Source organism: Episyrphus balteatus, chromosome 4 (assembly GCF_945859705.1).
Source record: "Episyrphus balteatus chromosome 4, idEpiBalt1.1, whole genome shotgun sequence".
Lineage (NCBI taxonomy): Eukaryota > Metazoa > Arthropoda > Insecta > Diptera > Syrphidae > Episyrphus > Episyrphus balteatus.
In genome coordinates this window covers 29,948,955-30,093,133 of record NC_079137.1, presented here as the reverse complement: position 1 = coordinate 30,093,133, position 144,179 = coordinate 29,948,955, and the positions used below count along the sequence as shown (strand labels likewise).

General features: G+C 31.0%; 4 protein-coding genes across 8 annotated transcripts; 1 reads left to right on the top strand and 3 right to left on the bottom strand.

Annotated features, from left to right (window-relative positions):
- Positions 1 to 2,582: 2,582 nt before the first annotated feature.
- On the bottom strand, positions 2,583 to 45,637 carry LOC129920116 (sphingomyelin phosphodiesterase). Of its 4 annotated transcripts, none has more exons than XM_056001323.1 (9): positions 44,835 to 45,637; positions 13,346 to 13,551; positions 12,918 to 13,274; positions 12,729 to 12,862; positions 11,915 to 12,675; positions 11,605 to 11,858; positions 11,255 to 11,549; positions 9,178 to 9,363; positions 2,583 to 2,799 (listed from the first exon to the last, which is right to left on the bottom strand). In XM_056001323.1, the coding sequence occupies exons 2-9, from the start codon at positions 13,413 to 13,415 to the stop codon at positions 2,769 to 2,771; spliced, it is 2,088 nt and encodes a 695-aa protein (XP_055857298.1). In that variant the 5' UTR covers positions 13,416 to 13,551; positions 44,835 to 45,637; the 3' UTR covers positions 2,583 to 2,768. The 4 variants fall into 4 exon arrangements, with proteins under 4 accessions (XP_055857298.1, XP_055857296.1, XP_055857294.1 ...); XM_056001321.1 differs by lacking the exon at positions 2,583 to 2,799 and adding an exon at positions 2,827 to 3,022; XM_056001319.1 differs by lacking the exon at positions 2,583 to 2,799 and adding an exon at positions 8,372 to 8,874.
- Positions 45,638 to 51,797: 6,160 nt separating this feature from the next.
- Positions 51,798 to 56,001, bottom strand: LOC129920120 (neuropeptide Y receptor type 5). The gene is made up of 3 exons (XM_056001332.1): positions 55,611 to 56,001; positions 54,984 to 55,307; positions 51,798 to 52,975 (listed from the first exon to the last, which is right to left on the bottom strand). Exons 1-3 carry the CDS (start codon positions 55,944 to 55,946, stop codon positions 51,914 to 51,916), a joined length of 1,722 nt encoding a protein of 573 aa, XP_055857307.1. The 5' UTR covers positions 55,947 to 56,001; the 3' UTR covers positions 51,798 to 51,913.
- A 6,153-nt stretch (positions 56,002 to 62,154) lies between these two features.
- On the bottom strand, positions 62,155 to 135,119 carry LOC129920121 (protein NDNF). Its single transcript, XM_056001333.1, has 9 exons — positions 134,911 to 135,119; positions 70,477 to 70,562; positions 69,820 to 70,051; positions 69,416 to 69,594; positions 67,010 to 67,254; positions 66,687 to 66,917; positions 66,443 to 66,582; positions 66,176 to 66,313; positions 62,155 to 63,068 (listed from the first exon to the last, which is right to left on the bottom strand). The coding sequence occupies exons 1-9, from the start codon at positions 135,117 to 135,119 to the stop codon at positions 62,888 to 62,890; spliced, it is 1,641 nt and encodes a 546-aa protein (XP_055857308.1). The 3' UTR covers positions 62,155 to 62,887.
- LOC129920117 (uncharacterized) lies at positions 102,339 to 105,167 on the top strand. Of its 2 annotated transcripts, XM_056001325.1 has the most exons (5): positions 102,339 to 103,293; positions 103,358 to 103,403; positions 103,476 to 103,916; positions 104,010 to 104,384; positions 104,448 to 105,167. In XM_056001325.1, the coding sequence occupies exons 1-5, from the start codon at positions 102,421 to 102,423 to the stop codon at positions 104,837 to 104,839; spliced, it is 2,127 nt and encodes a 708-aa protein (XP_055857300.1). In that variant the 5' UTR covers positions 102,339 to 102,420; the 3' UTR covers positions 104,840 to 105,167. The 2 variants fall into 2 exon arrangements, with proteins under 2 accessions (XP_055857300.1, XP_055857299.1); XM_056001324.1 differs by having other exon boundaries at positions 103,358 to 103,916.
- Positions 135,120 to 144,179: the final 9,060 nt, after the last annotated feature.

Sequence of the window (144,179 nt, the reverse complement as noted above, 5' to 3'; positions counted from 1 at the left end):
GTTTTCATTTTACTTGAGTTGGGCCCTGATTCTCTTTTAAGATAGCTTCGAACTTTATTCTCACTTTAAATAATCTCGACACAACTTTCTTCAAAGAGATATTATGATACAAGGCCTATCCTCCGAATTAAACAAATACATATTATTTTTAATACGTTTGTATTTGACAGCCCGCTTGATTAGCTACCAGTCAGATTTGGATCTTGTGGACTAGAATCTTTTAGAATTCAAGAAACTTTGCAAAATATAAGATCAAGTGTATCTTGCATAGGTACTGTAGTGTTAAATTAATTTTAACTTTTTTTTATTAAAGCCTAGCAGACAACAGTTCTGTTCGGAAAACAAATTTAAAAAGCAAAAAAAAAGTTTTTGCTAACAAAAGGTTGGCTTCAGACTATCATTATATTCGAAAGAATTAAAGCCTGTTTCTAATAAAACTGCATTGATTACCATAACAACTTCAAAATTAAAACAAAAACTGTACCCATATTATACCTACATATTTAACTTTATGAAATACTTATGTATGTAGGTTTTGAAATCGAAATAATTCAGAAGTTTTGAAAAGAAATTGGTAGAGTCCAAGAGGATGATGCATGCCTTTGTTGTTGTTTAAATTGTCGATGAAAATAAGACCCCGGAAATTGATAAAAGCACCAAAACTTGAAAGATAACTCAACCAAGCCAAATAAAAGCTCTGAGAGCTTTCGCATCTCGTACGATATAATTGAAATTAGTAAATGCAACAACCTTTTATTGAATAGTGTGAATATGCTTTTTCGTTGAGTTTTGTAAACAAAAGCTACAAAGCTTTTTTTTGTTTTAACCGTTATATTTGAAAAATTATTTGATTTATGTAGGTAATATTTTTTGTTTGAAATAATCAAAAATAGCAATATTGGTATTAAAAGAAAGGTATTTCTGTACTGAATATTAATTTTCACAACTGAAAAAATGACGACCAAAAAATTAATTCGAAATTTAAAAAAATGTAATTGAAAAAAAAATTATCTTAAATAATTATAGGTAGCAACCCCAGGTGAAGTTTATTTTAGACTACTTGATAGTAAATTTTATAATAAATTTGATTAAATATTTATTAAATACATTTATAAAACTTTTTTCATAATTTTTCTAAACAAAATACTTCGCCAAGCGCTTTATGCGTTTCAAAAATTAATAATTTTTTCCTTTTGGCTTAACTTAATATTTCGTCGCCCGAGAGTTGTTTTGTCGTAAACGCCAAAATGCACTTTTTTAAACTGGATATGTAGTAATAGGTTTTAGAACGTTCTCTTTTCATTTCTGTTATCAGATTTGTCCTATCGTTTACCGTTACTGAGATAATTAGTGTGCATTTTGTCGTATATCCACAAAATAAGCATCGGATTAGCGTTGGTTTGTCGTAAGCGCCAACTTTTGGCGTTTACGTCATTTTCTTGGTTTTTCTTTATTTTAGATATATTTATTTTAATAATTGAGCCTCTAAGTCAAACCAATACTACTTCTATGTAATAAGAAACTATTTTTTAAATATTTAATTAATAAATAAAAACGAACTGTGAAAATTTTTTTATTTATTTTTTAGTATTGGAATGTTGTACGTGCGCCTACTTTGTCGTACGTGTACGGGATGTAAAAAAAAGTTGATTTTGGTGGCGTTTACGACAAACTGATTTTGGATAAAAACCTTGATAATTTGAAAACTAAAATTGATGTGACAATTTTGACAACATAAATATAAAGAAGATATCGCACAAAATATTCTATTAAAAATTGAAAAAAATCTATCGGCCAGTTTTTTTTTTATAAAAGCTCAAACCTTAAAATGCGATTTCCCAAAATTCCAAAATTGGCGTATACGACAAAACAATTCTCAGGCGACGATTTGATGACTTATTTTATTAAAGAAATATTACTTTTGATAAATTTTGAATGTTTTTTTATTTACTTATTAAGGCAATAGAAAAACTTTTTAATTTTTCCTAATGTTTCAAATCTTGTACCTAATGATTGTTTATATTTATTTTTTGATACTAAAATAGAAACAAATGATTAAATAAAGATTCGCATTGTTCTGTATGCATCAAAATAGTAACTGTTTGTAAAAAAGAACTAAGCTAATTAATTAATTAGTTTTGAATTTTTCAAGTAAAATCATTTACTAATTTGTATGCATATCACATTTTGAAGTCAAATACATTTTTAGTTTAATTTAGTTATTATTCTCCATTTAATTCTACTTACTTTTTCAATGCATAGTCTCATGTGTTTAATTTTTCCAATAAAAGTCAATTTTAATTAAAATTAATTTTATTATAATTTAAAACATTAAAAAACTGAACATCTTTGAACAAACTTTTATTAAAATCTTACAAAGTATATAAATAAATATAATTGATCTTTTTTCTTCATAATAAAAAATACACAAAGAAAAACAACAACAATAAATCTAACAAAAGAATTAAATTAATTAAAAGGTAGTTTTAAATTTTAAATTTATTTTTTTTTCTTTAACATTAATATTATCTATGTTCAATTTATTTTTATTTATAATCATTTATTTTCTTTACAATAATTATTATAAAAAAAAAAAAAACTTTTATCACATTTGCAAAGCATTCTTGCATCCTGAAAGGTTTCCATATCCTCATGGAAGATTAAAAAGGTATAGGTAGTTTCTATCCACACTTCTTGCTATTTCTCACTCACACGTTTTATTTTTGTATAGTTGTCGACGTTGTCGTATTATAGTTATTTAGAGTTGCTCATTGCGCTGAATAACTTGACAGCATAGAACTGTCAATAAATTCATTTATTTTTGTATTCTTTTATAACTTAAATTAGTTATGGCAGTTGACTGTTTTCAATGGTATGTTAGTTCATCATGGTTTATTTTATTTTTGTGGTATTCATTCAATTCATTGCTCTTTGGGATGCCATGTTTCATTCGTGCAGTAGAGATTAACCAAGATTCATTACGTATTTTGGCAGACTAGTTATTGATGTTATAACATTTAATCTGTTTTATTTTTTTTTTTTATTTTAATCATGAAAATTATGAAGAAGAAAAATATGTTGGATTGTCAAAAGTTATTTTGGATTAAGAAAAAAAAATGTTTTATATACAGAAAATTACTGCAATATTGTGTTTGATTGTGTTGTGTGTATTTACAGTGGAAGCAGTGTGCCAATCCAGAACCAAATACTTACTTTACATATCGTTTGTCTCAATGTTATTTAATGTTATTTCTTACACCAATTTGTATATATTTATACCTATGTACTATGTGTATGTACCTTACAAAGAAAATGCTATAGGTATGCAATGCATAGAGACCATAAGAAAACTATTGAAATCAGTGGGCATTGGTTTGGATGCGAATATCTTCTAAACGGTTAAAACAACGAATTTGAGGCCAAGGACTTTTTTGTAGAACATTTAAGCCCTTACAATAATCCATCTTACTAATTTAATAATAATGACTTTTCAGTGAAGTAGAAAATTTTGAAAAGTAAAGAAAGTTTTTATATTTTTGTTTAACTTTGACCTCGAATATCTTTCAAATGGTTAGATTAATAAAAAAAGTTATTAAGACCTTTTTTGTGGAGCAATCTGTTTCCTATAAGAATATGTCATGCGCGTTTGATTATTATAATTTTTTACAAAATTAAGAACAAAAAACGAATTTTTAAAGATTTTCTCGATTTTTGGACCTCAAATATCTGCTAAACGGTTAGATAATTCAAAAAAGTCTGTTTAACCTTTTTTGTAGAGAGTTCAATTTTCTACAAGAATATGTAAAAAAAAATTGGCTAAAAATTCAATTAATAAAAAAAATATTTTGTTTTAGTAGAAGCTTGATGTAAAAATGGAAAATTGAAAAGCGGAGGACCTTCCCATTAAGATAAAGAGCTCACATTTGGTGACTATATTCTAGAGGTGTCTAGCAATCGAGTTTTCGAGGTACCAAATCTAAAAACGAATTTCGATTTTTTTGACCCACCCTAAGATTTATAAAACTAATTTTTTTTTAACAATATGTAAATTTTGCTAAATTCGATGACCAAAATCAACTTCTTTGTTTGTACCAGATTTTTAATACAGCATCTCAGCCTAGTCATTTTGAAGAAAAAAAACTGTAACGATCTCGAAATTTAACATTTATTTTTTATAAAAAATCGTTGTTGACTTCTTGTTTTTATTAAAGTTCTATTATAAATAGATTATGATTGTATTCGATTTTATTAAATTTGAAAAAAAAAATTACATCGACCCCATTAAAAGTTAAGGTTTTTGAGCAAAATGGAAAAAACCACTAAGAAAACAGTTTCTTTCTGTGTGCTGGTGTTATCAATATAATTATGAATGTAATTTTCATTCATTTGGTAAAATATGAGCGATAAACGTTGAGTATAACTTTTTACTTTTTGAAATGTTACGCATACACCCCAGTGACCCAAGATACTGAAAATGCTGATAGGCCAGTTTGGCAGTAGTACACATAATTTATATAATACATTTATAAAGCTCAAACATAAGGGATATGCACTTCTTCTATCTATAGGATATGGGTCATGGGTCACTGTGGTGTATGTGGATTATTTATTTTGTTGGGTTAGTAAATATTTTCTATGGATGAAAAAAAAACGAAAATAAGTTCCAAAATTGAGTAGTTGGTCTCTTTTCAAAACTCAAATTCTAAAAATATTATGCTTTTCGTATGTAGGGTTTGAAAGATATTTTAAAGATTTATGTGTTATTTTCATTTTTAAAGTAAATGTTAATATTTCTTGAATCATAAATGACCAATTTTTCAACTTTCGAAAATTTTCCTGAAATAAAGGAAACTTTTTTATGTACTTCCTATTCCTACATTTACTGTCAAACGACCAATAGAAGCAGACAAAATTTAATAAAATCTAAAATGGCTGCTGAAGTGAACTTCTAAAGTGCCAAAAACCCGGGTTTCGGGTGGTACAAACACCAAGCATAATTACTTAAATGTGATCACAAAACATTGAGTAAATATACTGAGCTCTTCATTTTACATATTTAAAACAAATCAAGTTACATAACACTCAACGTATGTTAACATCTTTCGACCCCATTTCTACACTTTGTAGGAAATCTCGATTTGCGATACCTAATAAATTATCAAGATCCTTATACATGACCTTTATGCGTCGATAGGGTAGTGCTTTGGGAGCAATGATTATAAGAATCATCATCGAGAAATTTCCCATTTAAAATTCTCTTAAAGAGATCTCTTTAAAATTTAAGAGTTTCCCTGTTTATCTGTCAATGAATCACGAGTTCATGTACACTACCAAATCAAGCTTCCACGTCACAATAGAATGTCAATGTATGGGGTAATGGAAGACTTCCGGTACCTTATATCTTGTGGGATGTCGATCAAAAAAATCTAAAATTCTCACATTTATTTTCAAGAAATTGAAACTTAATTTTTGATACCAAAAATATAATTCTTTGGTCAAAATCCTACAAAATATTAGATGTGCCCGGAAGAACACCCTCATGAAGCTTGTGGAACCTAAGTCCACAAAATTTTGCTATAAAAGCTGAGCCCGAATTCGGACTCGCTCTCTTTGAAATAAATCATCTAGTCGACTGAACAGGAACACTCTTTAAAATACAGCCGCGATCGCTCCGGCGAAAGAAAAAAAAAGTCTATTTAAATCGCGTGCTACTATAAAGTTTTAAAAGAAAGAAAAATAAAAAAAAAAAAAATAATAAAGTTCAGTTTAAGCCATCTAAAAAACTATATAATCGTTTGAGCAAAAACTATTTTAAAGGCTGCGTTTAAAACAAAAAAAATACGTGCAAAAATTCGCCACGTGCACAAGATAAAAAGTATTTGTTTCAACGCGAGCTCATAATTAAAATAACGCCAAACATAAAACTCATTCAATAGAAAACGAAAAAAAAAAAATAGCAATAAAACGCAAAAAAAAATTCCATTCGCTAAGTGATGTGACATTTGTTATTTACCGTAGAAAACCAAAAATTCTATAAAAAGAGAAATAAAAACCTTAAAAATTGATCTACCAATACCCTATCTATGTCGAGTTGTTAAAATCGAATATTAAAAAAACTATATGTATGTGAAAGTAATATAGTACAAACAAAAGCAAAGTGTTACTCGATAAATTTCGATAGTGACGTCACATCTCCCTTTCATTCGTCTCCAAAATAAAAAGTCATTTTACCCAATTGTCTGACTCTGGTGTTAAAAACTTAAGGTTGAGATCGCTCTAATAAAAGAGAGAAAAAAAAAAACAAGAAAAAAACCATGTGCTTAAAATCAGCCCCCCTCCAAAAGATAGTAATCGATGTCTATGATGGGATCCTCTCTTTCATTGCAAAAGAAAAAAAATAACACCTGTCGATAACCCTACCATCTTGTGATTCATCTGATGCATTTTCTTTTTTTTATGTTAAATTTAGTATATATTTTTTAGTGTTATTTTAGTTTGTAATATTTTTAGTGTTAAGTTCTTTTTTTTGTTTTAAAAATTTGAGTCAAAAAATGATATCAAAAGTAGAAAGTGAAATGAAATGCCCCTATCAAAATTACCCCTAGTTCGATCAAACAGTAATACAAGTTCGTTCAAGATATCGCCGGATTTTTTTTGGTTTATTTATTTATACAGGTACAATAAAAGGATTACCTGCCAAGAATGCTGTGCGCACATCATATTGGATTTATAACAACGTAATTTTTCTAAGTCGATTTTGGTAAGTTTGATAAGCTAAAATATATTTTGAACGAAATTTATTATCTATAACGAACGGACATGCAGGTAAAATAAAATCTAGATAAAAGAAAAAAAAAAAAAAAAAAAAAAACAAATTTTGAGATACATACAAAAAAAAAGAATTGTATAAATATTCATGCATTTCATTTTCATTCTAATTAAAGCTAATATAAATTTTGATTATCATTTTGATAAATTTGAAATATAATGAAAAATACCTAACTACAATATCAAAATATCTATCTACAATTTAATTACATATATATGCTTAAAATTCAAAAATACATTATCTATTTACAATTTGAAAGAAATAATAATTTGAATTTTGATATAAAATTTTATATATTCATCCCACTGTGAATTTGAATAAAAGCTAGCGCGCAGAAATAATTCAAATCTGTGTAACATATAATACAGTCATCTCTTTCGCTTTAATAAAAAATTTATTTTGTTAGATATAATATTAATTGATGACGTACTATTTTGGCGCTCTTTAACTCCAATTCAGACCAATTTTGTTTTTTGCTTTAAATCATTTAATAACTTAATATTTTTTATGAAGATATTTTTTTTTTATTTTGTTGAATTTCATATGTAATTTTTTTTTTTTTATATTTTTTTGAATTATTTTTAGTTTATAAGTATTTTTTTTTTGATTTAATAAAGATATACATACCTATATTTCTTATGTATAAATTTAAGTATAAAACATCTAGTTCTTATTTCACATTGGTTTAAAGGTTGTTTTGATTCATGTTTATGAATTTCGCTTTTGATATCAAGTTTCTTTGAAATGAATTTTTGGGCTTAAGAGATTTTTCGGTGGATGTGTTGATGCAAATTCAAGATGACAGACAGCGATGGTATACGAAATTTTGTTTTTGGAATATGAATTCTTTTGTGGTATTTTATTGTTTATACCGAAAGTAAGTATGAAAGATATTGAAGATATTTTTGAGGATTTGAAGTTTAATTTTGCTGTAGAGGTATGTAGTTACGAATAATGGTTTAGTTCCTTCGATAATATTTTCGAATTAGGGGTTATCACTAAATTCGAGGACGTGATAGCCATGGATGTGCTTAAGCCTTAAGGTGAAAGTACGTGGGTGGGTATTCCTCCTAGAGCAACAACACCTAAGCTCTCCATCATTCATAAGATCGGAACTCAAAACTCGTGAACTATTGGAACAATTGAAGGCTTCGCTCTTTTTTTAAATTTTATAGGCATGAAAATGCGTGACGACCGTCTAGACCTACAACAGCAAAGACCCCCCCTCCGACGAGCTATTCCGTGCGAAAGCAAGCATGCCTGGCGGTTGTGGTCCAGACACCCTTTCTTCGTGCTGCCAGGATGGACCAAATGGCCCTGTAAGCATTATGTCCTACTGGTGGGTTTCCACGGCGGAAGGTCGGTAGGAGATTTCTATTGGGTGTAAGGGTTAGATTTCACTGCATTGTGAAATTCATAATTTTTTTCAGTTTTGAGGTTATATTCTCAGGTCAACCTATAGATAGTCTCCCACATCATTTAACATCTTTAAGTTCGTTACAACTTTTGTTTGATACAATCAACTTTTAACACAGATTCTCATTGATTTTCAAAAAATAATCATTTATTTTCCCTTATCAATAAATCTAATAACACAAAATAACATAACTTAAAATTTAACCAAGTCAAATTACACCGTTAAAGCTATTAACTTTCAACTGAGTCCTTCTCTGTGGTTATTTATTGCCAGTAACCACCCATTGCCCTTTGAAACCTTCAAAAGTAGCTTTACGTATATACCCTTAGTAATAAAGCAAACAAAAAAAAAACTTATTTAATAAATTCTACATAATCAACCCATAAAAATTTCCTTTATTTTTCAGGGTTTTCATCGTCCTTATGCTACCATTTATATGGGAAGTTTTTGGGCTAGCATACGTATTTTATATAAAAATTTTTTTTACTGCCCACCTCCACCAACATAAATCACTTCCGGAATTCTTTCAGTTGTTCCAATAATATTATGATTTGCATCCGTGTTGTCCTTTTTAACGTTACTGTTGGTGAGTAAATTATTCTCAAGGCCTTCATCTTCGGAAGAACTGCTTTGTATTTGTTTTTTTTATTGCGGGTGTGTGTGATTGCGTTTTAATGTGGTGTAAGTGGTTTGTTGTTGTTTTTTTTATACATGTTAGAATACATTTGTTTTATATTTTTGTTTGTTAACCATCACCCAGAGGCAGAGAATACAAATTTATAAAAAAAAAACAAAATTCAAATTAGTTTTAGGCATGAATATGGATGATGAACACATAGAAAAATGTACAATGATGATAGACGAACAAACACCCATAATAACTACTGATGAAACACAGAAAATATGTTATTTAAGAAGATTTTTAACATACGATGCGGAGAATCCTTTGAAAATCCAATCTTTCCATCCTTTGGATGTACCAACGTCCACTTTGGCCTCGACATCTTGACAAAAGTGCTTGCGATCATGACTGCGACCACTTTTGCAATCGCAAAGCATACGTTTTCGACATTCGTGGTCACATGAGGGTTTCACTGGGGAATGTTTCCAATAGTTTCTAGGAGAAAATTGTAATATATAAGAATATGGATTCAATGTGATTTGAAATTATAAGTAAGACATCAAATATAATAGTAATTTTTGGTTTGTAATATTGGGCAATGTGACATTGATTTTGGACTTTTATATAATAATTTGTTTCCATTTTTTCTTGGTCAAATCATCCAATGTAAAACGAAAACATCATCACTCCCAACTGATCTCAAAATGTCTTAAAAAATAATTGCCCTGAAATAATCGTAACAAAACACTTTTTTAACTAAAAAAATGAAATTATACTAAAAATATTAAAAATAATTCGAATGAATCCGTTTTAACACATGTTACTTTCTTAATATTCATAATATTGAAAATTTTACAAAAAATTAAATGTGGTGGTACAAAATAGGTATTTTTAATGAAGAAAATCTGGAACAGAACAGATCAGAACAGCACAAATACCTATATGAAAACTGTCACAACAAAAGAGATCAGGACGGAACAGCTCCATGTTTTATAAAGTGCACTATTGCCTATCAGTTTTGAAACTGAAAATTAAAATTAATTAGTTTGTTATGACTCAATTTTAGCCATTATCAAGTTTTGTGACCATTATGTTGAAAGATAAAGTATCTTCTTTTCTCTTTTACATGTTCAATATCTATAAATGCTCAAATGATAAAAAAGACCATTTAGCAAAACATCAAAAATTTCGTTTTTTATTCTGTTTTTGAATAGTTTTTCTTAAGTTTTTTACAATATTTCAATTTAAAATTTTTTTTTTAAAGAATATCTACTTAATACAAATTTTCAAATTCGGCTTGCTTTTCAAGTTAGAGACAAAAATTCAAAAAGTAACAGAAAATGTCGAAAAAATTGATCGTTACAAAAATGGTCATATCTTTATAATTTATCCATAGATTTTGATGCAAATTATCTTTTTATCTTTGCTAGAAAGTGTACTATTCTTTAAGTAATAAAGTATTTTTTGCAAAAATTTCCTTTAAAGGATCGATTTTTTTTCAATGTTTTAATACATTGCACTTAAACATCTGGAGTGACCCAGAAAAGTTGTTCAAGTGTTTGTTGCTTATTTACTCAGCTTTCAGGCACCGGCTTTTCTGTTCAGATTAGTCGTTTTCTCAAGATAAAGCCCGAATACTAAGCAGGTTAGAAAAAACAACGACAAACAACTTTGAAAATCATATCTCGAAAACGTATCCATCGTAATTTTTTTTAAAGTGATTTCCGAGTCCCTGAGGTCAAAGTACGTAAGAAAAAAATAGTGGGATTGAGTGTCCATTGTGGCTGTAAACCAGTGAAATTGTTACAAATTTATTTGAAAAGATTACCTAACGTCAAAATATTGCTTTGGAAATAGCAAAAAGCGGGGTTTTGCGAATTGCGAAAATATCGGATTCAGAATCAGAAAACTAAATTTTTTTAAAAATGTAGAATTTTATTTTTAGGAGGATTTCTTTGCAGACGTTGAATTCAGTATGAGAATTTTTTTCAATAAATGAGAATGAAGAATTAATAGAGTAAATGGAAATATGTTGGGTGTAACGCAACAAGTACTTAAACCACTCAGAGAATTATACGTAGGTATGTATTTTTAAATTGGTAAAATTGCTTTTAACAATACAAAATCCTGGCATATATTTTACCTATGTTAAAACCTATAAATGCAATGTAGTATTATCCTAAGGCGTTACATTCAATTCTATTATAAGCTTGTTTAAGTCAAAATATTTAACAGAATGCATTTCTGTTCTTGAAAACAGGTAAACTAAATTTCCCTTCATCTTGATATTTCCATTAATTTCAGAAATTATACAGCTTAAAAAACAATTTTTTGATATACCTTATGATCAAGAATCTAACATCCGATAGGTAAAGTTTATACTTACTTGTAATACACATCAAACAATTCCTGATTGTTAGCCATCTCATCTATCAGATTATCCCAATCTTGAGGTCTTAAAGCTGTCATACTATACGCCGCTCTTGTTGTGTATAATTTGTACCAAATTGGATAATCATACAAATTAGCTTCTTTCAAATTCATAATCCATGATTCATGATCAATAACTAATCTTGTTGTTTGATCATGATCTCCGTCAATATAATAAATTCTGTAGCCAGGATTCAAATCATAATATGGTGATACCGATGGTCCAATATAAGCAACACTTGTTGTATGGCCTAGTTGAATAAAAAATAAAATTTTTAACTGACTACTTTAAGGCTTCTTCCTTACCTAAATCAGCAGGATCGTAGAAAACTTCAAACTCGTCAAAATGTGTATGACCATAAAATTGTGAAACTATTGTATTCTCATATCGTGCAATTATCCTGTAGAAATTTCTTGACCAGACTTTGAGACAATCCGAATGTCCTGGAGGAACATGACCAATGACATGAACCTTTTCATTCGAGAACTCAGCACTTTGAAGTTCATAGATGAACCATTGAAGTTCTGTAGCTGGATCAGTGGAGTTGAGTAGAAGCCACCTTCAGAAAATATCAAAACATTAAAAATTCTATTCGAGAGTTAAAAAGTTCCTTACCAATTCTTATTATTACAATAATTCATGTTCAACGAAATAATTCGAAAACCAGGACGAACCAATACCGAATAGAAAGCACCTCGCCGAACAGTATGCGATACACTTGCAGGTAACCAACGCCTCCATTGCACATCAAGTTCATCATAAAGCCACGAGATAGAATTATCTTCCTGATTCACATAGGGTGGTGGAAAGCTGTTAACTGGTGCACTTTCATGATTTCCCAGAGCTGGGAATATCGGCACTCCTGGGAATTTTTCAGTCATCTGTTTCACTGTTTCCTTAATGATTTCCAGGTTCTCTCGTTTTGTTTGATTCCAAACATCATGTGGAGGTAAATCACCTGTCCACAGGATATAATCAATATCCTGATGGGTATCAGCAATATGTGATAACAGATTGTCCACAGTCCGTTTGGGTGTGTCACATTTTCGATAGTCTCCCCATTTGCCTGCAGCGGCATTAGGATTCGATGGACGTCCACTACTCAAACGACAACAAAGTGGTTCATTACATTCGGCATTGGAGCCTTCGACGTAGTGTGGATCATAATGAGTATCGGAGATGTGAAGAACTTTGAAAAATGGTGCTCCTTCTTTGGGAATAGGCACTTCTTGGACGGGAGGTTTAGGAACTGGAGGGAATGCAACTTCCCATTCATGATAAGGATTGTAAACATCTCCACATGCGTCACCAATCACAAAACTGCATATCTCATCTGGACCGAGGGGAGTCCTCTTCAAGACATACACAACTTCACCCTGTTAAAACAAAAAGGTTAAATATTTGATTTTAACTAGATTAATAAACTCACCCCAAATAACTGACTGACTCCTTGACAAACTCTGGGACTTTGAATTTGTAGATTAACACAGAACTCGTAGATCATTTTAATGATCTCAGCCTCAGTCTTTCCAGTACGAATATAATGCTGAAGAAGTCCAGCGCCTAGAGGAAAAATTTTATATTGGAATTTCCTGACAGAGTTTAGTTTCAAACTTACCAGCTTTACATGCCGTACAGGACACTTTCGACATTACACTGTTCTCCACTTCATAGGCTACCTGTTTCAGGTTAAGAAGTCTCAGGGCCTTGTCAACAAACGGCAAATAAGTGAGTCCATCTGAAGGAGTATCAAACCAGAGCATTCTCGCGGAACTGGTGTTCTTTTTCAGCTCTCTCAAGTGATTGAGAAACTCTTCGTCATTGTCATTCAACTCGGCATTTGTTCGGTTGGGAAATTTCCTAAGCTCCACATGTGGAATAATACTCCTTGGCGCCGAATGAATGTCCCATTTGTCTTCTGGTGCTATCCATTTTATCGCTGGATCTCTATTATTTGGGAACACAAAAGGATAACCTTTTGTAAAATAGAAAAAACAAACAAACCTTAAGATGAATTCATGATTCCAATAAAAACATTACACTTACCATTTGTTCCATCAAAAACTATGCAACTGACAATGGCCAATATGACCAAAGACTTGGTCATATCTAACATTGAATAATGTACACACCTCGTCCGTCTCTAGCTCGCCTCACAAACGGTATACTCTCGTATATACCTATTGTTTATTTGATTCTTGACCACACACAAGGGCTGTGGGGGTAATGATGGAATCTGGAATCTGTGGGATCTGAAACGAAGGAAAACAAGAATCGTTTTAAAATCAATTTGAAGAGCAACCTCAGAGAGTGTGCATTTGAAATCATCAACATCTTTGTTCGAGATAGAGAGGAAGAAATCATTTCTCCGTTGCATAACCCATTACTTGAGTTTGTAAGTGAGCACTATTACTGCATCAAAAGTGCAACTTCATTGTGTACTACAAACCCCATCTGCACTTCAAAGAATGATAAGTGATGAGCAAAGGAGAGCAGTTCTATCGAATCATGATGTTGATTCGTAACGGATTTTAAAATCAATCAGAATAAGTCTATTGAACTTGGTATAGAAGGATACTTAACCCCTGCCCATATGTATATCCAATCTTAATGTGTTTGTGAATTGTGTTGGTTGAGGGGCACATTGGCACATTCGAGTAACTGGGAAAATTTTCTCAAGTGTAGTACTCTACTGACCTGATTTTGATAAAAAAGAGCTGGAGATGTTGATGGAGAATGAGATGTTATGGATTATTATTGATTTTGGATTAACTGTTTAAGTAGACGTTATTATTTTCCCACCCATAGGTTTGAAAGATTCGAAGACATGTTATAGTAAGGAATTCTGACAGAAGTCTCAACTGGATTTACCATTGATTGGGATAAGTATATTTAGCATTGAAAATCTATGATGTTACTTAAAAGCAGAAACACAATCACGCTTTGCCAGACGCGTCATCGCGTTACGTTGAGAAATCCTCAAAGCGCGCTTCTGTCACTTTGACTTCGAACAGCTGATTGAAACATAAAATCTGCTTATTTTTGTTTTTAATAAGTAAATTGTTTTGATTTAAAATATCTCGATGTCGTTTTTATGTGCAACATCTTTAAAGAGAAATTAAAAAACACACCTAGTTTTGCAATAATTTATTTTTATTCACATTTGGCGCAATAATTATGTGGGTGACTGTAACTATGTCTGATAAATGTCAGAAAGCAAGCAAAAGTTCAGTCTGGTTGAACTTTAGCTCGCTTTCTTACGTTTGGTTACGTTTGTCAAAATAAGCGTATGTAAGAAAAGCGTCAAAAAATCTCATCTTGAAACAATTTCTATTACAATGAAGCAAAGAATGTGTATGAGAAGCTTTAGCCTAAATAGATGGTTCGGTTTACTTCAAATTTATTACAGTGTGTTCTTTCACGTGTACCAGATGTATTCTTTGTAGCAATTTGATGACTGAAAATAATACTACGTGCAGCAAAAGGACCATGGTTCCTGTCGTATGTCACGTTTTTTAAAGAATCTCTAGAAATTTTGGAAAGTATGTATAGTTTTTTTCAAAAAAGACTGCATAGATTTTGTTAAAAAAATCAAGCGTTCATTTTTAAAATATGATTGCTTTTAATTAAAAACTACGTGCCATAAAACCAATTTTTTGAATCTGTTTTTTTCCTAATAGGTAGTTAAAATTTCCTTGAAAATTTTATACAAAAGCATTATTTAAATATAAAAAATAATATAATATAAAAATAAAATTAAAAAAAAAAAATCATTTTTAAAAAATCCATTTTTTTTTTGTAATCAATTGATTTTAGGTGTTGATTAATGATTTCCACAAAATGGCACACCAATTTAATTTAATTTTTTCTTTGTTATATTATTTATAAAAAATTAGTTTTCTTAGAACCAAAATAAACGATATCTTCTACCTATATAAACAATATGAAGAAGATTACTTTTATTTAAAACGATTTTGGTCAAAATTCACGTTAAATAGAAAAAATATTTTTGAACCGTGTTCTTCACTTCTTACTTTATTATAAACTACAATTTTAATAGAAGCGTTTAAGAAAAGGAATATCAAAATTTTACGAAATATGCAAAAGCATATTTTTAATTTTATATATAAAAATCAATTTTTCTTTGCAAATAATGTTTTTTTTTTATTTTAATTTTGTTACTTAAAAAAGGAATACTTGTTTTTATTTAGAAAAATGTTATTTTTTTCTTATTAGAAAAATATCTTTTAAAATAAACTGATCCAACGATAAAACAAATATTCAGAGAAAGTGGGTGCAAGATCCCTTTATCTTACCCTATTCGTTATACGAGAAATTAAAATAAAAGGCATACTTCTTAAACCTAAATACTTCGGTTCTTCTGGGCCCTTATTGTAATACATTATTTAAAACCCAAAAAACAAAAAAAATATTCATCATCTCATAAGGACAAGTGAAGTCTAACTTCAGAAAAAGCCACAAAAAAAAAAATTATGAATGAAAACGCTGAAAGATTATCTTCATTTTAAAAACAAAAATTTGTAATACCATCAAATTATTTTCCTTCCTATTCAAATAATGCAAAGTTCCATTAGAATTGTAAAAAAAAACTTTATCTGGTTTGTATTTCAAAAGTAAAAACTGTCCAAATTAACTCCCCCATATTTGCCCATACTGTGAGAGAAAGTTTGTTTTTGAGTATCTTCAATTTAATTAATTCGTTACTAATTGAATTTAAAACCTTATACGCACAACAAACTGCAAACCCTCTGATTTTATATATTTTTTCTTCTCAAAACACTCTTTTCTCTTTAAAACTAATTTTTCTTCAAAAAATACACAGTAAACGAGCAAGTTCTACCGAAATTCTTACGAGCATTTCAGATACAAAAGCAAAAAAAAACAATATCAAACTGTTGCCGTCAAATCAGTATTCAAGTGAAAACATACTTTTACAACACGCCGCTCACTTTAAGATCTAATTAAGATCCAAAAAGGCTATCGTGCCCCATAAAGATAAATACGCTTTTCTCACGAATTGTTCTTGCATAAATAAATAAATTTCATAGGAACATTTTGCATTTGTATTTGTTGCGTAAAACAATACAACACCTCCCCTACTTCCAAATTCAGACCCCATTTCAAAATAAGATTCATGCCTCAAGCTCTTTGTAGCATCACTTCTCCAGTATATATCCAATCTGCCACCCCAACCCACCCCCACGAATAAATTTCGCATGCTTCAGGGGAACACATTGGGGGGCTTGAGAATTGTACGAGTTCACTCCACTCCCGCATCTGATTACTATGCGTGGAGCATAGTAGCAAATAAAATCACAAGATGACGCATAATGCAAAGAATTTCCGGAAGATATATTCTAACAGTGCATAAATTAATCCAGTTCACTATACTAATTGAATTGCTGTATATTGAAGTGCCAGTATTTTAGTTTTTTTTTTTTTTTAATTTTCTATGGATGTGTGAATAATCAATACGAGTACAAATTTGTTGTTGTATAAATCGATTTTTTTGTTAAATGGCAAAGTGACTTCTTTTTTTTTTGGAATTCGAGTCAAATAAAAGACTACGAACTGACTAAATTCGAAAAGAACAATTATCTATTGAAATTGGTATTCTAAAAAGATATAAGTAAAAAAAGTGAATGCTTTTAATCAAATCAACAGCAAAGGACGTAACACATGTAGAGATGCATTCTACAACGTTGCACAACTGTCTAAATTCACAGGTGGACATGTGTCAGGGAAGGAAAAAAAAATCAGATAGGTACTCAAACTCATTCTCATACGAATTGTAGATTTTCATGGACAAAAGATTTAAAAAGAACTGACAACTGATGGAACTGTATTATAGGGGAAGTTTGAGTACTTTTAATTTGGGGTAGATTTCCATTTATATTTTCTAGCAGATTCTACATTTAATACAATGAATTGCAGTTTATTGCCAGTATTGCTTTAAAAGTTAAAGCTTATAGAGAAAACCTAGTACGAATAATGGAAAATGCTCTGAGCCATTTTTTTCCTAAACAATGTTACATGAAAACATTGCTGGCGAAATTTTTTTTTTCAAATTTGATTACTGTATTCAAGTGTGCTCACTGAATAGGTACATCATTGAATTATCTTTTTTCAATTTTTCATTTTTTGTCAAAATAGTATTACTTTTGTTTTCAATTTTCAAAATGAAATTTTGATGAACGCAATAATTTCTCTCTAATTTAACAAAAAAATATTCGATTTGGTCAAGAAATGTTAAAAGTCAATAATGTATTAATAAAGGCATATCTAATACAGCAATAAAATTTGCTAAAATCAGATTTTTCGGTTTCAATGTAGAAGGTTGGGCTCCCTTTGTGCCAGCAATCAATCAATGTATCTTAAAAATAGGTTTAATTTAAGTTAATTGTAAATAGCAAGTTCATAAATCAAAAATGAAAGTTGATAATTTTTCAAAACGTACCTATTCCTTTTTGAAAGTAACACTAGTTTACAAAAAATAAATAAAAAAATGTTGGACACCAAGGGCCGCGGCCGTTAAACTTTTTATATAGATTCGATCCCAGGAAACTATAAAATCTTATCTAAAAAATGTTTATATATAGATTTTCGACATATATGATTTTTCAAAGTTTTTTGTCGTTTTTTTTTTTCAGCATACCTAGTATTCGGGCTATATCTTGAGTAATAAACGATTAATCTGAACAGGAAGCTGACTAAATAAGCAAAAAACACTGGAATAACTTTTTTGGGTCATTTCAGATGTTTAAAGTGCAATGCATCAAAACATTTAAAAAAAGCGATTTTTAGAGGAAATTTTTCCAAAAAAAAATATCTTACTAATATAAAAAAAACTAAATCTTTCGAATCTTCATAATTTTATATGTGCACTTTCTTGCAAAAACAACAAGGTAGTTTTCTTCAAAATCTATGCATAAGTTATAAGGGAATTGATAATTTTTGTAATCAATCAATATTTTCGACTCTTTTTGTTACTTTTTGTATTTTTGTCTATAACTTGAAAAGCAGGCCGAACTTGAAAATTTTTATTAAGTAATTTTTTTTTAGATAATTAAATTTCCTACCGATATAGGAAAGGAAGGATAATATCCTTTTAAAAAATTTTAAAATTAAAATATTGTAAGAAACTCAAGAAAAAACTATTTATAAAGAAAAAAAAATTACATAAGGTTGATCGTAAAAAGGTTAAATCGTAATTCTTCAAATAACTGTTTCAATTGGACAAGTGAAGTATCCTTTGAAGTTTCTTGCTTGTTTGCTGGTAACAGGTTATATTGATTTCAAAATGGAGCATTTTTATTTTGTTGCATCAAAATCTTTACAGGTGTTAAACTTAGTGTTTTCTAATACATTTTCCAAAATAAAAAAAAAATCCTATAAGCCAACTAGCCCACTTCTCCCTTATCAAATTTCGCATCTATTGACTCTATTTGCGATGGATTTTTTTTTGTTTTGTATAAATATCTGTTTTATTTTTGTTCGCTGTGCTGATTTAAATGAAGTCGTCAGCAATTCATTTGTTGTTTAACATGTTTGTTTCCGCTACATAGCTAGCGAGAGTAAGAGCAGGACTAGCTATGCCAGTGTTGTATAGAGTAAAGTCGCTCCCTATCGAATGAACAACACACACAGAATATCCTGTTAGTACAAGTATATCAGCCCAGGCATATCACATTGTATTCAAATAAAGAAGACCAAACGAAGTTTGGGGATTTTGTCGATTGGACGGACATCCATCGATACTCCAATAGCACAGTCAGCATCATCATCAGTTCGTCCATTTATTCTTCCAGTCGTCATCGTAGTCGTACGAATCAATATCAATAAAATTTTGCGAACTTTGCATTTTTGAATAAATTTTTGGTTTGTTTATTTTTTTTTTTTTTTATTCACATTATTTTTTTTTTATTATTTTATTTTCTTTGTTTTTCCTGATTGGATTCGCAATTTGTTTGCCTTGTATGGAATGGTGGGTTTGACTGAGTTACTATTCATGATTGGCTATGGTCTCGAGCGGAGGGTTGTATTTTTGATAGTGATTCAACAATGGTAGTTTTTTTTATATTCTATGATTATTGTGTATGTAAGTCTTTGTTATAAAATATAATAGAATTGGCAGATATTTAAATGACAACTATTGAAATCCCATTAATTAACAACAACTAGGAAAATACAATGTATACAAAAATGAAATGTTGGGCAAAATAATTTTGAGCAAACATTTTTTTAATTGATGAACCATTGATTTTTTAATCCACCAATAAACACTCAAATAGAAAATGAAGCCAATTGAAACTCCAGTTCTTGGTACAATACAAACCAAAAATCATAGTTTGTCCAACCTTCCTTAAAGAAATATTAAAAAAAACTAAATTTCCCCTGAATTTGGTACTAAAATATTTAAATGCAATGAATTTGCATCGAAATGATAGAAAACATTATCAGAAACATATTGTAATTACCTTAATTTATTACTGTACTGATGACTACATATTCGCCAAAACCAACAAAAAACTCAAATAGTGCTTTTTAGTTTTTACTGAATAACTCTGCCAAAAAGAAAGGTCAGAAGGTGCAAATTTGGATTTGCTTTTTAAATAAACACGTATCGATCAATGAAGTAAAAACTGACTATATGCCACTGCACACAAGGTCATGACAATTTACAATTTATGGTAATAAGAATAAGGTTTCTAATTTTCTAATACAAAAATTAGTACAAAATTGTTTAAAAACTGTGCCTGTGCAATAAAATCGCAATACTAAAAACTAATTTTGTTTGTATTGCAAAAAGCCTGATTCCAGAGGTTGTCTTAAAAACTTCGATGCCTGATTCCAGAGGTTGTCTTAAAAACTTCGACACAATTTTTAACCGTGTACCATTATTTCTTTTCTATTTCTTTGATCTACAAAAAAAAAGTTTCCTAATTTTTCAAATGTATTCAAACGAATGCGAAAAAATTCTTTAAAAGTTGTCGGAAACGTCTTGGCCAATTCAATTCCACTTGAAAAAAATAAAAAAATGTCTTTAATTCTATTAACAACATTACGTCTCATACTACTATAGGATTTCTATTTCGAGTGCTTTGATTTGAAGTGCATTTCAAGGGATAGCTTTGTCTAAATTATGTAGAGTTATAGTATGTATATGAAACTATTATAAAATGCAATTGCATTGAATTCACTATTTGTCATGCTAATCATAAAATTGAAAATGTTTTATGTCACACAATTAACTTGGTTTAGAGTGGTTGAAGAAAACTTTCTGATATATTTTGATATAGACGTTATGAATAGCCTTCAAGATTGGTATCGCAAGCACGTTCAATATAACACATACAAGTACGTTTTTCAATGAATTAACTGATTTATAAACACATTAAGCTTTGACTTATATAAAATATTTTAAGAAGTTTATGTGTGGAATTGCCATTCGTACTAAACGAATTAAATTGTGGTTAAATAAAAAGCAATTAAATGCAATGACAATGAAAGCTTGAAAGATTATAATTGAAAGATTGAAAATTATGGTTACCGTGTTACGAACATTATTGAAACATACCTTATCTACGTTTGTTTCAAAGAATTACAAATTGTTATTTCTCTAACTTTTATAATACCTTTACATTTTATAATACAGACATAAAAATACCTATCATGTTTGTATGGAAATTGTATTCTTTTATATCTAGTTATAAATAATTCATTTGGAATATCTTATTTTACTCTTATACCAATGTTTCACTTGAGGATTTATTTTCAACTAATAGATATTCAATTTCTTTAGAAGAGTTTTCTTTAGTTTAAAGAATTTAACATTTTCAGAATGGATATAGAATCAGTTTAATTCTACCCAAAATGTACACTGAAAGGTATATCTACTTTTAATATTCATGGAGTTAAACATTTTATACGAATTTATAGTCTTGTAGGATCAGCTATCTCCGGTCTAGATTTCAATAATGTTAATACATATTCAACTTTAATAAAACAAAATTAAATATTATATAAAAGAATCCAAAGACATAAATTTAACATGACTGTTTGAAAGGGTGAATCTTGTTTAAAACAAAATTTTTTATTGCAATTTTGCGATGAAAAAAACATAATACATAATACCTATAGAAAGTTCTAAGCGAACGGATTTTGAAAACCTTCAAGAAAACAAAATCTAAGAAAAGTATTGTGAAATGCTGGCTAAGTGTTTATTTAGAAGCCATTAAAGTTTTTTTTATAATTTCTTTTCCGTTCAAGTTTTTCATACTTCAATTGTTGATATTTTTATAGTTTCTGTTCAATTTAGGTGTTGGAAATAAAATCTATTTTAATTTTTCAAACATAATTTATTTTCATGCAAAGTTTAGAAAATTGAAGAAAAAAAGGTATACCTACCTAAAGATTTAAAATTTGTTGAAGATAAGGTCCTGGTTGGTTTAATAGAATCCAAATTTATATTTTAAACAAGTAAATCATTTTCAGAATTTTGCATTATTTAATTTTTAACAAAGTTCTATTTTGGTATTCTTTTATTTTTGTAGTTTTATTATTATAAATGAATAATCTTATTTTAATTAGTTAATACCTAAGATATAAAAAACTTACAAATAAATAAATAATTCAGTTGATTAGAAACTTAAAAAAGAATTAAATATTGATAATAATTTCTTTAGACAGTAAAACCAATTTCTAGTGTCCGACCGAAGGTCGATTTTCAGCCGAAGCCTAAGCCGAATTATTAGGCTGAAAGAAAATCTTCGGCCGAAGCCGAAGCCTAAGGTTGAAAAAAGTCAAGAATTCTCCTTACCAAATGGAAAAAAATATTATTTGTATTTATTTATTTATGATGACACACATGTGTTTTAAAATTTTTGAATACCTACCGAAGAAAAGATTGCAATTTTTTCTTCGGTATTCAAAAATTTCAAAAATTGACATTTTTTCTGGTGCCTAGTACGATGCTCCATATAATAAACAGATTCTTCGTTGTTGTTTTTTTGGCCGAATCCAGCCGAAGCCGATGGCCGAAGCTTCGGTCGGACACTACCAATTTCTTTAATTCAAATTATAAAGTGTTTACTATTTACTTTTCAAAAAAAAAAAAACTCAGACTGTCTACATAAAAAGTAATTAAAAGAATAAATTGTTTTATTCTTTTGTAATTTAATTGTAATTTGAACGAATTTGTAAACAAAATGAATTACTTACTTATTTATATTTTTCATATATTTTAAATAAAACTTCTTTAAAAAAATATACATAAATAATATTATCTAGTAAGAAGAATAATTTTATTAAAACGTGAGCAAATGTCAAAATCAATTTAAAATCCATTGTTATCGGAGTTAATGCTGTTGAAAAAAAATTAAATTTGTGAATGATTGCACAAGAAGAGAAATTATCAAACTATTAACACAAAACAAAATTAACCAGAATTGAGTCGATCTTTTCGAAAATTTAAAATCTTTTTCATTAATTCGATTGAATATTCTATCAAAATCAATCAATAGTTTTGCTAACAAAAAAATGAATATATAATTAATAATCATATTGTTTTTATTTATAGTCTACTATCTAATACTACATCATTTTAGATTAAATCATTTTGCAGAAGACAAAATGAAAAAAAAAATAAACATTTCTAATCCGAGTCGTCACATAAATTATTTAAATCATGAAAAAATTAAGCTTAGTTCAATTTTTTAATTATAACTTAAATAACTTCCTACTAATAAATGTAAAAAGTTCCAATAATACAAATTCAAATTCACAAGTTTACTGAGTTACTGAGTATGGTCAATATTTTGTTTTAAATGAAAATAAAATATGACATCGACTTTAATAATAAATTTACATGGAATAGGTGCAGAAATTCTAGATTTTTTAAAATATTAAATAAATCTAAATTGATTTTCTAGAAGACAAACTCATAAATGAGGTCAAACAAAAGAACAACAAAAAACAATGATCTCGAGCAAAAAGAAAGTGCAGACAAAAATCGAGATATATAGAAATGGAACATGGAATATTCAAATAAATGGCTTTGAAAAATTTAAAAGTTATACGTATATAGGTACCTTTCTAAAAAAGAGTCTTTAACTGAACAAGAACTACATGCATGTAGTTAGAAATATATGCATGTAGTTCGAAATACAAGAAACTAATTTATATTATTTATGAATATCAATTCATCTACAATGACATATGTAACATTTTCCAAATTATTGTAGATTTTTTTAAAATAATATTGACAAAATTATTTTTTTTTTCCTAAAACCTCCCATTAAGTTCCTTGCAAAATAATGTAATCTCAGTACTTTTATTTAAATCAAGTCAAGTCGAAGTCGAATGTGGTTCAATAAACCCATTATACATTTGCCATTACGCCTCAGACAACCCATTTGATCATCTTTCTATTGAGTTTGAGTGAAATTTTCCCCTCCTCATTCACATTCAATTAGTTACACATGTGTCGGATTCCATCATAACTTTCGTTTCGATTACTTTTAACACGCTACAATCACGAGATCATAATTTAATGAATCTGTTTTTTTTTTTTTGCCTAAAGTGTGTTGTGATGCTATGACACAATGCACTTTGGAGGCCACTTGGGGTGGTAACACTAGATCGCGCCTCCTCCACGCCATGATCAAATCACTTTCAATCTTCCACAACATGCACTGAGATAGGATTGAAATTATTATTATTTTCTGTGCAGATGGTCATGAAAACCACGTTCATTTTCATCGAGCTTGCGAGTGCCTTTTTGTAGGCATAAAAACACGAGCCAAGCCAATCACCTAGACCTTACCACCGCAGATCAGCCAGCTGGTAAAAGCGTATAGAAGAGCCCGAATAAAAAAATAAAATCCATCAGACAAATTTTTTGTTGTAGCCGCACTATAATTATTTCTAGTGAAATCGTTGAACACAAAACAAAAAAAAAAAAACAGAAGTCTAAATAGCAACATAAAACGTGATCACAAAATAACATTTAGTATAGGATCGGTTTTGAAGTTCTCGATACAAATTGTATGATCCACGCACGAGATAATAAATAAATTTATTCATGTTTATAGGCTTTGAGGCTGCAATTTAATTGGCTTAGTAAGTTGATTGTGAGGCAGTAGCAGACAATAGGTTACAGATACGGACAATTTGCAAATTGTCAGTCACAGATGACAGATACATGTCTAGAGTTGATTGAGTTCTTATTGTTGAGCGCCAACGAGCCGTAATGGGATCATCTTTGTTATGAGAGAATGTACACTTGTGCTTAAAAGTAATGTTCATCTCAGCGATCGATTTAAGATTTTCCTGTCAAAAAAATCAATAATAATTTAAAACACGGAGAAATATTTAGAATTTGTGTGTTTCTTGGTTTGAAACTTTTTCAAAAGAGCACCTAAGTATTTTTATTTGAATATTTCCTTTAGTTTCGTAACCGGTATTCAGTTTTTTTACCGGTATTCGGTTAAAAGTTTTCAATTGTAACACAAAAAAATAAAATATCGCACGTATTTGCTCTTATAGTTCAAAGTAAAAAGTACATAATTATAAGCTTATCCTTGGGAATTATGGATTAGGTTATAATTCAGAAAAAAAAAAATATATTAAGAATAAATATTCAGGTTGTGTACTTTTAAAATGAGCCATTTGAAGGGTTTATTTATTTCAAACAATCATAATTTACAAGAAAAAGCTAAATAAAAATACCTTTTTTCTTTTCTCATTATATTAATTTTTTTATTTTAAAAGCTCACAAAAAAAATTATACCATTAAAAAGCCAAATATTTCTTCTAAATAATAAAACCATTTTTAAATTTTTACAATGAGCAAAAAGTATTAAAATAATTTATTTAAAACAATCATTTTCATCAAAAAAAGCAAAGAAATCATGTAAATTTATCTTCTCACGCTATTAAATCCATTTTTTTTAACAATCTATAAAAATTTTTACACCATCTTATTGTCTTAGCTAAAAATATATATATAGATCAAGTCTATGAGACATCTACAAAAAGAGCTAGAATTTTTTAAACTCGATGAAATTTCATCAAAAAAAGCAATGAATGAATTTTTTCCCTAACAGCCTATAGCAAATTTTATACCATGTGAAAGCTTATTGTTTCACCTTTCAAATGACGTATCAATCTCATTTCAAAGATGCCTAAAAGAGAAAGGTAATTGTATCAGGATGCTCATAAATGTTTAATCAAATTTCTATCTGCTCTTGGTAAAAAGTTATAACCTGTTGAATTCTAAAATTTTATTTTACCGTTATCTCAAAATTGTGTTTACGAAAATGATTGAAATTTAGCACACATATAGTCGTAGTCATGGTCTATCATTACTCCATATATAATATTCCTCTATCTATTAAAAAAAGGTAAAAATAAAAAACGATGAAAATCGGTTAAAAACGGCCAAAAAACCTGTTTTTTTAAAACTTATTTTTCTCCGTATTCAGTCAAAACTCTTTTAACGATTCCATGCACATGTATGCACATTTAACAGCCCTACATTTCCCATATTACTTGAGATTACTTTGAACGCTCCAAAAAAAAGCTAATAATCAAAAACTACCCAAAAATACCCCTAAAAAAGTAGGTATTCATATTTCGAAACGCAGAGTGTTGGAAAAAAATCCGTATGAGACGCCTAATTTTTTTTCCTTCATCTTTCACTTGGCACCTTTATAATTGTCAAAAAAAATTTCCCCTACCCATAATCAACATTTTGTCATACCCACAACACCTGATCAACGTTCAAACAAAACGTTATAGCGGAGTTCCAATATTTTTTAATTTTTTTTTTCTTAGATGCAGTTATCCTTAAATCAGTCTCCTCTATCTATGGCAAAAAGAATCAACTCTCTACGACCACGCGTTTAGATTTTAGCCTAAATTTCTAGAAAAATGGCGTCACTTTTTTGTGGTGGCTGCCATGGTTCATCGATTTATAAGCTCAAGTAGCACAAAAGTCTAAAATACACCAAAATATTTGGAGTATTTTTTGCACTTTCGTGATATACATTTTGAATATAAAAAATATACCATTTTCTCGTATATAAAAAACACCACTGGTTAAAAAATTACACCAATTTTGGTATATAAATAGCGCTAGTGGTATAAAAAATGATCTGGTTTTTGGTGATAATTATAATTATAATTTTCCTTTGAAATTGAAAAAATACACAATAAATCTATGGAAAAAATACATATTCTGATTTATAATTTGAACCAAAGTTTATTTTTTTACCTCAAACAGTTTGAAATGAAAATGAATTTTTATTCACCATCACAATAATAAGAAACTAATGATTAAATATGAATTTGAGTGCCTAATTTAAGAACGAAACACATTTTGTCTACTGATTTTAGATACTACCCCGTCTAAAAATCGAGCGCCTCAAAACTTTCAATGAATTAATGATTTTTTTTCGATTTTAAAAATCAGTTGTTCAAAAATTATAATTTTTTTTGTCGTCTTTACATTTTTTTGAAGAGTTCTTTAATAATATAATATATAAACGAATCGAAAAAACTAAGAATGCGGGGTTATTAGGTCGATATTATACAGGGTGTCCCAAAAGTAATGGATCAAACGAAATATGCTGATAGGCCAACTTAAGGGCTCTCAGAATTTGGTAACTTGTTCATCCCAAATCCTTACGGTTTTCGAATTAATGCAGTTTTTGTGAAATTTCGAAAAATGCCGACTTTGCATCAGTATTTTTCTTCCTCCGCTCATAATTGATTTTTGTTTTTTACAATTCTTTCACTAAAACATTGCCTAATAATAACAAATAATTAATTAATCAAAATATTTTTTATTTCATACGCCATTTCGCTGCAAATTAATTAACAGTTCCATGTTTTATAAAAACTCAATTTCTTTCTTTTATTTCAGAGCAATACCCTGAAAAAAATTTGCATGGTGTGATACTGGTTTATTATTTTAAAAACTTGCCGTGTTATTGCAGTTTTCAAAAATGCATAAAAGTTTCCAAAGTTGTAATTAGAACAAAAGATATTACAATTTAAATGCAACAAAACAGGGCTTTTCAGAGAAAAATAACAAACAAAAGTCGAGACTTTTATTCAAAAAGAAATAAACAAACAACAGTCGAGAAAATGTGTTTATTTTTGTTTGTTATTTTTCTCTGAAAAGCCCTGTTTTGTTGCATTTAAATTGTAATATCTTTTGTTCTAATTACAACTTTGGAAACTTTTATGCATTTTTGAAAACTGCAATAACACGGCAAGTTTTTAAAATAATAAACCAGTATCACACCATGCAAATTTTTTTCAGGGTATTGCTCTGAAATAAAAGAAAGAAATTGAGTTTTTATAAAACATGGAACTGTTAATTAATTTGCAGCGAAATGGCGTATGAAATAAAAAATATTTTGATTAATTAATTATTTGTTATTATTAGGCAATGTTTTAGTGAAAGAATTGTAAAAAACAAAAATCAATTATGAGCGGAGGAAGAAAAATACTGATGCAAAGTCGGCATTTTTCGAAATTTCACAAAAACTGCATTAAATCGAAAACCGTAAGGATTTGGGATGAACAAGTTACCAAATTCTGAGAGCCCTTAAGTTGGCCTATCAGCATATTTCGTTTGATCCATTACTTTTGGGACACCCTGTATACTATTATAGTAAAATAATTAATCGCTGTCTTCATTTTTTAAATGGCGGCCATTGAAAAATATGGCGTCTCCCACTTATGCAGTCTGGTGAATTTTATGTCCACAGGGTGTACTTCCTACACCAAAGAGAGTGTACAAAATATACCGTTTTGGTTGATTTCAGAATCGATTAATTTTATGCACCATTAATTGTATATTTTAAAAACAACCGAGTATCGGTGTATTTTTTGCACGGAATATTAAAAAAATGTTGAAATTTTGTACAAAAAAACACAGTGGTATAATTTTTATACCACTTAATTTGAAAAATACACCATATTTTTTCAATTTTCTCAATTTACACCAAAATTAATGAATTTACACCAATTTATACACCAGTGTGCTACTTGAGAGACGTTATCACGTCAAAAAACATTTAACCCTTTTTGAAAAAGAATATTGAAAGGAAATTTTTAATTTTAGGTACATACTTACAACGCAACGTAATGTTTTTATCAATAAATTTTTAAAGGAAGTATTTTTTGTACCTACTCCTTTAAGATGAATTTTCTAAGAGAGATAGTTAAGTGTAAATACAATTTACTTTTACTTTTTGGCTAAGATATCTTTCATTCATTATGAAGTTTGCAACCTTTCTTTTTGTAGAAAAAAAATAACAGCTAATTAATTAACGCGTTTTAGGAGGATTTTAGAAAAACAAATTAACTAAGAATAACAAACCATACCTAACCTACTTCGATGGCATGCATAAAGGTCCGGTATTAAGCATTGTTACAAACTAACTTGATTAAACTTAATAAATGACTTTTTGTTTTTTTTTTTTTACAGAAAGTGGTTTTACTTTCATACCCCAATGTAAATAGTAATCACTTTCCAACTAGCAAAAATAACGAACAAAAAAGCATATTTTTTATAATTTTATTGCTTAAGATCCGAAAGTTTCAGTTGCCAAGTATAATAGCTACTGGAATTTTATATCTTTCCTCCTCGATGATAGGTAAACCAACAAAAGTGACCTCCATAAAATAGTTAAAATCTGTGAGAATTTGCAACTATGTGTTGTGTAGAATATGTTAACTACATTATGTCTGTTTATCTCTGTCTATTGTGTCTGCGCTTGGATAGGTAATTACAATTACAAGTATACAAGTAACACTTTGTCTTTATGTAGACTTGGAGAGTTTCAAACCACATACACATGTTCATTTGATTGCATTCATTAACCCATTTTATACGCCATTTGGCTTCTTATAATAATGAAAATGGACAACGGTTTTGCTTTTCTTTGTTTATCAGTTTTGACAAAGAAAAAGGTTCAAATTGAAGCAGTCAAGTCACTTCCCAGTAGGTAGTGGTATATTGCTCTGATTCATGTTTATAATTTAGCTGAGGAATAAAACTCCTTTTTAGTGTCATGGAAGGAACATTTACAGATTGATTAAATCTGTTTGTACGAATTTACAAGGAAACATGGTTCCGCTGCATGAACTGGAATAATTTACTGTGCATGACACAATTTAATTTGTTTGTTGTTCGGTGTATAGGTAGTGATGTAATGAACGAGATTTGATTTCACACGAAACTTCCGGATTAAGAATAAATTTATTTGTTTATTTGTTTGTTTAACAAAAACGCAATAAAAAAATAATATAGGTAAGCAAAGTGTAGAAAAATGACAAATGCTTCTGATAAAAATTTAACTAAAAAATGTATCACACAAGAAGACCTCATTTTGTTTATATTTTAATAATAACAAAACCTTTAATTACATTTATATCTAATTGAAAGGGTTAGGTACAGGAACAGGAAGTAGATTTTATATGGATAGGCCTGTTCAGAATATCCAATTAAAGTGAAAAAGGTACACTGTGAAATATAATGTTGCAAAAAATTAATATATCATTCTTCGAGTCGCTGTTGGCTGTGGGACGCAGTTACCCCGTGTCGGCCTCCTCGCACAACCGTACTTTTGATGCATTTTTGCATCAAAAAATCATTTGCACGGTACACTGAAGGATATTATTATGAAGAAAATGTAAACAATTTTGATAGCTTTCCTATTTTTTTTTTTTCTTTAAAAACTTGACTATTTTGGTATTATATTGTTGCCAACTATGAATGAAAATAAAGACTAAAACAAATTCAACAATAAAAAAAATACAATGTCCAACAAAACTGAGTATTTAATTTTTAAACAAATATATTTTCCTGTATTAGACTTCGAATCGAAGTAAAAAAAAATCTATGTATGTCGTCATGCTTTTGAGAGTTTTAACCTTCGAAACGTGATAACGTAATTTTTTTTTACTTTTACCTAAAAAAAATAAATTTCGTTTAAAAAAAAATAATATTTATTTTTGTTGAACACTGTAATTTTTTTTATGTACCTATTTATTTTAAAACAAAGTTGGCAACCCATTATATTATAGTTTTTGGTAAAATAAATTGGAAAGTTTTCAAAAATGTTGCTAGTTAAAAAAAAATTTTTTTAATGTAAAGAAAATAGAAATACGTTTTACTAATTGGCTTTGTTTTCAAATTTTGCAATTTTTTTCGTGGCTTTAAACACGTTATCTGAATCCACATGGAAAACTCTTTCTAAGTCAATGTTTCGCAATGTGCAGCCTTATTAATAGCAAGAGAACGTCAAAAAAAAGGAGATACTTATCAGAAAAAGAAAATATTTGCGAAAAAATTAAAAAAAAAAAAACATTACACCAACAAAAGATTTTGGTTTATCATAAAAAAATAGGTATAATTTTTTAGTATAATCACTTTCTGCTCCCAGGACCGCGTGTACAAAATGTTAAAACTTTAAATGTATCGTGAAATTAATAAAAACGCATATAAAACAAATCCTCATCAAAAATAGGTATGTAGGTTAGGGTGGGTCAAAATACAATTTTTTGGATTTTCAAAAAGGCTCTGCGATTAAAAGGTGCTGAATGGTTCGGTTAGCTTTTAAGTAAAATTTCATTTCATTATTTTAAGTTTAAGTGCCTCCGGATTGTGGTTACATTTTTGAAAAAAAAAACTGATTTTTGCCTAAAAACCACATACGCTTTGCTTAATTTATTATGATCTCATTTCTTATACAAGCTAATTCAAGAGGATGTGCCAAAAAGCTTAAGAGTGTGGGTTGGGTCGGGACAAGAAAAAAATCGTTTTGGAGGGGGTTAATATTCGCCCCCGTTTAGCCAAGAGGGGCCATTTTCTAAGAAAATGATTTAATTAGGAAAAAATATTATTAAAAATCAACCGTTATACCTACAACAACATGTTATACCTTTTTGGTGAGCCCAAAATCTCTTTTTTATTTTGCTTTCAAATAAAGCTGTTTTATAAAACAGTTTTTGAAAAATTAATTTTCAAAATCAAAATTTTTGAAAAAAAAATGTTTAAATTTGCGAATTAATTTTTTTTCAAAATTTTATGTGATTAAGGGCCGGTTTGTTCACACTCGATTATCTTTTAATCTAGGATTATTCCATACAAAAATCCTTGATTAAAAGATAATCGAGTGTGAACAAATCGGGGCTAAGTACTATTTAAGTTTTCAAAATTCAATGCTCTTATTTGTTTTCAAGCAAAAACAGAAAACCGGATGCAAAAATGTTTTGTCATTTTTGAGAAATTAAAAAAAAAACCAAAACTACATTTTTCTAAGACTTGTTAATTCATTTATGAAACATTATATACTTCTTTTATTATTTTTAAGGGGATACCACGCCTCCGAGGCAGAAAATCTGAAGTTTGAATATGTTTCCTTTGCATTAACAACAATTCTACCAAGTTTCAAGATTTTAGGGTATTCAGAAGTATACTTTTTAATAAATTGATATTAATTCTACCAAAATGGGCGGTTACCACGCCCCCTGAATGTAAAATCTCAATTTTTCGATTTTTTTCTTTGTATATACTTCAAGATCCATGACAATAACAAGTTTCTATGAAAACTAGAAGTTTACCATAATTTTTATCATTTGTTAGTTAGTATGTTAGTGAGTAAATCAGCTACTCTTTTTGCGATTTTTGAAAGCCTTTTTTCTCAGAAACTACTAATCCTACGTAGCTGAAAGTTTTTGAGGAGTTTGATTTGGACTATGTTAACAAATAAAACGAGTTTGAAATGTTTGAAATTATTGAAACAAAAGTTAGAATGGTTCGAAAGCGGCTTAAGTTGTTTCCTAAGGGTGTAGGACCAAAGTTCATAGAGAACTTGGCTGGGCAACCGAAGGCAGAAGATAAAGTCTGATTATAACCAAACTTTATATTATTGTTATATTTACAGTTTGGCACTTTTTCATCACTGTGCCCGTAAAAAAATCAGCAAAAAAAATTTCTCCATACATTTGTGACCCAGCCTAATGTAGGTATTTATTTTATGAGAAAATTCGAAAAAAAGGTGGACCAAATTTTTGAGCACCACTGTAATAAAACTCAAGATCGAACAACTTTTTGGTTTAATTTAGCTAAATTTCTTACTATTTTGAAAAATTATTCCTAACGCTTATTCTGACCTTCATTTCATAAAAAACAGACAGATCCCTTTTGATATGCTTACCTATGTATACTAAACAGAAGTTGGTACCTCACTGTAATAATGGTTCTTATTTAACTTATATTTTTCATGCATCGAAAATTTAACATTAAATTATACATAAGGTACTCAATAGATAAAAATCTAAATAGATACAAAATTTCAAATTAATTTTCTATAAGATTTTCTTAACTGACACTTCTTTTTTCATTGATATTAATTAATTGATTAATAGCAAAAGACCACTGATTAATGAAAGTGTTTATGAAGTGAAGCCACTATATTTGATTGTTCCTTTTGGAAAAAAAGTACACCAGATTCTTTGAAACTAAACTCCTTGATACCAGGGCAGAAACTAGAGAACTTTAAATAATTAAAAGTTTTTTTGTTAAATTAAACTATATAGGTACCTAATTGAATATGGAGAAACTCAGATAGCTTGCTTTTCTTATTAACTCACTTCTTAAAAGCAGGTATGTACGTATTTCAACAAATGATACACACTCTCTGAAGGCAAATTAAAACATAAACCCACACATAATTTTGCTGTACATTAAATTTTCTACTTGTATTGTCTTTCGTTCATTGAACTTCAACTTTAGATCTAGAAACAAATTGTTACAAGGTTATGATTTTTCAATATTTAAATGGGTCTTTAACCAATTAACAACATAATAACTAATCATTTTGCAATACCTACCTCTATAGCGAGTGTCAAAACAACACTTATTTTTTTTAAATAAATGTTGACATGCCCACATACAATTCATGAAATTTTTTAATGTTCATGAACCATGACGCATTATAAAAATTAAAAACTACTATAAAGTAAACATCGACAACTTGTTTGAAATATCAGTTAAAAATTTTTTTTAATAGTTTCATACTGTGCTGAAAACATTTTACAAATAAACTTCAAAATATTGTCTTCAATTGTCTTTAACAATGATTAGTGCAATGGACTATCACGCTTGAAATATTGGTTCAGTTCCAGCTTATAGTAATATTTTTTTATTATTGAGTATTACCCTTTTAACAGTTAGGTACTTTTGTCATTATAAAGCGCTAAAAGATAAGATAAGTGAAGTGAAATTTTTAAACAAATTACACTTTCCATTTCAAACAAAGATTTAAAACTATCTCAGTTTAGGCAAGCCTTTATTTCATTTATAATAATTCTTCTAACCGCTAACATCGGTCGAACCTATACCCACATCTAACATATTGACCGCCTCTTATTTTCGATTAGACTTTTCATCTTATTTGACCTCTAAATAAACCCAGAACTCATTCCTAGACTCCAGCTGGTTATGCAAATCAAGCATTTCCATCAGCCTTATTGATGTCATTGGAATTACAACATAAATCAAACAATAAATATTCTTAAAGTTTTCACTTTCTTTCTACAACATTTTAATAGAATTATCTACCAACTCTAGCGCCAACTCCCTCCCAATAACAAACCTAATCAAATGTGATCGGTTAATAACGTCATGTCAGTTGATACTCTATAATAAAATATTTTGAAAAACCACCATCAGATCAGTTTCTCTTTCGCTGCGGCATTTGAATACAAACAACAAAGTCGTCTCGCCCAATACGAGCAGAGTATAAGACGTATAGTGGATAGTGATAGTGACAGCGAAAATGAAAACGAAAAAAAGGGAAACTTCCGCCGACTGCATTTTTTGGGATAGGCACATCAAGCATGGGCACAAGCAACGTACAATGAACGCAGGGCATTCTTCTGAAAGGTCTCAGAATTTTTAATCAGCGCAACTTTCTCGCATCATAAACTTCTTACAACATATAATAACGGCTTTTTGCGATTACAGATCCGCTGTCAAAATGAGAATATTAAAACAACAACAACAAACAGTTGGCTTGGTTGCTGGTCTGACACAATTTCCTAATTTTGTTCTTCTTTTTTTTTTTCTTTCTTTTTCCTTCTTCTTCTTTGACTTCATTGTCATTTATAAAATGAAAGTTAAAGCTTTAAAGTTGTTATCGTGGTTTGAAATGAATTTTTTTCAGATTTTGGCTCAGAATTAAAGCATAATAATATATAAAAATAAATTCGCCAAAATAGTAGGACAAATATCAAAAATAGGCTCGTTCATTGAACTTCAAATTTTTTTAGTAGGTACTATAGAAAAGTGTTAATAAAAAATGTCACCATGAATTAAGCATAGGTTACAGGGCCGATTTTAAGGGGGGGGCAGCCTGGGCCGTCGCCCAGTGGCGCAAGAATTGAGGGGCTCCCCGAACTTTTACTAAAGTTATATAAATAACGAAGTGTTTCCAATCGATGTTTTATTCATTTGTACTTTCACAAAGGCGCCCCAATTTTTTTTTTCTATGTGACTTTTTCAACGGCGGTCGTATTTTTTGTCCTTAACTTTTTGAAGAATGAAGGCGCCCCCAATTTTGGGACAAAAGGCGCCCCAATTTCTTTTGGAAGACTAAAGCAATCTTAATATTCCTCCAACCAATTTAATTTTTGCAAAGGCGCTCCTATATATAAATCACTAAATCATAGCTGGTAATATGGAGAGGGAGTGTGGTTCTTTATTTTTTTCGGATATGGAAAAGTATAGACCGACGAGACAAAATAGTTTATGGAGAATATCCAGACTGTAATAATGAATATAGAAACAGAAGGGAGACGGACAGAATCCCGAAATCCAAAATCCAGAAAGCCCAAAATCCAGAAAACCCTAAATCCCGAAAACTCAAAAACCAGAAAACCAAAAATCCCGAAAACCTAAAATCCCGAACTCTTCAAAATTGTGTTTCTCTGAAATTTTAACTGAAACATAAAATTAAAACCAATTAAATAACAATTTCAACATACAATTATTATAAGTTAAATATTAAAATTCATAATTCTATTCATTTTAGTTCAACGATTTTTCCAACTTAACTCAATCACAACAAAACACTGCTGAAAGCGTTTTAAAATTATTTTTTTTTTTAGAGGCGCTATTGCAATCTTGCCCAGGGGCGCCGGTAGTGCTTAAACCGGCACTGCATAGGTAAACATTCCAATAGAGTTAAATTCTGCGAAATGGATATTTTCTATTTCTTACAAAATTTAATATCACGCGCAAATGATTTTCAAAGTAAAGCTCTTTCATAAAACCATTATTGCCAAATTCTCTCATTGTACAATAAACGTTGTTTTGATCTCAAAAGATCAATTTTATGCTCCTGTTGTTTTTTTTTCAATTTTTTTTTTGTTTTAATAAAATTTATTTATGACAGTGACGACTTTGGTCCGAAAATTTAATTTCGTTTGAACTATTACTTTTGGGAAACCCTGTATATAAAAAGGGGCATTAACCACTTCGATGATTTGATTCAATGTGAAGTTATAATTAGTCAAGGTGCAAAAATTATGAGCATGGTATTAGGAGAGAGGTAATATCAAGCGCAGGTTGTCAGCAGGACTACCTTAATAGATTTTTAAAAAGAGGCAAAAAAAAAGGATTTTGATAATAAAAGAAGCCCCAATAAAAAAAAGTGAAAATAAAATTAGTTATGCACGACAGCCACAAAAAATACCTCATTTGCGCATTTCCCGAACCGGAACACAAACCTTTTAACACAGTTTCTTAAAATTAAAATTGTATGAACATAGTAAGAATAATAAAAAAAACATAACCTGTGCATAATTTCTTCAAGAAACAACACAAAATTTATCAAAAATAACCTCATAAAATTCAAATCAGCGCTAAACAACAGTAACGTATATTTTTTTTTACAATTGAGTCGTTATAATAATAATTGAAAGTGTTTTAAGTCACACTTTGCTTGATTTTCAAAAATTTTTTTAATCAAACGTACATAATTTTAAAAAAGAGGAACCAAAATATCAAAAAGACGGATTTTTTGACAATTTTTAAAAAGTGGAGGGAAAGTGGATTGGGTGAAAAAAGTAGGGAAAACGCCTCTATAGAGGCGAAAAGGTAGCCCTGGTTGTCAGTATAACGAGAACTGTCAGATGAAAGTCTTCAAGATGGCTTCCTAAGTTTTTGACAACTGTGTTATTGAAATTATTGTTGCCATTTGTTTTGGATATTGTTGCTGCTTTTGACTTCGACGAATCAAATATCATAAACTTACGACGGCATTTGCAAATTTTGGATAGATGCGCAGTAGAGAACGAAAATGAAAACGATAATGATATTACCTTATCTCGGTGGTCTTAAAATTCGCTGAATGGCAGAAAGGCGGAAAATTAGCTTTTTTTTATATTTTTCCTTTATAGGTAATATCGCACGGTATATTCTCTTTGAACCCTACTGCTATTTTTAAGATTGGTCAAAAAGCAGGGGCGTACACAACATTGGGGCAAGCGGGGTGGTGCCCCCGACTGAGGATAGGGGCCCGACTGGACCCAATGCAGAGAAGGCAACGTATAATAAAAGTAATGAAGCAAAAAGATAAGATATTTGACATGAATCCCTTTGGGTAGAAGAGAGACAAATTATATTTTTTATATTACCTATATTGGATGCCAGCCACATAATATCTATTTCATCTCAAAAAACAAAAATTAATACCTCAGGGGCCCCAAAAAAATAAATTGCATTTTTGAAGAAAAATTAAATATTGTGTTAGGGCCCCAAAAAATATTACTTTAATAATCTTAGCAAAAAATGATACATACAAAAAAAAGTATGGCGTATACGTACTTTTTTTTTTTTTTTACATCAAAGGGCCTCCAAATATTAAAGGGGCCCCAAAATTCAGTCTTGCCCCAGAGCCCCAGCAACTCAACGTACGCCTCTGTCAAAACCTTTATGAGTATCGTGGAAAAATTTTTGTCTAGCTTTTCAAAAAAAGAAGAATTTTCCGACTTCACCTGTTCCTTGTAAGTAATTTTTTTTTCCAGACTGTCTGATTGACAGACAAGCACAATATTAAAAGACCCATTTTGTTTGCATTTGTTATGATCGATATTTTATTGATAGCTTCGGTTCAATAGTTTTTATGAACCAAAATCGCACCACATTATAATAACCTAGGACCAATGTATATACCTATACTATGCCATTTTAATTAACTCAAAATTTGTGAGTTTTATTTAGTAAGTTTTTCTAACTCGCAAACTGTATCAGCAGCCGTTTCGAGAAAAAAGAAAAAAGGATTCCTCTATCAAAAGACTATTTGCCAGCGAGTCTAAAAGTTTCTCTTTGTATCGTTTATCCGAGAAAAAGATACACAAATTGAAATGAACAACAATACACGGATGCGTGGCATATTATGTGCCCTGAAGTTGCAAGTTAACTGGAATTGATAACAGAAAAAATTCCCGCACCCGTACACATGGTATGTATTGAAGTATAAACCATGAAACTTGGGTTGATTTTGGTTGGAGTTTATCTTGTTATGTGGAGCTTTTCTATTCAATGTTTTTTTTTTTTTTTTTTATCTATATGTTGGTTTAGTTATATGTAGGGTCTAGCTAGAGTCTCTGAGTCTGAGGTTGGAAAAGTGAAAACAAATCACTGTGTCACAGTTGCAGAACAATGTTTTTTTTGTTGTTGTTGTTTTTATTCAAACAGAAAGGAGAATTGCATTCAGTGATAGCAACTAGCTAGAAATGAAGGTTGTAGGTTGGTATATGTTTACGACGAGTGCAAATGGCACCATCAGTTTCACAGATAAGTTCCATACCGGCACAATATGGTTGCCACTTTTGACCAAATACAATTGAAAGACTTCTTTAACAAAACACAAAAAATTTAGTTATATAAAGAAGCACATTAGGTATCTAAGCACAGTTCTTCAAAGAAAAATTTTCGATAGGACTCATCGTTTAAGAGTATAATAGGCAAAAAACCGATATTTTCTACATTTGACACATTTTAAAATCACGATATCTTCTGAACGATATCTCTTAGAAAGAAAAAAGTCATAACATTTTTTTAGGGAATTACAAAACCTTCAAGTCATCCATATACTTTTCTTTGATAGCTTCTCCCGTTTCAAAGTTAGATATGAAAAACCTACATTTTCGACATTAAAACTTCAATGTTCAATAACTTTGTATGCACACATGGGACTTTTAGGGACTTTTGACATTTTACTTCAATCGACATTTAAATGCTCTGTACCAATTTTCAGCCCTATGCGAATTATTTCTGGGTTTGCCCTTTTTTATGTTTATTTTGTCTGGACTATTTGGTCAATGTTTAGGCCCTACACTGAATAGATCAGTATTGCCCCATAGGGGGGGGGGGGGCAATTTGGTTTTATGTTCCGTTTAGTGAGTCTGTTCTAAACTGTTCGGAACCGAAAAGTAAACGTTTTGGTGGTGGAGAAAAGTTTTCTTTCAATCAGCATTTTTGGTTCTTACTTACCCTATTGGAAAGAATTCTATACATGCTTTTGATTCAGCACATTTTAAAACACATGGGTTTTGTCCTTTTCTGTTCAACTCTTAAATCAAATATTAATCAATTGTTTTTGTTTATTTTCAAACTTTTTTCGACTTATCTACGAATACCGAAAAAAACAATCATAAATCCATTCGTATTAGAAAATTTCATAAATATTACGAACGGATTTTGTGATTGTTTTTTTTTTTCAGGATTTGTTCGAAATTCGTGATGAGGCCCATTTGATTTAGGAATTTGTTGGTGTTTAACGTGAATACAAATTTAGCTTTCTGGCAGTCAAATTCTTGTTCTCTGAAATTGAATTCCAAGGGAGATTTTATATTGCTCAATAAATTCCGTAGAAAAAAAATATTTCCAGAAAATAAAATTTTTTTGTAGGCTCACCAGCCCATTATTTTTTAATATATCAGACATTGCATTTTTGTTTTTTCTTTAAGTTAAGACTTTGGGTGATAATTTTTTTTAAGGTACCTACATAAAAATGTCAGAAGGGCATACAAAATTTTGAAAAAGTTTTGGTGGGGCACCACAAAAAAGGTTGGGAAACACTGGAATACATCATCAAAAAGCCATAATTTACTTAATATAAGCCATTGTATGAAAACATGGTAGCCAAATTATTTTTTCCATATTTGGTCTCATTCCAAACATTTCTACATATTTTCAGATGGGGGGAAATTTTTCATTCTTTAATTGAAGACATTTGGTGTAAAACTAACTTTCCTTTACAAAACTAAACATTGATTGCTAGGAACTGGGAATCTACCAATATTTGAACCTTTTTTTCCTACAAAAAAACAATTTTTTATTTTTCATAGCATTGAAAAGATATTTGTTCAAGTGGTAACCATGAACACTACTACTCCCCTATATGCATGTAGATATCCTTTTCTGTATATCTTTGGCTCTCCATTGAAATTGAATTTCATGTGCAAATGCAAATATTGACACAAGATACAACGGTTTATGAAATGAATTGGAATGCAGATGCAACAGATGGTTGGATTTATATTTAGACATATACATACACTCATGGTAGCCTAGCTATGTTGGTATCAATATCACACACTGTGTATAGTGTAAGAAATGATAGGACCACCCAAAAAAAAAAAACACCAAGAGAAAAGTAGGAAAAGAGGTTGTACATTCACTGCATTCATTTATCATACCAAAGAGGCAATAGATACTTCTGGGTATCCTAAAAATGTTTTTTAGACACATATACCTAGAAGTTCCTATTCCTTTCTTATTAAGTCTAGATGTTCAATGAAAAGGTTAGATACATAATCATCAGCATCATCATCATCATCATGCTGCCCCGGATGCAACTCTGTTTCTGGCATTGATTGAAATCATCTGCATTAGATGCATGAACACTACCAAAGAATTTCATTTATTTTTTTTAATACTTTTTTTGTGTTTTTGTTCAAGACCATGAAGAAGTTGACAGAAAGGGCTTTTTTTGAAAGTAAATGAACTCTACCAAAACCAAACTCTGCTCTTGCAAGTTAAGTTTTGTATGAGGTGTTGAATAAAGAAAAGATTGTATCGAAAAAAAAAATGTGAAAAAAGTTGTTGTCCAGTTTCATTTTTTTAGCACTTTTTTGTGTGATTTTTGCAAACCAATGAAAAGAGAAAGTGTTTTATTTCTTTTTTTTTTTCTTTGAACTTCTTTTATTTCGAATAAATTATACAACTTGTAGACATAGTGAGAAGGCAGTATAACAGAGTTACAAATAAATTTGGAGAGAAAAATAGAGGGATTAATTTAAATTTAACCCCAATGTTGTTGATTGGAAGCAGTGAACTGTTAGATTGCTACTGCATTGCTAGGCTATACTATGAGAGTATTATCGATAATGTTAACACAGTACGGTACTTTATCTTGCTTTTGATAATTTAGACAAGATTCCCCTCCCCATTAAACTAAAAACAATAATAGTTACTTGAATGATTTTTTTATCATTTTTATCGCAAATTTTCTATTAGGAACTTATAACAATTGATGTGAACTCAAACTCACCAAATCTGTTAAAATTTATATTAAATTTATATACTGAAGTACATAATTATTGCTAAAAATTTGATTTTGATTCAAGTGGATTCTTTGAATTGAAAACACAACAATGGTTTTCGTATTAAATGTACAATAAATGTTTATTTATGTATATATCTGTTTACATATTTATAAAGAAATATTTTCAGGAGATTTTTTGAAATACAAATTGGGTACGTACGAATAGCTAGAAAATATAATCATCAAAAGAGATACACCAATTTAAAGAAATGTAGATATCTAAGCCTTTTTTAAAGGGTTTAGTTGAATTTACCTTTAAAAACAAATTTAATTCCAAAGAGAATTACTTACTCAATTACTCACTTAAAAACTTCAACATAGAGGCAAAAAATTAACTTGGAACTAACGAAAACGAGGAAAAGGATTTTATTTCAATTTGTTTTGAGAATATTCGTGTTTTCATTAAAAACAATACTCCAACATATTATAGGTTTTTATAACCAATGACAAAAGATTTATTTGTTTGATTTATTGGAAAGATTTTTTATGGTTTTTCTTATAGAAATATTTTAGCGTTTCTGTGGTAAAAAAAAAACACAAATAAAATATATACCACTTTGCACTATATAACATAGTCTTATATGAATTTGAAAATACTAATTCAGTTTAAAAGCAATAACCAAAAGTACTTATAATGTACTTTATCCAACATTTGTATGCATATAAAACCAAATCAAGGTTGAAAAATCCATTAAAAGTTTTGACATTGTATTCGCTATATTAAGTAGGCATAATATACAGGGTGCCACAAAATTGTTGTCCAATTTTTTAAAATAGAAAATCAAAAAAATGAATCCTCATAAACAAAATTAATTTGATGATGCAATAATGCACGACTGTATCTTACGAACCTGCTAGAGTTCAACTTACTTAAAGCTTAAAACTATTAATACTACCGTTTTGTTAATTTACATATTTAAACAAAAAAGAAAACAAATTTGAAAAAATAAAAAATTCGTTCCTCCAGATGATAAAAACACAAAAATAAGAGTATATTTGGTATACCATTCAGGACGTTTTTTTTATCTTCATACGTTGCGAAAAATCTAGCTTCGACAAATTTTCACAAACTTTAGATTTGTTAACTGTTATGAAAACAAGACGTTTAGACCTTTGCAACAATGTATAACGTTTGGTTTCGGTAAACAACTTAAACTGTATAATAGTGAGGCGGCTTAGCAAGCTTAGATTCAGGAGCTTTTCTGTATTGCACCCGCATTATATAATATCATACATGATTTCAAGGTAATTTTTAACGCCCGATCGAATAAAACCAATACCAATGTGCCTGGACAGTCATGGTAAAAGTTATTGCACTCGTTATAAATAGTCATTTAATTAAAGAACAAGAGCCAAAATATTACCAAGTACTCCATGAAAATAAGTGGTAGGCTGAAGAAATTTTGTATGCACGTTTACTATACCATAGAAAAAAATAATAAAATATGCTCATAAAAATATTTCGGGTTAAAGGGTGTTTTTTTTTTTAGTGAGAAAGAACACTTTCGAATTGGTACCATGGAAATTTTCTTCATTTTTTTTGAACCGCATATATATTTTATACATCGTATCAGAATCAAAAATAATCAAAAAATGAATTACATTTACCATGGTATATTGAATTTTCATGCAAAATTTAAATTGCTTGCTTCATATAATAAGAAAATTGGAGAATATATATATTTTTTTAATTTAAAAAAAGGTAGGGCACAAGATTGTATGTAAGTCGTTAAAAAAAAGTTTCTGATTTACAAAGAATATTTTTTTTTTTTTAAATCATCAAAACTTGATATTTTCCAATTAGATACTGCCTATTTGTCATTTTCATGAAGTCGACTATTGAGTTAAGTCGACTATTAATTGACTTAGTCGATAAGTCCGCTGTTACACGGAGCCGCAAGAGGCGTGTCTCTTTTCAAACATAACGAGGGCAAAAGAGAAAAAAGATGAAAGAAAAAATTATCCGACCGGAGAGTCGTGGGTCGAAATTCTGAGACTCTTTTTTGACGTTTCTTTTTCCATTTTTTCTGTTTTCCATATTCCCTTTCATTTCTTTTTGCTTTCTGGTGCAATACAACAACAACAAATTTTAAATCAAAAGAGAAATGTCAGATTTGAGTCCTTAACTCAAGAGGCATCGTGTACTAGTACGCGCCTCACAGAATGATTTTATCAAAAGAAAATTCGATAAAAGAGTCAAGGGTCTTGAGGCTTCGTTTAATACGAGTAGCTGACTAACAAATCGTTGTAGAGTGTGAGCTTTCGTTCTGACTTAACTTGTTCGGAAGAACAAAAATGTCAGTCTTAAGAACCCTTCAAACAATGAACGTCAATTTTATCAAAACCATATTATTTCCAATCAAAATGCGAGTAGTTATTTTGTTGAACCTTCTTTATTGAAAATTTTTGTTTTGATCTTATTCGATTTCAAATACCTCATGTCATTGTTTAATCAAAATTGTTTTGTGCAATTAAGTTCCATCGAGATTTAACTTTTTTCTATGAACCTTGGACTGTTAAAAAAGCTTCATGGTAATCTTGAAATAAAAGCGTCTATTAAAAAAAAAATCTTAAAATTCTGAATTTCAATTCCGGGGAAGAACCGATTAATATACATATTTTTCAAATTTCAAAATAAACTTGGATCTTATTATTATTTTGACGCTGTTAATATAAATTGGGACAAAAGATTGTTAATATTGTCAAAACAATATCATTCGATCGTTTTTGTTTTACGTAATAAAATTTCTACTCCATAAACAAAATACATAAATGATAATAAATTTTTGAATTATCATCAATCAATCATTTCTAGTTTGAATATGACCAAGGCAAAATTTTAAATGATAAGTTCCATATTGACATATACCGCAATCATCTCTCGTATACAACAATGCAATCAACAAGACAAAAACAACTGCGGCAAAACACAATTTTCATCTAAAATGACAAAAAAAAAAAAATAAACAAAAAGTGGGAAAGAGGTCAAAAGGTAAAAACTTGATAAGATAACTACAGAGCAACGGATGAACTAGACTTACAACAATGAACGACACGAGGACGGTCAGCAGAGTGCCTCAACCATCCAGTATCGTCCAGAGGTCCAATGCACTGAATTGAAATTCAATTCTAAAATCCAATCAATTCGTTGTCTATCAAGAGGAGAGTAATACAAAAGACAAATTGAAAAAAAAAGAAAACAAAAATGAAAAAAAGTTCAATGATTTTGCATCCTACGGCAAATGATGTTTTTTCCGTCTGTATTTCTGAGGTGCCAATAGAAATGGTCTATAGGGTATTGATTGTAAGGCAAAGTTGGTTACAACACATAGTTTTGTAAACGTTAGTTAGCTTAATGAAGCTTTAAAGTGTTTTTATAGCTAAACTAACTTACTTTTATAGAATTGTTTTAATTTTTGAAATAAACGTTAAAAACGCTATGTTTATAAAATCGATCTTGTTCATGTTCGTAAAAGGAGCCTTTCTAGATCTGCTTCCAATTAAGATGGCAGGAAGTCAAACATATAACTTTTAAATATTTATAGTTAGTATTTAGTAACAGCTTTTCTGTATGTGTTTTTTTTGTAATCGAAAAAAAAAAACAAAATAGCGCGCAAAAATAGCAAGAAAATGCGATTTGAAAAGTGAGAGAGGTTGGGTTGATTGGTAAGTTTCCTATAAACTAGTTATGGGTTGGTTTCTAGATGAGGAACACCATCAGAGTCTAGATTGGTCTTTTTTTTGTATAGTATTTTGTGTCTACTGTATATGTACCAGACAGGTACTACTAATCCACAAACACGCTTGGTTGCACTCACTTTTCCTGAATGAATCTCGGATTTCCTCAGAAAACTCCACTCAGCTGGCCTGGGCTCGATTGTTGACCAACGATGATTTATCGATTGTTGGATGATGCTGATGATGTTTTTGTTTTCCTTGATGTCACCAAAGTTGCAAAATCCTGCTAACTTTTGACATAGGATACATTACTTTGGTCCAGCAATCGAATTTCATTAATTGGATCAAATTTAAAACTTGCTTGCACAGTTATAATAATTAAAATATCTAATATCTCACAAATTCCACTGGCAAGTATAGTGTGAAATCACAAAGAAAAATACCACACTTGTTTACAAGAGCGATAAAACTCTCTAAAACGAAAATAAACACCGCAGCAAGTAACTATTCGAGTAAATGAGAAAACTATTTATTTTCTTTCTATAACAATTGACCAATTGATTCACAATATCTAACGGTAAAAAAGTGAAGTAGATACACATAGACGTTGAATGAATATCAAATAAATTAACCGTTCAATTATATCTTTATTTTTATTTTTTTTAACGAAACGAGTATCTTTTGAGCTCTTTCTTTGACAGAAGCGCGCAGATTTATTGAAAGAAATCAACGAAAAAAAAAGAAACCGCGCACGCATGCAACCAGAGAAATGGCTATGATTTTGTATTTAGTGAGTCACAGAGGGGAGGGAAAGGCAAAGAAGAAAATAATTTAAAAAAAAAGTTATATTTCAAACTTTTTGTGTGACACGAATCAGCGAATTGACTCAAATTTTGTACGATCAACCGACCAAGTCGAGTGATGAATCTACACTGATCTTTTGCGGTTCCAAGTCAACGGTGATACTCTACACTTTTTGTATTATTGGATGCCCCAATCGCTTCATGCCGTTGCCATATGATGGTGATGGTTTCGCTTAAGCTGCGCTTTTTTTCCAAATCAAATCGAAGAAGTGAGAGCCAAGCTTTTGCAGTAGATATAAGTTAGACCAATAAATGTTATCGCTTGATTTGAAACACCCTTTATTAAGCTGAAAAGCTCTTTCAACTTTTTGAATAAAGAGAGTGTGCTTTGAATCGGATCAGTGGCTGTGTTGTTTAAGGGATTAATTGGAAAATATGTGAGTGCTAATGTATCACGTTATACATTCATACATATTTAATTCGAACTTAAGGTAAAAAGCCATCTATGGATATATATATATATATATGTATGTAGTGTACATTGACCATCAGAGCTTATGTTTTTTGAAAAAAGAAATATTAGCTCAAATTAACTGAACAGATAATTTAGGACTAGGTAAAATGTCACAAAAGTAATTGTCCAATCGAAAAATGGTGAAAAACCATCTTAAGAACTCTCAGAAGTTTGTTCATCCGAAATCCTAACAGTTTTCGATAAAATGCAGCTTTGTGAAACCGTGAGGATTTGGGATGGACACAGAGGCGTAGCTACCGCTATATATGTAACAGTGCCCCCGGGATATAGGGGCCCCCAAAGATACAGAGCACAAGACGCGTATAAAAACATTCAATAAAATCTATAAACTTAAAATATAATTATATTTTTAAAATTGTTATGATAATTATTTTTACTTGCTCTATAGCTATAGGGCAAGTATTGGTTTCGTGTCGAAAAAAAATGATGGAGAATTCCAAAAAAAGTGGGTCACGCAATTCCATTCGTGCGTCTGTGCGTCCATCTATATACACATTTTCACAGCTTAAACGGGTGGACGTATTTTCTTCAAATTTGGTACAGATGATTTTTATGGAATTTTTTTTTTTTTTTTTTTGTCACGCAATTCCGTTCGTGCGTCTGTGCGTCCATCTATATACACATTTTCACAGCTTAAACGGGTGGACGTATTTTCTTCAAATTTGGTACAGATGATTTTTATGGAATTTTTTTTTTTTTGTTTTTTTTTTTATATCTTGCTTAGAAAGTGTACCCCCATTACAAATTTTTCAATTTATACCAAATAGCTAACTCGAAAACGGCTCTAACGGTTTTGGTTAAACTTTGCAGACGTAATATTCAAAGCGATTGCAATGAAACTGAATTTTTATTTTTTCCAAATAAAAAGTCAGATAAAATTATTTTTTTTTTTCATTTAAAAAATTCTGCCCTAAATGTCGGCTCTTCCCCAACATCAACAAAATTTCTTTAAAATTTACATGTATAGAGGGAGCTTTTAAAATCTACAAATAAACTGACATAAAAGTGTTTTGAACTGCAAGAGCAAGTACGTGCGACCCAGTCGTGCATTTAATTTACTTGCGATACTACTATACTAGAGGGCAAGTTTATAATTCGGAAAAAAAATCGAACTTCAGATAACAATTTTACATGATATTACGATGATGGAGTATGCCAAAAAATTGGGTACGGCAATTCTGTCTAACTGTCCGTCTGTAACAACCTCGAGCTACAGCCTAAACTACTGGAGCTAATTTCTTCATACATGGTAGTTAACAGTTTTGGGTGATTCCCTACAAAACGAATTGAAATTTTTTTTTTTTGGACCAAAACTAACGTTACCTGTCATAAATAACTGAAATAGAAGAGTTGATTTTTTTTCAAAAACAGCTCTAACGATTTTGATTAAAATGTTTGTGTGTATCGGTACCTGTCATAGAAGGGTTTTTATGATTTATGAATTTCTCGTAAACTACAAAACAGATTTGAACTAAAAATGTTATACAAAAACGTTAAAACAAACGTTATTTCAAAACTTTAAAAATTTTTCCAAAAACACATTTTTGGATTTTTAAAAAATTTCAAAATTTTTTTTATTTTTTTTTTTGAAAACGGGTTGATGAATTCTATCGAATCTTCGTTTTTATATGTTGAATAATATTTTCTTAAAAACGGCATACCAATTTTTTTTTTTTGAAAAATGTTATAAGATTTGTTTAGGTATAGGTATATAAAAAATTATTTTTAATAAAAACGGCTCTAACGATTTTCGAATTAAATCAGGGTTCGAATTACGGCACACGTTCGTTAATGAATGGTTGCTATGTATCCCTATCGTTTTCTAATAATTAAATAGAAACAGAAATAGTCAAAACGTTAACGAATGATCGTAATCGTGTGCCGTAATTCGACCCCAGAGTTTATTAATTAATGATAAAAACAAACTTTAAATTTAATTACACTACTTATGAAATTCCTTAAAAATAACAATACTTACTTATATAATATTGTTTTTACTACAAGTAGAATAAATAGGGTTTGCGTATGTGTATTAGTTTAAGAAAACGAAATTTTCCAATGCAGTGACAAGCAAATGAAAATCATCTTTGCATTAAGAACTCCTCTTATATATGAGAATCTTTTCAATTAATTTTGTTTGTGTTTGTATAAAATTTTATTAACATTGCGTCAATATACTCGGTATCACAAATGCGCCTAATCATAGCTCTTCTAAAAGTTTTCTTGTTTATTAAAGTTCCTTGAATCGAAATCTTCCCCAACAACCAACCAATCTTCATCACTCTTGATAACAACAAACAAAAGTAACAAACTATAAGGATTGGAATTGGAATGTCCTTCGAAAAACTAAAGCACACTAACCACATCCAATCGTGTCAAATTATCTATTTCAACTTATTTCTAAGAAATTGAAGAAAACTTCTTCCACCTTCTTTCCTTTTTGCAAAAAAATAAAAATAAACCATAGACATGCATGCAAACTTCCTCAAGAATCCCACTTTCGTTTTTCACTTCAATTAAAACTTTTCTTCCACTTAGCCTTCGTTTGCTGTTGCTGTATATATAGAATATTATATAGATTTATGCGTATGTTTGTAGGTATGTGCCTACAATACACATAGAGAATCCTTGTTGCCGCAAAACATTAATTTCCTGTCCTAGCTGACAAGACCTCTCTGTATAGTGATCCACTCTGCTGGTACAGAATTATGTACTGCTCTCACGAGCACAAATCGAATCCTTCACAGTCAGTGCGGCTGAAACACCATTTTGAAACAAAAACCCACAAAAAGGACACAAAAGTTCAATCGATCTACTGGAATCTGCTGCTTCAACAGCTTCATACTGTAGGTACATAACACCAACACTAACACTATTATAGAAGAAGAATCGTATCAACTTCAGCATCAGCATCAGCTATAGCATAGTATAATCCATTTTGCATTCCCAGTACAGAGATTCATCAACGTCCTGTACTCTCTCTTGCCAAATCTTCGTCCTTGTCATCGTACTTTTAGTCTTAAACCATGTTGTATATGTATAGTTTAGGTACTCTGATAGTTCGTTTCGTTTTCCCGTGTCGGTAGTTAGGTGTGCATTCGAAGTAATAATAACCTCAAGTCAAAACTCGAAGTGCAAAGTTTCTTGGTTCTGTGGGTTTTAGACTCCTTCATCTCTACCATCCTTTAAGGCGTTATGGTACACTCATCCATTATTTTGTATAGAAGAAGAAGAAGAAAACTACTACACAAGTAGGAAACTTAAACTTATTTTGTTCTTCAACGAGCATTTTACATAGTTCAGTCACTGGCTTTTTTTTGCCTTCTCTTTCCTTAGTAAAGTATCATTCAAGCGTTTGAACACTTGATAATTATTAATGCCGCCTTCTTTGACACTGGTGGGTGACGAAAAAGTGATTCAAGGAAATTAACTTTAAAAATGAAGAAATGGAAAAATATTGGATCGATTTAAATATTTCATATTTTTAAAAATTAAAGGATCGATATTATTCAATTAAATCAATAAAATTACATCCTTTAAGGTTTCTAATTCTGAAAACTATCGTCTGAAAGTTTTAAGTGGTAAAAATGCATTCAATGCACTTCTTTTAATTATCTTTGTTTAACTGTTTTAAATATGTTTGTAAAAAAAGTACATTGAATGCATTTTAAAAACTTTTCATGCAACACCATTGCACTTGAATGCATTTTATATTACTTTTAATGTAATAAAAATAAAAGAAATTTGAAGAATGGATAATTTTATGGAAAGAGATTTTTTTTAGAAATGTAAGTTTATATAACTTAACCATTGTTTTTTTTTAAGTTTTTATATTTTAGTTTGACAAAAGGGATTGGGTGAGTCCAAGAATGTGGTTAAATATGAGGAGAGAGTATTATTTATGTATTTTTAATTATATTTAATAAATTAATAATTTTATTTGTTTAAATGCTAAGCCACAAAATAATTTGCCACCATTACTGGCTATTTAACCTTCCGGACCATCGGAAGAGAGGCCACAAATTATGTTTTTCAGCCCTATCGAGGTATCCGTTCGGAGAAATTTTTTTTCCGATTTGTTCGAAATCGGAGAATTTTCTATCGAGGTATCCGTTCCGATTGACATATCCGAGAATCTTCCGATGAAACATGGCGCCCATCAACTCATTGTGATGAAGTGTGTTCAGCAAAGACTTTTTGACAGTTGTGCTTTGAATTTCATCTGAAATTCTCCGACACAAAATAGTTGCGGAATATTTTCAGAAAAGTTGAATTTCACATATGTAGAAAAAAAAAAATATAAAAATGTAAATATAATTTTTTTTTTTTTTTTGTTGAGATTAATAAAAAACAGCGACAAAGTCTCAGCAAGAGAGATTGGTTGAAATTAAGAAGACTTGAGCATTACAAGGATTTTTATTTATTGAATAAATCACGCTGACACATGTTGTGTCAAATCAATGCGATTGTATACTTTGTTCAGAAGTGGATACCTTGAAAGAAATGTAAGTTCTGATCGGAACGGGCTATCGTTTCGGAACTTTCTCCGAACGCATACCTCGATAGGGCTGTTTATTTCGGCGAAATTGGTGAATCATGGTTAGATACAGCAAAGCGTGAGCGTGGCAGGTAGTTGTACTACAAATTTACTAGTCAGAAAATTATAATTTTGCTTGTTAAAAATAATGTTAGATTTAAGTCTATATCTATAAAAATGGCCTCATCAGTCTACACATATGTACGTATTTTAAATGAGAAAAACTTAAACCCTTATGGGGCGCCCTCTAGTACCTACCAAAATAAAAATCTGAAAAAATTAGAGGATTTTTTTTTATTATTTAGAAACAGTTTTTCCACCTAAAAAACGAGCGCCCTGCTAAACACGTTGATTTCAACTTAAAATTTTTCGAAAAAGAAAAGAGATAAACGTTTCTAGGTATGGCAGCATAAAAATATACATTTTTTTTTCCAAAAGTACGATCTTCAATGCCATACCTATATTTAAAATAAAAATATTTTTATGGTCTCTTTTGATTTTGGATATCAGAATATTTGGCTTATCCATAGAATAATTTTCTCTAATATTATAAATTTTATCTCTATTGGGATATTAATAACCTCATCAAATAGCTACTATTTTTTTATCGATATTCAGTAGGTAGTTTTCCGAAAATAAAAGGTGATATCTGTCAATTTGTCACTTCGATTTTTCTTCTTTTCTCTTCGATGCCGTCGAAAGTCATGTTGTTTTATGATTTTACTTGGGTCACTTATGGCTCTTAGTATAGCTGTGCACAACGGTTTCATTAAGAGTCGTGCTTTACTAATATCAGGAAACAGCTTGTTTTCACTGAAGAAAGCACTGAAAACAGCTTTCTTCCAATAACTTGGAGGAAACCGCATTTAAATCACAAACGTTATTGTCGTTGTCCTTTTTGGAATAGCGACATTTCTTGCAAGTGTTCGTTTGCTCGAAAGAAACGTTTCTGTCGGTAGTAATTTTTTTCGCTTTCTCTATTATCTATGGTAAATCTACTTCGCAAGAAAAAATAAGATAGTGAAGTTGTGTATAGCTTTTATTTAATTTTAATTTTAACTTTAATAAGAAACAAATACACCAGGAATATTCTGAATTGAATTAAATGTTTGAATATTTTTAAAATTTAAATCCTGTAGTAAATTTGAATTTTGCACATTACTGTGCTAAGTGACAAAATAGAATACCTAAAAACAAAAACAAAAAAACAAATAAAAATATGCGTACATTTGGATATCTCACTATTTATTCATGGTTACTACAACAGCGTTGCACTCAAGCATTCTGGCATCAACTTTTCATACAAATCCATGCTGCAGCTACGAGCTACCCCAACGCCTAACATTACATGGCCTCCTTCTGGAGAATGGGGATGATGATGGTGTACACTTTGGCGTTAGAATCATCATCACTTTTCTTTGAAGTACTTTTGGCGCCATCGTTACTCGCTTCGTCTTTGCAACAGCAGCAGCAGTCATCATCATCATCATCATGTTTATCATGGCTGCCGTCGTCGTTGTCGTTGTCGTTGACATTTTGTTTTCTAACATTTTGGAGTTGTTTCTGAATGTGAGTCATTTTGTCGTCATTTCCATTGTTGTCGTCGTCGTCGTTGGAATTGCAACAGTGGCTGTTTCTTTCACAATTCGCCCCAACACGATTCCCAAAGAAACGCCTTAGACCACAAAGTTTCCCTTTCATGAACAACGTATATTGGATTGTTTCAGCTAGGAACGTATACAAAAGTGGATTAAGGACGCAGCTGGTCAGGGTTAGGATGCCAAAGGAGAAATGCAAAATCCAGTGAACTGGACGCGTATAGGTACCGTACATTCGCATAATGAGAAACACCCAGGCAGGCAACCGGAAGAAGATGAACACAGCCATCAGGATCAGAACAATAGCGAACATTCGCAGGTGGCGAGCTTCGCGGGTACTAATATGCTTCGCGCTGTTGCCTCCAGCAGTGTTGGAATTGCTTTTCACATTGTTGTTCGGCGGCGTTTCCCTATCCAGCGACTTCATGGTCGTAGTTGTTGTTATTGTTGTAGTTGTTGTCGCCACCATACTCCGCGTTGGCACCGTTAATGTTGAATAGGAACAAATCTTGTGACCCCCTTTGCAATGGCAAGGATGGTCATATTCATATTGTTGGTGCGCTGCCTTTTCCATTAATTTATCTTGGGGCTTTCTACCCAAACTCAAAGCGGCAGACAATGAGGTTGTTGTTGGCGTTGCAGCCTGAGGTCTTCCCAGTTGGGGTTGCTGTAGAGTTGGTGGCGTACGGATGGAACGTCTTCGGATCCATAATTTATTAGCAATGATTGAGTTAAGCCAAACGAAGGCAACTAACGTTGGAATGAAAATGATGGCTAGGACAACGATGTAATAGTATGCATTTGATTTCTGTGAAAGAGAAAGAGAATCAATACAAAAGTTAGCAAATAATAAATGGAATATTGGTTGCAGTAATTGAAATGGTTTGAAGGGATAAGTGAAAAGCAATGGAAGATATTTTTAATTTTTTAAATCGATAGTTTGAATGTTGAGCTAGTCCACAATTGTTGGTTACTACCACAGACAGTTTTATCAGAAATTCAATTATGATTATTAAAACTAAAGATAAGGGCAAATTTGTTGATAGATTGATAAATAGATTAATGTGATTAATGAAAGGTAAAAAATATATCAAGTTCATAAAAATAAATAAACTTGTTTAGAGAAATCAAGATTTTCCTTTTTTCCATAACCTGAGAACGGTTGAAATAAATAGTAATGATAAAACTTCCGATCACATGCTACTTGAGCTTATACTTAGATTGTGAAAAACATTTAGTAGTAGCGGATTCCAGAAAAAAAAACTCTACCTCCATTTACTCCCAAAATTCCTAACCTAGATGATCACCAAAACCGTCGATTGCTTTTTGGGCATAGAAAAAGTATTTGACAGTTTATGCATACAATTTTTGTTGTTGTTTACAAACTCTTTCTGCAATTTCGGTTAGACGGTTATTAAAATTTTTAACAGCGTTCTTCAAACAAGAAACAGCCATTCATCAATGAAGACAATCTGTGTTGGAGTTGCGCAAGAATCGAAGCTAGGACAATAATTCCTCTTCAATATCAACACATCAACACATAATTGGCAAACACTGTTCTTAACGTACGCGAAGTCTATGTGAATGATGTTTGTCGCTGAGAGTAGAAACTCATATAAGAACAGTTCGAGTTTTATAAGCACTGAGGCTTCCTAATCAACACGGTTAAAGCAGAACGTATGTGCTTTCAACTATTAGCTACCTTCGAAAATGCTAGAATGTTCAGACAGCAATGGATCTACAAGAACATTAAGATAAACATTTCTGATAGAACACAAATATCAGCCGAAAATAAAGTCAAACACGTAGGAATAAATTCAACCATACTGCAGTCTTGAAAAAAAACGTATTTCGCCTTCCACTGCATTCGGTCACTGATGTGGAAAAGAAACGGATACAGCTAAAAGACAAACCTTCTTCTTTACAATCGGCTCGTAGGCCTATCATCAACAAGATACTGTTTACTTATCTGGTTCACTGTGATAAAAACCCATTGGCCTCTTCAAACCGGAAGTGATCTTCTGAAACTTTAAGTTGAAATAAAAAATGACTGGGTGGAGCTACAAAATTAATTTTTGCGCAACAAATTAGCATTTAATTAGCTACAATTTCGGGTATCAAAAAAATATTAATTTTCCTACTTTCGTCCTTAGTTCTCCGTTAAGAGTATCGCTCATTGGCAATAGATTTTTGAGGGAAAGTACCTGTCGGCTGATTTTTCGTTTCATCTGTGCACAGAAAAAGTTTAGTATTGATTCACTGGTATGCAACCAAAATAGACCTTGCACTAAACCATACTTTGCTAACGAAAAAGTTCAAAACGGAAGTCAATGTTTCTGAAAAACTTGAACATTAACAGGTCAAAAACGCAGTGTTTGGGTACTTTTTATGTCAAATTTCTTCACTGTTCATTATTTTTTTTCTAAAACTGAAATAGATATTTCAAAATCTTAGTGGTAAATATAAAACAGAATTTCATGGAAACTTAGCTTGTGAAACCTTATTGCGAAAATAGTGATATAAATCTGTATATAGTTTTGAACTCAGCACACTAAAGTTAATTCATAACACAACAAAGTCCTTGCTGCCGACTTTTCTCTTCGTTTTTTGGCGACCAATGTTATTTAAAATAGGACATTAATTAGCTGAATGAATCGAAAAACAATTTTTAATTACTAATAGTTCGAAGGGATAAAAAGAAAATTTCATAACCTAATTAGTAGCTTAATCACTGCATATTGAAAACTCTTCAAACCATTTTCCGCATTTCCACATATTTAACGAGTACAAAAATTTGTTCAAAACATTTAACATACCTTCTCTGAAACGCACATTTCCACCAGTGTTAGTCCTATAATTTCAGGATCATCTTCTTCCGCTTCAAATGCCATCGATCCTAATATATAAACTTTGTATGTTGAATATGCTGAATACATTGGACTTGCAATACCATATGACAACGCCCAAATGCTAGTCACAGACACAATGCAAAATCTTCTACTTGGATTCCAAGATCCAAGAACCGAACTCATAACAGCAAAGTATCTATCCATAGCGATACCCACTAGAGTCATACTTCCTGCTAAAATAGCTCCAGTCGTAACAAAGGGAATAAAAATACACATTGCTTCGCCAAGACACTGAAATTTGAAAAATTAATTATTCACATTTTAATTATCAATCACGTACACTGAGGGAAAAGCCACCATAAAACAACGTTAAATCAATGAAAACCACATCGATTTAACTATTATTAGGAATGATTTTGCTTTGAAGATGAACATTTTAAAATCAACGTGGAAAAAATGTTAATTTTTGATGGTTTCGTATCTTAAAGTCACATAAATCAAAGTAGTTCATCTTTGAAACAACGACGTTTCAACTTCAATTTATTTTTTCACTCAGTGTAGCTGGTTTATTAATTATGACGAAAAAGATTATACCCAAACTTGGACATATGGTGCAGCGAATTGTGCTAAATATCCGGCCGACATGAATATCGTTTGAATGAGATCACTTATTGCCAAAGATATGAGGCAAGTTCGAAAAAACAAACGTAATTTTCTTTTTCTATTTGCATAAAGTGCTCCAACATTTCCAACAATCGATAAGCCACACAAAAAACCGACGATTATGGTGAATGCAATTGCTTGCGTTGGCGTTAAACTGGTCAGCTCGGATTCCAAAATACTTGGAAAATCGTTTTTCTTTACGGAATTCTCGTTTTCATCAGAAGTATCAAACCGAAATTCATTTGAGTCGATTGTATTGAATGCCATTCTATGTAAAATTTGAATTTACTTTGAATTCTATTGGGAGCCTAAAGGTATGCAATGTTCGGCACTTTGATATCAACTGATTCTACCGAATTGAAAATTACAAAACGTTACCTTAATTTTTAACATTTTGATTATGGATTATGGTTATCTTATCGAATATAAAAGTAAATTAATTTAACATCCACTTACAACCAAATGACGTTGTTTATCATTCAGAATTCATTAAACGGCGATTGAATTTCAATTGAAAACAAAACTACCTTATCGACGACAGCCGTGTGATAAGATTTACAATTGATTGCATATGTTTAGATAGTCGATTATTTTTGATAAACGGTAGCGAGTGAAGTGGGTTAAATGTATTTCGACAGAAGCTGAAGTCACATTATTTATGAATGAATGTTTTATAGCCGAAAAGGATATCGTGCAAAATCAAATTGTTAAGGTATTAGTTATCACATTTTTAGTGGAATGTTTGCAAATCTATTGAAATTAGCTTTTTGTTTTGTTCGAAACCAGATATTTTTTACTTATGAAATTCTTCAAACAAATCAGAATAATTTCCCCTGACTTTCTTTCTCCTTTTTACTCACCGTTTTTACTTGCGATATATGTAGGTACTATATATCAAGTTATGCATTCGTACAAAAAAAAAAAAGTTGAGATAGCATTTTTCCATGACATTACGATGGTAGAGAATGCCAAAAAAGTGGGTCCCGGAAGTCCGTCTGTCTGTCAGTTTGTCTGTCTGTAAACGAAGCTACAGCCTAAACGGATGAACCGATTGATGTCAAACTTGGTATGTGGCATTATTTGGCGACTCTACAGAGGGGTTTTTGGAATTAATTTTTTTGGACCAAAAATAACGGTACTTGTCATATACCGATTTTAGTAAAATTGAAATTGCTCAAAAACGGCTCCAACGATTTTGTTTAAAAAATTCAAATTCAAGGTCGATCTTCTAATAAAATTTTTTTTTTGAAAATCATTAAAAATTTTGAAATTTTTTTTTGAAAAATCAAATTTTCGAAAACGGGACATTGAATTTTTTTGAAATTTTGTTTTTAGATGTTGATTAGTGATTTCTACAAAATGGCATACCAATTTTATTTTAAAACTTTTTTCCAAAAAATTATTTATAAAAAATTAGTTTTTTTAAAAAACGGCTCTAACGATTTTGAAAATTTTTTTTTCTAAAAATGCATGTTAATATATCAATCAAAACTGCATACTTGTTTTTTAGGGCAATTTGATTTCAGATTTTATTTTAGTTTTTTTAAAAAACGAATTTTATTTTATTTTTTTTTTTTTTTTTTGTACCCATATAGTAGGTACCTACATTTTGGTACATTGGTATGCCATTTTGAAGAAATAATTAATTTACACATAAAAACTAAATTTCAAAATTTTTCATTGATCCGTTTTCAAAAAATTGATTTTTCAAAAAAAAATTTTGAAATATTTTTTAAAAATCCAAAAATGCGTTTTTTGAAAATTTTCTAAATTCTTAATATTATCTTTACTTACACACGTTTGTATAAAAATTTTCATTTAAATCGGGTTAATGTTGTACAAGATATTCAGAACGGTAAAAAAAATATTTTTTTTATTTTAAAAGTTGGCTCTTATGTGTAGTACTACACACAAAAATTTAAATCAAAATCGTTAGAGCCGTTTTTGAAAAAAATTATCTTTTCTATTTCCGTTATATGGCAAGTACCGTTAGTTTTGGTCATAAAAAAAAATTTCAATTTCCCCTCTAGGGAATCACCAAAAACTGCTAACTACCAAGTTTGAAGAAAATCACTTCACTCGTTTAGGCTGCAGCTCCAGATAGAGACAGACAGACAGACAGAATTGCCGGACCCACTTTTTTGGCATTCTCCATCATCGTAATGTCATGTAAAATTGTTATCTCGAGTTCGATTTTTTTTACGAATCCTAAACTTGCCCTATAGTACCTATATCGCAAGTAAAAAGTTGCTTTATTTGCCCGAATTTTTATTAAATAGATCGAAAATACTAACAAAAATTCAAAAAGTTCAATTCCTAAAACTTTGACATTATAAGTAAAAAAACTTTTTAAGAAATTCAATTACATTAAATTCAAAATTATATTACAAGCTATACATATAAGAATATTGCAAAATGCACTTACTTGTATGTTTAAGTTATTTATTTATGTTGGCATAAGGAATAGCTTTATATCGAGTCGAACGCCTAAATTGCATAACGAATAGGTACCTAATTTGGTTCCTTGTCTAAAATACTCTAAGAGTGGACATTGAGTAGATGGGTTTCTCACTGAACTCTATGAGTATAATTTTATTAGGTGTGAGACAAACTCCATATGTAAAAACAAACTGTACAATTTTTTCGGACCCAATTGCTTTATTTTTCCTTTAAAATATATGCAGGGAAAAGCAAAAAATTAATTAAATTGAAATTAGCTAAAGCATTGGTTTTAAATTAAATGTCACGAAAAGATATCCCATTAATATATCATTGTTATAGAAATTAAACAATTTAGAAAATATATCGATAGTTACTACATTTAATACAATTTAAGTGAAAGTAATCAATTGCAGTTCTTTTTCTATTTTTGATTACACTTTCATAAAGTTATTAACTAGGATTAACACAATAAAACCATAAATATACTGAAATAAAATCATTTAACTCTCGAAACACGTTAACAATTAAAAATTTATTATTAAAAGCAAACAGCCAGACACAACACACATAATCCCCAAATAGATTACTTTTCTCTCAAAATTTACTGATCCTCGCTTAAGCTGCAAAATGTTTCTCGTTTAATAGCTCCAACCACACTCTGCATACGACTATAATGGTCCTGGTCCATACATATATTTTGTTCCACACTCTGCAGTCCTCACCTCGCATTTAATCCACTTCACTTTGGTGTTTACGATTTTTAATCCGAAATAAATTGCAAACTTGCTTACCCAAACCCAAACCCACCTCCCTCAAACACCTCCTAACTAAGTGCACATGAATTTTTCAATTTAACTTTGACATCAATTATTGCCACCCAATCGTTTAGTGGAAGCAAACACAAAAGCTTTTTAATTGATTCCATAATAAAACAAGCAAAAAAAAGGACAATAAATTGCATTAGTAGCACCATGCCGCGGCCAGGCAAGGCAAAACAAAAGGCCGAATAAATCACTCATACGCCCCCCGGTACCGGTAAACTTCTGCGGCATCATGCAAAATTTGCATAGGCAACCCCCCTATAAGTATGCGTTGTTCATTTTTAATGTGTGCATATTGCACGTGGTACATCGTCATAATCATCATCATCATCCACTCATTGCACTGAGTTCTAAGCCCAGAATTTAATTGAATTCCATCAATTGTGTGATTGATTGGAAATTAATACAATAATCCCCCCACAGGCATGCCTCACAGCCTCAAAACACATATGCCAGGTCGAAGGCTATGTAGGACCCAAGAATATTGTGTGTTACGCAAATATGGCATACAATGCTCTCGTACGTGTTTCATGTAGTGTTTGCTTTTCAAATGGCATACAAATATGGGTGTGATGTTGAATCCTGCAACCTGCAATAATCCTGGTCCTCGTTGCTGGAGGTGGAATGTCAACCGCAACAGAAATGAAATTTTCGCAATTTGCCATCTCATTTAGCATTCGCATAACGATGACAAACTAAATATCCGTGATATCCTTGATTCGTTTGCTATGTGTGTGTGTGTGTTTTTTTTTAAAGCTTTTTTGCACTTGGTTGGTGTTGAAATCGACGTCGCCGTCAACCGCTTTTAATGCAGCAGTTTTGAATAATCAACATTTGGCACGCGTTCCCTAATTGTAACTGAATTCACATGTCATACTTTCAGTTGAATTTGCAACGCCCAAATTTGAATTTACTTTTTTTTTCATTTTTTCTATCACCGCTTTATAGTTTTGGAAGTCAAGTTGCAAAATATATATAAAAACGGTTTAGTTCAATAAATTAAACTTAAAAATGTAAAACTTGTTTTTTAGTACCTACATTATGGCCAAATTGTTTTGTATAAACTGTGATGAAGTGTGGTGAAAAAGTATTTTAATTAAAATTTTTTAAAGCGGCCATTTTATATTTTTCTAAAGTATTTGATATACATATGTAAGCCTCTCACAAATTGAATTTCTTGATTTGATTCTTTTTTAGATCGCCCTTCAAAAGGCCTTGAGTCTTACGGATTGGGATTAAAATATCCTGAATTTAGATTCAGGTTTCCGTTCTTTATTTAAATTTTAAGTTTAAGAAGTGCACTCCGGATTTGCTCAGGCCATGGGAGACATTTTGAAAAAATAACTTTGTTTCATTTGTCAGTAAGTATTGCAACTTTTGAAAACAAAATTTTTGATGCAAGCAAACTCCAATTTTGTAGTTTAAACACTTTTTAAACATTCAAGGTTTAGTTTATAACAGAAAAATCAATTTTTTTTTTGAAATTTGAATAGAAAATCGAGGTTTTGCGTTGATCTTATTCAGCAGGAATAAAATTATTTTTTTTTTATTTTGAAAGCTTTCTTTTGACCTTTTTGTAAACAAAAGCATACAATAATGACTGGAAAAAAGTTTTTTTTAGTTTGCCTGAGCAAACCACAAGTTCCTTTTATAAACTTCAAGTTGAAAAAAGAAATGACCGATGGGAGCAACAAATTTTGTTTTTGCAAAGTTACAATTACTAAATAAGAGAAAAAAATTCAACTTTTTGAAAATTTTGATAGAGGTTTCATCATATTTCAGTGGAGTTTTGAAACACAAGGAAACTGTTGAAGGTGTTAGATTTGCATCATGAGTCTAGGTTACTTCAAATTTCTGTTAAAAAGAAATAAATTTCGATTTTTTTTTTTTTGGTTTTTGAAAGTTCACTTTTAAGCTCACTTTTATTAAAAAATCCTTTAGTATTTTATTTTAAAAAGTATTTGATATTTGCACCAAAACTTTGTCCTCAAAAGCTTTCGCAATTGTACCATATTATTTGGAGATTTTAAGACATTTTGCACATACGTTTTTTTTGTCCCTAACCATTTTATAAATCAATTAATACCTACGTCGAATTTCTTACAATTTAGGTACAACTATTTCAACTATACTATTGAACCTAATGTAAGGCCAAATAGTCAAAATATGTAGTAAAAAATTCGACGAATTAATTTTTTTTCTCATTGCAGAATATTTTTTATTTGCAATAATTTTTTTTTTTTAATGTAAAATATTTCGGTTAGAATAAATATTTTTTTTTTTTTAAATACTTTCTTGGAATTTGGCAATGGAAGTTCGATGTTTTATGATGTTAGACTTAGATGTTCTCTTGACAAACAATTAATTCCCGGACTATTAACATATTTTGTACATTTTCCAATGAAATTTGCTTCATTTACCTCATTTATCGCACTTAGACTAGATAAGCATTTTAAAAGGATCAAATGAATAAATGTCTATGGTTAAAGTTGTAACATTTTATAACGGTGGCTGTTGTATATTTGGTAATTAAGCTGACTCTAATATAGTTTTAGAGAATTAGAAGAACAAAAAATGAAATTGCAAACAGCTATTTGAAAGTTTACCAAGTTTAGTGAAAATTACGGGTAGATATGAATTATTTTATTTACATCTTAAAGTAATTGTGAGACGGTATAAACCCAAAACTAAATTGGATTGTAAGACATAGTAAAATTGAATAAATCCTAAATTTTGATGCGAGGAAGTTTTGAGTAAATTATAATGAATGAACGAAACGTTAAAGTTTTTCGAAACTTTGTAGCTGAAAGTTTTTGAAATTAGCGAGTAATTTAGATCGTATGTTCATCTTTTTTAAGAAAAGTGAAAAGTGAGTGAATGAAATTACACGAAAAGAATAATAATTAATCCCAGATTTTCGAGCAAAACAAAAATATCTTATTAATGATAAACACTTAGGTAAGAAAACTAGAATTTTGTGTTGATCGTTTTTCTTTCAAATAAAAAATTAATTTTAATTATTTAGGATTGCACTGTAATTTAATTATAATAAACACAAAAAATATTTCAAACAAATAATTCAGTTCTAATTACTTCTTTTATTTACTATTTTTATTTAAACATGAAACTTTAAATTTATTGTCATACATAATAATGTTAGTTTTATTTGTTGTTATTAATATACATTAAAGGAAAAAACACATAGATTTTTGTTTGTAGTGCCTCTTAAATACTAATCTTGCAACATAGTGATTAAGCACAGCAAAACTTATTTTTAAATATGAATATAAATTTATACAAATAAAATTATCATAACTCGACTTAAAAGAAAAAACTTACATATATATAAAATCAACTCAATCACGCAACACAATAATACATACAAATTTAGTTAAAGCTTGCACAGTAAAAAATAATTTTATAACAATAATTTTCAAAATTAAAATTATATTTTTTATTCTACATAAAATATAAAACTTAACATACATCATTAAATTATATATAAGGTAATATATTTATGTATAAATATAAATTTAACTTAAACGTATTTATAGTTTTTCGTATACCATATATTCTTTTTAAAAGACTTAAAATAATTATGAATTAAAATTTACAAAAAAAAAAGCTTTTATTTTGTATTAATTTATAGTTAAGTCTTTTTTCGCTTTATATAAAGAAAAATTAAATACATAGACGGCATTTTGTTTGTGTAGTTTTATTTGTTTTGGGAGTAATTCCTGTTTTGTTTATATTTTTATTTTTACTTATATTTTTTTTATTTTGATTTGATTTGGAATATTTTTATAATTTTTTTTATTAAAATTATTATATATATTTTTGTTTTTGTATAAATGGCTCGTTAGGTTACAAATTTCTGGTGGCATTGTGGCGGCAAGACACTGGTCTCATTTGGCTTTATTTACTTGATTGCTTTTATTGTTTCTTCTAATAGTAAGTTGCTGATTCCCTTGAATCGTATAATTCATTGTGACACTGATGGCTCATTCGTACTTTTAGACTTTCATAAGGCAAGGCTTTGCCATCGATCAGGTAAACTGTGACATAAATTAAGTAGCTTTCACCAGGACTCAAATTGAAAATGGTGTGTGTTTCAAGTGGTGATTGGCTAAAAAATAAAGGCAATAAGAAAATAATTTTTAATTTTTTTTTGTCATTTTGTATGCTAAATAACAAAACCTAAACAAAATTAAAAAAATATTGTGATTAGTAAGAAAAAAAAATTTCTATAAAGATTGACTTTTACCCCTTAGTACCATACCTTTCATTTTCTCAGAACACTAAAATCTGCCTCGAGTTTGTTTTAGGGGACATACGAAGGGCCATTTTATTCACTATTACTCAACTTTAGGAAATTTTTGAAGTTGGAAAACTTGAGAGTTAACTCCAACTCGAGATTAAAATCGCAAGTTAAAAATTTGTTTTTTTCAATCATTTTTTTCTAAGCTCCCTAATTTCGAACCAAAAGTTGCCCTACTTGCTGTTTTAAAAATATCCCTATGATATTTGTGACAATTGATAAATGTTATTTTGAATGATGTCATATTTTTTAGATTAATGGTTTCGAATATCATGCTATATAAATATGTTTAATTAATCAAACCAATGTGAAACATCAGAGCTAATTTACAACAAAAAAAAAGTAGATTTTCCGAGGTTACGAAAAAAAAACTCCGAATCTATTGTTTTTTTGAGATGAAAAAAATTAATTTTGTCACACACACATCAAATTTTTTAAATTATTTTTAATTATTTAGCAAAATATACATATCAACAAATATGATCTCAATTTTGGCGTCACAAAATATTGTTTTGACACAAAGGTTCATCAGTTATCATCTTCACTATTCCAAGATATAGGTACATGAATAATTTTCCAAAAAAACAACAATTATTCTTCAGTACAAAGCTTCTTCTTTTTTAAAATTAAAACCAACTTTTGAAACAAAAATGAAAATAAAAAATGACAATTCAAAGCAAAATCTCAAGTTGAGAAATCAAAAGTTGATAAACTTGAGATTTGAAAACTAAAAGCTAAAACTGTCAACTTTCAGTGAATGAAATCTAATTCTCAAGTTGAAAATAAAAATCCTCGAGTTGTTTTCAACTTTGAGTGAATAAAATCGCCCTTAATTAATGTTATATCGAATTGATTTATTTATAGGCGATAAGTTTCTTACACTTTGTAGGAGAAGTTTTCAAATCAATCCATTTTGCTCTAAATAAATTTGTCAAATATTAGTCTATTTCAATTTTATTTAAAATTATAGCTTACTAGCAGTATTGCCAGAATATTTTAGATGCAAGGAGCCGATTTTTTAAAATCCTAGAGCCAAAAAGAGCCGCTTTCAAAAATTGTCCAAAAAACGCAAACAATTGTTTTTGGGAAGAGATTTTCGATTTTTTTTTAACTTTTAGATAACTTAAAGTATAATTTAATATATATAATATAATAATATTTGAAATTTCGTTAGTCTTAACTTTTAAGAGTATCTTTGAACACTTTTTTCGAATTTTTAAATTTCTTGACTACTAAAAATTTAAAAAAAAAGCTCTACGGAATTAAAGTGTAATATAAAATTATACAAATTTTGTATATTTATTTCATTTTTTGAGAGGAGTGTAAGCACACTTGAAACGTTGGAAAATATTTAGGCAGTTTTACAAATATGAGGAAAAAGATTATTATACAAAAGAAAGGTTATGCTAAATACACTAGCCCAAAAAATGAAGGGAACACAAAAAATTCTTGATTTTTTTAGTGAATTTTGATAGGCTGTATCTCAGTAAAAAGATATCGTACCATGACAAAACAAAAAAATGTGAAAGCTGCATTCTTCTAGTTTTAGAATCATAGAAACTGTTCAAACACCAAAATTTTCCAATTTTTTTTTGTTTTTTTTTTTGTCTTAAAAAAGTGGGAACATTTTTTTTTTTGATAAAATGATTTTTATTTTTAAAAAGGCTATTTTTTTAGTTTCAAGATTTTTTTGTTTCGAAATTCTACGATTTTTTTTAGACTGCAGCAAAATCGGTCATCAAACCAAAAACCCATACTCTTGGTTTCTAAGTTATCGCACTTTCCCCTCAAATGTTTCCTTTATACTTGAGTAAAACTATAAATATGAAAAAAAAATATACATAAATTCAAATTGCCATACTTCAGTTAATTTTCAATGAAAAATTTAAAAACTTGTGATCTGTCACAATGTTAATATGTGATTTTTTTCCTCTGCAATAGACCTAGAGGCAAATTTTAATAAAAAAAAATATTAATAAAAATCGAGATTAAATTTTCTACGAAAAAATCGCAATACCATCTATAAAAATGGCGAAAATAAAAAATCTGGTCCTAAAGGGGTCAAAAGAAAAGTACAAAAATTGATAAAAAAAAAATATAGTGAAATAAATTTGACAAAATCAAAAGCAATTACATTTACCCCAATGAGACTGGAGCCAAGTAATAATTGAATGCTACTAAATGTTATGTATTTTTTTTAATTACTTTTGTATTAAGTTCATATTGAAGAATTATTAAAGTTTAAAACTTTTAAAATTAATTTTTATGGGATCTTGAATTGAAAGAGTGAAGCTTTTCCTAAACTGTTTTAGTTTCAACCTTCACGCAAGCTTTCATTCAGCATCACCATTGTACTTGTTCACTTATTCTTGAAATTCCCTTGAATTGCTAGCTTTAACTTATTGAAGGGTCCTTACCTGAAGTTCAAATCACTGACCGGAATATAGCAACTTAGTCTTTTGTAGTCTCGTGCAGGGTTGTTTAAAATTTCTTAGTTTTTTTTGTCCAACACACCTTGTGTACAAACCAAATACCAAACCTCATGTGTGTACTTCCTCAACCCAACAACATACTGTAGCAATTGCTAAAAAACCTCGAGGACTGGAATAATTTCTACAAAAGCTCAATTCACTAACGCGTATAGCTTGCGTAGATTTCCTTTGTCAATTATGTTGCTGAAATGCGCTTCAGTGCTTCAGCCGTTTTGCGTCCTCTACTGAGCCTTTATTCAAGGACTAAAAGCTAATTAGGTTAAACGAACCTAAAGTTCCGTGGTTTAAATAGTTTATTCAAGCGAAAAGGATTTCGCTACAAAAACCAACATGTGCACTTATTTTTTCCCTCCATTTGTGTATGTGTGTGTTTGCTTGCTAGCTGCATCTGTATAATATGCCTATACGTACGTTTATACTTACATCTTACTCCTTTCTGAGCACTTAATCGAATAGAACTGCGGATGCTGCATGATACGCTTGCCAAAATCCATGCAGTAATTAGTTGAATCGACAGAGCTGCGATTTCGATTCGGCAGATTGAACACAATGATGCAGTATCTGAAAAATTAAAAAAAAAAACAAAAGACCAAACCAAAAAATAAAAAAAAGACAAATATAGTGGAAGAGAGTAAAGTTAAAACGATTATCATGCGGAGAACTGTTTAAATTGACCTCGATTTGACTTACCCGATTGTCCTGATTTCAGGCGATGCATACCACGCTATTGTTGTCGATTTGCAATTCTTGCGGGACCGCACTTCGTACACGGTTACATTCTCGGGCAGTTCAGGGAGGTTATTGAATGTACGACCTGTCGTTACGGCCAACTGTTTGGGCGATACCGAAAATCCACAGAAACATTTTACAAGCTCGATCATGAATCGATATACCCTCCATCCCTATTTGCATGCAACTCACACTTGGTACTTACCCCAACTTTATTTGCTCGCAGGACCTCGTCCTCGTTGCTAGGGTTAACGCGAATAATATACCTGTCACCAGGCAGAGCGTTATTCATGTTTATATAGGTGGGCTTGTAAATTCCATCGGCCTGGCCTACAACGGTTCGTTGTTTTAGGATTTTCGCATCGACTTCACTGCCGCCACATGGCAGAATAAGGTAGCGTAGCTGTGATACTGCACGGAGTTCGTCCGATGGAACCTTTGGGATAATTGAATTCAAAGTTTACATTCGAAAAACCATTGATTTTGCATGGGAGTTATATTGGGAGCAGAAGTGGAGCCTGGGCCTACCTTAAAGCTAAAAACCGATACGCTGGTCATGCCTGAGATTTTCTCCACACTCAAGTCATTCTCTCGCAGCGATGAGGGGTGGGTTCGATTGAATTTAACAGTTGTTGCAGCAATGTGAAAGGTGAGGTTCTGCCGTTTGGTGTGTACCCCAAAAATATCCACAAAATAGGTTGTATTGGGTGTCAGGCCTTTGATGACTTGTTGAGTACGTGAACCGGTGCAAATGACATTGGTGATGCGGGGATCTGAAATCATATAGAAAAGTCAGTCAAAAAGCAGTTCAATAAATGTTTATTTTTTTAATTCAAGTATGATAGAAATTGAGTGAAGTGCTTAAAAGTATTTTTGTTAAGATTAAAGTGTGAGTACGAGGCTGTCGTAGAACTATTTTTCGATGAAATTAATAGTAGCCAAATTTTCAAAGTCCACGGGTTAGGGAAATTTTGTGAACAAATTCCATGAGCGTTATTTTTATCAAACGATTACTTCACTTTACGGATAGTTCTAGTGGTCAAAAGTCTTCTCAAACTTTCTAATAAGAAAAACTACGACTTGAGTGATAACTATGCATGAATTCCACATCTTATTTGAGTGATTAAAAAAAAAAATACTGTGACATAAATATCATTCAAGTAAGGTAAGTTTATGATTCAGAAGATGGAATGATTTTAAGAAGAAAAAAAAACTGTTAAAAATTTTTGGAACCGTATTTTTTTATTATGTTGGCATCAACATTTTAAAAGATTTTCGAAAAAAAATAGTATCCCATACGAATAAATTATTGATCCACACATAAAAAAATGTTTCAAAAAATACATCCACCTGTTTTGAAAATATAATTTTTTCAAAGAAAATATTCAAAAATGTGTTTTTCTGAAGTTTTATTTATTTTATAAAAGGAGAATGGGCATAATGAACGTTCGGCGGCCATTAATGAAATTACTATCAAATAACAAACTAAAGAAAAAATTAGTATTTTTAATGCATCGTGCAATGCGTTTAGGACAAATTGAATTATATTTTTATTTTAACTATGAATTAAGATTTTACATCATTTTTTAGGTCAATTTTGAATATCTGACAGATAAATCTCCAAATATAAGATTTTTAATCCAACAACTTCAAGATTTTGTTCAAGAGTTTTTATATGATTTATAGTTAAATAAAATTGGAAAACAAAACTCAAAAAAACAGACTCAAAATTGTTGTTTTGAAAAGTTTAACTTTTGGGTTCTATTTGTTGGTTGATAAAGGTCTTCAGACTCAAGAAAAATGACAGGGCATCATAACTTTCTCTTAAAATACACGTTATCGTTTAATATTGAGACCATGCAAAAATGCATTTATCCGTTTGTGAAGTACGTCAAAAGCATACATATATCTAACAATAACTTCTGCTAAAGAATTAATCACATAAAAAAAAAAAAACTAATTCACGGAACCTCCACTTCCCCTAGGGAAACTCAAAAAACTCATATTTTGTAATTTACCAAGTTATAAGAAAATCGGTTCATTATTCAAAGCTGCAGTTCGAGACAGATAGACTGACCAACAGAACTTTAGGACCCACGTTTTTGCATTCTCTAACATTGTAATGTAATGTCCGATTGTTATGTCGAGATCGATTTTTTTTTTTTTAATTCACAAAAAAATTAGGTATGTGTCATTAAAATTCATATCAATGGTGTACGGGTGACTCCAAAATTGCTTAAAAGCAAAATTATTATTTGTAATGCTTAAGATTACTTAGACCAAACAAATAAACATAACTACAACCAAAATTTAAGAATGAATGTCTATTATAAGACCCATCAAAATAAAAAATAAGAAGTGGTCACTCGGGTGTATGCGTACTTTTTTTTTTTTTTTTTTTTGAAACGCAATCAAATTTTCTTTTCATTTCTTTCATTTTTTTTTTAATTTTCTAGGTTCAAAAAAAGAGTTTCCAAAATACAACAAAGTTTATCTGAACTTTATAGTTAAATTATGTTGAAATCACTCCACTTAAAAGAAAAGTAATTTGTATGTATCTTTTCCTTTGTTTAGTTCAGATATATTTACATTAATGGAACGCAAATACCATAGAAAAGTGCCAATCACCCTTTGTCTGCAATATTAATTTATGGGACAATTATTCATGTATTTAAAATTCAAGAAACTCCAAGTTCCATTTTCAATCCCTTTGGCTATTATTCAAAAGAACGTAGGCAAAGCTACTGCTTACATTTTAATCAACAAAAATTAATCACTCTCAAATTACATCTCAAAGAGAAAATTGAAACACCTTTTGCAGAGCTCGTAGCTGCCTTCAGTAAGAAGAACTTATTTCCACACAAAGCTTGTCACACGCACAATTCAATTAGTCCGTTAATTATCAATCAAGTATTTTTTTTTCCTACTACTTACCAATTTTCTTTACCCTTTCGGCTGGCTTTTGCCAAACATAGTCCATCGCTGATCCGGGGAAACAATTACCCTTCCTCATCGAGCCCACCACAAACTCATTTACTGCCATACAGAAATTCTTCTGTGTTCGCTTTGCATTAATCACCAAGCAATAGTGCACCGCATGGATGTCGAACTTGCTGCAATGAAGATGAAGTAGAAAAAGTGAAAATGAAAATGAATATCTACAGACGTCAACAACGACGACGAGGCAAATCCATCAACATCCGGTCGAAATCAGACATAAAGACAGATAGACAGATAGATATACGGTCAACACCGAACATATCAAGTGTTGTTCATATCCATGCCGTGCCATTGCCATACTCAAACATATATATCCAAGAGAACACTTTTAAGCTCACCTCTTGCTCCACTTAATTATCATCTGGCTTTTCCGCATTCGATTCTGACTGCGTATGTTAATCTGATTCGTCCGGTTCAATAGCGCCCAATTGGATTGTGGATGTTGAGCGTGAGCTTCCATTTTCATTGAGCCACGCTGCCTGGCCCGCACGAATAAGTCGTATTGGCCACTCAACGCACATGGTAAAAGGATTTCTTTCAAATCCGATTTGAAGTTTCTCGATAAATTGGCTGAAATGAAATTGGAGGAGAGTGTGTTTCAAAATTTTTGTTAGTTAGATACAATTTGAGAATGCAAGTAGAATAGCATACACTCTTTGTCAATAGATTAAAGCTGGATGAACACTATGCAAATCAAAACGACACCAAAAGATGTAAGATAGGTCAAAATAAAAAAAAAAGTTTGGAAAAGAAACTGGAAGCGGAAATTTATAGGAAATGGACTTAATTCAAAAATGTTTGTAATAAAATAATGACAACAATTTGAAATGAGTGCTAATTTCAAATCTATAAAAATAAAAAAAATGTTCACTGTGGTGTATGTGTACTTTTTTTTTAATGGGAAATAAGTATTGCTTTAATGAGCTTTAAACTTAAATTAGAACTTAATCAATTGACTTGGAGTATAAATTTAGGTTATCCTTCTAGATACTCACTTGTTTGATTAAAGTAGATTTTTCGGACCACATTTTGTGAAAAGGTTATAAAAAGTGGCGAAGATGAATTGAGATAGAGAATGAATCTGTAAAATAAGAAAAGAGAATTTGATTAGCTGGTTAATTAGCTTGGGGTTTTTCATTTAAAATATTAAATTGAATGGAAAGATACAGATATAATTTACTCTAATTAACTTATATTTATTAGGGTATTTCTGAAACGATATGGAAGGGTATAAAGGTTGAATTATCCTTAAGTTTTGTATAAAAATATTTATAATCCTTTTCTTTTTTTTGTTCCTGTTATACATATACAATATATTTATGTAATTTACTGTACATTGTTCCTTTTGTTATGTTTTCTATATAATGGGTTTTCACATTATTTTTAATTAATAAATTTAGATAGTAAAAAACAGTTGGATACCTTTTATGTATTTTCTTCAATGTATAAGAATATCATTCTCGAATAAGGAATTTAAGTAAAAAAAAATATTTAAAATATAATTTTTTTCCATCATGTATTTTATTGGCCGTGTAAATAATTAAATTAAATAATACATTACATCACATTAACATAAAACAAAATAAAATTACAAAGATTTTTAAACCCCTTAGTTAATAAATGAAATTCAGTGGTCTGCAACGAAAATAAAAAACCAAACCATACTTTTCCAAATAATGTTCGCTACTTCTTAATTCCGAATAAGCAAGTCAAAACAGCTCTGTCAAGTCACAGTTTTTACTTGCGATATAGGTACTATACAGGGTGTCCCACAGTCACCGCCCCAAACGAAAACCATGGATTCCTGAGGTCATTTTAAGTCGAAACACTTAAGAGGTAATTTTCTCGTTTTCGTCCCGTTTTCGAGTTACCACGGTTTTTATGATTTTTGTTCTCTTTTCCCTTATCTAGCTTTATCTTTGCCAAACTACGTTTGATTTGAAAAATTTTTTTTACAACCAATCAAGAATTTATTACAGTTTAAGTTTGTCTCAAAACTTTTTTTTTTGCGGACAACCGTTTCTCCACAATTTTGCATCAAACACAATTTTCTTCGTTTTTTAGGTTGTTTTTTACACTTTCATATCATTTAAGTCATAAAAACACGTTAATGAGTATTAATTTTTTGTGCTTTTTATTAAAGCCCAGTTTATTTTCATAAAAAAAAATAAGTTTTATTTCATAAAAAAGGCTACTGAAATTAATTAAAAAAAATAAACAAACTGAGTGAATTAAAAAAAAAAATAATTTTTAAATACAAAATTTATTTAAATGAATTAAAACTTTTTCTGAGCTTTATTTATTTGTTCTTTTCTTAACCACAATAGCTCAGAAAAAGTTTTTAATTCATTTAAATTAATTTTTTATTTAAAAATTATTTTTTTTTTAATTCACACAGTTTGTTTATTTTTTTTTATTACTTTCAGTAGCCTTTTTTATGAAATAAAACTTATTTTTTTTATGAAAATAAACTGGGCTTTAATAAAAAGCACAAAAAATTAATACTCATAAACGTGTTTTTTTGACTTAAATGATATGAAAGTGTAAAAAACAACTTAAAAAACGAAGAAAATTGTGTTTGATGCCAAATTGTGGAGAAACGGTTGTAAGCAGAAAAAAAAGTTTTGAGACAAACTTAAACTGTAATAAACTCTTGATTGGTTGTAAAAAAAATTTTTCAAATCAAACGTAGTTTGGCAAAGATAAAGCTAGATAAGGGAAAAGAGAACAAAAATCATAAAAACCGTGGTAACTCGAAAACGGGACGAAAACGAGAAAATTACCTCTTAAGTTTTTCGACTTAAAATGACCTCAGGAATCCATGGTTTTCGTTTGGGGCGGTGACTGTGGGACACCCTGTATATCAAGTTATGCATTCGTACAAAAAAAAAAAGTTGAGATAACATTTTTCCATGACATTACGATGGTAGACAATGCCAAAAAAGTGGGTCCCGGAAGTCCGTCTGTCTGTCTGTCTGTCTGTCTGTCAGTCTGTCTGTCAGTCTGTCAGTCTGTCTGTCTGTCTGTCTGTATAAGGACCTGCAGCCTAAACGGATGGACCGATTAATGTCAAACTTGGTATGTAGCGTTATTTGGCGACTCTCCAGAGGGGTTTTTGGAATTAATTTTTTTGGACCAAAAATAACGGTACTTGTCATATACCGATTTTAGTAAAATTGAAATATCTCAAAAACGGCTCCAACGATTTTGTTTAAAAAATTCAAATGTTGGTTTCAAGCTAAGGTCTATATTTCAATGAAAAAATTTTTTTTTGAAAATCATTATTAACGGTACCTGCCATAGAACCGTTTTTTTCAAATTCGAATATCTCTGAAACTTCTTATTCGATTTCAACGAAACTTTTTGTAAAGAAGCATTTATATAATTTAAATATAAACCACAAATTAAATTTCAAAAATAATAATTTTTGGATTTTTAAAAAAATTTTGAAAATTTTTTTTTGAAAAATCAAATTTTCGAAAACGGGACATTGAATTTTTTTGAAATTTTGTTTTTAGATGTTGATTAGCGATTTCTACAAAATGGCATACCAATTTTATTTTCAAACTTTTTTTCCAAAAAATTATTTATAAAAAATAGTTTTTTTAAAAAACGGCTCTAACGATTTTGAAAATTTTTTTTCTAAAAATACACGTTGATATATCAATCAAAACTGCATACTTGTTTTGGAGGGCAATTCAATTTCAGATTTTATTTTATTTTTTTTTTAAACGAATTTTATTTTTTTTTTTTCAAATTTCTATATAAAAAGTCTTACAAATTTAAGCAACTTTAACTCCAAGAGCAAGTTCGTGCGACCCAGTCGTGCATTTTATTTTCCATACAAACAGGTCAAAAGCGTATTTTGATGTACTTTTAACGTGAAATTATAAAAACTAGTATACTGTTTCGCTAAAGCAATCGGTAAAAAAAAACATTATATTAGCTTTTGAAACATGTTTTTTTTTTCAAAATTAATTTTGTTCTCAAAGATAATGAAAATCATCATTAACTGTTCTTCAAAATTTTAGATGTTTACATAACTAATGTTTCTTTTACGAACATACAAGTGTGTGGCCTTATTCTGGAATTAAAGAATTTTAAAAGACACACATTTTTATGAAATACAAATGAAAATAAAATAGCAAAGTGTAAATGTTTTTAATAATTGATAAATAAAGACAAATTTAGTATCAGAAGACATTGAGTAAATTTACAAATTTTGACCCATATAAGCCCATCAGTCTAATTTTCTATACGATAACCGACAAAATGTCTTCGATAGTTTCAGTAAAATTATTTGGAAGGACAAAGTAAAATTTGATTTTTTAAATTTATTTATTACTTAATGTTTTTTTTTACATAATTAATAAATCTAAAGATTTTTCCTCATAACGGTTTTAACTTATTTAAGAATATTTTTTTGAAACAAGAAAAAATAATTGAGGGAATTGGACAATTTTGGTTTTTAAACAGTTTCAATTATTTAGCTATTTTACCATTTGAAATAAAATACTTAATACTTAAATCCTAGCTATCACACGCTTTTTATTTTGTAATGAAACGATCATTTTTTACTGAGATACAGCTTTTGGAAAATCACTAAAAAATCAGGATTTTTTTTGTTCCTTTGGGCTGGTGTATTTCTTTAAAATTTAAATCTAACGTTTTGCTCTTTTTTATAAAAATAAAATACCAAAGTTACTTCTGGCGGTTTCTTTTAGCACCAAACTCTTAAATGGCATAAATATAAATAAAATTCCCTTAAGCTCTGCCTTACAAATTTTAATATTTAAGAAGAATTCATAATCCTCTCATGCAAGCATAATACCATGATAACGGTATCATATATTTTGTAATTTTGTAGAATAAAAAATATAGATTTACCTTCAGGGTATGTTATCGACTTTTTATGAGGAACGTATAAGACGTTTCATAGAACCATGACTTTTATGTTGGCAAATTATTTCACTCTTCTCTCATTTTATATTTACTTGAAGGAAAATGTAAATATACCATCTTAGCTTTAAATTCACAAAATAAATTCATTTTTCATCGATATTATATTTTTATAAACGGATTCAGCTCTAAAGCTATAAATTGAAATGTGCATGCAAATTTCCGTGAAATTACTTCATAAAATTCCAATTTTTTCGTTTTCAATTGGTTCTCGAAAAAATTATAACCATAAACAATAACACAGCTGCTTTCTTTATAAAATATAAAAAAATCTATATATTCAAATATATTTCGCATCCAAAAGTATCACTTATCGGCAGAGATAAAGCCAATTTAAACCTCAATTCTTACAAACTGCTGCTTGTCAATTTATTTTAAAATATTCACCATAAAACACACGCGCCTCCCTCGAAATAAAAACAAAAAAAAAAAAAAAAAACACAAACACATACAAAATAAATGCCCTATATAGGTAGGTAGGTGGTAGTGGTAGATAAGATATACATTCATACCTATATATTTACATTGAAAGCAAAAAGAAAATATAAATAAAAATGGCAAAAAGGATATCATTTCAATGTGAATTTCGACAATAAATTTATGTGATACTCTGTCAACAAACTGTCACACAGGGATATATCGAGATTTTGTCCTTGATGGTGCAGAAATCAAAGAGGATGTTATGCTATGTGATGATACACCATCACACACTTTAAAGAGACTTTATTTACCATTCAGCCACAAAGCCAATGTTTGAGGATATGTCTAAGGATATGCCCTCTGATTAGTATGTGAATATATTTTATTTGTTTGGATATCCTTATGCTGATTCCCTCTCTTTGCCATCACTTTCTGTGGAAAGGGCAATCATTTATGTTGTTATTTGTGTTTAAAACTTTTTGATGCCAACAGCCAAGGGACGTTTATAGATTTTTGGCTTCCTGCTGACATAAACATTGATAAAAGGGGATCAAGGGAGAAATAACAAAATGGATACAATTTCTCTTGATGTTTTTAGTTTAATTGAAATCAAAGAGGATAGAGAAATAATATAAAATCAAAATTCAGGATCTAAATTAAGGACAAAATATATACATAACAAAAAAGAAAATACATATTTTTTCTCCCTGAATTATTTCTGCAGAGCAGCGATACAAATTGTATTTCTTTGTGTTGACAGTGAGATGTGCAAATGTTTCAAAGTTTTTCCACCAATGTTGGATTTATTTTGAGTTCGTATAATAATTGAGGATTTGTTATTATTTTTTTTTTTTTTTATTATAATTCCATTGCTAAATTGGATCAAATGTTAAAATGTTTTTCCTGGAAACAAATATTTCGATTTATTTATAACCGCATGAAATAATCAATTCCTATAGGGAAATGCACGCAGGTGATATTGTTTTAATTTGGTACGTGCGTATTTTATTTGAACTCATTTGTATAAAATTTCATGGCATTTTAACTATTTTTTTTTTCATGCTTTCATCCTTGTATCATGTAGGTATCATATACCTTAGGGTGGGTCAAAAAAATCGAAATTCTTTTTTTTGATTTGGTACTCCGAAAAATCGATTGCTAGACCCCTCTAGAATATACACACCAAATATGAGCTCTTTATATTAATGGGAAGGTCCTCCGCTTTGCAATTTTCCATTTTTACATCAAGCTTCTACTAAAAAAAAATAATTTTTTTATTAATTGACTTTTTAGCAAATTTCTTTTCATATTCTTGTAGGAAATTGAACGCTCTACAAAAAAGGCCTTATACACTTTTTTCGTTTATCTAACCGTTGAATAGATATTTCAGGTCCAAAAATCGAAAAAATCTTTAAAAATTCGTTTTTTGTTCTTAATTTTGTAACAAATTGAAAAATTATAATGATCAAACGCGCAAGACATATTCTTGTTGAAAATTGATTGCTCCACAAAAAAAGTCTTATTAACTTTTTTCATTAATCTAACCATTCTAAAGATATTCGAGGTCAAAGTTAAAAAAAAATATAAAAACATTTTATATTTTAAAAAATTTCTAATTCACTGAAACTTCATTATTTTCAAATTAGCAAGATATATTCTTGTAGGGGCTTAAACGTTCTACAAAAAATTCCTTGGAATGAAATTGATTGCTTTAACCGTTTAGAAGATATTCGTATCCAAACCAATGCTCACTGATTTCAATAGTTTTCTTATGACCCGTATGCATTGCGATTTGGATACGAATATCTTCTAAACGGTTAAAGCAATCAATTTCATTCCAAGGAATTTTTTGTAGAACGTTTAAGCCCCTACAAGGATATATCTTGCTAATTTGAAAATAATGAAGTTTCAGTGAATTAGAAATTTTTTAAAAATATAAAATGTTTTTATATTTTTTTTTAACTTTGACCTCGAATATCTTTAGAATGGTTAGATTAATGAAAAAAGTTAATAAGACTTTTTTTGTGGAGCAATCAATTTTCAACAAGAATATGTCTTGCGCGTTTGATCATTATAATTTTTCAATTTGTTACAAAATTAAGAACAAAAAACGAATTTTTAAAGATTTTCTCGATTTTTGGACCTCAAATATCTATTCAACGGTTAGATAAACGAAAAAAGTGTATAAGGCCTTTTTTGTAGAGCGTTCAATTTCCTACAAGAATATGAAAAGAAATTTGCTAAAAAGTCAATTAATAAAAAAATTATTTTTTTTTAGTAGAAGCTTGATGTAAAAATGGAAAATTGCAAAGCGGAGGACCTTCCCATTAATATAAAGAGCTCATATTTGGTGTGTATATTCTAGAGGGGTCTAGCAATCGATTTTTCGAAGTACCAAATCAAAAAAAAAATTTTCGATGTTTTTGACCCACCCTAATATACCTATTAATTTTTTGTATTAAAATTAAAAACTTGCAAAGAATATTAATACCTTATGAATAAATTTTAAACTGCAAATGACGAAATGGATTACTGGGTCACACGTATTTGCCTTTTAGTTCAAGTTTTTTCTTTTTTTTGTGAAATTTGTAATTTGCAAACAAAGTTAAATTGACAATTATAGAAAAAATAACATGAAACAAAATAAAATCCCACGTACTTGCTCTAATGGAAAAAGTAGCTCTTATCTTAGAGCTTTTTATGAATAAAATTTTCAAAAAAAGAAATTAAAATGTTTCTTAAAAGTCCAAAAATATGTTTTTGAAAAATTGGTTACTTAAACGTTTTTGTATAAAATTGTCTTTGCAATCGGGTCAGTCAAGTAAGAGATAAAAAAAAACAAAAACCAGTTCTATGGCAGGTAAAGTAACGGTTTTTTTATTTAAAAAAATAGATCTTTTTTGTAGCATTATAGACATAGACGTTTTTAAAAAAAATTAACTTTTCTATATCCATTTTGAAAGAAAGTTTAGGCTGTAGCTCGAACTATAAACATACCGACACAGAGAGGCAGAACAATCATGCGTCTGACTGTTATCTCGATTCCGAGTCACTAATCCTAAACTTGCCCTCTATATAATAATGTGTTTTGACCTAATAGCGTTCTGAAAACGTAAACCAAACACAAACTGTTGGCATTCACCAAAAAGCCATAAAACCAATTTACTTATAGCTTGAAAAGATGACAAAAGCGAGTGGATGCTTTATGTGTCCAAGAAAAATGAAATGGCGAAACAAAGAAAACACAGCGCTTCAAAAAGGTTTGATAGTTGACTCTGAAAATGGAATGAGATTTAAATAAAAAATATTGAGAGCCTATATCTATCGAGAGCTGGAATAAATTTCCACCTAATTTCAAAATAGTCGTTCAAAAAAGGAGAAGTGTTCAGGAGATTCATTCGCCAATGGGCAAAGTCTAGATAATGTAATAGAAAACTATTCATGTTACCACGCTCCACATCCAGCTGACAAGGCAAGAGGTGGATCGGCGATTCTTATTAAAGAAAGCTTAAAACATTATGAAGAAACCAAGCTTACTAATGAAAATATGCAAGTAACAACTATTAGTATTGGTATGAAAAAGAAAGAGTTTAAGATAGCAGCTATATACTGCCCACCAAGGCGCTCCCCGACAGAAGATGACTATACAGATCTATTAAATCTTCTTGGGCATAACTTTCTTGTTGGTGGAGACTTCAATGCGAAACACACCCATTGGGGTTCAAGACTTATATCAACAAAAGGCAAAAGACTTTTCCAAGCAGGCCGTAAATACAATTGCGAATTCTATTCCTCCAGGTCGCCTACTTACTGGCCTTCCGATACTAACAAAATACCAGACCTTATTAACTTTTTCGTAGCTAAAGGAATCAAACGAAATCACATTAGTGTCGAAGGTAATTATGACTTGTCATCAGATCATACTCCAGTGATTCTAACACTAAGTGAATCGGAAGTAATAGAAAAAAGTAATCCAAAGCTTGTAAATAAGAAAACAAACTGGAGTGATTTTAGAGAAAGGCTTTTAAGTTTTATAAATTTAAGATCTCCCATGGATACAATCGAGCAAATTGACCATGAAGTGGAACAATTTATTGCTGATGTGCAACAGGCCGCTGAAGAAAGTACTCCAACATTTTCTAATAGAAGACAAAATGAAATAAAATATCCTTTAGAGATAAGAGAGTTGATAATAGAGAAAAGAAGAGCTCGAAGAAAATGGCAAAATACTAGATTTCCGGATGATAAAACAACGTTTAACCGTATAAGCAACAATCTTAAAAAACAAATTTATAAATTCAAAAATGATTCACTCGGTACATTCCTAAAGAATTTAACGACTGATGCTTCAACCGATTTTTCGCTATGGAAAGCAGCCAAGCGCCTGAAAAGACCGCAGTTACTAAACTCTCCCTTGAAATCTCAAGATGGGAAATGGATCGGTAACCCAAAAGAAAAAGCTAACCTTTTCGCGGAGCATCTTGCGAATGTTTTTAAGCCATACCCAACAAACGCGGCTGAAAATAGCTTACAGTTAGTTGATAAGATAGATGAAAGTGAAATACCAATTGTAAGATTAAAAGAAATAAAAAGTATGTGTTTACATCAACTATCAAATAAAAAATCACCAGGTTACGATCTAATTACTGCTCAGGTTATGAAAGAAATGCCTCTGAAAGCCTTCATAAAACTCCAATATATAATAAATGCATGCCTTAAGCAACGGTATGTCCCACACCATTGGAAAATTGCTGAAGTTATTGTCATACCCAAGCAAGGTAAGCCACCTACAGAAGTGACGTCTTACAGACCAATATCGCTTATACCAATTATGGCAAAAGTTTTTGAAAAACTGCTTCTGAAGAGACTTAGCAAAATTATAGAAGAAAGAAGGTTAATCCCAAATCATCAGTTTGGCTTTAGAAATAAACATTCCACGATAGACCAAGTTCATAGAATAACGGATGTAATAGAAAAAGCATTAGAAGAAAAACAAGTATGTTCAGCTATTTTCTTAGATGTTGCTCAAGCCTTTGACAAGGTTTGGCATGAGGGACTTGAGTACAAACTGCAAAGGGATCTTCCCAGACAGTACTATGAAATATTAAAATCGTACATCTCAGACCGATTGTTTAGAGTAAGGTACGATCAAGAATATTCGGAATTGAAGAAAATAGAAGCCGGTGTACCACAAGGAAGTGTCCTAGGTCCTACCCTGTATTTACTATACACAAGGGATATCCCAGTTGGGAATCACACCATAATGGCTACTTTTGCAGATGATACCGCTATTTTGGTACCCGACAAATGTGTCTCTAGGGGAGCAGTAAAGCTGCAATATGCCGTCGACACAGTCAGAGATTGGACCGAAAAATGGCGTATCAAACTCAATGAAACAAAATCTTCACATATAAACTTTACAAATAAAAAGATAAACAATATTCCAATATTCATTAATAATCAAGCTGTACCTTACGCCAATACGGCCAAATACCTTGGAATGACTTTGGATGCAAAGCTAAAGTGGAAAGAGCACATCAAAAAGAAAAGAGAAGAACTAAACTTGAAATATAGAAAAATGTACTGGTTACTTGGTAACAACTCTGATTTATCAACCCAAAACAAAATAATGCTGTATAATCAAGTACTAAAGCCTGTTTGGACCTATGGTATCCAATTATGGGGCTGTACAAAGAAATCAAATACCGAAATCATCCAAAAATTCCAAAACAAAGTCCTTCGTGGAATAGTTAATGCACCTTGGTACATAAGAAATAGCGATCTACATCGTGACCTACAAATAGAAACGGTTACAGAAGTTGTTAAAAAATACGCTGTATCGCAAAATCAGAGACTGCAAAGTCATACCAATTCTGAAATGGTGTCCGTCTTGAATACAAGAAACCATGTTCGGAGATTAAGAAGAACCAAGCCTCATGAGCTTATGGTCTAAAAAAACCATGGGAAAGTATTAAAAGTTTAAACTTCCCCCAAAGTGATTGTACAAAGTTAAGAAAGAAAAATCTGATGTCGATCTCTCAAGATTGGTCCTGATAAAGAGGTGGTTTTAGTGGTTAAGAGTCCCACACTACATGGTGTCGAATACTGCCAAGTGTCTTTTGAAGATTTCCTCCCGTCAAAAAAAAAAAAAAAAAAATTCGCCAAAGTTTATTGACAATGCTCAACAGACTTCATGTGGAAATCGAAGAAATTCTTGACAGTATTGCGACGGAAATTTTCCAGGCTATACTCGAATCTTATATTAAAGGTGCTCGAATGCCAAACAAAGGGTCTCATTAGAGGAAACGGGTTGGTTTATGGGAATGATGATGCTATTAATAAAGTAAGATGTCCACCTGGAGTCAGAGAAAAATCACGTTATAGTTGTTCACTAAGGTAGGCAAGCGTCTTGAGACCTCTGCTTTTAGTTGCAGTCTTTGATTTCCTGCTTGAAGGCAAAGTGACGGACCCACAAGTACATAATTTATTCCTTTCTTTTATACTCAAAAATTTGTACTAAATTTCAAGCGAAAATATGCTAATTGGTTTAAAGCGACATTTTTTAGCTCGTTCGCCATTCAAGTTATGTTTTTTATAAAGTTTGTTCTTTGCTCTTGAATAAACCATACAAGTTTACCTCATTAGTAGGTGCATACTATTTTAAAATATTTTTAAAAATTAAAAACCCAAAATGGGACATACAACAATTTCTGTACAAGTACGCACTTTCCCTAAATAAAAAGTGGACTTAGAACAAAATATGATAGGACTTAGAACAATCAAGAATACTTGGGTCTCATTTTCAGAAAGCTACTTAGTTATGTTTATTGTTCTATGTCCCATTAAATTATATTATCTGCTGAACAAATTTTTTTTAGACAAAAACCCTTTTCAAATTCGGAAAGAGTACCCTCAAATTGGTAAAACTGCATCATTATCTCATTTTCGGTAAAAAGTGGATTTAGAACAATTTTGCTTTACGCCGGCGATGTGTATTGATCAATTTAAAATGCAAAAACTAGAATACTTTCAAAAATGTCTGTATCAATCACAAATAAATTACCAAGATGCTATAGTGCTTTATGTGATGATTAACTTTGTCAAAACAAAAGTCATGCTGACATTAACGTACCGAATAGGTCATAATATTCACCACCCTCTTTTTACAAAACTTCAAACATAATCTCAACTCTCAAAATAGCTCTTCATGTTTAAAATAACTTTTATTTTCAATTAAATTTTTCACAAAACTTTTTTTTTGATCACAAAAAAAATGACAAAGCAAAAAAAGCAGGATTTGCACTTAAAAACTTTCCTAATGTTCCTCGAATGACTTAAATGATTTTTTTAATGTCCTTTTTTCTTTGTTTTTTTTTTTTTGTTATTTTTACTAGCCTTATAGCCTTCCTATGTTATTATTTCTCTTTTATCTGGCACACCAGACTGTCTAGCCACATAAAATAGCAAAAGAAAATAGAAAGAACAAAAAAAAAGAAAAATAACCGAACAAAAGTCAAGAGGATTAATGTCAAGTAAAACTCGCGGGGGCAAAGACAAACAATAATTCTTTCAATTGGACACTTTTAAACATCAAGAAGCTATAAAGCTACATTTTTAGTCACCATTTTTTCTCAACCGTCCAAAGGCTATCATATATAGGGGTTCGATGACGAAGTGTGATATTATTTACGCTTACGCACTCAATCGAAAGGAATGCCATACCCTAAGAATTATTTTCAGCTTGGAGGAATAAAAAAAGAAACAGAAAAACTGGGGACAGTTAAACTATGTTCTTATGTTCGCTACCCTTCCTAGAGTATGTTTTTCTTTCAAATGGATTTAACTTTTTTTTTCACAGACAAAAGGAAAAGGATGCAGAGTGTGTTGATAAGTTTATACACACATAGACAGGCATGGATAGAATTGACAGGGTAATGGGTGCATAGAACATTTGAAAGCCAAAAAAATGCTTCGAGTTGTCATCAAGCTTGCTAAAAGTTAAATTTGTTCACAAAGTCATTCAACTCACGAAGAGTTTGACTCTCAAATAGACGGGCACCTTCAAAGACCAAGACTAGGAATTAAGTTAAGAATTCATGGATTTAAGTTTTATGCTTTAGAAAACCGTTTTAAGTTTACACAGCTCTAATATGTACTTTTAGAAGTAGAAGATGAAGATGAGGATTTTGAATCCTTTTATCGGTTACAATCCCTAACACACAGATTTGTTACTCCACTTAGAATATATGTTAAGTCGCTAGTTAATTGGAATATGTCTTTATTGTTTTTTTTTTTCACTTTTGACTGTATTTTACTTTATATTTTGTTGAGCGTCAATAAAGTCTAGCAAAATCAATTTAATAAGGAAAGGAATTTTAAGTTTTAGTCAAAGCTTATAGATTGACTTTTGCTCACAAAGTTCTTAAATCACGTACTTTTAGTGTTCCGGGACTGAAATCTGTTCATCGAATTTATAATAATTATAAAATACAACAACAGAAAAACCAATAATTCATTCAATCCTCCTATTTTTAGCAAAAAAAAACCGTATCCGCACCTGAACACATTAAAACAATCAAATAAAAGTTCAAAAGTTCCTTCAAAAAAAAAAAAAAAAAGAAATACAGCACAATGTTTTTATTGCTTCAAGGGAAAGGTACAGGACCTTTGGTAAAGTAGAGAGAAAAAAAAACATCCTCGAATATATATATATATCCTGCAATAAAAAGGACACTCAAAGCTGGACAGATGATCTCTCTGGACCCGTTGCTTTATTTGATAAACGCTCAAGGGACCCATCAAACTGTTGGGCATTAAAAATGCTCGTAAATTAAATTTAATTACAATTCCAGAATAGGAAGCATTCATATCCTTTCAAGGATAGATATCTTTATTTTTTTCTCCCTTCATCGGATATTGTGCTTTTAAAAATGAAATGTTCGGCGTTTAACTTATGTCTAAAGCGCCAAGAATGCCACCAATTGGCATTCGAACGATTATATTCTCATATTTTCGGCAAAAGCTACATAACATATGCGTGGGTACAATAATACGACGACGGACGTATCAAGACAATGGGGAGTCCTTTTGGAAAATTTATCGTTTTCTCACCAAAAAAAAAAAAATAATAATACTCTGCCTACGTTGTCGTCGTTGTCATCGTCTTAACAAAACAACAAACGTCTTAGAAATTATACTCGGCTGCTCTTTGAATTTGCAAAGACCCGCACAAAACTAATTGCATTCATAAATCATATGCTATAAGCCCAACTATCTGTGGAAGCTATATACCTTCGTCCTACACATATACACACACATAAATACTGGCTTTATGTATGGTGAAGATGAAAATAGGAATTTTAAGGATCCGACAATGGTGTGCGGGGTTGGTTGGGCCTTTTGGAATGCATTCAAACAGCCAGCCGCATATCCATATCCATACATACTATACTCTCTCTCTCTCTAGGCAGGATAATGAATTTTTGTGCTCACATGCTGAATATGTGCGGTGTTTGTATGATGATGCATTCATATCTCTAATAACTAGAGAAGGCACATTGTCTGCAACTGAAATTGATTGCATGAATGTGTGCAACCGAAACAATGGCATTTTCGAAATGAGTTCAGTTTTTGGAAAATTTGGAGCGAGGATAAATTTTGCACCACAAAGCACACACAGAGTTTATGTTTTTTGTGTTGGCCTCTTATTGTTCCTAATGTGATGTTTTTTTTTTGTCTAACAAAATTATTATAATCTCGGGCCTATGTCGAGTATTTCGATGTTACATATAGTTGGTATTTCAGTGGGTAACACTTAATTTACTAAAAAATTTCATATCTGGATATTTACTTGATACATTTATGTGTTTTGTTTAAAACATAGAAAATACCTATACCTACAGTATGTGACTGTAAGTGAAAAAAAACTGGTAAAAAGTACTATACCTTTTTTCGCATGCGATATTAGTATTTTTTTGAGCTTTTACCCTTATCTATAAGAACTTTTCATATAACTTTAGCTCAGCAACTATATAATTTTGAAAGGTAGTGAAAGTTAACTCGTTCCATTTTTCTTTCAGGGATCAAATTAAGGAGAACTTCCAGGGTCACTGTGGTGTATGTGTAACTTTATGTAATAAAACATTATTTATTCAGTTTGCTCTATTACTGAGTATCAATAGATCAGCTGGTAGAGAAATTTTGAAAAGTATTTATTTTTACCCATTTACATACCTTCTGATTTCTTTCCATCTTTAATGAATATATTTTCTGTTTCAAAATTATTTTGAATAATCATGAAAACTAATATTAAAAATTGAACGACATAAATATCAATTAATAAAAACATTATATAACAGTTCAATCTAAAGTAGTTCTTCATTTTTAAGTACGTACATAAAAGGAAGTGACTGACGTAACTGCATCACACTGAGCAATAAATCAAATTCGGTGTATTGTGCTTATGAGATGCAGATCCAATTTAGAATGTAGTTTTGGTTCAAAAGGGTATCAATTAATTGTTTTTCGTCGAGTAAACAATATTAATTTATAATAAAATTGATTTTCTTGCATTGTTTAAGTTTTTGATTAAACAAGGACGAAATCTCAAAAATTCTTTTGGAAAAATGGCAATTACTTACGGAAAAACAATAGTGTAAAAGTGCCATTATCTATAAAAACAAATCAGAGATAGTCAACAGAAGATGACCCCCTGTGGAAAAATTAAGGGTACAATTTTTAGAATGCAGAACGGATTTTGCTAGTCGATTATAAAAAAACATTAAAATTTTTCTAGAAATTGACATTTTCTGGCTTATGTTTTGCTTATTTTGAAGAAGTTGGAAAAACTAAATGTTTCAATGGTGTTCATAAATTTTTTGAGCGATGTAAAAAATGCATTTATCTTAAGAGAAATAAATTGTATAGAAAAATAAAAATATTTTTATTTTCATCCCTGCAATTTTTTGACATCCAACTTTTTATGGAACGCATTCGAACAATTTTCTTTCTTGGTGATCCATAAAATGCAAAGAACTCTCATCGCCCCATAAAAATTTGTTAAACTTTGTTCCAGAAGGTAAGAAGCACAACATGTTCATTTGAGAATTTGAATTATTTCAATTTACGGTATTTACGGTATTATTAAATGGTAAAGATCCCAAAATTGTCTTCCCCGAAGTTCTGGCGAATTGTTATTTTACTAATTGCATTTCCAGCTCCGAGGCTTTTAGCGGTCAGTCTGTGATTTTAAGTGAATTCGTTGGCGTTGGTAGTACTCAATATAAGAGTTATGAGATATTGGGCAACTTTGTATTCCACCCGGAAGGGTAGATACTAGGTTTTTTCTGTGTTTCACTCGCTTACTTGCATAAGTTAATGAATCATTTTTATTAATATGATACATGATTTCGAGGTATTTTTTCACTCTCGGTGGAATAAAATTACTAATTAAATTTCTCGACCATCATGTAAAAAGTTATTGGACTTTTTCTGAATAGTCTTTTACTTAAAGAGCAAAAGTAAGAATATTACCAATTGCGACGTTTCATATATACCATACAAAAAAAAATAATAAAATATGCGCATCAAAATATTTTGGGTTAGAGCAAAGGGTGTTTTTTTATGTGAGACTGCACTCTTTTGAAATGCTACCATTGCACCGCATAGAAAATTCATGCATTTTTTTAACTGCATACAAAATGTTAAACATATTATGAGAATCAAAAATAAAAGAAAAATGAATTATATTTATTAATTTTTATGACATTAAAATGTAGTTTGATGTTTGTTAAAAAACTTTTAAATTCCGATATTAAATCGAGAACAAAAAATTTATTTCGAGTGAATTAAAAGAACTTTAAAAAAGAATTAAGTACAACACTAGAGAACCCAAAGTTATTTATTCTACGTTCTTAGATACTCGAAGGAATTATATTTATAAAAAAAAGTTTTATTGACGGTATTTGGATTTTGTGAGTAAAAGTACTAAAAATGTACACTTGTTCTTAAACCTTCCCTAAACAAAGGTGTTCGCCTTTTTTTCTTTTACTTTTGCATTTCATCCACATGCCTAATGGCTTTCCAAGTTCCTTTAACGATTTTGAGAATGTTAAACAATGCTGCCGGAACCTTAATAACCAAAAAAAGATACTAGAGGATCAAAAATGCTAAGTAAAAACCCTTTTCTTTTTGGGACGTAAGAGCCTTTTTTGACTCTCGAAACCACCACTGTAATTTGTTCATGGCTTTCTCTTATTTTTTTTTTTTTTAACTTAAGAGATTTTTGGATTTAATTCGTGAGTCTATTCAGTACTTTGTTTACAGCTGAAAAATATAGAAAGTTGTAAAAGGCATTTTGAATTAAGGTAAAAGCTTATTTTAGGTATATATTTTTTTTAAATTTCGTATAACTTATTGAATGTGTTTTACCTAATTATCATACGATATTTGGAAGAGCTAAAATCAAAAATGCAATCGGAAAGAAACTCACTTATCCTAAGTAGTTTTGAAGATAAATATTTTCCGCTTCAACAAAGATCAAAAGATTTGCAAAATACAACAACTACTTTTTTTACTTATCTCTAATTTGTCCCACATTTTGTAAGCTTTTGTCTATAGAGTCTGCCCCCGTTTTGACGTCATTTTTCAATCGGTCTGCTGTCACACTTTCCTGACATGTATTTGTCTCATTACGCGATGCAATTATGCTTGACTTCTTCGTCAAAGTGACATATTCCCTGCGCCAACAACGTCCATTTTTAGCAACACTCAACTTCAGTCTTCAGCCGAGTCGACATTTTTGCGCTCTTCTTGTGGACAAAATACAATTTATGCGTTCGTTTTGCTTGGCATATCATAATCAGTGCACTCAACTTTCTGTCGTGTCGTGTGGCAGGGGCTTTTGCTCATTTTTTTGATCAAATGTGTCATCGCAGGGGGTGGAAGCAGCAGCAGCAGCAGAAACACCAACAAGCAACACACTTTACGGACGAACTGGGAGCATCATTTAAACAAGAATACCCATGTGTCATCATGATGGCTGATGGCACGGACGGACAAGGAAGACTACCATGAATGTGGCTAAGTGACGGACGCGCCGTCGACGATAACGACGACTAAGACGACAACATCGAAGACATCAAAACTCATGAAAATGAAAATGAAAATACGGTCGTCCGTCTCGTACAGCAGAGTATTCAATTTAAATTCACTTGAAAGGTGTTTTGCTGTACTCTTCCACTTCGGGGAACATTATGTGATTTGTGTCATGTTGCGGTGGGACCGTTGGAGCTGTACAAGTGTCAGACACCATTCGAGACGGAGAGGGTTGAGATAGTGGGTATAGTGTCGTTGGTAAGGGCTGTTCGTTGTTCGTTCCTTTGAAAGAAACAGCTCTTCTGCTGCTTGCTGCTTGTAATTTCAAATGAATTGCTAAAGCGGAGTGTGATCGGAAAAGCAATTTTTATGACATCATCTAAGCAACCATAATGAAGCGATTCCATCCTTTAATGGGATGTAACGCTTGTGTGACTTTTGCTGATATTATGTTAACACATCACACGTGTGATGTTTTTCAATGAAAATGTTTTCAATTTTGAAATTTTAATCTCAGAACAGAGATATACTCGTACAGTGCAAGGCATGTAATTGGCTGATTTTTTATACATTTTTTTTTTTTTGTAAATCTCTTGCTCCTTGTAATATTACGTAAGATTACATCATCGCACATGTAGAGATAATTTACAACGAAAGTAAAATTCCAACGAGCAAAGAATGTGCCGGAAGGATGCTGATTGCTCACGAGGAATACAAGGTGGGTATGGGTAGGTGGGTGAGTGAGTGCTTATAAACGCATCAAGCGTGAAATTTCAGGAACAACATACATATCTGTAGATGTAGATATATAGATGGGTTCGGGGTTTTTTGTAATCAAGACGAACATTGTCATTTGCTCAAAATTAATGGTTCAGAGGTTAAGTTTGATTAAAATGAAAAATTTTAAGACACACAAAAAAGTGTTATGGTTGAAATAAGGTTTAAAAAATCTACTTAATTAAAATCTTTAAAACGTTTGATGATTTAAGTTCTCTTTATGTTGCTAGAAGCAATTAAAAACTCTGTGATGTATACAAACTTGAGAGATGAAACCATTATCATCTATGTGGCACTATATTTATCAAAGGCTTGCCAACAAATTTTTTTTTTAGATTTAATTGTTAGAAAGATATAAATAGATACATAATTCATTGTTGTTTTTAAACTTCGGTTTTGCTAAAAATGGTGCTTATATTGTAATTATTTAAATAAATGTTTTTATTAAGTTGAATTTTTATTGAGGGAGGTGTGGATGAGGCAAAATCGATCCTTATATTGCTAAACATCATTTTTCGAAATTCTCATCCACGAATAGTTTTTGCAAAATATAATTAAAAAGTTTCCTTATATTATGTTATATTAGAAATGTCCCCTTCTTCAATAAAACTGAATAATATTAGATAAAAGGATCCTGAAGGATCTAATGCATAAAGTTTTCCAAATTGGAAATCTATTCACTGCATTTTATATTCTCAAAACCTCCATATCCATATATTTGTGCAAAATATTTGAAAAATTCCGAACGATATGGTTTAATTTCAGCTACATTTTGTACAAACTTTTACATGCATGACATTAATAAGTAAGTATACATAAAAATCAAAAATTTCAAATATTTTTGAAATATGTACCTACTTATTTGAAAATGTGTGCATTTTTTTTTAAATTTATTTTTCAGCATATTTACCTATTGCATTTTTAATCGCTGAAATTCGAGGTTTGATCACTTTTAAAACGACCAAACCCAGGAGACCAAACTTTGAAATCTTGTATTTTGTAATGCTAATTAAAAAAAAAAAAAAGTTAAGACAATCTGAAAAGGTTAAACCTCTTTTTTATCCGTCAACTCGTATTATCATAAAAGTATAGCAAACTTACTACCGAAAACCCTTTAAGAGCTATGGTTCAGTAACTAAATTGTGAATGAAGGTTTAAGTATCTATCATCATTAAGAAACATAGGTTTATGTAAATTTATAAAAAAATGGTATTTTTTTTTAGAACGAGGGGAATTTTAGGATATGCAGATGCACTGAAAAAAACACTGTATACACACAGTGTACAACCTTGGAATTAAAGCTAATAGGGCATTTTGTTGTTTTAATTTTTATTTGAATATTTTATATATAAGAGTCTAAGATAAACTGGGGTCTAAAAACGACACAACAGATTGTAAAAAAAACCAAACAGCTTTTACGATTTTGAAATTTGTTTTCTAAAAATTCTTTGCTTTACAAGCAATTTACCTTTGTCACCGGGACAGAGGGCGAAATGCACCACCTATCGCGTGAGAGGAACAGAGGAACCCAAAAGATAACTCGTGAGACGCTTTTCTGACAACAATTTTGTTCTAACTTGATTGATATGCCTACCATCGCATTTACGGCATAATTCGAAAAATGATTTTCTTGAGAAAAGAACAAACAACAAACAAAGCTCTATTTACCTAATGAATTTATCATTTCTGTCATCAAAGGCTCAAAATACATATATTTGGATTTTAACATTCTGACGTTAAGAAATCCGACATAAACAGATGCATGTTTTGGGTAGCCAAAATAATTTCATTCTTTTTTGTTTCAGCAGAATTGTACAACAGCTAAAGACGTCTCAAAGTCAAATTTCTTTTCGGCTATTCCCAACGGCTGCCTAGGCAATTTATTTCACAATTACCCTATGTAAAGTTCCCGCATCCTTGCCTTCCTCAAAGAAAAAAAAAAACAAAAAAAAAAAATTAAAAACAAACAAAATTCAAGGCAAAAAAGTCATAAAAATTGTTTGCCAATGGAGAAAGAGAATACATTTGAGCTCAAGGTCAATCCCAATGGCTCTGACAAAACAATTTAAAAGCAAATTTCAAAAAACCAAAAGCAACTTTGCCGTAAGGACACAGGGCATTTTAATAACAATGAAACACTCTTCTCTAAGGATAACTGCCTCCAAAGAAAAAAAAAATCACAAATAAGCTCATCCTAGACTCGACTCACTGCTTTCCATTATCATTTGACACATCCACTAAGCATATAACATTAACTGTGATTTTTAATTTCGTCCTTGTAGAAATATCCTTTGAGGAGTGAGTTGTGCTGCGAAATCCACTTCGGAGCAATTAATTCAAAGAACAACCAACTTGCTGAAATAAAAAAATGGAGAAAAAAAATTAAAATAAATCCATTCCAGTCCCCGAAAAAAAAAATTTGAGAAAAAAGAACAACAAAAAGGACCTCTTCCCGAGAGAAAATCTCTTCATAATTGCAAAAAGAATAAAAATAAGCACACAAATAACAGGAAGCCGACGACAAGTGTTTTATCTATCGAGGGGATCTTGCCGCTTCTAACAGTGGACCGATTTGAGTATTTTGATACGGACAGTTTTAAATTTGATATTTTGAAAAAGATCCTTACAAAATCTAGCTTTCAGTTTGTTGGAAAAAATTGTCTCCTTAAACCTTTCAGTTTATGTGTCAACTTGGACAGATGGACTTATTCGATTTCTATAAAATCTTCTATAAATGTAGTCATATTCTTTGTTTTGAGTTCAGTTTTTATTCAATTTGGTCCACTGTTGTCGGTGACATAGGAAAAAAGTGTATTTTATTTAAAATAAAATACGACAAATAAAAAAATGTCCCTTGGATCGTAAATTACTTTGGATGGACTTGGGTAGACACAAAGCGCCTATCCTACTATTTCAGAAGCACTTTGACATGACGCCACAGTAGATAGAAAATCCTTCTTTATCCCTGATAGAGGTTCGTAACCTTATCTCCGATTTGCCAGGATACACTACCAACGGCAGCGGTAGCAGCACAATGCTTAAAGAAAATGCTATAAACCAAAGCAGCTTCAGCAACAAACGCACGTCCTTTAACGAGTAAACGACAATTTTCCGCTCCAACGACTACAAACTGAAGCGAGAGAATAACTTTCGAATGACTTCGTATTCGAACCAAGGAGCAAAGCAAGAATTCTAAAGGAAGTTTACGGCAACAAAGAAAAACAAGAGAAAACAGAAAAATAAACCAAAAGAGACAAATCAAAGCGTAAAGTAATCATCGCGTATACAATAATTACAAAATACATCCTGTTTCGTCCTTGCTTTGTGCAGTTCCCAAGTTCGCTTCGTTCAGCTCCTTCACTTTTTTTTTCTAAGTTTTTGTTCCAGGTCTTTTCTACACCTTTAACGAATTTAATTAATCTAATTGAATAGCTAGAGGAGTGAAGAGAAGACTATGCGACGAAAATAGAGAAAAATGCAATCAAAGGGTGAACAGAAAAAATACTTTAAACGACGACGTTACGACTGGAACAGATGTGTTGCGCTCATTTAACCTGTCGCCTTCGCTCTCCAAAGGTGTCCTTCAGAAACAGTCGATGGAATAGCACAACTTTTTTTTCTTCACTAAGAACACTATGTTCTTCACAACGAAGTTAATCTAAAAAGTTTCATCTTCCCCAGGACCTACAGTAGTAGCTTCTTCGAGTAGTTACTATCTCTTTGGTATGCGGAATGAAAATGAAGAAAAGTATCCTTATAAATATCAGGGTTTACGGTGGTAGGTATATGTTGTAAGGATACGAAACGAGGTGATGAAAGTGGAAGATTGCCGTTTCAAGGTATGTATTTTATTGCACTTGATGCCTCTGAGAATCATTAGCAGGCATGATGCTTCTCCATTCCCTTTAAGAGACCGGATAAATGAATGAATGCATCTTCGCCAGAGTTTTGTGTCGTTCATTGGGTACTGATGCGGGTTTCGTCCTTTTATAAATTCTCTTCCAACTTCTGAGTAAGGTAGGTAAGGTACCTATACCTACATAAGATGGGTGATAGTTACCCTTAATCCAATTTTATTCCTTAAATGATTTCGAAATCCGATTGGGGGAATTTATTGAAGTCGTTTATCTTTTAGGCAATTTAAGAAATTAGATTCGGCTGTAGGAGGCATTAGGGAACATTTTCGTGCTCTTTTTAGCTTTTTCGTCGTTGTCGTAGGTAAAGTAAATTTATCCTCCTCTCCTATCCAATACCTATGGTAGGTGGTAGGTATGGGTGCCGGGTTTTGTGAGGAAAGATATATAGAAATTTTGGGACATTTATATGGTGAGGACGTGCTTTATTGGGTGAGTTTCCGTTAAATTTAAAGTCTTTTTTGGCAGAGGTGTATCGTGTTATTTATAAAAGGAAACGTTGGCGTAAATTGAAAGTACTTTAGGGTCTTTTGATAAAATATAGAGATAGGTGGTGCCTTTAGGAAAATTGATTGCGTAAGCTCTTGGATTATTGAAGGTTCTTGTATTCAATTCAGACTTGACATTAATTTAACAAAGACCTTTGTAATCTTTCATCAACCACAAAGAATAATCAATCTTGTTGTTGTTCTTTTTTTTTGAGATTCTTTGAAAATGGGACTTAGTCCATTTTCCAAGGTTTACATGCATTATTGAGTTTTATCTAGATATAGGAAACAATATATATATAAATGTATATATTTAATGCAGATAAAAAAAAAAAAAAATTAATATATGTTTGGTTTGTAAATAAAAGAAAAATTCGTGCTGTGTAGTTTTTAGTTTTATTTCGATTAAATGCTAACACATTAAGGGCCGGTTTGTTGGCGCTCGATTATCTTTTAATCAAGGATTTTTGTATGGAATAATCCTTGATTAAAAGATAATCGACTGTGAACAAACCGGCACTAAGACTTAAATTATCTTATAGCAAGTGAAGCTTAAAAATTTGATTTCGTTGAGCTACAGAACATATTATGTTTATGACAATATATAGTATATAAATATAATAAATTAAAAATTACAAAAAATAACAAAAAAAAATATTAAACAATTATAACAACAATAATAACAACAATAATAATTATATTCAAAAATTTCTAAGTTTTTGAACATACATCTCCATTTATTTTCATTTATATTAGAAATAAGAAAGAAGAAAAAGAAAAAAAAAACATTAAAATTTAAGATTATTTAGAGTATATTGAGCTTTAAGTTCGATCCTGAATCTCTCAGTCTCAGTCTCAGTGTACGAATATTCAATGTTGAAGTAATGGATATTCCTAGAAGAGCGTGTATAACGGTTGAATATTTTTTTTTGAGAAGAAATGTTAGATACTTATGTATTTCATGTCAACCATAGCAAAAAAATCGAATAATTCTTAATATATGTAAGTATTTTCGTTATTATTTACTTGTGCTCAGTTCTTTTATAACGACGGAGGAAATACACCCTTTTAAATAAAGTCCCATATAGACAAATTTTGTATTTCACACTAAATATTGTGGAATTTTTTTTTATTTGGCCTCAAAAGATTTGTTTTAATGACCGTTAGGGTACTGCCACGTAGTAAGCGATTTATGGTTTTCTGCCACTTTTTCTACAAAGATCGCGGAGCAATTGATAAAAGAATGGCCTACAAAAATATGGCAGCCCTATTTAAATTTAAAAAAAAAAAAAAAACTATAACAATTTTAACTTTGTATGCACTAAAAGGCATTCTAAAATGTCGGAGCTATGTCTTAAACATGAAAAAGTACATACTTGGCAACCCTACTCAAATACTTAAAAACACTAGACTTAAAATTATGCATAAGCATCCAAAAATTTGTCATTGTTTTAACAAAATCAAAATTAAATTAAAATTAAATTCTTAGAGTTTTCAGATTAGTAGCGCTTCTCCCGAACACAATTCCTCGGAAGCAGAGCCGGTTTTAGGGGGGGGCAGCCTGGGCCGTCGCCCAGGGGCGCAAGAATTGAGGGGCGCCGCAGGCGCCCCGAACTTTTACAAAAGTTATATAAATAACGAAGTCTTTCCAATCGATGTTTTATTTTTTTTTACATTCACAAAGGCGCCCCAATTTGTTTCTATTTTACATTTTCAACGGCGCTCGTATTGTTTGTCCTAAACTTTTTGAAGAATGAAGCCGCCCCCCAATTTTGGGTTAATTTATTTGGCTTCCGGAAGGACAATGGTGTCCAAAATCTTCGTTCATCTTTGAAGAACAAGGCGCCCCAATTTCTTTTGAAAGACTAAAGCAATCCTAATATTCCTCCTACCAATTTAATTTTTACAAAGGTGCCCCTATAGTAATGAATAAGGAAAGAGAAGGGAGACGGACAGAATCCCGAAATTAAAAATCCAGAAAGCCCAAAATCCAGAAAACCCTAAATTCCGAAAACCCAAAAACACAAAATCCCGAAAACCCACAATCCCAAAATCCCGAAAACCCAAAATCCAGAAATGCCAAAATTCACAGCTTCTCCATTTCTCATAAAAACTACGTTTGTGTGTGAGAATAAAAAAATAGGTCTGTTCGTTGTTCCCCCCTCCAGGGCACTCTAACTCATTTCAATTAACTGTGAAAAAATCAGAATTTCTCGGGTTTTCATTTTACATCGAACACCTCAGAGCTTTAGTTTCATCAGCGAACATCGAACACAGAGGAAATAACTCTGGTTGAAAAAGGAGCTACAAAAAACGCTTGACAACGAATTCGGAGTGACCCAGAGTGCCCTAGAGCTCACAACGAACAAACCTTATACTTATAAAGGTATGTTGTTTTCGATTGGCCGTCCGGAAGCGCCTGGAATCATTAAGAAGCGTGCTGCAAGTTTTTTATTCTCCTAGTGAAAAAACAAAACACAATATTTGATTTTTCACCAATACAGATATTAAATTTTAGAATTGGGTGGAAGCGATTCAAAGTTTTTTATTGTATTCAGAATGAGTGAATCATTGAGTGATTCCAATCGAAAACGACATTAATGTACCTAGTTGAAAAAGTTTTTGAAAAAATATTGTTCAAATAAGACCAACTGTACCTAATCTTTAAATGTGTTTAAACAAAAAAGTCAGAGATAAAGGTAGTCTTGTCAATTTAGCCTAAATGACATGAATAATTAATTTTTTTTTTAAGTTAACCTTTTTAAGTTAATACACTGCACATTTTTAATAAATGCATTAACAAGTATATGAGAGGTAAGACATAATCTGCTATTGCTTTTTTTCGTGATTTTAAAAAATTGTTTTTAGATGAATTTTTTTTTAGAGGCGCCACTTGCAATCTTGCCCAGGGGCGCCGGTAGTGCTTAAACCGGCACTGCTCGGAAGTTTTCATTCGGAATAGGACTGTATATAAGGCTGTGTCACTTTTGTATGGCGAAAAGGAAAGTACTCTAATTTTTAAATGTAATAGTGGTCAAAAGTTGTATTAGGGTCTAAGGTTTAAGAATATCTAAAAAAAATTATAATATCGTTCGTCTTTGGCTCGCTCAAATCGGTTGACATTGAAAAAAAAAATTTTAATATTCTGTAAAAATGTAATTTTTTTTACCGATATCTCCTAATTCTGAATGTGAAAATGTTTAAATTTTTTATAAAAACAAAGTCCTGGCTTTTATCTATTTATTTTTTTGTATAAATTTAATTTATTTATTTAATCAAAATAAAAAAAAGATATAATTAAAAAACTATTGAAAACAGTCAAAATGTTGTGCAAAAACAATTCTTTTTCCCGTTTTTGCAAATGCATGCACATTATAAATACCTATTAGTCCTGTAAGTTTGAGATTTTTTGAATTCTAGCAAAAATTCTTAAAAATAATAGACCAACCGAAAAAAACACTAAAAAATAGCTGTTTTTCATAATATTTCGAAATCTAGCGACTTAGAAAAAAATCGGTATGTCGAAGGTCTCTTTTATTAATTTGTTAAAAACAACTGATTCGTAATTTTTTAGAATTTTTTCATTACATATTTTATTCTTGTATTAAATTTCTTAATCGATTAAAAAAGTCAACATTACAATTTATATCTTCAAAAGTATTTAATCTAAAATCATCTGATTTTCAGCTTTTGACTTTAAACTGATAGGCCAGTCATTATATACATTTGGAAATGCAAAATGACCGAGAAAGCTAAATTTTGGATATGTTGTAGAGGATGCTTAAAAAAGCTTAACTTGAAGTTTTCGACCAAGATTTCCTATGAGCTTTTTCCGCCATTTTGAAAAAAGGATTTTTGACAATAACTCGGCTATCTGACGAGATGCAAAAATTTTACAAGAAGCTTTTTTGTAGCTTTTAACGAGTTCTACAATTCATGCGTACACATTTTTTGTGTATCATGAACCGTTTTCGAGATATCGATTAAAAAAGTCAAAAATTTAGGACATGCCATTTGTTTTTTGACATAATCTATTTTTGGGTGATGAATATCGAAAAAATTATTAAAACAAAATTTGTAGACCACATTCAGACCTACAATGTCGTATTTTTATATTTTTTTTGGACAAAAATTACTTTAGTCCGCGCCCACCGCCAAGCAAAACGCCCGTTCGGTTGTAAAAAAAACAATCATTCATGTTTTTGTTTTTAATGTTTATATTATTATATCAGTAACACATACATACAAATGTATGTATTTATTTAATAAATAATGAGAAGAAGATGGTAATGGTTTTTTTGTAACCCCAATTTTATTAACCAAAATTCTGTAAATACATTATACCGTCTTTTTTTGTTGATTGTGCATTTTGTAATTTGCTTCAATCTCTAGATTATTTAGTTCATCAAAATTGCTATTAGATCAGTGCCAATCATTTTTGAAAATACTAAAATTATTAGCAGCATATGGGTGGTTGGAAAATTTAAGATAAATGGTATATGAAAGCGGAAAAATAAATTGCCCACAAACTAATTGGGGGAAAGGGGGTGGGTGAATACCTTGTTCGATTTCACTAGTCAAAAAGTTTTTTTTTATAGAAATCAAAGTATATTTTTCTAATGATTTTTTGTATGCTGAGCTCGAATCTTTAGTCAGAAAAATTCTATCACATCACGTTGAGATATAACCATGCCAATACATCACAAAAATAGTGTTTTCAAAATTCAATATCTCAAAAACTTTGCACGTTAGAGCTATTCTAATGCTAGATTGAAATTAAGAAGGTCAAAGGCCATTAGAAAAGTATAATTTGGTTTCTATGGGAAATTATTTCTCGCCAATATTACTGTCATTTACGGAAAAATCGATCTTAAAAATCGTTTTTTTGTTTTTTTTTTCAATTTTTCTCAATATTTTCTAAATCAAAAGTATAGTTTTTCCATACAATCTTAAATAAATTAAAAGTAACTGCATTCCAAGCTTTTCAAAAATCAAAAACTTTTTGGATTTAAAAATAGGCTATTTTTACTTGCTCTATAGGGCAAGTATTGGTTTCGTGTCGAAAAAAAAAATTGAGGTTTTAATCAAAACCAACATTACGATGATGGAGAATTCCGAAAAAGTGGGTCTCGCAATTCCGTCCGTGCGTCTGTACGTCTGTGCGTCTGTGCGTCTGTGCGTCTGTGCGTCTGTGCGGTTGTGCGTCCATCTGTACACATTTCCACAGCCTAAACGGGTGGATGGATTTTCTTCAAATTTGGTACAGATGATTTTTATGGAATTCTGAAAGTTGGTTTTTTTTTGTTTTTTTATATCTCGTTTAGAACGTATACCTCCCATACAAAAAAATACGATATTACGAATTTCTCGAAAACGGCTCTAACGATTTTGATTAAACTTTGTATACGTAATATTTAAAGCAGTGGCAATAAAACTGCATTTTTATTTTTTCTCAAAAAGTCAAATAACAAAAAAAATTTTTTCATTTAACAAAATGTTGCCCTAAATGTCGGCTCTTCCCCAATATCAGTTTTTTTTCTTAACTTAGATCCAGCTTTTAAAATCTACAAGTAGACTAACATAAAAGTGCTTTGAGCTGCAAGAGCAAGTACGTGCGACCCCAGTCGTGCATTTTATTTCAAATTGAATTCGTCAAAAATCCAAACATTAACTTTTTGCTCAAAAAAACATTTAAAATAGATAGAAAACATAACAAAGTAATTTTTAACCAAGATTTGTTAAAATCAAACCATTTTGGTAAAAGATAAAAATCAAAAATAAAAAATCGTATTTCTTGCATTTTTTCAATATTTTTGGGATTACCTATGGGCAATTCCATGGTAACTCACGTTACATTCACAAAAATTTCCAACTCATAAATAATAATTTTTTTTCAATTTTAATGTAAATTGATACAAATTACTATCCATGAATGGGGCATAACTGTTACTTACATAATTAACTAAAAAAATTGTCTTTATTTTTAACATTTTCTTGGGAAAAATAAAAGTTTGATGGTAACTCACATTACAAAAATCGGACACGAATGTTAAGAGTCCGACAGTATGGAGTTTTTATGTGAAATTAAGAATCTTAATTTGTTTTCAATGAAGATTCCATACATACAAAATTACAAGCTTTTAATATGAGTGACAAAACCAAACATTTTTTCAATATTTCGAGGAAAAATTTTAAAATATTTAGATAACTCACGTTACATTATTTGGTAACTCATGTTACCTGCGATTTGTGGTTCCAAAAGTAGAGAAAAGCTTTTTTTTAATCGAATAGTGTGTAACGAAGCTTGCTTAAATGTTAACTTATTTTAGCACTCACGAGGGGATATTGTCATCGTTACTATTAGACTCGTCATTTTTTCAGTTTGCTTGTTTTTCCGTCATTTTCATGTGAAATTCTTCTGTTGTTGGCAAGCTTATGCTATAAAAATGCTTTAAGATTGTTAAACTCCCTGAATTTTATGTCTTTCCATAAGGGAATACAACAAAGAATCTTTTCTTGCAACTTGCATAAAGAGTTGCCGTTTGTAAATAGTAATTTGCTAATAAAAAAAGTAAAAAAGACTGCATAATTTGTTCAAAATTCGTGTCCACTTTTTCATGGAATTACCCCTATATAAAAAAAAATGGTTTGAGTAAAAGTTATGACACTTTTATTATCCACAACTTTTGCATTTAAATTTTTTCGATAGGAGGTCTACTTTTGACACAAATCGTAAAAAACCACGATTTTTGACACCAACCCCACTTTTTCGCCCACCCACCCTTTTCCGCCAATTAGTTTGTGGGCAATTTATTTTTCCGCTTTCATATACCATTTATCCTAAATTTTCCAACCACCCATATGCTGCTAATAATTTTAGTATTTTCAAAAATGATTGGCACTGATCTAATAGCAATTTTGATGAACTAAATAATCTAGAGATTGAAGCAAATTACAAAATGCACAATCAACAAAAAAAGACGGTATACTGTATTTACAGAATTTTGGTTAATAAAATTGGGGTTACAAAAAAACCATTACCATCTTCTTCTCATTATTTATTAAATAAATACATACATTTGTATGTATGTGTTACTGATATAATAATATAAACATTAAAAACAAAAACATGAATGATTGTTTTTTTTACAACCGAACGGGCGTTTTGCTTGGCGGTGGGCGCGGACTAAAGTAATTTTTGTCCAAAAAAAAATATAAAAATACGACATTGTAGGTCTGAATGTGGTCTACAAATTTTGTTTTAATAATTTTTTCGATATTCATCACCCAAAAATAGATTATGTCAAAAAACAAATGGCATGTCCTAAATTTTTGACTTTTTTAATCGATATCTCGAAAACGGTTCATGATACACAAAAAATGTGTACTCATGAATTGTAGAACTCGTTAAAAGCTACAAAAAAGCTTCTTGTAAAATTTTTGCATCTCGTCAGATAGCCGAGTTATTGTCAAAAAACCAATTTTATCCTTTTTTTCAAAATGGCGGAAAAAGCTCATAGGAAATCTTGGTCGAAAACTTCAAGTTAAGCTTTTTTAAGCATCCTCTACAACATATCCAAAATTTAGCTTTCTCGGTCATTTTGCATTTCTAAGCCGTTTTTTCCGACATAATGACTGGCCTATGATAATATTACAGAACATAAAAATTTCGAAAAAAATTGGTTTCAATTTTTTTTTTATTTTGAGTTTAAAAATTATTTTTTTCCAAAACAAGTTTGTTAAATTACAGAAGATATCATGATATTTAATCCAGTCAAATAAGGGTTTCACCTCGGAATGAATGCTATTAGAAATTTTTTTTGCTCAATACCTTCGTTTTGGCATTCTCATAAGTCTAGAAAAATCTCATGTCCGCAAAGCGTGGTTTTCAAGGTCAAAGCGCGAAATGGAGATTTTCAAAATTAGCAATAATAGACAATGGTACTATATACACATATGATACATGTGTATGAAACGAGTTTTTTCTCTTCATTTATTATTTCATTTGCTAAAATGAAACTTAAGAATTTAAGTTCTACATAAAATGTTATGTGACAGTTTATACAGAGGAAAAAGTAGGGAATAAGAGTTTATGTTCTACTTCAATTACATATTTAAGCATCGTTTAAGCATCAAGTGACCTTAGTGTTTTTTCTTGGAATTACGTGAAAACCAAAAAATATTGTATATAGGTTTTTTTTGTAGGGGGGCAAGACCGCCTATGGGGGCAAGACGGTTTTTGTACTATGTTGTATGAAAAAATATTAAATTGGCAGGACTTTTAATAAAAGAGAAATGGCTTCTAGTAAGATCGATTATGTCTGTAAGTATGAGCAAGTTTGGTTGAAATCTCGAAAAGTTATAGTAAATTTTGTGATTTTTCATCAAATCGTCATGTTTTGTGTGAAAAGAAATTTGTACTTTTTTAAACGAAGTATTTAAGTCTTAACTTTTTCTTTTTATGAAATAAAAGTTGGGAACCGATGAAAATATAGCATACGTTTGTGATTATTGCAAAAAGATTCCAAATTTTAAGACAGAAACGGCTTTATTATCAACAGAAGATGATAGGGCGGTCTTGCCCCCATGTGGGGGGCAACTTTTAAAAGCTACTTCTTATGAAAATTCCATACTTGAGCTCATTGACTGTATATGTTTCTAGTTTACGAACACTTTCTTAACCGTTTTCTCCCTATTTAATTAAAAAATAACATTCCACTTAGTTCTTAATATCAACAAACATAATAAAGAAAAATAAACGACATAAAATGCACTTCAAATTCCATGTAAAATTTTTAATTTGAAAAAATAAAAGGTATTTTCAAAACTAATTGACAAACAAAAACATATTTTCCTTCAAATTAAATTCAGTTCTTGTTAGAAACTTTTACTATCAAAATATCAAATTAAATATAAGAACACAACTTTTGGCATCCTTTTACTAATTCATATGCATACTTCTAAACCAAATAACTGCACGCCATTCCCTTTTTATACAGCTTAATTGCACATATCAACATCGACAACATAAACAAATATTTTCCTTTCCCTTTTAAACTCGCTTAATTAATCTTAAATTTCATTGCAGAACATTTCATGATAACCCAGGACCTGTAAAAGAACAAACAAAAGTTTCGTGACCAGAGTTTAATTAAAAAAAAAATAAAAATGAAAATAAAAAAAATACATCAAGTACTCGTACCTACTACACCTTAATTGAATTTCATTCAAAAGCTCTCGAAAACCAGCACACTCGTTCAAGTTATGTTCGCGACAAAGGACGAAAATGAACATACTCCTGCTGATTCTATGGGGGCAAGTTACTTTTGCAATTAGCAATACACCTCAATCCAGAGTAGTCTATATGCGTCCACCTAACGAACGTGGTCCGACTACCTGGCAATCAGGTTTGAAATGTCTTCAAGCCATTGGATCGGCCTTTTTGGCGAGAACAAGGCAACGTGTCAAACTTAATATGATCATTACACATTCCACAAATCTGACCACACCAGCCGCTCAAATTCAGGAACAATACTTGATCATGAAGAACGAAGCAGTTAACCCGGGCTCGACAAATAAGCTTCTCGGTTCGTATCTCATGAGTGTAATATCCGATGCCCAACCTCTGCCGAAACAGGTATTCCTATCAGATTATATCGTCTACACGGACTCGTATGTGATAGTTGTGGATTGTTTGGATCAAATTTACACGCTTTTCGAGGACTACATCAGCAGGATGCAGTCATGGAATCCAGGTGCCAAATTTCTAATTCTCTACAACCACCTCGATGACCGGAATAGAGGCTTGGAAGTAGCCAACGAAATCTTTGATTTACTTTTAAACTACTTCTACGTTAATACCATCTCCCTGCTATATGCAGTCAACAATACCGGCTACGATTACTACATCCTTGATAATTTCAACAGAGAATCCTGCCGTAGTGTAAACTCCAAGAAAATCGGAACTTGTGACATGGGAGTTATTCCTAACGAGTTCTATGTGAGACGGTCAATCTACAATCTTGTCCGGAAGTCAAGCATAGAAAACTGCACATTTTACATGTGCGCCGCCATTAATGCACCATTCATCGAGGAACACTGTACCAGTGGACTTGAAATGAATCTCATCCAAATGATTGAGCAAGAATTAGGATTTCAGGTGGATTTCATTTCACAAAAACCGCACTTTTGAGTAACTACACTTTCTTCTTGTCTCATTACAGCTGAACGTTACGTGTGAAAACAGTCAAAGAGGCGTTAGACAGAATGGTATTTGGACCGACTTACTGGGTCGTTTGAATAACCGCAGCTGTGACTTCATCATTGGGGGCTTCTTTTCAGACGACGAAACTCGTGAAGACTTTTGGGCAACCGATTCCTACCTCTACGATAGTCATACATGGTTCATTGCTGCAGCAGAACCTCGACCGCCCTGGAAGGCACTCTTTTTCATCTACCAGCCGAACATGTGGCTTTGCATAGGCATCGTCCTCCTAATCACATGGTTCTTTTGGCTGACATTTGGCTGCACCCTGCCAGAGAAGGAAGCCCATAAATCCAACACCCTGACAGCTATTAATTCTTGGGGTGTGACGTTAGGCATCCCCGTTTACGAACATCCCGAATGTCACACGTCTCGGATTTTCTTCATCGGCTTATGCCTCTACGGCATGAACGTGACGAGCGTCTATACCTCCAAACTGATTGCTGTATTTGCCAATCCTGGCCACGAACACCAGATATCCACCATCGAGGAGGTTATCCATGAGGGGATTCCATACGGTAAGTGTACTTTGTGTTGTTGTGGCCGACCACAGTGTCAAATTTCACATATTCATTTTGGGTTTCATTTCATTTTGGTTGGTTGGTTGTTAGGTGGACCGGCAGAAAATCGTGACTGGTTCGAGAATCCTGACGACATCGAAATCTACACGGGCTATAATGACAGCGATAATTTTATACCGCGAACGCATAATTTGGGTGCGGTGTTGACGGGTGAACGTGTCATATTGGCAAATCGCATGTTCATGCTGCGCAACCGGAACTTAAATCGATTGTATGGGTTTCCGACCAATGTGTTCGCCAGCTCGGTGGAAATTATTGCAAAACGTGGATTTCCGTTTTTGAAACGTTTCAATGCGCTGATACGGCAGTTGAAGGACGGGGGGTTTTTCAGGAAAATTGACAATGATTTTCAGTACCGTTATACAGTGTTGGTGAAGATACGGGAGTCACGGGACGACTTTAATGGTGTGATTGTGTTTTTTTGATCTTTTTATGAAATTTCATCTAATTTCTTTTTTCGTCTTATAGAATCAGTAATTGTATTGACCATACACCATTTGGAAGGGGCGTTTGCTTTTCTTATTTTCGGTTCTCTACTTAGTTGTATGGCATTTGCCGGAGAGCAAATCAATTACAGATACTTTCGTCCATGGTTCTGCAAGAAATTCAATTGCAATAACGAAACGGAAACTGAAAAGTACCATCAACATCGGACACGAAAGCATCAGCAGCGTCATCGTCATCATCAGTATGAACATAAAATTCGAAGCAAAGATAGAGGCGTAAGGAAAACACGGAAGCAGAAAGATGTAGCTACTGCAGCACCACCAACAAGGGATGAAATGAAAACCATCATCAGTGTTGAGATGGAACAGATTCGATTCACCCCATTGAAGAGGAGAAAGATTCGATTGGTTTGAATATGTGAATAGTGAGTGGCCTCGAGGGTTCTATAGGGAAAATTTGCAAAAATATGTGCAGCAAGCTCCACTTGAAATCTTGAAGTGCAGAGTTCAATATGAATTTAATGATTTCTCGATAAAATTGTTCGATGTCCAGTGCATGCCATGTCCTTGGGGGATATTTAATCGTATTTATATAAAAATAGGTTGTGATTTTGATATGCTTGTATATAAACTTGTGTAGTTTTAATTAAAAAAAATATCAGTTTTGCATTGTTTTTCTTTTTAAGTGTTGTTGAAAAAACTGCAATTTCTGGGAATAAAATAAAAAATAATCAATTTTTGTTTACGTAAAATTAAGTTATATGGAGTGGATGGTAAGGAGCCAAAAGAATGGGAAACGGGTGGTTTCGTATAAATAGAAATTTTTTGGCGAAATGTTTGTATTTATTTTAAACAAAATAATGTACTGAGTTAAATGCTTTAACCTTTTACAATGACGGAATGTATATTTTGGGTCTGAGAAAATCCAAGTAGTTTTGAGAAAAACGGCTTCAAAGTTTTGGAAATGCATGCAATCTTAGGGGAACTCGTGCTACGGAAATTGATATTTTAGGCTTTTAGGCAACAGATGGATGATTGGGGTCAAAGCAGTGGATAGAGGGACCGATAACAAGTTAAATGACGCATTAAAGTGAAAATGTCGAAAAATGTGGTTTTGGCTTCGTGCCGACTATGTTATGACACATGATTTTAAGGTAATACTGAATACTGAATACAATAAGACAATCCGATTAGTTTGAAAATTTTTTTAGCCATTTTCATGTCTCCTTCGGTACTTTCAGTAATTCTTATAAAACAATGGCAAGAAATATCTTTGAAAATATTGGTTCAAGAGAGTCTAATTTCTAAGGAAAAAAAGTCCATGCAAATTTCTTTTGTCAAAAGGAACAGTCAAAAAATTGAAATTTTGGAGATTTTGGCGTTTAGGAGATATTCAAAAAACAAATTTTGTACTGAAAAATTCAAAGTGCCCTAAAATTCCCAAAAATTATTTTTTTCAGAAATTTAAGTTTCTGTCGTTTGTACACCTCGAGTTCTATTCGTGTAGGTATACCAAAAATCGTCGTTTTGTACTGAAAAATCGCAAAAGGATTTACGCATACACCACTGTGATCTACCCACTGAAAATTTCAAAATCCCTAAAAATTACTTAATTTCAAAAATTCAAACGGCAATCGTTTTTTAAACATCTATACGTAGGGTGGATAAACGACGATTTTTGGTAAACGTAAGGAACTAGAGGTGGACAAACGACAGAAATTTGAACTTTTGCAAAAAAAAAATAATTATTGGGTATTTTAGGGCACTTTGAGTTTTTCAATACAAAATTTATTTTGTTTAATATATCCTTAACGTAGAGTGGACAAATAATGATTTTTTGATATACGTTAAGAACTCGAGGTGGACACACGACAGGAACTTGAATTTCTGAAAATAGTAATTTTTGGGGTTTAAGGGGACTTTGAACTTTTCAGTGCAAAATTGTTTTTTTTTTTTAATTGCTCCAAAACAGAGGGTGGAAAAACCATAATATTTGGTATGTATATAGAACTCGCTTGCAACAAACGATTGCAATTGGTTTTATACGTCTATCTCAAAATTTAAGCGTTTTTAGACGATTTTTCTAAAAAAAATTTTGAAAATTTTTGGTGGACAAACATGGACAAAAGGTGGACAGACAATTTAGATAAGTTTGGTTCAAATTTATAGGTCGCAGTTCTGGCTTCACGGAGCTTGCCAGTGAAAGTACAAGTTTCAAGTCGTGATTCATTATAAAAATTGTTGGTTTTGCACTGTGGTTCGTTTGCCCAAAGTTAGCCAAGTATAACACATTTTTTTTTATTCCACCATTTTTTTTTCAAAAGATACAATATAAAACTTTTTTCATATCAGAAACCGAAACCCTTAGTTTAAAGATTAGGTATACCTAGAAGCATTATTTTATATTGGCCTCAAAAATAAAGAAAGAAACAAAATAGTACACATACACCACAGTGACCTTTTATAATTTATAATTTAGATAAAATGAATCCACTGGTGTGGGCACTGTGCCTTAAATGTTTTGTTATTTGACTTAGAATTCTTACTTGGTTGAATGTTGTCCATATAAAATTCCTGTTAAGAAGCTTAGGTAAGTTAATTTGTTTTATTTCACCTTAAAACCGTGAAAAACAAATACTTTTTCAAAAAAAGTGTTATCCTTTATGCTCATAAGAAATCATGGTCGAAAACTTCAAGTTAATCTTTTCCAAGCCCCCCCCCCCCCACCCCTACAACATATCAAAAATTTATCTTTCTCGGTTCATTTGCGTTTTAAAGCCGTTTTTTTCGACGAAATGACTGCTAGGATATAAAAACCTCCTATATGAAATAATTATTTTCAAAAAACGCACTCAATACTTTAATGTGAATAAATCACTTCATTTCGGAATCAGGCGAAAATAATATAATTTGAAATTTTTATGGCAAATTATCTCATTTGCGCTAGTTGAAACAGGCTATTGATCTTGTTAGGAGTTGACTATGGGCAATAAATAAAACAAAAAAATGCTAGAAGAAAAGCAAGAGAAAAAAATAAAAAAATCTAAGATTCCATAGAACTCTGTGAAAAATACCCTTAGAACAAAACCAACTACATACTTCGTTACTAGCCTTTGTCTTGCTTTTACAATTAAAAGCAATTTGGAAATACAACAAAACCATTGAACTGACATTAATCGGTGCCAATTTGGTGGCAGCAGCCAGCAGCAAACAAATTTGCTAATTATACTTTTGTCAACGTTGAAAAAGCACGTTCTGTCCATTGGGTCATTCCATAAAAATTTGTTCCATTGAACTTTCGGCATGGACTGGCGCAACCCAATTCTGTAAGCTCTGCAAGTCTGAAATCTCTATCCTCTTAAGAAGTTGTAATTGTGGTTACAAAAATACAAAACCAAGTCCATAGCAAAAGCCCCTTAAAAAAAAATAGTAATAACGAACATTTTTTTTACGATCGGTCGCCCTTGCCTTCCATCGTCTGATAAATCTTTCCACCATCACCACCACAAACCACTGACTGTTCTTGAGAGTCGAACTTGTTGACTCTTCTGGATTTAATTGCTTAATTTTCGTTTCTGAATCGTTGTGGGAGTTTGAAGTACTGTTAATGCATCAGCAACATGTTTATATGCCGGAACAAAGAAATAAAATTGAAAAATGTAAAAAAAAAAAAACAAAACCAAATTACAAACGTAAACAAAAATAATATGGAATTCGATATATGGATGCTGAATGCTGGGTGATGCATCATCACACACACTATCAACTCTTCTAGGTCATTAAATGGCCCAATTCGATGATGATGAGCACTTTGTAGTAATTTATTCATGACCATCGTAAAAATTGGTTGCTTGAGTGGCGCCACTCCAAAATTCGAACTTGATGCAATGAAACCATTTTCGGTTTGGATACGTGGGGAGAAGGGAAGCAAATGACAAGTGCATCAGTACATTGCTCGAGGTACTTGAAAACTAATTAATTACAGCTCTGAGTAAGTAACTATAGCAAAGCAATGATGTATTTATTGGCTTTCTTGTATTGAGGGGATATAGACATGCTCATTGTTTGATGTGCCATTAACATTGGATCCCTCAGGAAGATTTGTTTCTCGAAACAAAACAGTGATGTAAGCTCTTAAGCAGAATGTGGGAGGTTTTCAAAGAGTTCTGTTAAAGAATTTTGTAGGTTTTTGGTGTTTCTTTGGCTAGACAGTAAAACTTTGATTTTGGCACGTTCTTCAAATTAAATTTTTTTTTGTAAGCAGGACAAGTATGTTGCGATGAAAATGACGAAATTATGAACTAATTCATAAGTAGCGAAAACGAGTATAGTTTCAGTATGACACTCTTCATAGTTCAGTATTCAGACTTAATTTGGTATGTAATTTAATACTATAGGGCAAGTTTAGGATTCGAAAAAAAAACTCGAGATAACAATCAAACATGACATGACGATGATGGAGAATGCCAAAAAAGTGAGTCCCGCAATTCTATCTATCTGTCTGTCTGTACATACCTCGAGCTACAGCCTAAACTAGTTAAGCAATTTTCTTCAAACTTGGTAGTTATCAGTTTTGGGTGATTCCCAAGAGGAGAAATTGAGTTTTTTTTTAAGACCAAAACTAATGGTACCTGCCATACATATAACGGAAATAGAAAATTCAACTTTTTTCTAAAACGGCTCTAACGATTTTGATCAAAATTTGTATATGTATTGCAAAAATAAGACCCAATCTTTGTAATTAAAAAAATGTTTTTAGAACCGTTAACGGTACCTTACACAAAACCTTTTTTTGGTTTCTGAATATCTCGTACCTGATTTCTACGAAAATTTCTGTACAAAAGCGTCCAAGTAACAAATTATCAAAAAAAAAACACATTTTTGGATTTTTAAAAATTACATATTTCATTTTTTTTGTGAAAAATCAATTTTTTGAAAACAAGTTTGTTTTTTTTTTAATATGGTTTTGTGTGATACTTAATTATTTCTTCAAAATAGCATAGCAAGCATTTTTTTTTTTTTTTTTGAAAAATGTTAGAAATTTTTTATTAAAAAAAAAAATCGGGTCTTACGATTTTCAAATTTTTTTTCTAAAAATTAGCTTTTATAGAATTAATCAGATGGCTTACTTCGTTTTCTTATCGAATTCAGTGTTTTATCTTATATATAAAAATGAGTTCGTTAAGTGTGTGTGGCTGATAAACTCGCGTTTGGCTGGTCCGATTTTGGTAATTTGTTGTTTGTTTGAAAGGTATTAATATGTAGATGGTTTGTATAAAAAAAATAATACCTTTTCTCCCACTTTCACATAGCTGTCAATATGTACGAATGAAAAAACACTCTTGCTTTTTAAAAAGTTTAACTAAGCTTTATTTGTAAAAAAATATATTAAGACAGGCTTTCAAAATAATAATTATTGTTTATAGTCTGTGATGCCTGTCAACGTTTGAATTTGCTTGAAGCAGACACTCATTGGGACTCAACGCTTCCTGGTGCATCTGTTTTGTCTTCGCCACATCATATTGTTCTCAGTAAATATAATCACATCTTATCCTTCAAATCCACTCGAACTTTAGATTAGTATTAGATGTGATTAGGATTAGATACACCGAATGCGCCGTGTGACATTAAATCCACATTTGGATTACACAAATGAAAAAATGTATAATCAAGTTGTGATCTTTATTTAGGACACGTGTTTTGTTTGATGATTGCGAATAAAGCACTAGCACAATTAGGATTGGTTGCTCCAAATCGTGAAGAGCAAGATGTTCTTGATCAAGAAATACTACGCGGAAGGCAATACAATTGCGTTGAATTAAGAATATTTGTGCAAACCAATTCCCGAAGTATGACACTACTATGCAAGGTGTCATCAATCAGTTTCTTAGATGCACCCGATGGTACGGGAAAAACATTTTTGATATCATTACTTTTAGCAAAAATACGATCTGAAAATAAAATAGCATTGGCTCTGGAAATTGCAGCCATGTTATTAGATGGTGGCCGTACAGCACACTCGGTTCTTAAATTGCCTTTGAATATGCAGGTTAATGAAACACCTACAGTACCTTGCCATATTATTAGGGCCAAGCGAAAAAATACAATTTTTTGGTTCATGTTGCTGAATTTTCAAAGTTTTTGTCGAAATATCTTGAATTTTATTTGTCCCATTTACTTGAACTTATCATTTAGATACGGATTGACTTAAAAAAAGTCAAAGAATTCATACTTTTTGATACAAAATAACGTACAATAGGAGATAAGCTCTAAAAGACGTTTCCTATGGAATTCACGCCCGGATAATTACCAGACCGGTCCAATACTTAATTTTTTTGTACCGAGGAATAACGTGACATGCTTAACTTTAATGGCAAGGATCGCATTTCGCATAAACATAGAAGCTCTGATCGTCTGGATAGTACGTAATTTTCTTAGATTTGGAGTAGTTTTTTCGTATAAGACCAGGCAAGTACGTTAATCAAATAAAAAAAACATCCTCTGATCATTATTGGCTGTGCTGCTATTTCAGGGAAAGGAAAACGCCATAGCTCCAGACCAAAACAAAAGGAGCTTGGGAACGTTTTGATTTTACGATTTCAGAATAGGCTGGAGACTCGAAGCATCTTTATCTATGCGAGACTGGGTTTTTGCCATAAAGTTAAGAATGTCACGTTATTCCTCGATATACAAATTCAAGTATTGGAACGGTCTGATAATTCTCCCGCCATGAATTCCATAGGAAACTTCTTTTGGAGCTTATCCCCCTATGTACGTTATTTTGTATCAAAAAGTATGAATTCTTTGACTTTTTTTGAGGCAATCCGTATCTACATGATAAGCGCAGGTAAATGGGATAAAAAAAATTAAAGACATTTCGACAAAAACTTTAAAAATTCAGCAGCATGAACCAAAAAATTGTATTTTTGCGATTGGACCTAATAATATGGCAAGGCTTTTTGATACATTATAGTCCTGGTATATCCAATGAATTCAAAAACTCCGTTTGGTAATTTGATACATTGCTTTCATTTGTGATAGGGTCAACCGATTTGTAGGCAAAACATTGTGCATTTATATAGTTTAAAATTGTTGCATTGATTTCAGAAACATTTTTATTTGTAACAGCCATTATTGCACGTTCACTCAGCCAAGTATGATTTTTGTAATTTGTCTTTATACTTGGAAAAACACTTTGAATCAATTCATTTTTTGAATTTACATTGAAAAAATTGTTTTGAAGTGTAATTCGGCCATCCGAATCAAGTGCCGCTATTCCATTAACAATGTCCAATAACTGCATAAATTACAATAAATTGGTTAATGTTCATTACAATAAACCATTTTTTTCGGTTTAAATGTATTTTCAAACAGGTTCTATTTTTTTAAAAAGTACACTCAGCGAAGCGGGTGGGGGTTAGCTAGTAATTTATAAAAACAGATTACAAAAATCAAATTCCAATTTTCCCTAATTTTTATATTCATAATATTATATAAAGTACAATTTTCTCAAAAACTTCTTTTACGATTTCTTAAAAATTAAATCGAGTGAGTTTTTGGACAAGGGTTACCTATCATTTACAAAAAAAAAATTTTTACGTAATTTTAAACGGTACCTGTCATAGAACCGTTTATTTTTGTGCTGAGTTTAGATTTTTGAAACAAATTTGAAAATTTTTGCAAAATTAGATTTTCGAAAAATACATTGCATTTTTCTGAAATTTTGGTTTTATCTATATTAACAATATGACGCTCAGTCACTCACGTGGCCGTACGTAAGCTACTTCTTTAAGTAATTCTGTGCAACTTGTGTCAATTTAATATGATCAGCGTTCGAGCTGAGATTGCTATTTATGCTGCTTGACGAATTTCGACTTTAATCAATGAAGGCTGTATTTTACCCACTAATACGTAATTTCAGATTAAGGGCTTGTAAAATTAAATGAACATCTTCAATGATATCGATAATCCGTCTTTGTGGCAAAAAAAAACTATCACCTAACTTAAATCTGTTTGATATTAATAGTGTAAACACATACGAAAACAAATATAATTGCAACCCATAAAATCAAAAACAGTCTCACAATTCAATGCCACTCGTGCCCCAAACCAATTTTGAAAAAAAAATTATAACATTTGGTTCTCACTCGAAAAATAAATAAAAATTTTATGAGCCACAAACATGAGTCGTAACTAACTCTTCAGGTGCTTCTTATACATGAATCTAATATCGAGGGTCAATTCGCAGAAAAAAAAACAAATACGAGGAAGAGCTCGTTAACAAATGTAAACAACTTTATTACACCTTTCATTATGCTAGTTATGACTTATGCTTTTGAGTTATCCATTTGGAGGAGGCACTCAGTCACCAAGCATAACATTTTTACGATTGAATTTGATTTTTGTTTTCAACTCAAACAACAAACGAGATTAATAACAAAAATACCACTACCGAAGGTCAGTGCTGTTTTCCGTGCTACCGCATCTTTTCTTGGGAATGGAGATGTGAAAAATTTAGAAACATTTCCACTATTTCTGAGTTGTTGTAGACTAATGGGCGCTCTTGCTTGCTGGTATGAGTAATTGGCAAGGAAATTGGCTGTGTGTCATCCCAAATCACAACAAAGACACAAAAAAAAAGATACAAACATGCTTTTATGCGCTAAAAATATACATTTTTTGTCGTTCGCCCTTTTTGTTGCGGCAGGCGCGATTCCTCCCGTTTGCTTATGAGATAGCTTAAACTTCGTCCCTCCATATGGTCGCCTTGTGGCGATGATGCTACCAACCAGTCCAATTAAGATCGCACTGAGAATTAAAAAAAAAAAAAAATCTAAAAAAACCCCAAAACACAAAAATACAAAAAACAAAACAAAAACAAAACACCATATGAATGAATCGAAAAGTATCTATGAATGGCTTTTGGTTTTGCTGTTGCTTTAGAAGAGTAGTGAGTGGTGTATCTGTGTTTTAGTTCTGATATTGTGGCAGCATGATGTTTATCGGTTTCATTGGCAAATAACATACTCGCTGCATATGCAGAGGAGCAGAGCTGAGCAGGAGCTGGATGCTGGACCTGAAGCAGACTGTCGGGTCGGCTCTGCACTCATGTATCAGACTCGGATTACTGCACCAATACCATCAGCAATATGTGACTCGACTCGAGGTATATTGTCTCCCTGGGTAAAAAGTGTCACATCTGACAATGGCATCTAGAGATACAATATTTATGGAAATTTGTGTTCTGAATATTTTTTTTTTGTTTTGTATTCTAGCATTCAGGACAAAAGTTTCAACGGGTTTTAGGTGCCAGCACATGCATATGTGGCTTTTTTAGTGGCAAAAGGAGATAATTTTTTTTTAATATGAAGCAAGCAAGCAATACTTACGTGATTATGGAGTAAGGCCAACTCGTTGTGTTAAATCCTTTAAACTGCCGACGACGACACGATATGATGATAAAGAAGTAGATATATAGCTGTTTTAGCATATTGAAGTCACCATTAAGAGAAGTCTGTAAGACCTTTATTATTTACATCATATCATTATAGGAATATGTAACGTTTAACCATCGGGTGGTCATATCAACTTGTATTAAATAATTGCTGATTATATAGGTACAGATTAATTGATTTATGTGAGGAGATGAGTATGCTAGCGTGATTTTAAATTTAAAATTGACAGATTCCCTAGAAAAAGTTCAGTAACAACCCGGAACTTTCAAAAAAATCGGGTAAAAAATTTAATAGATCTTCAAAATAGAATCAAAAAAAATTCTTCCAATTTAGGCAATTTGATTGGAAAGCTGACTTGAAAGTTAGGCAAGAAAAATCTGCCTGACTTCATTTAGGTACTTGTCTACATAAATTTCCGTTCAGAAAATGACGTTAACTAAATATCGAGACCCTAATGTTTATTGAACGGGAAAGATCATTTTTGTACTATGCTGTATAAAAAAAAATAAAATTGGCAAATTGGCTTGCAATATAAAATTAGTGGCTTTTGGTATGATCGATCATGTCTGTAAGTATACATATGAGAAAGTTCGGTTGAAAAGCTGAAAAGTTACCACAAATTTTGTGATTTTTTATCATATCGTTATCGTTCATGTGAAAAGTGAGTTTACTTTTAAACAGTGAAATAATAAATAATTAAAATTTTTAATTTTTCCTTTTTTTTCATAATAAAAGGCTGACCTTCAAAAGTATTTTTTTGCGAACGAAGGAATCGTAAAGAAACTATTTTTAAAAAATTTCAGAACATCAGGTAAGATCTGAATGCGACATAGAAAAATCAATAACAGTTTCTATTAAAAACAATGAATTGAAAACTTTAATTTATTTAAAAGATGTTTTTATTGGTTTTAAGGACAGTCAAACACTAAAGGGGCGTAGTGGTATAACCCCAACTTACCCTAACTAATTCCAGAGACATCATCAACTGATTTTTTATCTTTGATGAACATATTGATATGTACTAAAGAACATAAATCAATATTTTTATAAAATAAATTAATGTTTAGAGACCACCGATTTAGTCTGGGGTCTGAATTGTATAGTTTTTCATAAAATTTTTTCCTAAAATTGTATTTTTGTTCACCTTTAAGTTTCATCATATAATTTTGATTGGTTAGATATTCGATAGACAACCTATGTCTCAACGGTTTTTTTTTTATATCCAACCAAATATTGTACATTTTTTTTTTGTTTTTCTAAAAATATAGATACTAATTATTACGGAAGTCTTATCACAACAAAAACATTACTGTTACAAAAAAAGCTCCAAGTTCTCCTATGTTGGAATTATGCTATCACAAAAAGTACTGAAATGTAAAAGTGTATCGAGTTCTAAGGACTGGCTTTAAATTTGTATCAATAAAATTTTGATTGTTCTCTTGACAATTTTTACAAATTTAAAACCAATCCTCAAAACTTGGTACACTTTTACATTCCAGTACTTTTTGTGCCAGCATAATTTCAACATAGGAGAACTTGGCTCTTTTTTAACAGTAATGTTTTTGTTGTGATTTCACCACTTTTTGCAAGCTATTGGTGTAGAACTTAAAATCTCAATAATTGATGAAAGTTCAGAGAAAATGGGCGAATACCACGCCCCTTGTCTAAAATTCTCAAATTTAAAATTTTTTCTTTTGTATAAACTACCAGGTGTACCATTCTACCAAATTTCAAGATTCTACGATAGTTAGGAGTGCTCTATAATATTTGATGAAAATTCAGCAGAAATTTGCAGTTGCCACGCCCCCTATCTAAAATTCTCAAATTTTTTTTTTTTTTTTTTTTTTCTTGGTATAACCTACAAGTTCTACCATCCTAAAATTTTTTCTTTTGTATAAACTACCAGGTGAACCATTCTACCAAATTTCAAGATTCTACGATAGTTAGGAGTGCTCTATAATATTTGATGAAAATTCAGCAGAAATTTGCGGTTGCCACGCCCCCTATCTAAAATTCTCAATTTTTTCTTTTTTTTTTTTTTTGGTTTTACCTACAAGTTCTACCATCTTACCAAGTTTCAAGATTCTACGATAATCAGAAGTGCTCTAAAATATTTGATGAAAATTCAGTGAAAATGGGCGGTTACCACGCCCCCTGAATTGAAAATCTTATATTTTTGCATTTTTACTTTGTATACACCACAAGACCCATCAACGTGCCAAATTTCTACTTTCTACGATAGCGGGGAGTTCTATATAATTTGGATGATCTGTCAGAGAGTCAGTGAATAAGTGAGTCAGTTACGGTTTTTGCGATGTAGTGCCAAAGTTTCTAGAGAACTCGGCTGGGCACTACCGGGCCCCTTGATTTTTTTCTTAATGGCTATCGATGATTTGTTCGGTTCCAGCTTAAAGATATACCATATTCTCAAGACATTTGAAACTTTCTCTACCGGCTGTTGAAGAATACTTATTTAAAAAGATGGCTTTCAGACTATCGAATTTCTGCAAAGGCAACGCTCAGTACCAATATACACCGTTCATCACGAACTTAGCTGCATCTTTCACCAGGTATTGTTTTGAGCTCTGAATCAATTCTGAACAAAAAAAAATTCATTAAAAAAAGCAAAAATGCTAACAAATTTATCAACCGGTTGAATTTCAAAATTCAGAAAAGCTTTTGATTTTGAGTTAAAATTCTTTCTATACTAGTAAAAAATATGGACCATCAAACACAAACATATAATCTTATATATGAATTGAATATAATATGAATTTGTTGTGATGGGGAAGAGATTTGATTCAAATTGCCATAGTATTGATGAGTAAATTAAAATGAAAAAAAAAATTCTAAGAAATTGGTTAAGCATTATTGGAAGCAATCAGTTGTTTATTGGGTTAGCTTAATCTATCAATCCTTATACAATCTTTAAATTACTTTGTTTTTTTTTTTAATTTATTTAATGAGTGGTGGTTTTAATAATTAAATTTGAGATGAATGACTCAAAGGCATATTTTACAAAACAATTTTATGCCCTACGGATCTATAGGTCAAACTAAAAACTATCATCTGGACACCAATAATTACTCATCAGTTGTTATGATATAATATAAGTAAGAGAAAATGAGTATCAGATTAAATAAACAAAAGCAAAATAATCTGAAAACATTATAAGTGCCCTGTTCATAAATAAGATTTTTGTTGATGCGATAAATAACATCTGCCAAAATAGAGTCATTTATTTTATTTATCTTTCAATTTTTTTTAATACGTAGGTACATTAAGATTCATTCAGTAGAAAAAAAAAACAAAAAAAACAAACAATTCAAAAGTAAAAACTACTTTGTTATTAATCAATCAGTTTTGAAAACGTACCGATTTATAGTTTGGATATGTATGAAATTTTGCAATAAATGTTAAGAATTATAACGATGAAATTTTGTACGTTTCAGGATTCTTTCAGTTTCAGTAGCCATGTATGGGTGTTACAAATTAAAAATAGTTTCTCACAAATATTCTTAAACAATAAAAAACTTCCAATGCACTTATTTTCAATACATACGCGAATCTACTAATAAGTTATTCGTAGTTTAGTGCAATGTGACATTTTTAATCATATCTAACATTTCAAAATTGACACTTGACTTCCAGCAATGCTTGCCTAGATAATTCCAAACAAAAATGTCGTGCATAAAAGCAGAAAATAAATCATAGCTTTTAAAAATAAGGTCCTCATCACCTGAAGTTGACGATAAAATAAATCGTCTATTGTTTTATTAAAATCCTTTGAAAATAACTTAAAATTATAAAATGAATTTGTACTCAAAAAAAGTAGCCAGAAGCAATTTTGAAACAAAAAACAATCGTTAGATACGCTTTTTAATGTTTTTATTATAAGGACATTTAAAACACTAAATGATTTTCAAAGTAGGTACTTATGAACTTATATCTTAAATCTTAATTTCAATAAAATTCAATGCCTCGTTATCGAAAAGTTTATTAAAAAAAAAAAAACAAAATCACAAAAAATTATTTTTTTAGAAAAATTTATTCATAACTCAAGAACCGCTGGGCTCATAATCTGATCTTCCATTTTTTTCAAGAATAACACTAATGAACGAATAGTTTTTTTTTAATTTAAATCAAGCAAAAAAAAATAATTTCCAACATAAAATAATGGAAATATTAGGGACTAGATAATATATTAGGGTGGAGTGAAACTGCACTTTTTTTACTTGCGATATAGGTACTATAGGGCAAGTTTAGGATTCGTAAAAAAAATCGAACTCGAGATAACAATTTTACCAGACATTACGATGGTGGAGAATGCCAAAAAAGTGGGTCCGTCAATTCTGTCTGTCTGTCTGTCCGTCTGTCTGTCTGTCTGTCTGTGTGTACCTCGAGCTACCGCCTAAACTAATAGGGCGATTTTCTTCAAACTTGGTAGTTAACAGTTTTGGGTGATTCCCTAGAGGACAAATTGAAATTTTTTTTTTAGGACCAAAACTAACGGTACCTGTCATATAACGGAAATAGAAAAGTTAATTTTTTTCAAAAACGGCTCTAACGATTTTGATTAAAATTTTTGTGTGTAGTGTAACACATAAAAGCTTTCTTTAAAAAAAAAAAAAATATTTTTTGTACAGTTATTAACGGTACCTGCCATAGAACGGTTTTTTTGATTTACGAATTCCTAGTAAACGACATAACAGATTTCGACCAAAATTTTTATACAGAAACGTTTTAATAATCAATATTTGAAAAAATTTAGAAATTTTCAAAAACCACGTTTTTGGATTTTTAAAAAATATTTCAAAATTTTTTTTTGAAAAATCAATTTTTTGAAAACGGGTTGGTGAAAAATTTTGAAATTCCGTTTTTGTGTGTAAATTAATTTCTTCTTCAAAATGGCATACCAACATTTTTTTTGAAAAATGTTAGAAAATTTTTATATATAAAAAATTATTTAAAAAAAAAAACGGCTCTAACGATTTTCGAAAATTTTTTTCTAAAAATTCCTTTTTATACAAGAAATAAAATGGCATACTTAGTTTTTTGTAAAAGTTCATTTAAAACGGTATTTAATTATTTATAAAAACTGATATTATTTTTTTTTTTGCACCACTTATGAAATTCCGTAAAAATATCAAGTTTTAAATTTTCCCTTATTTTGCCCAATGAAAATCTTTAAAATTAGAGAAACTTTTACCATAAGAGCAAGTACGTGCGACCCCAGTCGTGCAATTTATTTCTTCTTGTACATACCAGGGACGGGTGCCATTAGTCATCAAAAAAGAGCATAACAAATCTCAGCCCGATCAAACAATATCTTGAGGGTTCACAACGCCCTTGAAAATTTAGAGGGTGTAGGTTCGGTCGAGACAAGAAAAAAATCGTATGGGAGGGGAGTCTATTCCCCTTCGTTTAGCGGGGAGGGGCAGTTTAAAAAAATTTTACTTAATTTGAAAAAAAAACTATGTTAAAAATCAACGGTTACACTTACAATAACGTACTATAGCTTTTTGTAAAGCCAAAAACACAAATTTTTAATATGTCCATTTTCTGGCACAGTTTTTGTAAAATTAATTTTTAAAACCAAAATTTTGAAAAAAAAAAAAATGTCAAACTAATTTTTTTCAAAATTTTATGTAATTAAGTAGGTACTACTTAAGTTTTTAAAATTCGATGTTGTTTTTGAACAAAAACAGAAAACAGCATCTAAAAACATCTTGTCATTTTCGAGAAATTAACAAAAAACCAAAACTATTTTTGTCTAAGAAATTTCTTTATTTTTTTGTTTTTACGTGGAAGGATCATGGATTTGGATATATCATTAGTGTAAAATTTTTAAATTTACTTGAGCATTTCACAGATTGCATAGGACAGACACCAAATTTAATTTTACTTTAATAAAACTTTCCAATAAAATTACCTAAATTGGAAGGATTTTTTTGTTCTAAGATCATCACATGTAAAAATTAGACTGAAAAACATAATTTTGACGAATATTAAGAAATGTTAAACAGAAATCAATTTGTTTCAAGAAATTTGTTTTTTTTTTTTTCTTATTATTTTTTGCTGTTTTACTTAGGGGTCACTGTGGTGTATGTGTAACCTTTTTTTCTAAACTTGTTCTATTTTATAGTAAATTAATGAAATTTAATAACTACCCAAATTTAAACACGACGTAACTGAAAACCAACTAAAGTTTTGACCCATAATAACGCCCACAAAATTTAATCCCCAATCATCTATTGTTCACTTTTCTTAACCAATATTTCTATTGCCACCATAGACAACTAAACAGATAGATAGAGGTAGGTTCATAGGTATATTATCTGTCCACATAATTTATAAATAATCGATTCAACTCCTTTGAATGGGTATATACATTATATATATATACCTCCAGAGAAAGGTCATGCCAAATAGGTACACATCCAATATCTAATTTTTCCCCCAACGAACGCTTATTCAAAACTGGATATCGAATGCCTGACAAAACTCCTTCAAAGTACGTGACAAGACTCCCAAGATACTGCTTAAAAACAAAGTCCTTCCCAATATCATAAATATGTACATATTCTACCTACCTATATAAAATGTGTCTTCTTCCTTGCTTTGTGTCACCCATCATCATCATCATCGTAAACAAACTTTACCCTTCTCGTCACATCATGGTGCACCCTTGAACATCGAAAATAACAAAAAAAAAAAAAAAGCAAAAAGCAAAATTGTATTTTATTCATTTTCCATGAATTTTGTATGCGTGAAGGTACATCTTTTATTTTTATTCCTTTTCCACCGTCAGACACCTTCACTCCAATTCCAGCAAGCACATCACTTTCACTTTAACCCTGAAAATGATTCCCTGAAACACCATATAGCTACTGACACAACGACGACGATGTCGGCGACGACACAAAGTTAACAATAAAAAAAATAAAACGCCTGCAAAATAACATCGGGCAACAAATGTCAAAATCACACGTGTCGCCCCCCATTACCCCCAAGAGATCACAGGTAAATGACACACTGACATTGTGCATGTTCCGCCATATCACCCACGACACCACCAGGGAAGACAGGCACAAGCTAGGGGGTAAGGCATCGAATTCGAATACGAATTCGCATTCGCATCCTCTGGATGCTCTGTTACACAACTTAGGATATTTTTATTTTTTTTTTCTGCCCCGCTGCCGCTCCTTGTGAATCAGTCGGGGTACTTAGCAGTTTGATTGCCATTCCGTGATGCAGATGGTGAATGGTGATGCTGCTGTTGTTTTGTCCTCCTCGTGCTTCTGATTCCTGCTGATGATGATGATGATGATGAGGATACCCATGCCATGCCCATGCCCACCCAGTGCTCTAAAGTAAAACTCTCGTTCATTCGCGCGTATGGCACACCATTCGTAGCCACACACAGCACACATAATGACCCAATTTCCCAAAATAATCATAAATCCCATCCATGTTTTTGGACCTTTTTATTTTGTATATAAGTATAGATGCTTGTATGTTTGTATACAGTACAGTGTACATTATACAAATCTCTGTAGAATAAATGTTCTCTCTTCTTTTGAATGCGTGATGCCGCCATGCCCCTTGCCACACAGTGGCGCTGATGATGCTTCTGGTATTACAGCGCCATAAACGCGCAAAATGAATATGCCGGCAACGGGCATCACCATGTACCTATCCTCGCACATTAAATCACTAAATCACGTGTGCCAGCTAAAAAAAAAAATTTTGCCCAACATTTTCGACAGCAATTTCCGAAAACCAATTTGCAATTTCAGACCAAATGCAAAAAAGAAAAAAAAATAATAATAATAAAATAAAATCGAAAGATAAAAAAAAAATCAGTACAAATCAAGAGATAAAAAATAAAACGAAAGAAGACCAAAGCGGATAGAAAAGAGAAAAACAATTCCAATTTTGTTGAAAATGATTGGGGCATGAGGGATGAGTACATCAGTACATGACCATTAGTCCCATCAAGCATCCCCCTTTTTTTTGCCATCATTCTTTGTCCAACAGAAACTACAACAAATAACAACAACAACAATAATAGCTCACATATTGGGAGAATACTCTGAAGAACTAAACAAATCGAATCTTTCATTGAGGTCATGTCTCATGTGTGTGCCAGTGTGGACGTGTAGTTTGAACATATTGGACTCGAAACACCACAATCAAGACAAAACCCATTTAAGAAAAGCACCAACAACAAAACTATAGATATATTTGGGAAGGAGAAAACAGGGTCATCTTTCCAGAAACATGATGTAGAGATAGAGATAAGGTGTTTTGCTCGTATGAATGTTGGAAACGTATACCATCTTTCAAAATCACCGAACAAATCCAGAAAAACGAAGAAAATCACCAGATCATAAAAGCCATACGTCGACAAATGTGGTCTCTGTGAATAGATGGTAAGGATTGAAATAGAATACATCCAATTGAAAAGGGATGGAATTGTGCAAGGATTCTAGATTTGTAAATTGCTATGTACTTGTAGGGCGCAGGAACTGATCAAAAGCTTAGGACATTGGGCCAAATTCATAGTCGTGTTTTTAATAGAACCGATTATAACTGGATTCAGTTATCACTTTTCACGCTGTCTCCAAATCCTTTGTTTATTCCTTTTTACTTTTCTAAAAAGTTGTTTGCTTCATAAGAGACTAATAACGACGAACATAGCAACTACGGTCAAAATAAAAATCTGAAAAATTAGAGAATTCTGCTTTCATTATTTTGAAATAGTTTTTCCAATTAGGAACTTGATTCTAGAAAACCCCTTAATAACGACCGCCCTTATATATTATTTACGTTCAACCAGCAGCGGCACTATTCCCAAATAAAACACTCTTTTAAAGAGACTTTTAGCCCATAAAATATATATTCAGAAATTTTATAATTAGTATCGACACAAAATATTACCTTTTATAATGATGATACCCGACAATTTTCAGAAAGAAAAAAGTCTTAAATTTATTTTTTATTTTAATTCAAAACTATTTTCGGTACCTTTTTTTCATTTGGATAATAGACCGAGAGCCCAGAGCAGATTTTGGGAGTTTTTGGATAACCGAAAATGGGTCATATGTATGTGTAGGTAATAGCGTCCTGATGAAGAATTCGAAAGTCTGGCAGGTTTATTTCACGGCATTCTATGGTTTATGGGGAGTTGAAAAATGCATTTTTTCCGATTTTTGTGTCGAGTTTATAACCACTTTAATTCATATAGAGCCGATAGAGGGCGATACCTTGATTGCAAAAAGTTCGGTCCCAGACGTTTTATTCGCGGCATTACCCTTGCCAGACGTTCTTGAAGATTCGCGAAATGGCGATTTTCTAACAAAAGTCAGAATATTATTTTTTGCAAGATATATAACCGTCTGGTGGTACCTCTTAAAAAATCACCACTACCCCTTGATAGAAAATAAATTAGTGCCAGACGTTTTAAACACGGCATTACCCCGCCAGACGTACTTAAAGAGTTCCGAAATAGCGACTTTTGTATGAAAAGTGATATTATTTTTTCTATTACAGGTGATATAATTGTTTGGTTATTTTCTCCCAAACTGTGTGAAGTAAAATCCTTTTGCCGATTAAATTTTCTCAGCAAATCATACATTTTACTTCGAAAAAACACAAAGCGCCTTTAAATTAGTACACATTTAGAATTTTTTATTTAATATTTTTCAATAATTTGGAATGAGAAATTGATATGAAAAAATGATAATAAAATATCAAAAAAAATTACCAAAATGTGACATTTAAATATCATCCTGATAGTAAAAATGTTGTTTTGACATTTTAAATATCATAAAACACATTTTATAGAGCATTTTTGGCTGATATTTAAAAAATGTTAATTTGATATTTAAAAAATGTTAAATTGATATTGGTTTTTTTTTTCGGTGTAGAAAATCGCCATTTCGCGAATCTTCAAGAACGTCTGGCGGGGGTAATGCCGTGGTTAAAACGTCTGGCACTAATTTATTTTCTATCAGGGGGTAGTGGTGATTTTTTAAAAGGTACCACCAGACGGTTATATATCTTGCAAAAAATAATATTCTGACTTTTGTTAGAAAATCGCCATTTCGCGAATCTTCAAGAACGTCTGGCGGGGGTAATGCCGTGGTTAAAACGTCTGGCACTAATTTATTTTCTATCAGGGGGTAGTGGTGATTTTTTAAAAGGTACCACCAGACGGTTATATATCTTGCAAAAAATAATATTCTGACTTTTGTTAGAAAATCGCCATTTCGCGAATCTTCAAGAACGTCTGGCAAGGGTAATGCCGCGAATAAAACGTCTGGGACCGAATTTTTTGCAATCAAGGTATCGCCCTCTATCGGCTCTATATGAATTAAAGTGGTTATATACTCGACACAAAAATCGGAAAAAATGCATTTTTCAACTCCCCATAAACCATAGAATGCCGTGAAATAAACCTGCCAGACTTTCGAATTCTTCATCAGGACGCTATTACCTACACATACATATGACCCATTTTCGGTTATCCAAAAACTCCCAAAATCTGCTCTGGGCTCTTAGACTATAAGGAAGATTTTCATGAACAAAATTAAGGAAAAATTATAGTTTAATATTTTCAAGAAATTTCAATGCTATTTTTTTTTTTAATTAAATCTGTTTAAAATAAATACAAAAAAAACCGTTATAAATGATTCTGACCTTAATAAAAAAAAAATGAAAATCGAAGGTTTATGAAAATTTTCTAAATCTAAAATATTAAAAAAAAAGTTGGTAGGTATGCCATTTTAAAGGAAGTTCATTCAAAACCTTCGATATAAATTGATTACACAAGCAGCTGCCCTGCAAGTATGAAATCTATGCACAAACCTCTTCTATTTTCATTTAATTCAATTATATGAACAAAATTGAAACATTTTTTAAATATCCAATTTAATAATATACATAATTTATCGGTTCTGTATAAATTTTTTTATTGAAATTGAACGAAAAATTAAAAAAAAAAAGGCTATGTGACAGGTACTGTTGTTTTGATCGAAAAAAAAAAACATTTCTTCACTGGAATCAGCCAAAATTTTTAACACAAAGTTTGAAGAAAATCGCTATAAAAAATAACGGTCCAAAAATTATTTTTTATTACAAAAATTTAATCTTATTTATAGTACCTATTGAACTTTCCATTTTGGGTCAAAAAAAATTCACGCCTATGAAATCACCAGAAATTGGTATTTTCCAAGTTTGGAGAAAATGGCTAAAGTAAGTAAGTAAGTTTAAGCTCAAGCTCAGAAATATACAGATATTTACAGAATTTTAAAATACAGAATTTTGGAGAACGGCCATTCAAAGTAACGGAAAAGACATATTGACCTTGTGGCTTGTTTACAGTTTATCTTGTTGCAGAAGCAATTTTTTTTTTTTGTTGAAACTTGGTGGGTCAAGGGTTCATGATAAAGTTGATGTTTTAGAAGTTTCACGAAAAACTAAAACGTAGTCAAAAAATTCACAGATAAAGCAGTAACGGAGAAGGCGCGTACTGTCTTTGTCTGTTTATAATTTAGTTATTTTGAAACTTCTAGAACTTCAACTTTATCATGAGACCTTAAGACCCACCAAGTTTCAAGAAAAAATATTGCTTCTTCAACGAGATAAAGTCCTTTTGGTAAATAGTTTTCGAAAAATTGCGAAACAATAACTTTATGAATTTTTTTAAACTGATTTTTTTTTTCTAAATTTAACATTAAGTATTATTTTGCTTTTAATATACAACCAGTTTATTAATTTTTAATCAGATCTATAAATGTCTTTTGCTTTTTGATTAACAAAGTAACGAGGTAGTGAATAACCATGTTTCCCCCATTTTATTTACCGACTTCCAAAAAGGAGGAGGTATTCAATTCGTCTGTATATTTTTTTTTTTTTTTTTTTTATGTTTGTTAGCGCATAACGTTGGACTGAGTGAACCAATTTTGATAATTCTTTTTGTATTGGAAAGCTGTTGGCTGCAGTGTGGTCCCATTTCAATTTCGTTCACTATTAGCTATAGGAACTATTTTAAAAACCAAAAAACCCAGTTTTTATCCATTGAAGTCGGTTTTGTTTTTTTGCTAAAAATGATTATTAGTTTTAAGTATAATAAGTTTTAAGAAAAAAAGGTATTTTTGTAACTGCACATTTACAGTTGCATTTTAAATTTATTATACTGGACTTTCGTATTTTTGCAAACCAAAATGTGAGTCTTACTTTCCTATTAATCAAACACTATCATTAAATACACAAATTGGATCCTAGTTAAAATCCTTAATCCACCCCTGTTATATAAATTCAGTACGACATATTACCTCTTTAAAAGTGAAGACACCGTCCGCATAAGTAAAATTAACGGCAAGAAAATTCTCAAAGTACAGTAAGTCTATTTTTTTCGTTCGATCTTATTTGCCACACTTTGCCACCCCATCACTGGCATTATAAATTGTTATCCTTCAACTGGATTCGGTACATCGATAGCACACGTCCAGGATACTTGAAGAGATGAAAATACCGGAAAATTTCGTGCCAAGATTTTTCATAATGAGAAAAGTATCTTTTTTCCAATTTTCTTGATCCTTCTCATTTTTTTTCACAACTCCCCAAAGGTTATTTTTCCTGTCGAAAACGATGGCGTAGAAGTGGTGGAAAAGTTTAAACTTTCCACAGAGGTCTTAGATCTATCTATGTTTGTAGGTTTTTTTTTAACTTTGCCTGTCATTTGCAAAAATTTATTAAGAGCCAAAACCGAACAACAAACAAAACCACACAATAGATGACGAAGAAAATGCAGGAGAGTCAGATTATACAAACCAAAAAATAAAAATAAAAAAAAAGGTAAAAACTACGGACGGAACTTTCACATCAGAGGCCGCAAAGGCATCAGGCATTATAAATCCTGACGCCTCGGGTAAATACTTTGGGGTGTTGGTGGGATTTATTGAAAGGTATTGCGATTGAGTCTTCTTTTAGTTTTTAACCCTCCTCAGTACCTTGACGGTGGGTCAGGTCGTCGTCATCGGTCCGTTCGTCCGTGTGGAATTAAGATCGGAACACATTGTGGGTATAGTCTGGCCAGCTAGCATATAGTTGGGCAGAAAAGTTGGTATCGGGCACGAGTTGTGTTGTCGAAATGACAAATTGGTCGACAGGCAGAGCAGGGCCAATTGGAAAACTTTTCGTTTTCGTACTTTTTTTCCTTTTTGTTTTTGTGTTCGTTGTCGTAGTGGGTCTTTTCGGAAGTTTACATCTTGCGTTTTTGCCTTGGTCAAAATTGAAAGGGGGGGTTGGTTTTCGGGCCAAATTGATGGCATCAAATTTGTTATGAAAGAAGCCTAAGTGACGAATCCAATTTGTGGAAGTCGAACAATAGAAAATAAGAGAAAATAAACGCAGACGTGGATGTTGGAGAAACACAAGGAAAGTGCCCTGAAAAGAAAATGGTTAGTGGTGTTTTTTTTTCCGTTTGCAAACTAGAACAGTGTAAAAAAGTTTTGTAATATATTTCTGAGTCATGTCACAACCGCAAGGTGGATTTGAAAGGATATACATCGTTTTAGATGGGAACAAAGAAAAAGCAAGTTAAAGTCGATGGATGGTCATAAAGAAGCCACTTAAGAGGGATCTTACTTCGACTTCAAATTGTTGACGTCAAAGAGTATTTCATTAGGGAGACAATGAAATTGATTAATACCTTCATTTTCCTATTTATTTGTAAAAAGAGGAGTGGTCTTCGCAAAATCATATCAAAGTTTTTGTACGCATCCATTGAAGAAATTAATGGGGTAAATTTTCTCTGTTAAAAGTTGCTTGTTTTTAAAAATGTTGGAAGCTCTAAAAAACCAAGCATTTGTCAAAAAAGGATTTGTATTAAGAATTAACCTTTCTTTGAGACAGCATTCCAATTTTTTGAATCTGCATGGAATGAACTAAAATATCACGAAATAACTCTCAAAGTAAAATTAAAATGGGAACCGCTTATGAAAAAGAAGTGCTAAGAATATAATTAAATTACGCCTTCAACATAGCATCTAAAACAAATTATAAGCTTACAGGCAAGTAGGTAGGGAAAATTGGACTAAACTGGCACCCCAAGGTAAAATGGTAGTGCTCCGTGGCAAGATGGACTATGGCGCCACACAGTGGGCCCATATGGCCTTAGGAGTCTCAAAAATCTGTAACTTTGTTGTCTTTTGTGATAATTGCTTCAAATTTGGAACATAATGCCTTTGATATATAACAAATCATTCAACTTACTTTTTTTTTAAATTAAAATTATTTTTAAGCTTTTAAAAATTAGTCAAAATTCAAAAAGTACGATTTTCGCTTGATTTGGGTATTTAAAAATATCTGTAACTTTTTTGTCTCCTGAAATAATTAAACCAAATTTGGAACATATAATCTTTAATGTATCAGAAATCATTGAGCGTAGCTTTTTTTAAATGCAAATTATTTTTGAGCTTTGAAAAGCTAGGCAAAGTTCAAAAAGTACAATTTTGGCTCGAATATGGCGTTCCAAAAATCTGTCATTTCTTCGCGTCTGAAAATAATTAACTCAAATTAGGAATATATTACCTGAAATGTTTAATAAATTATTATTTGACACACTGTTTTTTTAGCTAATATTTTTATTTAAGTATTAAACGTTTATTCAAAGCTAAAAAACTACGATTTTGACTAAGCTAGAACGTCTCAAAAATCTGTAACTTTTGTATCTTAAAAGATTATTTCCTCAAATTTTGCAAAAAAAGATAAAACTGGTTTCTTAATTTTATAAAGGCCTTCCCTTCGTATCTTAAAATTACTTAATTAATTGTATGAGTATAAAATAAAGAAAAAATACTTTCAATGTACTTTGTTTGTGTTACGTTACGAAAATTTATAAGAAAAATTATAAGAATTGATTATACTCATTTTAAATAAAATTTCGTTTGTAAGGCAAAGTGAAATAGTAGAAAAATTACGCTTTTGAGAAAAGAGCAAAAAAAAAGAAATCACAAAAAAAAAATGGTTGTCAATTTTCACGAAAATCCTTCTTAATTAAATACTTTAAACGGCTCTTTTGAAAATCTTCGAGTAAAATCAAAATCAGTAAATAAAATCTCGATCAAACTTTTTCCATAGTTGAAATTTTTTTCAACAATTACAATATTAAATTCTAACATTTTTCTGCTACCTTAGACTTTTTCTAATAGTACAATAACTAAATTGTTCAAAATACAAATATCTTCAATTTCGGGTGCATATATGTACTAAGTCTAAGAACCCATTGCAAATTTTGGGAGTTGAGGTATAGCGTATAACCAAGATGTGAGAATGCAGTTTTATAGCCTTATGCGTTCTAATAACGAATTCAAAAGTCTGGCAGCTTTAAATCGCGGCTTTATATGGTTTCCGAGAGGTTAAATATCGCAAGTTTTCCAATTAATGTGAGTAGGCTAAAATAACACAAAATCACATTCTGAATATAAGGACTGATGCTCTGTCATTTCCCCAAGGCCTGAAGACATCAATCTTGACAGTGCGATCAATAGAACTCAAGATATGTATTGAAACAGGTCAGGATGCACCAAAATACGTTTTTTTGTACTCTGTCTTTCGACAGATATATCGTTCTCTATCAAAGAAAAGCAGATAAAAGCAGCCAATTCTTTTTGTATCTTTTAGTACATAAACCAAAGAACAAATTTGTGAAAAAAAGTAGACAGCGGAAGACAGCGGAAACATTTAAAACTCAATTCGAAATTAAAAAACTGCAAATAAAAGCTTATTGTGTGAAAAAAATAATATTAATTAAAAATATATTTTTAAAAATTTTTATTTTCAGCAATATAAATAGCAGTTAAAATAAGTTTTCCAACGACACACAACACTTATATAATTGATTCAAAAATAGTTTTGAAAACGTATAGTGAAGATTTGGTTTATTTTGTTACTCAAACAAAGTATTTTCAAGTGGAGACTTCAGATTCAATTTTGTAATAGAGGAACTCATTTTAAAAATCAATTTTTAATGAAAACATATAGATTGACTTTCCCTTGATTCATTTCCGTAAAGAAATTACCAAAAATTAAAATTTCATAAAAACCATTTTTGAGACGCAAATGGTCCTTTGGGCCCATTGTGCGCCAGATGTCATGAGTTCGATTCTGAGCCTCCACCACCAAAAACCAAAAAGTTTTTTTTTCAGGGGTACATGTCGTGCCACAATATATTTATTTAGGTACAATGGCCCCCTTGCTAGAAATCGTAGAATCGAACAGAATTAGAAGGTTTTAATAGTCTAAGAGATGGTTGCAAGTTTTCGGACTGACTCGGGAAATGGAATTTTTTTTCATGAAATTGTTGGATAGGGGTGGGATAAGCAAATGCCAAATTGGCAGAAAGCAGACTGGATGGAATAAGCGTGGGTGGGGGCTCAAACTTGCACTTTTTTTTGGAAAAAAAACTTTCTCGGAAATGGGTGCAAAGTGGTGGAGGTGGTTGAAGAAGGTGTTAAAGTGACAATTCCAAAATGGCAGAAAGCTAAGTGGATGGAAAAGGGGTGGCAGAAGGGCGCAAAGTGGTAAATTTTTTTTTGAAATTTACTGACTCGGAAATGGCTGCCATTTTGCAAGTGTGTTTCTGATGGTATGTAATTTCTAAATTCAAAATGGCAGAAAGCAGACTGGATGGGTTCTATTTTTTTTTCAATTTTTTACTTCGGAGAGTGACAAAAAAAACTTTTATTTTAAAAAAATATTTAAAAACAACGGCAACACCTTAAATCTTATATTATAACTTTTTTTAAAGCCAAAACCCTATTATATAATAATCTTTTTAAATAATGTTGTTTTTGTGAAAAGTTTTTGAAACAAAAATTTTTAAACTCAAAATTTTAACTTTTTTTAATTTTTTTTTTTGTAACTTTATTTTTTTTTTAATTTTACACGATCAAGCTTTGCTTTTTGTATTTTTATTTAATTGTCTAGCTAATTCTCAATGAAGTGTTGAAAACGAGATGCTAAAATGTCGTATAGTTTTTAAAATAATTAATTTTTAAACTCAAAATTTTTAACTTTTTAAACATTTTTTTTTCTCATTTTAATTTTATTTTTAAATTAAAGATATCAAGCACTGATTTTGGTAATTAAAATCAATTTCGTAATCAATTTTAAATCAATTACTGAAAAGCAGATGCTAAAATGTCGTAAAGTTTTTGAAATAATCAATTTTTTAATTCAAATTTTTTTTATTTTTTTTGTAATTTTTTTTCTATTTTAATTTTATTTTTAATTTTACGATACCAAGTATCGCTTTTGGTAATTAAAATCAATTTTGTAATCAATTTTAAATCAATTACTGAAAACCAGATGCTAAAATGTCTACTGCAGATAGCTTTGCCAAAAAGATCTATAACTTTTATATCGACCATTTTTTCACATAACCTCAAAATTTATGTAAAAAATTCAAATAACCGAGTTTTTGGTTTTTATTTTTATCTTTTTCAAAAAAAAAAAAATTTCTTACCTTATTATGTCACAAATACACTGTAACTTATTTGATTTCAAATATTATTTTTTCATCCTATTTTGACTTAATATCAAAAAAAGCACCCTTCCGTTAGCCTAGCTTTTTCTTTAATTTTGCTCGGTGATAGAGCTGTTTTCGACGCTTTTTTCATACATTTTAATTTTTCCTGGGGTGTTAAAGCTTCTATTGTTCCTCCTTTGAAGTTTTTTTTTCGTAGGAGGCACTGTTTTTTAAATAATTTCTCTCAAAATAGTCACTTCATCCTATTTTTTTTGGCAATGGGTCTAATGGAAAGACCTTTGGAATCCAACGCGTCATTTATCCCTTATTCATTCGCGCTCAAAAATTTTTTTAACAGATTTTGAATGAAAATCACTAAAAATTAACTTCTTGATGTTTAATCTTCCAAATTTAATCAAATCAGTGCAATAGATCTCGCCAAACTAACTAATTTAAGGTGTGCGTCTAATCATGTGAACCGAAAAAGCAGCCCTTTTTCTTACATCAAGGACAAGAAGGACTAAAAAGTACCGTTAACTTCCACTCACCCACTATTTCTTTTTGTTTTTCTGTTAAGAACTAAAAAACCATTCTAATAAATACAATTTTTTTGGTTATTCTTGCACACACACAAAAAAAAATGAAATTTATGTAAACGAAAATTGGTGCGTCTAACCATGTGAACCGCACTGTATCTTTAATTTAAAAATAAAATTAAAATGAGAAAAAAAATGTTTAAAAAGTTAAAAATTTTGAGTTTAAAAATTAATTATTTTAAAAACTATACGACATTTTAGCATCTCGTTTTCAACACTTCATTGAGAATTAGCTAGACAATTAAATAAAAATACAAAAAGCAAAGCTTGATCGTGTAAAATTAAAAAAAAAATAAAGTTACAAAAAAAAAAATTAAAAAAAAGTTAAAATTTTGAGTTTAAAAATTTTTGTTTCAAAAACTTTTCACAAAAACAACATTATTTAAAAAGATTATTATATAATAGGGTTTTGGCTTTAAAAAAAGTTATAATATAAGATTTAAGGTGTTGCCGTTGTTTTTAAATATTTTTTTAAAATAAAAGTTTTTTTTTGGCACTCTCCGAAGTAAAAAATTGAAAAAAAAATAGAACCCATCCAGTCTGCTTTCTGCCATTTTGAATTTAGAAACTACATACCATCAGGAACACACTTGCAAAATGGCAGCCATTTCCGAGTCAGTAAATTTCAAAAAAAAATTTACCACTTTGCGCCCTTCTGCCACCCCTTTTCCATCCACTTAGCTTTCTGCCATTTTGGAATTGTCACTTTAACACCTTCTTCAACCACCTCCACCACTTTGCACCCATTTCCGAGAAAGTTTTTTTTCCAAAAAAAAATGCAATTTTGAGCCCCCACACACGCTTATTCCATCCAGTCTGCTTTCTGCCAATTTGGCATTTGCTTATCCCACCCCTATCCAACAATTTCATGAAAAAAAATTCCATTTCCCGAGTCAGTCCGAAAACTTGCAACCATCTCTCCGTCTATAAGAATGCGATTAGTTAGTTTATCTGTCAAAACCGACATATAACAAATTTTAGCAACTTCAAGCCATTATTTGAAATTTGACACCTCAAAAAGTAGGTACACTCGTTAAAATTTTGTGAAAATTTATTTACAAAAAAACTGTATGAAAAACATTGTATTTTGGAGAAAGCAGTTAATGTATGTTTGTATGAAGTATATCTTATTAATTTATTGAAATAACTTAAAAACCCACAACGGTCGAAATGGCCTACTTTGCAATCGGGTAAAATGGCATACTTACTTTCGCATGTCATTTTATACTTACTTTCACATTTTCTTGCTGCTTAATATTAACAATCTACAGAGAGGCAGTTCCGGACTGAGAAAAGCCCTAGATTCCGTCCAAAATCTGGAAAAAAGCATCCAAAACTTTCGAAGTCCCGAAACTACACTAAGAAGACGACTAACCAACATGAACAGGGTTTTGAAAGACTCGGAGAAAGATCTGGGGGGATCTAGCACCACTTTGCCCCTTTTTGCTTTTAAAATCACTTATTTTTGGACAGTGTGCCATTTAACCGGGGTAAATTTGATCAGTGAAATTTGGAGACATTTTGAAAATTAAAAAATTAAATACTTTTTGCAATTTTTTTTTAACTTCCAAAGCAAAAAAATGTGAGAGTAACTGATTAAACTTTGAGAAGTGTATAGCATTTAAATTTGAATGTTACTTTTTTCGATATTTTCCTTAGGGAGCCATTTTAATTTTAGGCCACCTTCCCCTACTTGGACCGGTTTTGTTCTGGTTAACTTCAGTTTGAGATGATGTTCATCTAAATGTTTTCTTTAGCAATTGGTGATAAGATTAACATAAAAAAGTTACATCTTATTCGTTGTTATTGTTGGCAAAATATATGCTGTCCATTATTCTAATTTAATTTGCCAGAAAGGGTTCGATTCGGCCAGTCATGGTCTCCTCCCTTACTCTTGTATATTCGGTAAAAAAAAAAAAAAAAAAAAAAAGCACGTATACGCCACAGTGTACGTGGACAACGTGCAAATAATGTCCTAATTAAAATTTAATAAATACTTGCACTAAATAATTGAAAATTTAATAATAATTTTATAATGTTAGTAGAAAAATAAAATCCTTTCTAATAGGAATCAAACATTGATATTTTAATATTAAATGTGAAGATCCGAGGAAGCCTATACCCCCTCAAAAAGGCAATTTACTTGTCGTCAGTTTGAGGACAATCCGGTAAACCTCACAAATGGACAACTAGTGTTAGGAAGTAACGTTGGACGTTAGAGAGACCATAACAGCAACCAATAAAGGAAGAATAACCTGTAAAATATTATAAATATTATCCAAGGAAATACTGTTTTAATCATATTATCCTCAAAATGTATTTTCTAAAAAAAATTTAAAGTAAAGGTTAAAGGTAAGGAAAAACAGTTTTGTTTCTACAAGTTATAAAAAAAAGGAATTACATAAACTAAATAGAAATTGTTGAAAATTATTTGCACTGGGCTTTCTTATGTTACTAAAATATTATTTATACAAAGTTACTAAATCTCAAAGACCAGAAAACTAAAAATTCGATGTTAAAAAGTCCCATTTTATTAACAAATTTATATATAAAAAAAAGTAAAAGAACATAAAAAAAATTATCTACACCTTTTTTATTTTTTTTTATATAGGTATCGATACCTAAAACGAAATATGCATTTTTGTCAAGGCTGGCAGTTATTAATAATTAAAGATTAACAAATTTTCAATTCTAAACAAATAAAAAAAAAAACAAGACAAAAATAAATCAACCTTGCCCTGTTAAAAAATCGATTACAATTTGTCTATACGTGAAGGTATGATTTGTTTTTTTACATTTCTATAAAACCTACAAATAAACATAACATACCTAACCTATCTACCTGTAAAAAGATATTCCATTTAGTTAAACAAAAACATAACCCTCTTTACTCACCTCTTTTTTTGCATGGTGTCAAAAGCAATATTGACGGGGACGTCAATTTCCAAATCCTCAACATCATCGATTGAATTCAAAATGGATGTGTATTTCCGGCCCGAACATCGGCCATTCGAATCAGAAACTACATTTGATGTTGCACTCGAAATTATCACACTCACAAGCCAAATCCAGATGGACGCGTACATCCTCTGGATAGTGACCATGTTTTGTTGTTTTTTCTTTATTTTTTTTTATTATTTTTTTACTATTATTTTATTTTTCGATGTCACAATAAATTCGTATGTTAAAATTTCCAATTTTAAATATAACTTCACTTATATGTGTATGTCAATCCAATCCCAACTGACGACGACGATGGTCAAAAAATCAATTTCGATTCACTAGAACTTCGTGTGAAATCTGCGGAATATAAAAGAGAAAACAATTTTTGTCATTTCCAATATCCGTCGCTTTTGTCGTCGATACCGCCCGCCCGTTATCGATCATATTTTTGTTTCGCACCATTATTGATTGTGTGTGTGGGGATATGCAGTTAAGTTGATGCTTTCTTTAAATTGCTACTAATTGATTGAAAGCAATCGGTCTGCTCGGATTGGTTCTCAGAAATTGTCAAAATTTCAATTGGCTGCAAATTTTCTCCACAAATGCATTCAAATAGACCGCCCAGTTGCAGTTGTTTCTATATAAATGAGGTATTAGGTTCGTTTTTGGATATTTGGTTAAGAGGAGTTCCAAGAAAATTGCAAATTATCAAAAATTAATACTATTTAATCGGACTTATAAGGACAGTGAACTTTGTGTGTGCAACAATTTGGGTGGTTAATTGATTTGACAACTTCCAAAGATGTGATGAAGATGTTTGATATGGTTTTGAGGGTAATTAATGATTGACAGGGTTTCTCGGATAAATTTAAAACAAAAGAAATTGAAATCAAATAGAAATTCGTCTTAAATAATCAAAACCTGAAGAAAAAAAAATTCAAAACCCAGTTTTATTCAACTGAAATGTAATCTTAGTTTTATACAACCAACATGCACCGATTAGGTTTCTACATGACAATTTTCTTTGAATATCGAGTGCACGAGTTTTTCCCAGATGTTTCGTTGTGCAAAATTGCAATATGATGAAATACAGATTTAGTAGCAAAAAAACATGGATTCAGTGTCGGATTTGGTGAAGAAAGTACCGAATATTTATTGTCAAGTAAAATAGTTCTAAAATTTAAGGTTTTGAGAAAGGTCTATTCCGAAAACTATATTTTCTTCTTCTAAATCAATTTGTTTAATTTCTTCCCATTAAATAAATTATGTCCATAACTTAACACTCAAGCTTATACCCTTCATTTATAAACAAACTATTACAACACTATGTTCGGGCCCCAATGAGTAACAGTGGTTAGGGCATTAAGTGCTTTAAATTTGGCACTGTCGTTAGTCCCGCATAGCCATATAGCCCTCCTTTGTGAAGTGAATCATATATAATGTCAGACAAATTGTGTTACGATTAATAATAATGTCTACACCTACAACATTCTCGTCCACACATGAACAGATCAAGATCAAGGTTGAGAGGTGTCAAATGCTTAAATGAAGATTTAAGCGAAAATCTGAGAGTTTCTATTTATAAAAATAAACGCCACGTGAGTTTAAGATACAATTTGAAATGGTTTATTTGGTTTTTGAGAATAATTTTTTACTGCAGATTACGGAGGAAATATTTTTTTTTTTTTTTTTGTAAAAAAAACTTATGACTATGCATAATTTTTTAAGTTCTCTCATTGGCGACATTATGGAAATTTTTAAACTTGAATTTAAAGTACATATTACAAAAAAAAAACAAAAACATCCATTGCTTTGATTGAAATGGAATTATCATTTGGACTACAGGAAATGGATATTGATAGGGGCTTATTGAAAATAGCCTTATCCACTTCACCATTCTTTTAAGAAGAGTAATGCACAAATTTACATTTTAAGGATGTTATTTGTTTTTTTTTTTTTTAATTTTTCTATCGTATTACTGCGATTCCATTTTATTTAATACACAATAACAGCCACTTAAAGTCAAATTCTAGTTCCTTAAACCCACTTGTTCTTCATTTGTAAGTCGTAAAGAGCAATTTTTTAGGTACTTGCGATATAGGTACTGGGCAAGTTTAGGATTTGTTTAAAATACCAAACTAAGGATAGCTATAAGGTCTCAGAGTTCTGTCTTTGTGTCAGTCTGTCTTTATCTCGAGCTACAGAAGCGATTTGTCTCAAACTTGGTTGTTACATCTGTAGCAAAAAGGTATAACAACATAAGTCACTCCTTGCAACATTCAGGCTGCGGTTTTCTAACTTTGAAATGATGCTGTTAAAAAAACTATATCTGTTTAGCTAAAAATGTTGGTGCTCAAAAATAGTAAAATAGAATCATGATATATGATTTGGAAGATTCCCAACAGGGAAAATATTTTTTATTTTTAAAAATAGCGGTACTTGCCATATTACCAAAGTGGCAAAACTTATTTTTCTCAAAAATGGCTTTAACGATTTGGATAAAAAAAAAACCTGTAGGACTTACCTAAACTAAATAAGGTCCATTTTTTTTAAATATAAAAATATTTTTTGACCATTATTATCGGTAGATTAATAGGTAAATACCTATCATAGAGTTACAGTTTTTAAAAAAAATTTAATACATTTAAACAAAAAATTTTACACAAAAGTACCAAAAATGTTTACAATTTTCAAATTTCTAAGTGTTAAATTTTTAAAAAAATAGGTATTTGAATTTTTTCGTTTTTGAAAAACTAGAGAAATTGTTTTCATGTGAACTCTTTAGAAATTTGTTTGAAATATTTATTAAAAAAAATCTTTAGGTATTTAAAAAAAACGGTTCCTAAAAGTTAAAAAAAAAAACGCAATTTCCTTAACATTCTAAGTATATTTGACCTTAAGAGTTATTACGTCTAACACAGTCGTGCAATTTAGTTGTTTTATTAGTAAAAATACAAAAATTAAATCCAGTACTGGTTTAAACGGATGTTACTCTCAGAGTTGGTATTATGTTTAAAATTTTAACATTTAAATTTGGTTAATGTTAAGTAATTAAGTTAATTAAATAATCATTTTTATCAAAAAAAAAAAAAACAAAACCGACTTCCATGAATCAAAACTGGGTTTAATGGTTTTCTGAATGGGACCACACTGCAGACACCTGCTTTCTAATACAAAAACAATTATCAAAATTGGTTCACTTAGTCCAAAGTTATGAGGTAACAAACATAAAAAAAAATATAGACGAATATTAAATACCTCCTCCTTTTTGAAAGTCGGTACAAAAATCTCCTTTCAAAAAAAAAAAAAACAACTTAAAATGAAATTAAGCTCGTAAAAAATTATTCAACTTGATATAATTTATTATGTTTTTTTTTTTTTTAAATAAAAAAATAAATAATATAATTTACATTTTTAGGTACATAGGCATATATTCAAAAATGGAAAAAAATCAAAATTTAATTCAAAATCCTTTTGAAGTACGTTCCTTATTTATCAAATTGGTCAAATTTAAAAATATGTATAATTCAAATTGTTTAGCTTGATACAAATTTGTATTAAAAATTCAAATATGTAGTCTAACTATTTATTAACTAACTATTTTTATGATGATCAAAACAAAATACAAACAACATTGTTTTAATCAAAATTATAGGAACCATTCCTGAGGATTGTTATTAAAAAAATTTCAAAACAGTATACTTTAGATTTATTTAAGGGAAGTTCTGCGCAAAGGAAGATAAAATAAATGCGCGAAATGAGTGTTAAAAAAAATGTAATTAGGGTAAGCGGGGGTACATTTGACACCGGGGCACATTTGACTTTGCGTTTTTCGGTATGATCGTGCAATTAATTAACAATAGTTTGGATGAAGAAAGAAGCTTAGTTTGATTTAAAGAAGTTTTGCGAAATTTCGCAGTCTTTCATTAACTTTTCGCGGAGTACCACGTGTTTTCGTGTTTTCTGTATTTCTGATCTAATTTTTGACCACCGGTATGTAAGCGATTTCTGAACGTAATAAAAAAGTTTTTTAAATGGTGAATCAATATTTTGATAGCACTATGCTTAAAGTTAAGTAAATTAAAGACAGCTTTGTAAAAAAATAGTATTAGTTATTGAAAAAAAAGAAAAACAGTTATGAGGCTCCTCCGGGGCACTTTTGACTTTTGCAATTTGGGCATAGTTTTACGTTGATTTTGTTGAATTATATATTTAATAAATTATTTAAAAATAAATCGACATCGATTAATTTTGATTAAGATTTAAATAGAGAAATTTTTTGAAATATTTTATGGTTTTTTGTTTTTTCTTCTTCTTTTTAGAAAATAAATTTTTTAATTTATTTTTTTTCGTTATAATGTTCAGTAGATTGTTTCAAACCAAAAATTTATTTTTTTTCTAATTAAACAATAGACGAGCAAGATCCGCTGATAGTTTTAAAAATATAATACACAGGATGTGGGGTTTAATCCACCATTGTCAAATGTACCCCTTTTAAAGTCAAATCTGCCCCGGTCCCGGGGCACTTTTGACAAAATGACTTTTTTTAGAAAACATTATTTTTTTAAATGTTGTAATGTTGTAAAACAAAAAAATTTACTGTTAGTATAATCTTGAATAGTCAATAAATCAAATACAAAAGAAAACATTGGAAAAAATTAACAGTTTTCGAAAATACAGACCTTTAAAAACTAAGTGTCAAATGTACCCAATTCTCCCCTAGTGGCTCGAAATTGGGCCATGTGATGCCTAAAATTATATTGAGATTTTGATGAATAAAAAAAATAATTCTATTAAAAGCACACCATATTGTATTCCTATGTACTATACAGGATTTCTCTAAAAAAAAAACAACGAAACAAAGTATTTAAATTCTATTAAAATAAGAGATCATAATGCATCTACAAATTAGTCAAAAAAGTTTCAGTAAGGACTTTTTTAATGACTACCTACCTTATAAACAAATATCGCGTTTTATATGTAAAAATTATTCTAACAATTTAAATGAATTTTCTAGGTATCTTTGGTGACAGAAACCATGTCTATATCTTCATCATTCTTCATTCTTCAAAAAAACGTAAAAATCAAGCTCATTTCACATGATCAAAATTTGTTTTCTGCCTGTACTCCACCATACCACCTATAAATACTAACTCAAAAGCCATTAAAAAGAAATTTTAAGACAAGTAATGAGGTAGGTAGTCTATTTATTGTTTTGTGATAATTAAGTTAAGTATCTATCAATCCGATCCAACGAAACCTTTCTTGTCAACTTAAGTCTGCCGAGTGTCACTAATCACGTTATTGTTCTTATTCTACACAACTAAATACATTTTAATTTGACAGCAAATCAATACCCATCTACTTCGTCAAACACACTAAAAACATTCTCAAATACCTACCTACAAAAATACCAGACCCCAACAAACGAAGGAAAAAAACTCAAAGTGTTATAAACTGAATCTTAATCCTATATTGATTTGATTTTCGAAGGGTTTCAATGCAACACTGTTTTGTGAAACACTACCCTTTTAAATCCGTTTTCTTTTTTTTTTTTATTTTCATTCTAAACTTAATACTCTCCCTTAACTGTCTAGTTTAAATCATATTGGCACGCACCCTTATACATCTATGCGTAACCACTCGTATCACCTCGTTTAAATAAGCTTTATTTTCTTTCTCTCTATAACGGTTCGTTTGTGTTTTTCTTTCTTCCAACAATACAACACAACACAACAAAACTACTCATATAGCTAAATAAAGCCGATGGTCTAAAGACTTAAATCCCATTCATATACCAACCTACCTACCCAAATAGGTACCTATCTATCTCGCACAAATGATCAACTTCTAAAACCACCCACTATGTCACACCTGTCACCACACTCACTCCCACTACCACTGTCACAATATATAGTACCACACACATTTTGCGTAACACAAAAAAAAACGTATAAAAATACTTCGTGAAGCGTTAAAGCTCAATTATCAATACAATCAATAATATAATAGAAACGAGAAACAAATATTGTCACATCAACCTCAAACCACGAAAGTTACCACCACCCCAACCCATTTCTCCCCACAATCACAATCAACCCCTTGAATATAGTTTTTTTCTTCTAATAATATAATTCGCCTCTCAAAATTCACCTCACTGTTTCGAACACACCCGATACACAACACAAACCCGGCACAAAACTCTTTACGAACTCTCGGAATTTAGAATAAGGTATGAACGAATCCACCGTGTATCGGTCGTCTTGTTCTTCACCTCTCTCCGTCACCAAATCGAAGAACAACAAATCGCCTATAAATACAGGATACGCACAAAAAGATACAAAACACTATTGTTACCCAAAGTTCACGAACAAGAACAATCCAACGACTGAATTGAACTACGATATACTTCGACTACGACTACGACAATCGACAATCGGTATAGAGGTACACTTTTCGTTCGATACGTAAATCGAAATGGGAAGCTAAAAATATTGCTCGAAGCGAGTGAGGAAGAAATTCCCGAAAAAGCCGACCAGTTGCTGCGGCGACCACGTTGCATCTGCTCGAGGCTTCTTGACTTTTACTCGACGCGTAGAGAAGACCAGCAGCAGCACCCGATCATCCAATAACAGCAACAACAGCAATAACAATCGCATGGCAGCAACCATACAAAACTCCCTCCGTTCCGTTCGTACCCTACGAAAATTCGACCAAACAGCACAAGCACTAAGCACAGCACAGCACCAGCCAGCCAGCCAGCAGCACCCAACCGACCGACAACAACACAAGATTGAAAAATGATTTGGTGAGAAGCGTTCGTCCGTCGTTGTTGTCGTTTTCGTTGTCGTCATCGTCGTCGTCGTAGTAAGCTCACACACGACCGCACCAGAATGGAGCATCAACAATAAGGAGGTGGAAGGCAGGAAGCAGGCAACAGAAGTCAGCAGAAGCCCCAAGCGAGCCCTATACCAGCTCCATACCACCAATTCGCCTCACAAGTCACAACGCCATCGCCACGAAGAAACACAACACAAAAAAGGCAGAGGAAAAACAATTCCCAAGTCGTCTACGACTCCGTCAATGGTATCTACTGCCTTCCCTCCCATACCCCCCTCTTCTATAACTTTTCGATGTGGGGCTGCACATTGGGGAGATCCAATCCTATTCAATCCAACCAACACCAACAACAACTCACAACATCAGCCTTAGAACATTGCACGACATCGCAACGAAACGAAACGAAGACCAAGAAGACGTCGCTCGGCGACAGTCTGCGACATAAGATTTTTTATCGGCTCTTTGAGAGAAGATAGATAAATAGATTCTTTTCTTTGGGGTCGCGCATCTTGTGTCGTTTCGGGGAGCTTTCCGGTGACGTCCAACCATAACCAACCCCCCCAAAGGGTGGTTGTGGTCGCGTATGCAACAAAACTTAGATTGCAACATGTTGTGAAACATTATTTTAAGTATAGTGTCACTGTTCACACGACCTACACAGAGTGTACGGGCGAGGAGGGCCCGGTGGGCGGGGGACCAGTTGTTGTTCGAATGATAGCAAACGACAGCAATTAGTTCGTCTAATAAATTTATTGCTTGTCCGTCATCGGCCTTCTAGTGTGTCGGTGTCGCAGCAGTCAGTTGTAGTTGGATTGGTGGATGTATCAACAAAAAAAAAACAGGGATTTCCCGGAATTCCCGGTCAGCGAATTTCCTCATCATTCTGGCTGGTCGGTGGCATGATTGTGGGTGGGGTGCAATCGGTTGTCTACCTGTCGTCCGGCGCGAGTTTTTGGTTACAATAATTCTCAGGAGAACTACTACAATAACTGTTTCCTTGGGTTAGTGGACTCTGCTATTTCATGCTCAGCTCAAATCTGAGGAAAGCGAAAGTACATTGTCAACGGAATTAATATTTTTGTTTTTAAATTGTTTTCTTTTTCAAGTGAATTATTTTTTTGTAATTTCTTTTTTTCGGGTGAATTGAAAGAAATGGGAGGAAGGAAATTTTTTTTTCTTTTAATAAAATTAAAACAGTGATGTGCTAAAAGATTTAGTAGGACTTGAATTTGTACATCGCAATTCAACAAATAGTGTATATGTTAGAGCCGAACTTTATTAATTGGTAAAAGACAAAGAAGAAAGAAAACAAAAGATATTATTTTGTTTTATCTCGTTTTATTTTCTATTTTTTCTTTAATTTAATTTAATTTATTTTTTATTTTTCATTTGATTGTTTTATTTTTTTTAACACTAGAAATTGTATTGTAATTAAAATGATATCAAAAATAAGCTTTGTAGTCCTTGTAGCCAAGAGACATGAGGTAGGTTCACAATTCTGAGAGTAATTTTAAAAATTCGGTTACCAAACTTCTATATTTTAGAGTTGTGTTACGCCAAAATTCTGTTTCTCTTAATTCTGTTAGTTCAAAATTCTTTATTACAAAACTCTAGGTTTCAAAACTATGGTTTCCAAGATTCTATAAATGATAAATAAATTTTCCTGCTTCATACCTACTTTTTAAAGTGTGATTTTTGAGAGGCTAGTCGGTTTTAAGTTTTAGAACTTATTTTTTATTTAAATAATTTGGGTTTAATTAAGTATTTGCAGTGCCTCTTTATTATTATATGAAAAAAAAACATTTTGTAGTTTCTGACTTTTATTTCTAGACCCTGGAAGGTCTAGAAATAAATGAAGCCAAATATACCAGCGGGATGCTTCAAACGATACCACACTTGTCAAACTACGATAAGTGGTTTAGAGACATTTAGAGACCTATAAGTAGGTCGTTTTCGATTCACTTTCATGCGAAAAACACACTTTCAGAAGGCTTCTGAATGCTTCCGGAAACTTCCGGACGGCCAATCGAAAACGACATTTTCCAGCATAAATTTTTAAACTTGATAAAATATTGAGAAAATAGAAAAAAAAATGTAATTCCAGTCTTTAAAAATAAAGAAATTATTATATCAAGGGTTTTGACAAGAATATCATGTTCATGTTCATAATTTTTTATAATTACACTGGTCGGCAACGAAAATAGAGCTTTAACCAAACCCTACTTTTCAAAAGGAATTTTCTGTGCAAAGTGTCAAACAGGTCAAAAACGCATTTTTTGATTACATTTGACGTCGAATTACATCCCAATTTTTTTTTTTTTTTTTGCAAAACTACTTATGCACATCAAAATTATTTTTTTTTTCTCAAAGATATTGGAAAA

What these genes read in the sequence shown, in the direction of transcription:
- LOC129920116 (XM_056001319.1), bottom strand. Translation starts at nt 13,415, where the DNA reads ATGTTAGATATGACCAAGTCTTTGGTCATATTGGCCATTGTCAGTTGC. An exon ending in CTACGATCCTGCTGATTTAG is followed by an intron (nt 11,550 to 11,604) that starts GTAAGGAAGAAG and finishes TTATTCAACTAG; the next exon opens with GCCATACAACAAGTGTTGCT. An exon ending in TTCAAAGGATTCTCCGCATC is followed by an intron (nt 8,875 to 9,177) that starts GTATGTTAAAAA and finishes ACAAATACAAAG; the next exon opens with CAGTTCTTCCGAAGATGAAG.
- LOC129920120 (XM_056001332.1), bottom strand. Translation starts at nt 55,946, where the DNA reads ATGGCATTCAATACAATCGACTCAAATGAATTTCGGTTTGATACTTCT. An exon ending in CACCATATGTCCAAGTTTGG is followed by an intron (nt 55,308 to 55,610) that starts GTATAATCTTTT and finishes TTCAAATTTCAG; the next exon opens with TGTCTTGGCGAAGCAATGTG. An exon ending in AAATGTGCGTTTCAGAGAAG is followed by an intron (nt 52,976 to 54,983) that starts GTATGTTAAATG and finishes TCTCTTTCACAG; the next exon opens with AAATCAAATGCATACTATTA.
- LOC129920117 (XM_056001324.1), top strand. Translation starts at nt 102,421, where the DNA reads ATGAACATACTCCTGCTGATTCTATGGGGGCAAGTTACTTTTGCAATT. An exon ending in AGCAAGAATTAGGATTTCAG is followed by an intron (nt 103,294 to 103,357) that starts GTGGATTTCATT and finishes GTCTCATTACAG; the next exon opens with CTGAACGTTACGTGTGAAAA. An exon ending in GTCACGGGACGACTTTAATG is followed by an intron (nt 104,385 to 104,447) that starts GTGTGATTGTGT and finishes TTCGTCTTATAG; the next exon opens with AATCAGTAATTGTATTGACC.
- LOC129920121 (XM_056001333.1), bottom strand. Translation starts at nt 135,119, where the DNA reads ATGGTCACTATCCAGAGGATGTACGCGTCCATCTGGATTTGGCTTGTG. An exon ending in ATAATTAAGTGGAGCAAGAG is followed by an intron (nt 69,595 to 69,819) that starts GTGAGCTTAAAA and finishes TCTTCATTGCAG; the next exon opens with CAAGTTCGACATCCATGCGG. An exon ending in CGAAAGGGTAAAGAAAATTG is followed by an intron (nt 67,255 to 69,415) that starts GTAAGTAGTAGG and finishes ATATGATTTCAG; the next exon opens with ATCCCCGCATCACCAATGTC.